This window comes from Chenopodium album, chromosome 15 (genome assembly GCF_948465745.1).
Source record: "Chenopodium album chromosome 15, dcCheAlbu1.1, whole genome shotgun sequence".
Classification (NCBI taxonomy): Eukaryota; Viridiplantae; Streptophyta; class Magnoliopsida; order Caryophyllales; family Amaranthaceae; genus Chenopodium; species Chenopodium album.
This window is the reverse complement of record NC_137848.1, coordinates 10,178,147-10,322,325: the sequence shown is the minus strand read 5'-3', so window position 1 is coordinate 10,322,325 and position 144,179 is coordinate 10,178,147. Positions and strand designations below refer to the sequence as shown.

General features: G+C 34.2%; 9 protein-coding genes, 1 long non-coding RNA gene, 1 other non-coding gene and 2 pseudogenes across 14 annotated transcripts; 8 read left to right on the top strand and 5 right to left on the bottom strand.

The window, feature by feature from the left end:
• The first annotated feature begins 28,052 nt into the window (after positions 1 to 28,052).
• On the top strand, positions 28,053 to 28,139 carry TRNAM-CAU (transfer RNA methionine (anticodon CAU)). Its single transcript is given in 2 exon segments — positions 28,053 to 28,090; positions 28,104 to 28,139. It is a non-coding gene; the product is annotated as a tRNA-Met (tRNA).
• A 1,105-nt stretch (positions 28,140 to 29,244) lies between these two features.
• Positions 29,245 to 31,881, bottom strand: LOC145581868 (putative receptor protein kinase ZmPK1). The gene has a single exon (XM_081638901.1). The coding sequence runs from the start codon at positions 31,879 to 31,881 to the stop codon at positions 29,455 to 29,457; it is 2,427 nt and encodes an 808-aa protein (XP_081495027.1). The 3' UTR covers positions 29,245 to 29,454.
• A 4,338-nt stretch (positions 31,882 to 36,219) lies between these two features.
• On the top strand, positions 36,220 to 38,761 carry LOC145582920 (uncharacterized). Its single transcript, XM_081639974.1, has 2 exons — positions 36,220 to 36,377; positions 36,726 to 38,761. Exon 2 carries the CDS (start codon positions 36,766 to 36,768, stop codon positions 38,458 to 38,460), a length of 1,695 nt encoding a protein of 564 aa, XP_081496100.1. The 5' UTR covers positions 36,220 to 36,377; positions 36,726 to 36,765; the 3' UTR covers positions 38,461 to 38,761.
• Positions 38,762 to 39,453: 692 nt separating this feature from the next.
• On the bottom strand, positions 39,454 to 47,105 carry LOC145580783 (chalcone synthase pseudogene; annotated as a pseudogene).
• A 3,322-nt stretch (positions 47,106 to 50,427) lies between these two features.
• On the bottom strand, positions 50,428 to 64,920 carry LOC145582919 (uncharacterized). Its single transcript, XR_014099996.1, has 4 exons — positions 64,144 to 64,920; positions 63,760 to 63,902; positions 51,302 to 51,376; positions 50,428 to 50,709 (listed from the first exon to the last, which is right to left on the bottom strand). It is a non-coding gene; the product is annotated as an uncharacterized LOC145582919 (long non-coding RNA).
• LOC145582917 (uncharacterized) lies at positions 64,774 to 73,249 on the top strand. Its single transcript, XM_081639973.1, has 11 exons — positions 64,774 to 64,947; positions 65,378 to 66,013; positions 67,382 to 67,573; positions 68,309 to 68,644; positions 68,846 to 68,909; positions 70,141 to 70,358; positions 70,452 to 70,565; positions 71,460 to 71,565; positions 71,646 to 71,857; positions 72,029 to 72,138; positions 72,618 to 73,249. Exons 1-11 carry the CDS (start codon positions 64,891 to 64,893, stop codon positions 72,784 to 72,786), a joined length of 2,214 nt encoding a protein of 737 aa, XP_081496099.1. The 5' UTR covers positions 64,774 to 64,890; the 3' UTR covers positions 72,787 to 73,249.
• A 1,639-nt stretch (positions 73,250 to 74,888) lies between these two features.
• On the top strand, positions 74,889 to 87,128 carry LOC145582915 (uncharacterized). 3 transcript variants are annotated; one of them, XM_081639970.1, is made up of 15 exons: positions 74,889 to 75,091; positions 75,757 to 75,916; positions 76,290 to 76,521; positions 77,433 to 77,512; positions 77,793 to 77,831; positions 80,273 to 80,291; positions 81,523 to 81,576; positions 82,749 to 82,876; positions 82,958 to 83,026; positions 83,952 to 84,037; positions 84,620 to 84,729; positions 84,841 to 84,950; positions 85,998 to 86,042; positions 86,202 to 86,276; positions 86,749 to 87,128. In XM_081639970.1, exons 2-15 carry the CDS (start codon positions 75,776 to 75,778, stop codon positions 86,863 to 86,865), a joined length of 1,305 nt encoding a protein of 434 aa, XP_081496096.1. In that variant the 5' UTR covers positions 74,889 to 75,091; positions 75,757 to 75,775; the 3' UTR covers positions 86,866 to 87,128. The 3 variants fall into 3 exon arrangements, with proteins under 3 accessions (XP_081496096.1, XP_081496095.1, XP_081496097.1); XM_081639969.1 differs by having other exon boundaries at positions 74,890 to 75,091; positions 75,753 to 75,916; XM_081639971.1 differs by lacking the exon at positions 81,523 to 81,576 and having other exon boundaries at positions 74,891 to 75,091; positions 75,753 to 75,916.
• Positions 87,129 to 87,591: 463 nt separating this feature from the next.
• Positions 87,592 to 91,695, bottom strand: LOC145582916 (uncharacterized). The gene is made up of 8 exons (XM_081639972.1): positions 91,545 to 91,695; positions 90,714 to 90,793; positions 90,016 to 90,089; positions 89,820 to 89,914; positions 89,440 to 89,548; positions 88,516 to 88,529; positions 88,176 to 88,277; positions 87,592 to 88,082 (listed from the first exon to the last, which is right to left on the bottom strand). The coding sequence occupies exons 1-8, from the start codon at positions 91,611 to 91,613 to the stop codon at positions 87,894 to 87,896; spliced, it is 732 nt and encodes a 243-aa protein (XP_081496098.1). The 5' UTR covers positions 91,614 to 91,695; the 3' UTR covers positions 87,592 to 87,893.
• Positions 91,696 to 92,862: 1,167 nt separating this feature from the next.
• Positions 92,863 to 97,396, top strand: LOC145581867 (uncharacterized). Of its 2 annotated transcripts, none has more exons than XM_081638899.1 (2): positions 92,863 to 94,065; positions 97,005 to 97,396. In XM_081638899.1, the coding sequence occupies exon 1, from the start codon at positions 92,935 to 92,937 to the stop codon at positions 94,063 to 94,065; it is 1,131 nt and encodes a 376-aa protein (XP_081495025.1). In that variant the 5' UTR covers positions 92,863 to 92,934; the 3' UTR covers positions 97,005 to 97,396. The 2 variants fall into 2 exon arrangements, with proteins under 2 accessions (XP_081495025.1, XP_081495024.1); XM_081638898.1 differs by having other exon boundaries at positions 96,987 to 97,396.
• A 5,730-nt stretch (positions 97,397 to 103,126) lies between these two features.
• Positions 103,127 to 105,371, top strand: LOC145581866 (acidic endochitinase SP2-like). Its single transcript, XM_081638897.1, has 2 exons — positions 103,127 to 103,585; positions 104,921 to 105,371. The coding sequence occupies exons 1-2, from the start codon at positions 103,153 to 103,155 to the stop codon at positions 105,331 to 105,333; spliced, it is 846 nt and encodes a 281-aa protein (XP_081495023.1). The 5' UTR covers positions 103,127 to 103,152; the 3' UTR covers positions 105,334 to 105,371.
• Positions 105,372 to 118,247: 12,876 nt separating this feature from the next.
• Positions 118,248 to 119,228, top strand: LOC145580781 (uncharacterized). Its single transcript, XM_081637886.1, has 2 exons — positions 118,248 to 118,668; positions 118,846 to 119,228. The coding sequence occupies exons 1-2, from the start codon at positions 118,248 to 118,250 to the stop codon at positions 119,226 to 119,228; spliced, it is 804 nt and encodes a 267-aa protein (XP_081494012.1).
• A 2,906-nt stretch (positions 119,229 to 122,134) lies between these two features.
• Positions 122,135 to 126,422, top strand: LOC145581864 (wall-associated receptor kinase 3-like). The gene is made up of 3 exons (XM_081638896.1): positions 122,135 to 123,123; positions 124,103 to 124,273; positions 125,067 to 126,422. The coding sequence occupies exons 1-3, from the start codon at positions 122,166 to 122,168 to the stop codon at positions 126,287 to 126,289; spliced, it is 2,352 nt and encodes a 783-aa protein (XP_081495022.1). The 5' UTR covers positions 122,135 to 122,165; the 3' UTR covers positions 126,290 to 126,422.
• An 8,233-nt stretch (positions 126,423 to 134,655) lies between these two features.
• On the bottom strand, positions 134,656 to 140,379 carry LOC145580780 (wall-associated receptor kinase 2-like; annotated as a pseudogene).
• Positions 140,380 to 144,179: the final 3,800 nt, after the last annotated feature.

The window sequence follows — 144,179 nt, the reverse complement described above, 5'->3', positions numbered from 1 at the left end:
CCCCATGCCTGTAAAGAGTGTCTCCAAGAGGAAGGGAATCATGCAACATCTTCCAAATAAACATTTTCAGTTTAGGAAGAAGAGATAGACCCCAAAATTGTTTCCACCATGAATCAGGGGCCGGGACACTAGCCACCGAAACTATTGATTTCCTTGCTAGCATTGCATACGCCGTCTTGGTGGAAAAACTACCATCCCTTGTGTATTTCCAGTACACGAAATCATCCATAATACCCCGAGGCCTTTCTAAAGAAAGGATTTGCTGTACTGATAAAGGATCAAACAGCTTATGGATCAACGAAACATCCCACGCGTTGGAACGCGGATCAATGATGGAAGAAACATGAGTCGGAATAGACGACTCACCAGCCGAAGCTTTAAACTGAACTGGAGCTACCGGAGTCCAAGTATCTTCTAAAATCCGAACCCGAGAGCCGGAACCTACTTTCCATGCCAGACCATCCGATAGTGCCGTGGCACCAGCCAAAAGACCCCGGCAGCCCCAAGAGGACCTAGCAATTCTCCTCGTCTGAAATGAACTCAAGGTTGGATATTTGGAGAACATAACTCTGGATAAAAGAAGTTGCGGGTGTTGGTGAAGACGCCAGCGCTGTTTAGCTAGAAGGGCCGAGTTCAAAAGAGCCATACTGCAAAGCCCTAAGCCTCCCATACCCTTAGGCAAATGAAACAAAGACGCAGAGCGAAAAGCTAAACCCTTCGAGGAATCTGAAGAGCGCCACCAGAAACGAGACAGCATGCAATCTATTTTATCACAGATCGAGCTTGGAATCCTGAAAACCGATAGGACATGATTGAAAGAAGCAACTATAATCGAATTGATAATTACTAGTTTGGCTGCTGCCGAAAGCCTGAGAGAGGCGAAATCCGAAAGCCGTTTAGCAACCAAATCTAAAAGATGCCCAAAAGTTGCTACTTTACTGCGACCCATATCAACAGGAAGACCCAAATAAGAACCCATAGAATTTATATTTCGGAGACGCATTCCCCTGGCTAAAAAGTCCTTGTAATCTGATGGAGTGTTGGGACTAAATTTCACAAAGGACTTCTGAAGATTAATCAATTGTCCAGAAATAGCACAGAATTCCTTAAGAATAGACATTACTTTATCAGAGGAATCTGGGGAAACTTGAAAAAAAAGCATTGAATCATCAGCAAAGAAGAGATGAGAAATGGAGGGTGCTCCTCGAGAAATCCGAATACCCTTAAAAAGAGAGAGAGTCTCCGCCCGCCGAAGCATAGCTGAAAAGACTTCCATACACAACACAAACAAGTACAAGGAGAGAGGATCACCCTGACGCAAACCACATTGAGGCTGAAACATTGGAGCTGGATTGCCATTAACTAGCACCTGATAAGACACCGTAGTGACACACTGCTGAATCAAATGAATCCAATAGGGAGGGAACCCAAAGGCTTCTAAAGCCCTAACCAAAAAATCCCATCGAACTCGGTCATATGCTTTATTCATGTCTAGCTTCAAAGCTGCATAAAAAGTTTTCCGAGCCTTGGAATTGTTCATAAAGGTAAGAAGCTCATGAGCCAGAAGTCCGTTGTCTGATAGGAGTCTGCCCGGAACAAAGGCATTTTGAAACGAAGAGATCAAATGAGGTAATACTAGACGAAGGCGACCAGTAAGGCATTTAGCGATGCATTTATATAATACATTACACAAGCCAATGGGTCGAAACTGAGTAACGAACTCCGGATTCTCAACTTTTGGAAGCAAGATCAAAAAAGTGCGATTCCATTCCTTCAACATATAGCCATGAGCAAAAAAGAATTGCACTGCAGAGATAACGAAGGGCCCCACCACATCCCAATGGAGCTTGAAGAAAGCCGAAGTAAAACCATCCGGACCAGGAGATTTGTTATCGTCAATATTAAACATTGCCTGTTGAATTTCAGAGGCCGCGAACGGCCGAAGTAAAAGATCCTTCTGATTCTGAGAAAGAGAAGGGAGATCTAGCTGATCCCACCAAGAAGACTCCGGCATCGGCTCGAAGGAACAAGGAGTGTAAAGATCAGAATAAAAGGAAGATATTAACTCTCGGATGCCATTAGAATCAGAAACCCAGTTATCAGCCGAGTCTTTCAAGCAATGTATATAATTGCGACGACTACGAGAACGGACCAAAGAGAACAAGAGCCGGGAGTGACGGTCCCCGAGCGCATCCCAACGTAGCTTAGCTCGCTGTCTCCAGTAAAGATAAGCTACATGGGTTTCAGCAAGCTTCTCATTTCTCATATTTAAAAAAAGACGACGAGCATTCCTGTCCCTCAAATCAGACATACAGTCACTCATAGTCATGGCTAGAGACTTCCAATCTATACCCCAGCTCTTCCGATGAGAGATGCACCATGCAAGCAACCTTCGCCTAACCACGTCCAGCTTTCTAGAAAGAGAAAATGGGGGAGATCCCGCATAAAATTGTGAAATGCTATTAGTTATGATGGAACGTACCTCAGAAGCGGCCAGACACCAATTTTCAATCCTATAAGGCCGCTTAACCGTATTAACAGTCGAGTCAATCGAGAGAATGACTGCTGCATGATCCGAAAATAGAATAGGTTGATGGTAAATTTTAGTATTCGGGTAGGTTTGAATCCACAAAGGAGAAGCATAGGCCCTATCCAAACGTTCAAAAATTGGATCAGAATCAATCCTATTATTAGTCCAAGTAAACGGTGGGCCTATAAAAGGGATCTTGGTTAAATTATTATCCAATCTCCATTGAATAAAGTCCAATCTTCCTGGAATACTATGATTGCCACCCACTTTATCCACTATGAATTCGACTTGGTTAAAATCGCCTAGTAGAATTACATTTGGAATAGAAGTGAGGAAATTAGAAATTGTAGTCCAAACTGCTATTCTATCGGATAGTTGAGGAGCCCCATACACAAACATAAGATGTTTTATTTCATTACCCATCACCAATTTACAAAGGATAATGTTTTGCGATATATACAACGGTTCCAATCGAAAAGGAGCAAACCAGAAAACAAACAACCCGCCACTAAGACCTAAAGCGTCTATCCCACAACTACCCAAAAAAGACATAGACGCTAGCTTTTTTGCTACTATATTTACAGACAACATAGTTTCCATGAGAAATACTACATCCAAGCCGAAAGAGCGGACTAGAGACAAAATATATGGAATTTTAGGGGAGTCCGCCTGTCCGAGGCCCCTACAATTCCAAGCTGCCATTTTCATCCTGCTGAAGGTGGTCTAGTCCGGGAGACCACCGAGCCCTCAGAAGATGAATCAGATTCAGTAAACGAACCGCCCTTACGCTTCTTAAACGGAGTAAGACACGAGAAGCATCCTGGTTCATGAAATTTTTTATCTTGAATTAAAGAAACAGGGGGTGCCGAAGGAAATATGTCAACACCCGACCTCTTTGCTGGGCACCTGTTCGAAACCCATTTCCAGATTTTGCCCTTGTGCTTTCCGCCCTTACTCCCTGAAGAAGAAGAGCCACCCTGAACTGTAGCAACCGGAGAGTGGACCTGATTTTCCGTCAGAGCAATAGGTGGTGGCGGAGCTTCAGGAGGAGAATATGGAGGGGAACAGTCCATTGGAATCGCTTCATCCTCGACTAGTGGAAGGTCCTGATTTGCTGCTGAGTTTCGAGCTTGAGAATCAACAGATATCTGATCGTCATTAGGAACCTGGGCTTCAACCGAAAATTGTAGAGAAGAGTTCTCTAGAGATTGATTCACGGAAGGAGTGTTGTTGATTGATGGAGGAAAAAACGCGAACCCATCTGAAGAAGAGTCGGCCACAAAACCCGACTCTTCTGAAACCTGAGTTGTTTGTGGATTTAACGAGTACTTAGCTTTGGTCGAGTCTGAAAGTTTAGAACTCTTGAGAACAAAGAAGAAATTAAAATTATTTATAAATAAAAAAGTGATGCAGCCGACATGACTGTATAAATGCCTAGATTGAGTAGCGTTACTCTGAAGAAGACAAATCCATAATTCATAGGGGTATCTACTGCCAGCCGACATGCATATTTATTGCCTCCGTTTCAAATTATTTGTAAGAATATGAGTAAAAAAATGTTTAATTGTTACAAATAATTTGAAATAGAGATAGTATTACGGTTTCCGTTCACTTCACCTTATTTTTTACTGAATTGAAATTATTTTTAATGAAATAAAATTATATTTGCTGAATTTAAATTATTTTTACTGAAGTTAAATTAATTTTACTGAACTGAAATTATTTTTACTAATTTCTATTATAATTCTTCTTTAAGATAACTGAATTTTACTGAACTGAAATTATTTTTACTGAAATGAAATTAATTTTACTGAACTGAACTTATTTTTACTAAAGTGAAATTATTTTTACTTAATATTATTTTTTTAAGGTGAAGTGAACAGGAAGAGACTATATGGTATTTACATTCAAAATGTTATTGCAGGATCATAGGAGGATAGATACATACTACGAAGTACTACACTAATTACAGTACAATAATACGAGTAATACTTTCTCTGTCATTTTTCCTTACAACATTTTGAATTTTATAGTACTCATTATTATTTATATACTTCCTCTTTGTTTATTTAAGTGCTTCAATTTGACCAGGTGCGTATGTTAATGAAATTTTTTGACCAATTATGTCTTTAATGATTAATAAGTATAAAATTATAAAATATTAAAAATGAAAAAATATACATTTTCTAACAAGTACAAACAAGACTGTATTATTTCTTTTGTATAAATTACTAACTTTGATCAAAGTGGATTTTGTGAATAGTGTAACTAGTCAAATATGGGCACTTAAATAAGAATGAAGGGAGTACTATTATTTGACTAATTTTGGTGATTTAAGATTAAGGAAAAATATAGTCATGTGGAATTTAAGATATTAATTATTGCAATAATTCATTAATAATTTAAGATATCAATTAGCATAATAATAGTCAATTTTTAAATATGGATAATTAAAGGTATTAATAGAATCAAATTTAAGATATTAATTATAAAATAATTCAAATTTTGCACATTGCTAATTTAAGATATTAATTATTAATGAAATTCTTAAGTTGGTAATATGGGAAGTTCTCATGAATTTTTGTTTACCGAGGGAGCTGGTAATTTACTTCGTATGTTTTGTGGGAAATTGAACGGAAATCTTATGAATTCTTATTTTCTCCATTTTATTTATTTATTTTTAATTTTTTTTTATTTTTTGGTTTGTGTCAACCAAACAACTTTTCACCTTATCAATTCGTATAAATTTTCAATTTCCCTATTTTATATATGTTATTAACCAAACAATAGCTAAATACTGAATAATAAAAAAACATAGCCTTAAAGAATTATGTTACATAAATTTATTTATTTTTTTTTTAAAAAAGAGTGAGTTTAAATGTAAGCCCATAACGATTTATATGAAGACACCTGTTCAGTGTTTTGTGATGAGAGTTTTGTCTACTCATTATGTTTTAAAATAAATGTTTTATTTTATCTGGTATAGTTGACAACACGATACTTTAACCAATGATTTTTCTAAATTATTAATAATTAGATGTTATATAAAAAGTTGATATTTAAAAATTATACATTAAGATGATTTAAATAAGTACCGGCGTGATTATAAATTTACTTATGTATAAAGTACAGACCGAGGTTTAAGTGGTGTACGTAAGTAGTGTAAAAATTAAATTGGGATATTTAATTTAAAAGGGGAGGAGTATTATACGTAGGATTTTAGATATTTTAAATTTTCATTAGGTGGATGAGAAAAGATCAGAGTATTCATTTCTTTTGCTTGTTTTATTGTTGATCATTTTATGTGTCTTAAAATAGATTTGAAAAAGATGCACGCAAACAAAAATTCCCATATGTGGATAAAATCATACTACCTCAGGTTAGATACTGTGGCTGGATGGACATGGACCCTAACAAGTCCAATACTTGACACCTAGCAATATAATTTTGCATGCAACGATTGAGCTTATTCTCATATGTTGCTCAAATCATTTATCTATAAATTCTCCAAGCTATGCACCATAATTTATTATCCCATTAAAATATCATATCATAGAGAAAAAAAAAATCCCTTAAGAAAACAAATTCCTCAATAACTATGGGGGAAACAAATCCAACAACTATGATTTTTATCTCCATATTTTGCATGGTGATCTCATTGCCATCCATATATACATCAAAATTATCTCCTCATCCAAGCTCAAATCCTCAGTCACTTATGGTGTCTTCTATAATCATGCCACCAACCATTAACCCAACTCCCTCAATCATCACACCTCATCCTCCAAGTGCTCTAAAAACTCTTGGCACAGGAAGAGATGGTGATCCAGGAGTTGACGGCACACCTGGAAAAGATGGTGCACCAGGACAACGTGGTACACCGGGAACTCGTGGCACTTTCGGAAAACGTGGTGCGCCAGGAACTTCTGGCGGCACGCCAGGTACTCCTGGGACACCTGGAACTCCAGGAACACCGGGAACTCCAGGCACACCACGGTCTCACGTCACACAACGAAGAACTCATATTACACCACACCCTCCTGTTGTACCAAGATATCGTGGAGCTCATGGAACACCGGGAAAAGATGGTGCTCCAGGAGTAGATGGTACACCGGGAAAAGATGGTGCTCCAGGCCAACGTGGCACACCTGGAACTCGTGGCACTTTTGGAAAACGTGGTACACCTGGAAGGTCTGGTGGCACACCAGGAACTCCCGGGACACCCGGCACTCCTGGCACACCAGGAACTCCTGGTACTCCAAGATCTAATAGCATACCACAAAAATTTGCCCCTCTTAGCAGACCACAAACTATAAGTATTGCAGGAGGACCTGGCACACCAGGAACTCCAGGATTTGAGGGCACACCGGGTGTTCCTGGTGCACCCGGACGCGGTGGTAGACCAGGAACTCCTGGCACACCAGCAACTCCTAGTACTCCTGGCAAACCGGGAACTCCTGGTACTCGAGAATCTCCTGGAACACCAGGAGCTCCTGGTACACCGGGTAGTCCTGGCACACCAGGAACACCGGGAACCCTTGCTAGAGGTATCGTTAAACATGATAATTAATCACATAGGAACAAAGTATACTTCTCCATAATTAATTGGAGAAGGTGATGGGTCTCCTCCCTTACCATATATTGCATGAAGAAGTAACAGAGTTAGTACTCAATCCACTAATTTAAGTGGTTATGGCGGTGGTATGGTGGTACGGTGGTGATGTCTCATGTATATATGCTTCTTGGGCTATCCTTTGATGTGCTAGCTAGGAGGTTAATGGCTCCATGTTGGGTTGGGAGACCCATTGAATAATGTGTTGTGATGTCCATTAGCTTAAGGTTTGCTTGAATTAAAGGTTGCATTGTTTATTTATTTGTCATAGAGATTGCAGATTGATAAGGCTCATATTAAGCTAGCTAGCTTGCACCGTTCCTAGCTCCTTGCAATGTTTGCCTTTTCCAGTAAGATATTGTATGTTTCTTATGTCGAGTTTGTTATTGTCAATGTTACTTAGATTTTTGTTTGCTACTAGCAACTTATATACGTTAGTTGATCCTTTTTAATTGTGTCAATGAGCATGCTAAATTAAATAAGATTATGGCCTTCGTTTTATTTACTCCCCTCATGTGTGAAAAATAAACTGTCTCTAGCTTGTATATTATATAAATGATATTGTATGTTATACCATACTACGAGTACATTTTCAAACTTCTTATTTACCTTTCCGGTCTTATTAAAAGAAAAAAACTACGAGCGCATAACATGTGTGTACTTAATTTCAATATGTCTATTAGGGGTGTAGTGCGAGGCGAATTTATAAGTGGACTTTATTGAGGGGAGTGGGTCTTTATGTATAGCCTATGGAGGAAATAAATATACAAGTATATAGGTTCAAGAGATCTTCAAAACCAAATCCCTCAAATTAAACCACAAAAAAAAAAAAAAAAAAAAAAAGAAGTTTATCAAACATACTCCAAATTAAATTTAGAACATTTTAGCACAAGAAAAAAAAAATTAAATTAAATAACATAACTCCGTAGAAGACAAATCTATAGTACAGCACGCAGCACAGCATATAAGGTGGCAATAAACCAAAATGCACTTATCTGAAAGCTTAAGCCGGCCGACATGCCTCCATTGAATAGCAATTAATAAAATGTGTTTATGAACAAGTTCCTTTTATAAAATATCCTGTCAAAAAAAAAAAAAAAAAAACTAATTGACTTGCTCACAGTTAATCTAAATTAGTTGATTAACAAATAAAATACGTACTAACCTTACATTACGGTTATTAGGATTTGATTATATATTAGGCTTGATTTTAAGATATTCAAATAAAAATCAAAATTGTGAAGCTTAATTGTTTAATTATTGAAAAAAAATCAGTCATGAGAAAGAATCTTTTATAGAAAAAAAAACAGAAAAAAAAAATAAATAAATCACGTACGGCTTGATTTATAAATGAATTGTTCATTAATTGTTCAAAAATACTTTAATTATATAAATGAGCTAAACTTAAACTATTTTTAAGTTCGGCATAAAGCTTGGCTTGACTTGACTCCTTTACAGTCTTATATACTCCCTCCATTTTTTTTCTAAATGCATCACTTTGATTTTTGCACTATTCATATATCATAATTGAGTTAATTTTTTCATCTCTATAAAATAAATAAATTTTATTATATAATATATCATTAGATTCGTCATAATGTCTAATTTCAAAATATAATTTTGTTATAATTTTTACTAATTAACCATTAAAGATATTAATGGTCAAAGTTGCGTCTCGACAAATATGACGGTCAAACTGATGCAAATAATAAAAAAAAAACAGAGAAAGTAATATTTTAAATAAAATTTCCAAACTAAGATGAAGCTCTCACTCATTTTTTTCTACTTTTACTTTTCTTAAAATTTGAGTTCGTGTCATTTGTGACGTTAAAAGTACGTATACCCTAAACCCCAATAGCAACTATTATAGCTAATTTGATGCGCTTTGAAAAAAAACTAAAAATAAAATTGCAACACTTTATTTTATAAAATTTACCATCCTTATTTTGCACAATTCAAAAAATCTTCTCATTGTTCTTGGGCTTTAGTCTTAATTTATAGACTTGTAAGATATTAATCGATTGTTCTTATTATGTTATGTCGAAATATCAACTTTTTACTTTACATGTATTTAGAGATACAAAGTAGTAAATTCAAAGTTTTACAATGGATATAGTTGAGAAGTAACAAAGTGTAACATTAATTGAAAGTGAAAAGAGTTTCACATCTGATTCTTAATAACTACTCCAATGTACTACCTAAGTTTGACATACTATTTAAGATATAATTATGTAATAGCAAAAATTTAGGGTAATGCACTAATGCTATATGTAACCCTTAGAACAACTCCAATGGCAAGCTAATTGTCAAATTAGTTTGTCATATCACATAAACTTTTAAGCTAATTGTCATTTTAGATTTTTAGCTACATACTTTGACCTCCAATGACTAGCTATTAGCTTACTATTTAAATGAACCTCACTGCCTTAATTAACTTTTTTATCATTTTATTTATTTTATTTTTGTTTATTTTAGCAAGTGGTTTTTCCAAGCAAATTAGTTAGCTTTGGCAAAGCTAATTGCATAATCTACCTTCAATGATCAAGCTAGTAGCTAGGGGTTATGTAAAATTGCAAGCAAATCCCTAGCTACAAGCCTACAACCATTGAAAATAAGGATTAAATATCTTACCTTATTTGGCATTAGTTTAGGAACGCATGCTCGCATGACAAAATCACACGCAAATTAACAATGAATATATTTTATTAATACTTTCCTTTATTCGCATTTTAATTTCCAAAATTTAATACATAAAAAAATTATAAAACTTTATGTTAATACGGAGTACTTATTTAATTTAACATTTTTGTATTATAAAAGTAAAAGTCGTTATTAATATAATAATAATGCAAAGGAACAAATTATGTCAATTATTTTATAATGGAGAAATTATATAACTAACATAATGATGATTTGCAATAAGTAATCATTATAAACGATGTAACGTACATGCATTCATTACTAGATATAGGCTTATTTCCGACGCACTTATTCCGACGGATCCTTCTTTCCGTCGTAAAATTCGAATTTTACGACGAAATTAAATTTGTCGGAGAAATCCGTCGGAAAAATCAATTTCGACGAAATGTCCTTCGAAAACTTTCCGACGGAATTAATTTCGGTCGGAAACTAAATATTCCGAAATAATTCTCCGTATATTCCATCGGAAAATTTAGTTTCCGACCGAAACTAATTCCGTCGGAAACTACGTATAAAAAAAAGGGGCTCTTAGAGTTTAGTTCACGTTTCTGAAACAGAAAAAGGGGGAAGAGAGAGAAGAAAGAAAGGGAGAAAGAGAGAGAAAGAGGAAGAGGTCGGGAGGGAATCGTCGATCTATTGCCGCCACCGTTGCCCACCGTCAATCTGCCGCCACCACCTGCGTTCTTCCTCGAGTTTTTCTCGACTGCCGGTGGGTGATTTTTTTTATTTAAAATACTCGGTAAACCCTAACCACCACCTTTGCCAATAGCCACCAGTGGCTCATAGCAGACGTCGCTCACAGCAGCCGCCGCAGTAATTTTTTTTTTAATTATGTTTTTTTTTGTTTAAACCCTAACCACCATACCTTTTTCTATAGGTTTCTCCTTTTCTCCGTCGTTGCTGCAACCAGAACCACCACCACCTTCATCCTCCCGTCGTTCTGCCGCCGGTAAGTGTTCCTCTTTTTTTTTAATTATTTTTTTTAAATAAAAATTGACATCATAACCCTAAATAAGGTTTAATTTTTATTATTTTTAGGATTTGTACATTTATTTGCTTTGAATCTCAATAAAAATTGCAGATATAGAGGTTAGTGACATTATAAACCCTAAAATTCTTAGTTTAGTTTAGACTTGGAATGTTAGTGACTTAGATATATGTTAGTTTATTATTGTTTTTAGTTTAGTTTGGTTTAGTTTGGTTTAGTTTATTATAATAATGTATGATATGTTGTTTAGTTTGGTTTATTATAATAATGTATGGCATGATATGTTAGTTTAGTTTAGTTTATTATAATAATGTATGGCATGATATGTTAGTTTAGTTTGGTTTAGTTTATTATAATAATGTATGTTAGTTTAGTTTAGTTTAATATAATGTATGTTAGTTAATTTAGTTAAATATATTTGTTTTATATAATGTTTAATGTAATGATTAATAATTGTTTATATCAATTTAATTATGAACACTAATTGTTTATATATTTGTTTATATCAATTTAATTATGATTATGATATATTTATTTAATATAATGGATGTGTTATTTACTTTATATATTTTTAAATGAGTCATTTGCATAAACATATGCCTAGATACCCATTCAAGGCATACACATTAGGAGTATGTCTTGAATAGTCCCCGGTTGGGACTATCCTTGTACGTTTATTCTCACTTAGGTGGTGAATGTATGTCTTGTTATTGATTTTAGGGAATATTCTAGCTTGTCATTTCTCTACAATGTTCTCTAGGTACATATGGCGGGTTATCTAATCGCCTACATCATGTACTTGGAGAACTAAAGGGAAATGCTGCCGGATTTTCCGTAGAACTGAAAACCTAACATACATTCACTAGTGAGATTAAACGTCTAAGGATGGGGTAGGTTGGAGTGATAAGGACCTTTGGACATCATTTACAATCTCATTTGCATTTCCATAACACTTTGATGGATAATGAATATTCAATACGCTTTGTGTCTAATGTGATTATACATATGCGTGAGTTCTGTAGAAGTTGTAATCATGAAACGAAGAGAACGTAGCTGGATGTATGAAAGGAAAGTTTTCCATTCTATTAATCCGGACTTTGTGAAAGGGGTAGATGAATTCCTTAAATACGTGGCAGATCATCCCGAGAGCAGCAACCCGAATGAAGTTAGGTGTCCATGTTTTAAATGTAAGAACAAACGGCTTTGGGATGCAGAAACGGTTAAAATTCATTTGTATCGGAAGGGTTTTGTACCTAATTACTATGAGTGGATGTGTCATGGGGAAGGGTTTCCAAGAGTTCCTGAACGACAGTCAAATGAATATCGTGAAATGGTTTTCGATGCTTTTGGTCATAATGAAGATCAAGGGCATTCCGAAGAGGCTGGGGGTTCCTCAGAGGAGGAGCCTAATACACAAGCTAAGCATTTTCTGGATTTTTTGAAGGCTTCCGAACAACCATTATACGAAGGGAGTTCATTGTTTGTTTTAGAGATGGCTGCCAGAATTACTAGTCTTAAGTGCGAGTATAATTTGCCCCACATGACAGATGTGTTGATGGGTTTGCTTCTTTGGTCAATGAGGCGATTCCTAACAACAACTATATAGCCGACACATTCTATGAGGTGAAGAAGATTGAGAAGGGGTTGGATTTGCCTCATGAAAATATCCATGCATGCCCGAAAGGATGTAAGCTGTTTTGGAAGGATGATGCTCAGTTATCTACATGTAGGGTGTGTGGTAGAAACTGATACAAGAAGACTTCTAAAGGTAGCTTAGTGCCTTTGAATATTTTATTTTATTTCCCGATCACACCCAGGTTGCAAAGGCTCTATGCAACCAAGAAAATTTCGGAGGAAATGACATGACATTCGAAAAATCCTCGAGTTCAAGGCACAATGACGCACCCTAGTGATAGTGAAGCTTGGAAACACCTCGATAGTTGCTTTCTAGATTTTTCCAATGAGCCTCGTAATGTTTGACTTGGCTTGTGTACAGATAGTTTTTCTCCTCATGGTAAGTTTGAAGGACAATATTCTTGTTGGCCTATCATTTTGACCCCTTATAACTTGCCTCCCTCAATGTGTATGAAAAGACAATTCATTTTTCTTTCATTGCTCGTTCCTGGTCCTAAGAACCCTAAGGGCAACTTGGATGTGTATATGCGACCGTTGGTAAAAGAGTTGAAACAATTATGGGAAGTTGGCGCAAATACTAATGACTTTTCGAGGAAACAAAATTTTAATCTTCGAGCAGCCATCCTTTGGACCATTAGTGACTTCCCGGCTTACGGTATGTTGTCTGGTTGGACCACAGCTGGTAAGAAGGCTTGTCCTTATTGCATGGAGAAAAGCAAAGCATTTTGGCTTGAAAACGGTGGCAAAGTTTCTTGGTTTGATTGCCATCGCCAATTCCTTCCAACAGATCCCTCTTTTCGAAATAGTAAAACTGCATTTTGTAAAAACAAAGTCAAAAAAGGTTCACCACCACACATCATGTCGGAGAGGAACTGTGGGAATGTGCGAGAGACCTTTCAAGGGCAATAGATGGGCCGGAGGCACTGAAACGCCTCAAAAAAGCCAAAAAAAGGGTGGTTCAAGCAAAGCTCGTTGTGGGAGCTTCCTTATTGGAAGCATCTGCTCATCCGTCACAACTTGGATGTCATGCACATTGAAAAAAAATTCTTTGATTAGTTAATTCACACCATAATGGATGTGAAAAAGCATACATGTAACTTGCCATCAGCTCGAAATGACATTGCCAAATATTCTAAACGGCCACAACTTCATCTTCAGGAGGACGATAGAGGAAAAGAGTTCATTCCAAAAGCCCCATTCACTCTTGACAAGGCTCAGAGAAAAGTGTTGTGTGAGTGGGTTAAACAGTTGCGTTTTCCTGATGAATACGCCTCCAATTTGAGCAGATGCGTAGATTTGCAAGCATGTAAGCTTCACGGAATGAAAAGCCACGACTGTCACGTGTTCATGGAGAGGTTGTTGCCCACTGCTTTGAGAGAATTGCTCCCTGTACATATTTGGAATGCAGTTACAGAGATCAGTCAATTCTTCCGCGAGTTGTGTTGCTACACAATCACAGTTAGTGACATGGAGCGATTGGAGAAAAACATAGCTGAAATCCTTTGCAAGCTTGAGAAGGTTTTCCCTCCTGCATTCTTCAACTCCATGGAGCATTTACCTATTCACTTGCCATATGAGGGCAAGTTATGTGGTCCTGTTCAATATAGATGAATGTATCCCTTCGAAAGGTAAATCAAAGACCCTTGCACATTCTCTTTCTTACAAACCATTCATTGTCATGACAGTTTTACACATTTATTTATATAAATATAATTACAGGTTCCTCAATCACTTAAAACGAAAAATTGGGAACAAGGCTCGAGTTGAAGGTTCCATATGCAATGCTTATCTCACCGAAGAAATAGCAAACTTCTGCTCAAATTACTTTCAGGCGTCAGTTGATACAAAACACGAGATCTCGGTTGAAATGTGAATGTCATGGGTTCTTTTATGTGATCCCTTAAACTTAGAAAATAGCTTTTTTTATGTGATTACAAGTCATAGGCCCCTATAACTATGCAAAAGTAACATGATTTGAGAAAGAATGAATTCATTAGTTAATAAATGAAGAAAATAGGCAAACTAGAAGGCATTTTTGCCTTACTTAGCTCTATTTTGATGAAAATGATCCCCAAAACTTAGAAAATAGCTTCTATTATGTGATTACAAGTTATAGGCACCTATAACTATGTAAAAGTGACATGATTTGAGAAAGAATGAGTTCATTATTTAAGACATGAAGAATATAGGCTAACTAGAAGTCACTTAAGCCATTTTCGAATGTGTTTGGAGTGAAATGGTTCCTAAACTTAAGTAATTGGTCTAGTTAAGTGTTTTCAAGTCATAGACACCTTCAAATACTTAAAATATGAATGATTTGAGAAAGAATGAGTTCATTAGTTAATAAATGAAGAAAATAGGCAAATTATAAGGCATTTTTGCCTTACTTGGCTCTATTTTGATGAAAATGATCCCTTAAACTTAGAAAATAGCTTCTTTATGTGATTGCAAGTCATAGACACCCTAAACTACTTATAACTTATGTTGTTGGTAATTTTTTTAAACAATATATGTCTGTATAATGTATATCTTGTAGGAGACCTACCAGAAGAAGGATGAAGAAGCAACCACTAAAGGGATTAAGAAAAGTCCAAACAAGTTGTATTGAGAGACTGTGGGTGGTCGCAACAAGAAGGGTCGTGTAAGGGGACTTGTCCAAAGTGCAGAGTTGTAATATGGCAACCGGATGGATCGAGTTTCCAGGTCTTCACAGCAGTACACGCCGTCCGTTGTTTCTCAGATGCAGGATCAGATGGAGCATAGGGTGCATGTTCTTCGCACTGAAATCCAGAGTGAAATAGAAGCTGAGATGCAAACCCGAATTCAAATTGAAGTGGCCGAAATAGAGAGGAGAAACCGGGAGAAATGGAATGAGTTCATGAGTCGATTCGCCAGCAACGACACATGTTCCACCATTCAGCCTCATCATCGAGACCCCAGGGACGACACGGGTAGTGGAGGAGCAGGCCAGGGTACCCCGGCGATTGTTTAGCCTAGCTTTTGTTTATGTAGTATGGACATGTACTTAATTTGAATTATGTAGCTTTTGATTATGTCCCGCTTTTGCGGAAATGACTATATATTATGTAGCTTTTGATTAGCTTCAGCTTAGCTTTTGTGGAAATATATATATAAATATTTTTCGTAATTCGATTATGATTTTAATTATAACAGGAATTAGGTTTGAATGATGCTAATTTTTTTAAAAAAATAAATCTAGATTTGTTGAATTGAAATAGAATTTCCGTCGGAAATTCTGCGGCTTAAATCCGTCGAAAATAAGCACTTTACGATGGAATTGCTGGATGAAAAATTCGTCGCAAACAGCAAACACTGCGAGGGAATAAATTCCATTGCAAATTTGCGACGCTTATTTCCGTCGTAAATTTGCGACGGAATTTATTCCCTCGCAATGTTTGCGACAGATACATTCCGTCGGAAAAGCAGATCAACGAAGGAATTTATCCGTCGGAATTTAGCGACGGATTTTGAATAAAAGTCAATATTCTCATCGACAGAATTAAATCCGTCAGAAACCACATTTCCGACAGAATTTTCCTCGAAAAATTCACTATTTCCTACAAACTATTTTCCGACGGACCATAACGACGGAATTCCGTCGAAAAGATATTTTCGGTCGGAAAATGGCCTAATTCTAGTAGTGATGCATGCTTTCGGAACCGATCACTATAATTAGAATCATAAATTATAATTGAAATCATTAATGTAGCGTATAAGAGAATTGCTATCGAGTACAATTATGAGGAGAGGGTGTAATGTGTAATTGATTTCCATTGGAATGTATGGATGGGTCTGATGAGTAATAAACGTATACTTGTATGTCCATCATGTAGTATCAAATATCAATCATTAAATCATAGATAGCTAGACAATATTGTCTAATAAAATAACTAATGTAAATATTTTTTTTTAAAAAAAAAATACTTAATTAGGCTACAATGTTTTTTTTATTATTATTATTATTATTATTATTTTTTAACTAATGTAAATGGTTACAAAGTTTTGGATATGACTCATGAAGATGCCAAAAATATGATTATTTGCATAATGATAATTTCAACGATATAATTAAGAGCATTGAAGAGAACCATAATTTGTTTCCAAAAAAAAAAAGTTTCAAAAAAAGAAAAAAAAAAGAGAGAGAGAGAGAATCCTCATTGATTCCATAACAAGGACATTGTAGCTAAACCCCATCCCCCACTATCAGCTCCATCCCAAATTGTCTAGCCCACTAAAATAAGCCGGGTTGTTCCGTAAAGGGTTTCGGCTTAATAGAACCCATATCTTACCCAAAAACAAAGAATTATTGGAGTGAGTAATTATAATGGGGACTGTATGCACATATTTCTTGTGCCATAGACAAAAAGAGTCATAACTGTTCTAGATATTAGTTAACCGTGCAAAAAAAAAAAAAAAAAAAAAAAAAGGTATAATGCTCCATACTCAATTTGGATGTAGAAATCAAGTTTAGAAAAACAATAAAATTCATTTATTTTTTGAAGAACTCCAAATCTTGACGAAAGACTAGCTAGCACTAGCAATAAAACAAAACAAAGACGTGCAAACTTTGATTGTACAATAATGAAGATTGATACTTCTTTCGTCAACGAATTAAATAAGACATATTATATACAGGTAGATAGTAGTATAGTGTAGACCATTTTAGATTTACTTAAAACCAGTAAATCTTAAAACCTTAGCTTGGTTCTTGCAGCTCCTTTTGGCAGAAGTTATTGCACTTCACAATGGCCTATTACTTGCTCCAAATTTTAATATTTCCAATATATTTGTTGAAGGTGATAATCTTGTTGTTATATTTTAAAGGAAAATTTGCGAGAAATGACCTTTTATAGTGAGTTGTTTGTAAGAAAGGACCTTATATAAAAAAAGTTGCAGATTAGGACCTTATTTCGAAAAAAATTGTGAGATTGGACCTTTTGACAAAATCCAGCCATTGACCCTTGAAAACCACCTTCACCTTGCCGAAATCCCACCCTAACCCTCGAAAACCATCTCTGCCTCGCCTAAATCCCACACCTACCCCCGAAAACCACCTCCACCTCACTCAAATCCCACACCGAACCCCCCGAAAACCATCTCCACTAGGTTGAAATCTCACCCCGACCCTCAAAACTACCTCCACCTCGCTGAAATCCTACACAAACCCCCGAATAAGCGAATACCACCTCCACCTCACTAAAATCCCACACCGAACTCCAAAAACCAACTATGCCACGCCAAAATCCATCAAAAGGTCCCATCTCGCAATGTTTTTTTTTCTTAACAAATTAAGGTCCCATCTCACAACTTTTTTTTGAAGTAAGGTCCCAATATGCCACTTTTTTTTTTTATATAAGGTCCTTTTTCACAAACAAGTCATTTTAAAAGATTCTTTCACGCAAACTTTCCTATTTTAAATGACAAAGCAGCATACCCAGACCATAGAAGTCAGTTATTAATTGACGAGTCTACACTTCTACAACAATTTTACTCGGTACAAACCATACATATTTCTTTATTATTATTATTATTATTATTATTATTATTATTATTATTATTATTATTATTATCAAAAACCTACAAAGTCAATCTTAGTATTATTATTATTATTATTAAAAAAAAAATTATTGTTATTATCAAAAACCTACAAAGTCAATCGTATTATTATTATTATTATTATTATTAAAAAAAATTACTAATAGGGCTGTAAATAATGTAATTCTGCTGAAACACATGATAAATAAGTAAAATAACCATCAAAAGATTGACCTCTATTAGACAGTAAATTGTCATATCTCCTAAAAGTGTATCTTTTTATAAAAATAAAGTATTAACCTAAGTTGTTATAAATGAGTTTACTTAGCTTGATAATCAATAGACAGTATACACTATGAACTCAATATTTTTAATCAAAAGGTGGCTATTTGTGTTGAAACTCTATGTAAATTGATGGAAAATGTTCTCAATTGAAACAATCGATTATTCAAGGAATATGTTTTGCATTTTGGGTTTAACGTTTAAGCAAATCATTGGACATTAGGTTGTAATATATTTAGGGCTATGTTCAAGTAATCTATGCTTCGTTTTATGCTAAAAAAAGATTATTCAAGGAATAAAAAATTAAAAAAATAAAAATCAAGGGAAAACATAACTATGTTATTTTGCATTGTTTGGATGTCAATGAAAATAGATTTTTTTTTTCTTGTTTTTTTTTAAAGTCATCTACTCATGCAAGTGAATAAAACCCCCACATCAATGACAATACAATTACTAAACCCTCCCATGCATCTCCTTCCAAATCATTACTCTCTCCATCATAAACCTCCTCAACATATACCCCATACATTTCCATTACTCCATCATCGATCTAAGGACACTTGTCATATGTTTTGCGATGATAGGTTTTCTCTATTAATTATATCATATCCCTAATATGATGTATGCAGTCTGATCTATTATAAGCACATTAAATATATTTTCTAAAAAATGCATTGTATTAGTTTCTTGCTTGGATAATCAACAATAGCTGTTAGATTTAAGATATTATGTAGAGAATAATTAACTATCACATTAATGAATAAGTACTTTTATTGTTTCAGAATACTTGGTTTTAAAAAAAAACAACTTTCACATTGATAATGAGTACTTCCTTCGTTTCAAGATAATATATTGACATAATTTGATCAGACACACATGTATGTTAGCACATAAATTTGATCAATCATACTACCTCCATTAAATGTTATGTGCAATTTTGAGGTATTATTTGTGAGATATAAAATATTCCAAAGTTGCAGGTAGTATATAAAATAATACAATAATAAAAATTATAAAAAGTCGATATTATGAAATTATATATTCGTATTAATTTAACATGTTACCTAATAATATTGATCCTTTTACATTAGTATAAATAAACAACTAATAAAGTTGTTAGATGAATAGTACAAAAGGTTAAATTGTTTCAATTATTCTGAAATTAGGATGGTAATTGTTAACTAGCTAGCTAGTTATCTTTATGTTTCCTCTTTGTTATGTTCATATTTTCATGGTACACGCCTAAACGTTAGTCAACACACATCTTTGGCCCATTTAAGACACTCATTTTACCTTGGTTAATGTCGGAAAATAAGGTTAATGGTGGAAATCTGGTCAGAGGTAGCCTTTTACAATATTTTACCTTTTATTAGGTAGCTTTTACAACATTTTTTTATTAAGTATTTTTTCATAAATTATGGGTTGTATTAGGTAGTTTATGACAAAAATTATAAAAATATTTTAAAGTAAATTATTTGTAAGGATTTATATTATTATGATATTATCATTTATTTTGAAACATTAAACAATAATGTTAAGTGGTTAGTTTAGTGTTTGATATTTGGCATTAACAACATTTTTTATAACTGAGAGGTTGACATGCATGAAATTAAATCAGAAAAGGGTAACATATGCCACCTAAACTTTCCTAAGAACACCTTTTAAAATATTAGTATAAAAAAGATCAAGATATTTTTTACAGACTAATTTACTAAAGGTGACCGATAATACTTAATATGTGATTGGATGGTTGATGAGGGTCGTAAGATTTTATATAGATCGCCATTGAATGTATTGTGATGAGAGTTTTGTCTTTTTTATGGCTCAATTTTCAAAAGGTGGATAGGAGGGTATTTATTGTTTTCAATTGCATGCAATTTTGAGCTTATTCTCACATGCTGCTCAAACTAACCAACTAACCTATAAATTCCCAAAGCTATTGCCCCATAGTTTATAGTACCATTATAATTTCATAGATCAAGACGCTCAAAAATAGAATCCTCCCCAACTATGGGGAAAACAAAACCAACAACGATTTTTTTTATCTACGTATTTTGCACAGTGATCTCTTTATCAGCTATATATGCTTGTGATAATTGTGACACGTCTTACCCAACTCCTTCACGACCATATCCTTATGGAAGCTTCAATCCTCAATTACCATCTTCGGTGCCTCCTATAATTATGCCTTATCCTCAAAGCATCTTAAAAGTTCTTGGCACACTAGGAACTCCTGGCACACCAGGAACACCAGGAACTCCGGAAACACCAGGTACACCTGGAACTCCTGGCACACCAGGAACTCCTCCTAGGAATTATGCTGCACTAATAACTATTGGTACACCGGGAACCCCAGGCACACCGGGTACTCCTCCTACCAATTCTGGCATCCCGGGAACTCCTGACACACCAGGAACTCATGGTACACCAGGAACTTTTCCCCGTACTTATTTCACGCAAGGAACTCCGGGAACACCTGGAACCCCTGGCACACCGGGTATCCCGGGACTCCTCCTAACTATTATGGTACATTAGATACTCTTGGTACACCAGGAACCCCAGGCACACCGGGTACTCCTCCTACCAATTCTGGCACCCCTGGTACTCCTGGCACACCAGGCACTCCTCCGAGTACTTATTTCACACAGGGAACTCCTGGAACGCCTGGCACACCGGGTACTCCCGGAACTCCTCCTAGCTATTATGGTACGTTAGATACTCTTCCCACCCCAGGTACTCCTGGTACACCAGGAACCCCTGGCACACCGGGTACTCCTCCTACCAATTCTGGAACCCCGGGAACTCCTGGCACACCAGGAACTCCTGGAACACCTGGCACTCCTCCGAGTACTTATTTTACGCAAGGAACTCTTGGGCCACCTAGAACCCTTGGCACACAAGGCACCCTTGGGACACCAAGAGTATTGGGATTTGGAAGTAGATTTTACTTTCATGGTGAAGGTTACGCTCCTTCTAGAATTAGCAAAGAAGGTGACATGTATCTTGGAGGAGAAAATGCTCCTGCAAGAATAAGTAAGGGAGGTGATGGGTCTTCTCCTTAAAAAGGCGGATATGGTGGTGGTCCTACCAAGAAGAGGTGATGGATTATAGAGTCCACCAAGTACGGGTGGTAGTGGCGATGTTCTGAAAGTAACTTCATCACCTATTTAGTACTCCACAAACTAAGGCTATGCTTGGTTTTGCTAAGAGGTTGGGTGCATATTGGTTTTTCTATGAAGAATGTGAGTTGTCAAGAGCTAAATTAAAGGCAGCTTTATGTCTATGCACATTGATAAGGCTCTCATTCTGATAGCTCTCGCCATCCTTGCAACTTATGTATTTTCTAATTTGTGTTATCTCTGAATTAAATTTGAAGAAAAATGTGTTGTGTTAAGATATCGTATTTTTTTCTATGTTAGTCGAGTTTTGTTATTGGTGTTACTTGGATTATAATTTAATTTGCTATTAAATTAAATGGTTGCATAACTTGCATAGTTGCATTCTTTTTCCGTTGTTAATGTGTATGTGCTAGCTTCAATTATATACTAAAGGCTAATAAAATTGAGACTGTTAATTTTTGGTTAAAATTTTCCTGTCAATTTTTTTTTTTTTTTTGCCATATGTATCCCTTCCTAGTTCCTACTGTACCATCATATTTAACTTAAATACCATTTCAAAATTGTTGACTAAGTACAAGTTAGGGTCTGTTCTATTCAGCTTATTTTCAGTTCAGTTCAGCTCCAATAAGTTCAGTTCAATTCAGTACTTAATTTTCTTCTCTCATAAGATATTCAGTTCAGTTCAGTTTAGTTCAGCTCCAATAAGTTTAGTTCAGCTCCAATAAGTTCAGTTCAATTCAGCTCATTTCAGTTAATCAGAACAGACCCTTATTGTAAATCTTTATAAATTTTTGTAAAACCGTGTATTGACGAAACTTAAGCTTGTGATAGATTAATCTTAAAGCTCCAAAGTGTATTCGTTAGAGAATGATTAAAATCTAGAAGTTTTATATTTCTATTGTGAGAAATTTTCTTTAAGGCCATCCCATATAACCAAATTAAAGCCCACATCAATATAATGCATGGCAAATTGGCATTATCTAGATCTCTGTATCTACCGGACCATAACTCTCTCATAAAGTCTACCCATCCATCTTCATTATACTCCATAATCTGACCAACACTTTTGCTACGTACGTACTGTGATATGTCTATTTTATATAGTGTTTTGCCTCCGTCCCTTGGTCATAATTGGTAGTGTTTTTGGCTCTTTAGAGCCACTTTATTACTAATATGTGTTTTCTAGTGTTTTCGTAGTTTTGGTTGAGTTTTATAGTGAATTGCACTCTTGGAGCATTTTCCCGAGATTTTATGAAGCGACTACGAGCATTGGAGGAGCACGACCATCTTTCGTAGCCCAAGATCGGTCAGAGTCATTGAACCGGTGATTAAGGGCTCGACTTATGAGAAGATGAGGCATTGGACCGAATGATTAAAGCCCCAAGGAGGATATTTGGTTTGGGCCGAGTTACAAGCCTAAACAAGGAGTCCAAGTAACCTGAAGTGTCACCGCCCGGTGCAAGGGTCTCCGCCCGAAGGCGCGCCCAATCGAGCGGTGCCGCACCCGATCGGGCGCGAGAAGAGAAGCTCACGAAGAAAAAAAGGCGGGCCCGATCGGTCTGTGCCTCGCCCGATCGGACGTGTGTTTCTGAGGAGAAGTTTAAGCGTCGTTTAAGTTGTTTTAACTTAGGATTTTCGAGCTTAGTTTATATACGCTTTTGTTAAGCGAGTTTAGTATTCTTTTCTCCCTTCCCTTACTCTCTCTCTTTTTCTCTCTCTCTCTCTCCTCTTAAACTCTAGTATTATTTTCTTTCTCTACAACTCTTTGTTTAATTCCATCTTTTGTTTCCTTCAACTTTGGTAACGATTTCTTCTCCTTTAATCTTAGTTATTTATTCTCTCTCTTTCATCATGACTTGTTTAATTGCTTTGTTTAGTTTATATTTAATTATGCGTGAGTAATTTTCTTTCTAGGGTTATGGGGATCCATAAATAATATAAAGGGGTAATTTATTATTGTTAATTGTCAATGCTTGATTAATTTCCTATTGATTGATTTAATGCTATGCGGTTAGATTTGGCTAGATTTAATTCATATGAGTTTAGCAATATTGATTTGAGATTCGAGAGATGAGAATTGATGTTTAGGCTTAGTTTCAATAGGCGGACTAATTTATAAATGGTTAAGTCGAGATTCGAGAGATGAGATTTAATACCGGTAAATTAACTCTGTGATTGTAATACGTAGCGAAAGCCCTTTATGATCTGATTAATTGATGCATTGATGATTGATTGTTATGTTTTACCCTGGAATATTATTTATTGGTGAACCTATGCCCTAGGTCTTTTATTATTTGATTTCTCCGTATTTTTATTTCTCCCTACTCATTTTCTTCGTAGTATAGTTCCTTTAAATAACAACTTTTGGTTACTTAATAATTTAGATTATAATAATTAATTAGGAAGAGAAAGACTCGTTTCCCTGTGGTTCGACCCTTCTTCCCTATCTGCATAGTTAGTGGATTTAGGTATTATTTTTGATTGGGTGACTACGACTTTAGCCTGTCATACTATCAGATCCATTCCCCTTTTCGTAGCACCAATTAACTATGTATTTTTGGTAGAGATTAGTTTTGAACAAAACGTAATTGATAAGGTTTCAACCTTAACCTTCGACCTTTAATTTAGTTATAAATAGATATTTAACTATTTATACTCTATATTAAAAGGCGTTCTTAAGAATGTCGATATGCCACGTAGGCTCTTTTTAGTTACGCCACGTCAGCTTCTCAACATTTCAGGTTAAGGAGATTCGAACACCCAACCTTTTATAACAAGGATGACTACTTAAGCGTCTAAGCCAATTACCAACCTCGTCATCAATATGTAAAAAAAATAAAAAAGAGTATATAACGGAAAAGCACAAGCTTCAATTTTTTTGTAAAAAAAAATAAGATACTCAAAAAATAATTCAATAAGTATTCAATGTAAATATAATACAATCAATATACAGAGTATATAGTATTTATAATACTAAAACAGACACTAGAAATGACACATGGCACTTCCTGGTGTTGTTTTTTCCATCCAAAATTCCCCCCTTTCCTTTTTAATATTTTTTTTTATTTATTATTAAATTTCTTAATCTTCCCAATGTTACTTATTATATTTATACACAAAATATTCACCAAATCATATAATTATGTTATTTTTTATTCACATACTTTTTTTTATTTGTAATAAATATTTTCCAAATCTACTACTTTTATATTGTTGTTGTTATTATTATTATTATTATTATTATTATTATTATTATTATTATTACTATTACTATTACTATTTTGTTCTTGCAATATTTTTCATTGAGAAATTTCAAAATATTATTTTTATTTGAAATTTTCCTACTTAAGTACTAATAACTTATGAAGTACTTCTTGGATAAAGATATAACATTGTTTTATTTATTTCTTGGACAAAATAACATTATTCTATTTTTTTAATTTTCAGCTATTTATTATATATTACTTATTTATGTTTTCCACTATTACAAAGGGTATTAACTGCACAGTAGTTAATTTCCGGTGTAATTTTTATGTTCTTAATATTTTGATCAAAATCTCTTTTTTAATATAAAATGGGATTTTTTTAAAAAAAATATTTTAATTGGTTTCTCACCTAATTATAATATTTACGAAGAACATAATGGGATGAAGAGAGTATACAATATAGCTTAACATTATAAACTCTAATCTATGTATGCACTTTTAAAAAAAAAATTCTTAAATATTTTCATATTATTTTATTTTGTTAAGGAAAAAAAATAACCAAATATCATTAAAACAGGATTATTATTCCAACCCACTGGGTGTAATACATAATTTTAATAAACTCGTGTTCTAATTGTTCTTTGTTATATTCCATGTTTAATTTTATATTTGCAAGATAAGAAGAAACTAAACACAACCTATGTTATAGTTATGTTATGTCGATGATAGTTTTATATTTAAAAAAAAAAAAAAAAAAAAAAAAAAAAAAAAACTTTTTTTTAATTACCGTGCATGGCACGGGTTCTAATAAGCTAGTTTAATACTAAAACAGCACCGGGAGTGACACGTGTCACATCCTAGTGCTATTTTTCCCTCCAAAACTCCCCTTCCCTTTTTAACTTTTTTTTTGTTAATATTTTATTCTATAATCATATCTTTGATATTATTTTTATGACAAATATATATTCTTTTACTTGGTGTTTATTACTTTCTATACACATTTACCTAAATAATTATTCCAACTACTTTTTAATTATTTTTTAAATGGATTATTATTAAATTTTTCCAAAAACATAACAATTTGATTGGATCATATTATAAATGTTAAAGAAATTACTTCAAAACATCACTTAACTTATTTTTTTCAAATACCTCTAGCTAATATTTTATTTCAATTTCAATATATCAATAATTTAATACTAAAACAGACACCGGGAGTGACACGTGTCACATCCTGGTACTATTTTTTCCCTCAAAACACCCCTTCCCTTTTTAACATTTTTTTTGTTTGTTAATATTTTATTCTATAATAATATCTTTTCATATCTTTGATATTATTTTTATGACAAATATATATTCTTTTTACTTGGTGTTTATTATTTTCTATACACATTTACCTAAATAATTATTCCAACTACTTTTTAATTATTTTTTAAATGGAGTATTATTAAATTTTGCCAAAAACATAATAATTTGATTCGATCATATTATAAATGTTAAAGAAATTACTTCAAAACATCACTTAATTTATTTTTTTTCAAATACCTCTAGCTAATATTTTATTTCAATTTTAATATATTTATATATTCAAATTAATTACAACTTTGTTTTTGAAATTTTACTACTACGTATATATTATCACAAATTAAGGATTTATAGAGTATAGTATTATTATAAAATAAATGTTGTGTTTGACAATTATATCATATGTCTAAATCTAGGGAAAGATAAAATATCAATCAATTTTTTTTTTATAAATTACGTAATTAAAAAATCAATATCTTAGTAAAAGCAAAAAAAAATATTATCTTTTGTAGAGACACTTAATTGAGATGATAAATTTATTACATTTGTCATTCATAAATGATCTGTGCATACTGAAAGACACACCGTACCGGACGTAGTGACAATTGACATTTCCTTTTGTATATATGTGTGTGTTTTGTGCACTTTTGCTAATAGTTTTAGTGGAGATTTTAGTCTATTGTTTGATTAATTTTTTATGTTTATCAAATCAAACCCTGCCTAAAAAAATTCTCGGGCTTGGGTAGCCCAAAAAATCCATTTTTGTTTAATTTTTTGCTTTGCCTATTAATATAGATTATGACATTATAATTTCTATATATTTGATGTGTATATATGTTTAATCAAATTTTATTTGTTGGATATAATTAATATTCTTAAAAAACATTAGACTTACCGTGCATGGCACGGCCCTTAAGCTAGTAATATATAACATATGACCCGGGGCATCGCCCGGGCTAAACACTAGTTTTGACATTATAAAAGGAGTATGTATTTAAGGCAATACATTTTTATAATTTAAAACTTAAGAAAATTAGGGGGATGGGACTCCTATGAGCCTCAATATGAAGAGTCTCTTGGAGTCAAGCACGTACATATATATAGTTCTTAGTATTTATTACTTGACCACATGCTACGTGTTACCACACATTTTTAATTATTTACGAAGGTAAGTTTGGTCTAGTGGTAAGATTATCACTTTTCAATTTTAAGGTTGAGGGTTCAATTCCCACTAGAGATACTTTGAGGGTGGGGATCCCTTATCCTTCCCCCTCACTCTCAAAGTGTTTAACCCGCAAATACCGGACCAAAAAAACTGTGAGGGTTGAGGTACGGTCAGGGTCTTTCTCCTTACCTTAAAAAAAAAAAAAAAAAACATGCTACGTGCTACGAAGGTTGTTAATTATTTACGAGTATTTATTTTGGTGTAAAGAGAATCATAAATGACAAATAATGTACACGTGACATATTCTTTTTAAACAAGTGTATTGTGTTGACTGTTGACTGTTGACTAATATTCGTGTAAACTATATCATGTAGACCTACTTGTCCTGTTGTGTCATGTCAATGAACCCCTTAATAGAATTTTATATTTTTGGTAAATTGTTCAAAAATGAAGGTCCGACTCGGTCCTCCTGTTATGCTCCATATTAGAGGTGTCAAAAGCACACCCGATCTGACCCAATCTGAAACCGATCCGAAAAATATCCAATTCAGATTTAGACTTGCGTGGACATAACAATTTAATATGACTTAACTTTAATAATTGATTTAACCTGACCCGACCATATCAGACCCGATCTGATCATCCGAATTGACACCCCTACTTTATACCAAATGTTACCTATGTTTCATAGGAAGCACTTCTTGACGTGCCTAAACGATCTTATTAGTCCAACTATGGCAATTTCAAGAGTGTTTCTTCTATTAAGGTTATGGTTAATTAGATTGAGCGAAAACTTTTAGCTAATTAATACTTGTGTATAGTCTCATATGAATAAAATCTAGCAGGATAGAAAAATGACAGTTCTGTTTTTGTAAACTGAATAGTAAAGCTTGGGTTTTCTAATTGATTATTGTTATAATACTTTTAATTTATATTCTATTTCTTATCATTAATGGGGTGGTGGCGCAGTTGGCTAGCGCGTAGGTCTCATAGCTATGTTGAGTGATCCTGAGGTCGAGAGTTCGAGCCTCTCTCACCCCAATTACATTTTTATTCTGATTTTGGTATTGCATTATTACCCTCCTCGCTACTACATTGTTTCAATTGAGTAACTTGCATCTAGTTGTGTTCAATTCGCGGATTTAGTAAATTTAACACACTCTTGCCCTATTGGTATTTTTTCAATTAATGGTGAGGGATAAATTGGTATTTAACTTTACATCAAGTGATCATTAACCCTTTCTTAGAGCTGGAGTTGGCGCGTATTGCTATGCTGAACATGAATTACAAGCTGCTAGTTTATATGGTCAACTGAAATAGAGCATGAATTGATGGTATTTATCACTCTTACTGCCTTTACTGGCAAGTGGCAATGTTTTTGGTGCATATGACTGCTTTGCCTTACTTTATGCTTAGACTATTGTGTCTACAGACTTTGATTCTACCGGTGCATGTAATGTATGCGTACAAATATCAAGTGGAGAACAAAACAAAACAAAATCAGTAACCGCGGATCAACATGTAAGGATTGATCTGAAGCCTATTTGTGTGGCCTCCAGTTGCTGTAAATTAACTCTGAGTGGCATAGGGTCTAACAATGAAGTCCCTGCTGTCTACTGAGGATTTAAGAATTTTCCTTTTGTTCATGAAGAGGACTACTGAAATAGAGCATGAAGCCTAAGCAGTTGCAGGGTAATATTCTGACATGCAGAAGAATACTCTACCAGATACACGAAAAGCCACAGCTCAGTGTTTATGTATTACATACAGCTGAGGTACATTAAAACTTGGAACAGCTGCAACTCTGAAGGTAAATGTTACATGGGAGCTCATGTAAGAGCTACTGTGAGAATAGATTGGAGTTGCAAAGGGCCAGGACTGTGCTTAAGTATATCGTCTTCATATTCTGCAAGAGCTTGCATGACTGATTCCATGGTTGGCCTTTTGATTTTATCATTCTCCACACAAGAAAGTCCAGCCTCAATCATCATAGCAGCCTCAATCTCATGAATAATCTCAATTCTCCCATCCTGTTTCGATATTTCCTTCAAATCTAGGGTCTACAAAGGCATCTTCCCATGAATTATCTCCATTCTCCATTCTGTTTGTATGGTCTTACTATTAAAAAAAATAATAATAATAATAATAAAATAAATAAAAATAAATAAATTGCTAAAATAAATCAAATTACCAAAAAATTCTTCCAAGTCCATAAAAAAGAAAAAAATGTTACAATTATCATTCATACTCCACATAACATTTACAATAAATACAAAAACGGAAACAAATCAATAATTTTTTTACGAATAATTCAGATAACACCCGTGCATAGATAAGGATGAACATGAATATCGAGTCACAGAGTGCCAGGAAGGTGCATAAGCATTTCGTCTTCACATTCTGCAAGAGCTTGCGCTACTGATTCCATGGTTGGCCTTTTGTTTCTATCATCCTCCACACAAGAAAGTCCAACCTCGATCATTATAGCAGCCTGATTCCTGCTGAAACGCCCTTCCAATCTTGGATCCACCAAGTCTTCTACCCATGAATCTTCTCCATTCTGAATTTTCCTTTTAGCCAACCGAACAAATTTTACCATTTCTGGTATTTCCTCTATGCCATAGTGTTCATCATCTACTACCCAACTCGATAGTCTTATACCCCTTACAAGCTCTAGGATCACGACTCCATAACTGTAGACATCGACTTTTGCAGTAATGGGAAGATTGATTGCCCATTCAGGAGCCATATAACCTTTTGTGCCTCTGATCCTAGTCAGCTCTGATGAACCATGACCCCCTCTTTGACTTAACTTTGCAAGGCCAAAGTCTGAAATTTTTGGCTCGAAATTCTCATCCAGTAGTATATTTTCAGGTTTGACATCACAATGAATAACCCATTCTAGGCACTCATGGTGAAGGTAAGCTAAGCCTTTAGCTGTGCCTAATGCGACTTTGAACCTCTCTTTCCAGCCAAAAACAGTTCTGGCTGAGAAAAGGTGCCTGTCCAATGATCCATTTTCTACAAACTCATATACCAAGAGCCTATGTTTTCTTTCGGAACAAAAACCCCACATTCGTGCAAGGTTCATATGGTTGATTTTACCAATTGTGCTCACTTCAGCCCAAAATTCATCCTCTCCTTGGACCACATTTTCTAGTTTCTTCACAGCAACTACTCTGTCATCTCCTAGAACACCTTTGTAAACGGTACCAAATCCTCCTTTTCCTAGAACTTCCTTAAAGTTAACCGTTGCTTTCTTGAGCTCGCTGTAGCTGAAGCTCCGGAACTGATTTGAAATGGCACGATATCCATCTTCCATAGAAGCTGAAAGACCATGCTTCCTAAAAAGAAACCACCACCCTATTACTAAAAGGACTACTTCAATTGCACCAATGACAGTAGCAAATGAGTACAGATAAACCCACTTGAATCTTTGATTGGTTGTGTCATATGTGTTTGGCAGTGCTACTATTTTACTTCCACAAACAAGACGAGACACATTCAGGATTGCAGGTTCTGATGTCTGTGCACCTCTTGGTAATCGAAGATATAAGCTACCTGGAAAAGTAACCACCCTGACTCCATTGAAAAGGGAACTTTTTGTGAAGCACATTCCTTCACCAGTTAGTCGATAGCTAAATGCTTGACAACGGCAATCTTCCAAGCAAAGTTGCCTACAAAGCTCATAAGAAGCAGGTTTAGTGTAGTTGAGATCAAACCCATAGTAATCGAGGTGGGAGATCTCAACAAACTCAGAGTCAGAGCAACTTCTATGAAATTTCGGCCTGCACCCTTTGCTCCAATCACTTATATCAGTGGGTTCATAGCTAGGCGGACAACTACATTTTGGCTCCGGTGTATATTCACAAATTCCATTTCTACCGCAAAGACCATGAATATCACATGGTTTTGAAACTGCTTGCCAGGTTATATTCCAAAAACCAGACGATTCATTTAAGCTGTAAATCCTCAAATTCACATCGAAATCCATTGTTAATCGTCTCTTGATCCCAGAACCTACATCTAAAGAGCTAAACTGTAGTTGATCACTTGCAGAAAAGGTGCCCTTATCATCAAGCATGCCAATCCTACTACTGTTATAAGTTGTTCTACCATTTTGAAAGGGATCAAAAGCAATATTAGGCCAGTAAATGCTAGAAATTTCAGGTCCATCATAAATCATTCTAAGCACATTATCATTATCAAAAAAGAAACTAAAATACCCGGAACCAAACATCCGAGGACCTATCCTAGACAACAATCTTTTGTTCTTAGTAAACAGTTGATGAGGAAGCAAAGTATCAGTAGGAAAATCAAAGCTTTGCCAAAGAATATTACCACTATTATCCTTAAGAACAAGGTTCCCTGTGTTGAGAAGTTCTGCTGTTTCCGCAGTTGTTGACGTCGTATTTGTTTCCCAAGCAGTTGAACCATCATAATCTGTTAACAACAATACACCATTTTTCTTCAGAGTTAGCCTAGAGCCACGCCGATTAACTGGCTTGTCTCGGTTGGCTACCCAAACAACAGTTCTTTCCTTTGAATTTGTAAACCAGATTGAGAAGTAATAAGCATTGGTTCCGAAACTCGAAAATCCACAGCTGAAGGTTCTGTCAGGGGAAATGAGGAGGCCATCATCAGAATCTTTGACAGCTAAAGAAGAGCCTCTTGACAGATGATTTCTGGCTAAAACTACTGATGCAAAAGAACTGAAAACAAAGAGAAGAAGGAAGAGATTTGTTTGGTTTCTCATAGTTTTGGCAATTGAATTTTGATTCATTCCTTTGGCTGCTTTCTATATATAGTAACTTTGTATACAACCAGCAAAACACCAACCAAATTTGACTTTTTTTCTTCCTTTTTTCTGACAGTAGTGGCCAGATTTGACTTTTTAAGAAAAAACTAAGTACATATAAAGAAGTTGAAATGGCAATTTGCCAATATTATTATGCTCTTTTTAGAAAGTTAAAATAAAGAATTTAATGCCGGCCAAAGGAGTTTAGGCTTTATTTGGTTTATGATAATAACAAAAATAATTGATTAAGAATATATTAACTGAATGCAGACTAAGAAAATTACAACTTGGGATTAAATTTATAGTAAGTCTAAATATGCTCGTACTTAATTTTATTGATAAAGTAGGTGAGCAAAATTGAATTTCTGATTAAAATCTATAAATTACAGATGGTCATATAATACTGCAAGTGGGATTGGAGATTTGGAAGTAGTTGCTAGTGGTTCATAAATACAAGTACTGTATATCAACAAGCCAACAATGTACAAGTAGTATAATTTTTTTTTTTTTTTTTTGGCAGTCACTTTACATTATATTGTCAGAACATAAATCTATAATTGCCTTTGATATGCGCAGCCCTATGGAGTATAGACCAAGTATTGTAAGCATTTAATAAATTTTCTTCAATAGTATTTCATATATTTCAGTAACAAAATCACACATAGATAGGTACTACTTTACTAGTAATATTGTTATCTAATATCATGGCTATCTGTCATAATAATTGAAAAGATACCCCTACTAAGGACAGTGAAATGTTGGACTGTCTTAAGGAAGTATATATATTTTATTGTAGGTTTCTTGTGCATAATTAGTCTTTTAGTATATAAGGAGCCTCAACATAACTTTACCAACTATTCCGTCAAAAAAAAAATGACTTTACCAAGGTAGTTGACATCCACGATCCACATGCTTAATTTGTTTAAAAAGCTTGTATATCAACCCAATCATTTTTTTTTTTTTTTTGGGGATGTTGATATAAAGGGTTAATTAATTGTTCTCATCTAGTCACATGAATATATAATAGCTAAATATGACAGCAACCACAGCAAAAAGTCGGGCAGCAGCCACCAGAAACTTGGGCCACAGTCCAGAAGTAGATTTCATGAAAATAAAACTACCTGAGCTGATAATGAGTTCAGCACAACAGACACCATTAGAAAAGAAAAAAAAAAAATCTTGATTGAGGATCTCTTCTGAATAATTAATCTTTTAAACTTTGAATTTTCTATTTATCTTCGTCGAATTTCTAATAAGGGTTCTTGTAATTTTCAGTATATCTGTTCTAGATTGTTACACACTAGTGTTCAAAAAACAAGGTCCTAGAAAGATCACATGTTTATCTTCTAATAAGCACAGTGAGACACTTCAAATATACATTATAGAGTAAGCTCAATCTATGGTTTTTCTAATCTTTTCCAGACAAAAAAAAAAAAAAAAAAAAAAACCTACCATGATCATCAAAAACATCAGGATAAATATGTTAACTTGTACTCATACTCCAAAATTGTTATGAAAAGCAACTTCTGCCTTGTTACCAATAAACAAGAAATAGAAGTGGTTTGCAACTCTTCTGTCCAATATCATTTCATACTAGCAATCAGACCACAATTTCCTTTTATAGCATTGATAATATGCACATAAAGCAAGCTTTTTCTGAATCAAATACGTACTATATATGATTATATGAGTTAATTATGTTCATTGGCACCTTCAGAATCCACAAAGCCAACTAAGAGATTGCTCAAAACATCATCACTGATCAAAAAGAAGAACAAAAAAATAAGTAATTGCTCAAAATGCTCACCAAGATGGCGACTGGTTGACTTCATCAAAAGTGCTGGACTAGGAAGATTGCTCTAGCTTGTTTTGAGTGTTTGTACTGAAACCACAGCATCAGGAGAGCAAGAGCGAAACCTCAGACACAGAAGAGTGCAACATTGATAAATCATTTTATCTGATCATCTCCTCTTCTGAAAATTCAGATAAAGTGGGATCAACTATCTCCAGAAACCTACCATCTTGACCAAGTTGCCAAGCTCAAACCACCAATTCCTTGCCAACATTCAGACACTCCGCGACACCCCCACTGTCCTTGCCATCTCTCACAAACTGTGGAATCCTTGTACCGATAATGACTTCACGGGGAAGAACCTCAAATGCATAAACATCTCCCTTGAAAGCCAAACGATGAGTAAACATATAATCCGGATAAATTTTCCCAAAATCCAACAACTTTAGGATTGAAACTACTGTCAAGAAGTACATTGCTAGGCCTAAAGTCGCGATGCAACCAAAAAAAAAAAAAAAATACAGTAACACATTCAAGACCACAAGCAATGCCAAGACATATAGAAGCTCTCATAGACCAGTTTAACTCGGAAATTTAATCACCTAATAATGCAGCTAAGCTACCGCCTTCCACAAACTCGTACACCATGACTATCTGATCATCTTTAACACAACTACCTATATATTTAACCACATTCAGATGCCTATTTCAGCCATAATTCTGATCAATACCCTTAACTCTATACATCCGCGTTACGTGGCATTAACACCTTAACTGCCACCACTGTTCCATTCTCTAAAGTGCCCTTATAGCAAGTTGTAAGTTCACCTATGCCTAATTTTGTGGTAAAATGTTTATCTTTTGTAACTCTTTTAAGGAAATTTTTTTGCAGAATTCCCAATTTCTGCCTTTAGTTTAGAAATTTCATTGTTATTTTTATTGATTACAATTTACAAACCAAATATGAACAATCAATTGTAATTTTAATACCCAGATATAATATTTGAATTAGAAATAGTTAATTTATTATGGGTTGTGCAAAATTTGCGTAATATCAGAGAAAATTTGAAGTAAAAAAGGATTACAAGATGAGAGTAGACATCAGACAAATATAGTTTAAATATTGAAAGAAATTAATTCTGCAAAAGAATTACTGTTCAACAAATTAAAGATTGGATAATGCTAAATAATGTACCTGGAAATTTGGAGTGGAGTTAATTGGGAGAAAAAAAATTGATTAAGGAGATAAACTACTGTAATTAATTTTTTACAGTAGATGATTTCAAACTTAGAGAGGTGCGACTTGAAGAACGATGAGTTGACCTGAAATTTCGAACGTGAACCGATATTGTTGTAAAGAAAATTTTTGGTATAAATAATTTCAGTTCGGTTAGTGGTGGGTGGCGGTTCGATTCAAGTGGGGGGGGGGGGTTTAGGATTTTGGTTTAACTGTTCGGTTCAAATGAGTTCATAAGATGAATTTTTTTTTTAAAAAAAATAATTGCCATTAAATGGTAAAGGTACTCAACAAACAAATCTTCAAATAATGTTAATCTATACTATATATATTAAAAAGCATTTCCAAAATCGAATATATGGATGAAAAAGTTCAAACACTTGATCTCGTGGAAGCAACGTTATTGTTTAACCATCTAGGCTAATAGCCAATTATGTTTTAATGTTGCACACTAAATACCATTATACTATAAAAGTATCGAAAATAAATACTACAAACATACTATTTATTATTAAATGCTCTTAAAAATAAATTAGCAGTTGCACAACTATAAAAGTAGTATCTTGGGACAAAGCCTGAGCTACTCACTTAACTTATTATTTAATATAAATTATTTATATTAAATTGAAATCAATAAAAATTAAAAATTAAAAAAAAAAAGACAAAAGTAAGATTTCGCAGCACGGTTCACTTAACTTTTTTTTCTTTTTATTTTCTGAAACAACAATTACCTTAATTTTGTTGAAATGAAATTAATTTTACTGAGTTGAAATTATACTCAATAAAAAGTGAACTGAAATTATTTATACTAAATTGAAATCAATAAAAAAAAAAATAAGTGACAAAAGTAAGAGTTCACAGCAAGTTCACAACAATTTGGAATTTGAAAAAAAAAAAAAAAAAAAAAAAAAAAAAAAAAAAAAAAATTATTTAGGAACAAAGAGAGTATAATTAATTTTTTTAAGAACAGAAGGAGTATAATTTTGGGTATTTTGCCAATAAAAAAATCCTCCATTGCAGCAATGCAAGATCTCTCTCAATCTTCCTCAAAAAAAAAACATCTCTCTCAATCTCTCTATAACAATGATGTCGGACTGTCGGTAGTAACTAGTAAGTGAATGATGTTTGACCCTCCCCATTTTCCTTAAACACCTCCATTAATCATACTTATTTAACACTAATCATTTAATCAACTATAAATCTAACCATCCATTCCAACTAATCTCAACACGTGTAACCCATCCATTCAATTCAACAACTCACTTTCACCTCAATAATAATCCTCCTTACACTCTCACTCCTCACTTCCACTTCTCTCACTTTCTTCACTACTTCTCCAAAGCGTCGGCAATCTCGGCATATTTTCTCACCATTTTTCGACATTTTTGCTTATCCATTTTTTAAGCGACGAAAACAATTTCTTGGCTCAGATCTTCAGCTGCAATGCAAAAGGTATGACATTTCATGGATTATTTCATTTTTCACCTTTAATTCTTTTTATTCTTGTGCAAATTTTGTTGGTTTAGATCTTTTAATTACATTTTTAGATCTCAATTTCATATTCTTTGTAGATCGATTCATTTTCTTTTTGCTATTTTATTGTTGAATTTAGTTTTGTCACAATTACTAAATTTAGTAAAGTAATTGTATATTGAATATAGAGATTTTGTGTGTTTAGTTGTTGGGTTAATTCGTGTTGTTTTCTTGTTTAATTTCTTATTTTGATGATTTGTTCTTGGTGATTTCAATTTTTGAGTATTTTTGCTGATTTTGCTGTCAATTTGATTTGCTGGGTTTCAGTGAAATTTAGGGTTTTGGGTTGAAGCTGTAATAGGTAAAAATGATGGGACGTTCTCCTCTTTTGAGGACTGGGAGTTTGAGGCCCGAAAACTTGGGTCAACATGCTTTAGCTATGATTGGAAATGTGTGTTTTAGTATCTTTGTTGTTGGGGTTTTGATTTTCACCATAATTGCTGCCACTTACGAACCCGAGGATCCCCTTTTCCACCCGTCTGATAAAATGTCCACATTCCTTACATCGAACTCGAATGCAACGTTCGAGTCTGATAATACTGTCTTAAAGACTGGGGAGGATTTCATGGCGGCGAATCAGACTGCTTTTAACGCTTTTATAAACATTACTGATGTAGCTGATAATGCTGAATTCGCGTCTAGTACTGGTACTGATTGTGGGGGTGAGGTTGGTAAAGCGATTGATTGTAAGGACCCGGAAGTTTTCCATACTATGATGAGGGCTGCTATTGAGAAGTTTAAGGATATCCATTTCTATCGATTTGGGAAGCCGGTCCGTGGTTCGGATGATAATAATTGTGATATGGCGTGGCGGTTTAGGCCTAAAGAGGGGAAGACTGCATCACTTTATAAGGATTATCGGAGATTTGTGATCTCTAAGGCTGAGAATTGCTCTTTGAGTGTGACTGATATTGGTGAGTATCACAGTGGAGTTAATGCGAGGAAGAGGAAGCCAAAGAAACAAGCTGTCTTTGAGAAAGAAGGCCAACAAGGTGAAGTTGGTGCTTTGCCGGTTGTTGGGGAGATGGTAAATGATAGTCTTCCTGTTGTTGAATCAGAAGCAGCATTCAAGAATGGCAAATACTTGTACTATGCTGGGGGTGGAGATCGTTGTAAGAGCATGAATCATTACCTTTGGAGTTTCTTGTGCGCACTTGGAGAAGCTCAGTATTTGAACCGTACTTTGATCATGGACCTGAGCATATGCTTATCATCTATGTACACAAAGACGGGTCAAAATGAGAAAGGGAAAGATTTTCGATTCTATTTTGATTTTGAGCATCTTAAAGAGGAAGCCTCAGTATTGGACCAACTCCAGTTTTGGACTGACTGGAATAAGTGGCAGAGGAAAGATAGACTGAGTCTTCATCTTGTTGAAGATTTTAGGATTACTCCAATGAAACTCAAGGATCTGAAGGATACTTTAGTCATCAGAAAGTTTGGTACCGTTGAGCCGGACAATTACTGGTACCGCGTGTGTGAAGGAGAGGCAGAATCTGTTATCCAGAGACCGTGGCACATGTTGTGGAAGTCAAGAAGGTTGATGGACATTGTTTCTGCAATCGCATCAAGGCTAAACTGGGACTATGACTCTGTTCATATTGTGAGAGGAGAGAAAACAATGAACAAAGAGCTCTGGCCTAACCTTGACAGGGATACATCACCCGGCTCTCTTCTTACAACACTGAAGGACAAGATTGATGAAGGAAGAAACCTCTATATTGCAACAAATGAGCCTGACAAGTCGTTCTTTGACCCATTGAAAGACAAGTACACAACCCATTTTCTTGATGAATACAAGGATCTTTGGGCAGAAAACAGTGAGTGGTCTTCTGAGACCACTAAACTCAACAATGGGGCTCCTGTTGAATTCGATGGTTACATGAGGATATCAGTTGACACTGAAGTTTTCTTGAGGGGAAAAAAGCAGCTCGAGACCTTCAATGACCTCACTAGTGATTGCAAAGATGGGGTAAACACTTGCAGCACTTCCTCTAGTTAGTTATAATATAGTGCTCTCCGTTATTGTCAAATTGATTCTGTTATCTTAGAAAAGTCTCATTTGTTTAATTCATACCCTCTTGATTCTATCTGCTTCCACTTGTTATGGTAAAATACTTTATCCCAAAGGCGAGGATTTTGAACATTTCCCAGTTTCTTCTCTCTCTTATTAGTTACAGCGCATAAGTCAGTAGGGCTATAAATTATATGTAGGATTAGTTCCGAGAAAAGACCATAGTTTTGTTGTATTTGTCACTCCTAATTTGTTGTATTTATCATTTCCCTATTTGATTTCTGGTTCACTCTTGCCTTTTCCCAATGTTTAGCAGCTATATGTTATAGCTCTTTGGGTTTTTTGTAGATTGATTGAGTAGGTTTTCAAATCTCAACTTTGTCCTGTAATGAAGCAATCGCCTAAAGAGGTTAATGTTTCTCGATTTTCATTAGCATTGTCTGGTTGTTCTCCAAACCGACCAAAACTTACAAGCACATCGTTTTTTCTTTGTGGATGGAACTATGATGCAAGATGCAACCAAGGGTTGCCCCCAAAGTGAAAATTCAGTCATTGCAATACATGTGATTATGCAACTAAACATTGATTTTTGTGGTCAAATGAGGATTGAAACTTTGGCTAAAACTGATATTACTTGGATACTCAATCAAATTGTAGGGTATGAACACTTTTATTCAGTTAAAAGTTTTTAACTACTTATCAAATTTTGAAATTGGAATTGACAAATAAATTTAATCAAAATCCCTATTTCAAACTTACCTGACCTGAAAGGCTGAAACAAGTTCAACCATCCTGTCTAGCATAAATTTAGCTTAAATTGGCTTTGTATCATGATATTGCTCTTTTCTTGTTTTAAGGTAACTGAAAGTCTGAAACATGGAAATTTCAAAAAGGGTACTTCTTTTATACGAAGTAGATCGTTAAGTACTGTAACGATATGAGATATAGCCTTGGACACTCACTAGATTAATTAATACTGTATTAAGTAGGAAAACTATGGAGGACAATGGTTTCGATAGTGAAGCCAGGGCCAAACCCAAACAAGACGCCCTAATCCAACCCTTCACCCGTAGTAGCATTGTGTTCTTTCACTGATCTCTTCCTCATCTCATCCGTTACGAAAATTATTGTTGCACCAAACATGTTTCCGAACTCACCAAGGATGTGCCAAGCTGTGCTAAGTTTGTTATCCTTGAGCCCAAGTTTTGATTGCACTTGGCCTAGAACTCCAGGTCCTCCAGGATGACTGATCCAAAATATGGAGTTCCAATCATTGATCCCAATAGGGTCAAATGCCGTTATTAAGGCCTTCTCAATGTTGTGAGATATTATTTCTGAAAGATTTGGCCAAATTTGTATCGTTAGTCCAGCTTCTCGCAGGTGCCCCTCGAGTGCCCCTTCTGAGTCCGGCAATATTGTCCTAGCTGTCGATACCAGCTGATAGATAGGTTGATGCTCGTTGGAAAAACACGACGAGTGAACACCTATGATCACAACCCCTGCTCCATCTCCAAAGAAAGCTTGAGCTACCAAAGAGTCCATGTCAGTCTCTGAAGGTCCACGAAACAACATGACAGTGTTCTCGGAGCACACAACAAGCACGCGAGCTCCAGGGTTATTCTCTGCAAGGTCTTTGGCTAGGCGAAGAGACATTCCACCTGCATGGAAACCCTGTTGGGATAGCATGTAACGCTTTACTGAAGGATTAAGGCCAAGAAGCTTTGTGAGATGGTAATCACTCCCGGGTATGCTAACGATAGGTGGTGCAGAAGATAATGTGGGTTATCTTGGACTTGGGTTGCCCCCACTCTTCTATGGCCTTTACTGTTAAACTCACAAGAATTTTAGGAGAAAACGGCTTAATGAGCATTTACCATTAAACACATATATATAGGCTTACAACATTAACCTAACATGCCAAAAACTCCTAACAAGATATATACAAATATATTCACAAAATATATCTTACTTAACATAATTATATCCTAACACTCCCCCTCAAGTTGGAGCATGTAAATCACGAATGCCCAACTTGTTAAGAAGAAAACCAAATTGTCGCTTTCCAAGTGCCTTCGTCAAAATATCTGCTAACTGATGACCTGTAGGAACATACGCAGTAGCTAGATTACCATTCACCAACTCATCACGAACAAAGTGACAATCTGCCTCTATATGCTTAGTACGATCATGAAAAATAGGATTTTTAGCAATATGGAGAACAGATTGACTGTCACAATACAACTTCATAGGCTTGGGATGCAAAATACCAAGAGATGACAACAAAGATTTCAACCACTTTAGTTCACAAGTTGTAACGGCCATAGCACGATACTCAGCTTCAGCAGAAGAACGAGATACTGTCGGTTGTTTCTTACTCTTCCACGACATAGGGGAACGACCAAGAAAAACCATATAACCAGACAAAGAACGACGAGTCAAAGGACATGCTGCCCAATCACTATCACAAAAAGCCGTTAAACACATGTCCTTCATAGGACGCAACAATATACCCTGACTAGGGCTTCCTTTGATATAGCGAAGTACCCTGATTGCCGCATCCCAATGTTGCACCTGTGGGTTACTCAAAAACTGTGCAAGAGTATGAACAGAATAACTTAACTCTGGACGAGTTACATATGAATAAACAAGTCGCCCAACTAAGCGATGATACTGATCATGTGGAGAGAATGGCTCCCCTTCGGCATATGCCAGATGCTGGTTTTGCTCCATAGGTGTATCAATAGGCTTACAGCCTAACATTCCTGCTTCAGATAACACATCCAAAGCATATTTACGCTATGATAAAAATATACCTTCCAGACCACGAGCAACTTCAATGCCCAAAAAATACTTCAACACACCAAGATCTTTCATATGAAAGCAAGAACTCAAATAATTTTTAAAACGAGTAATTGTGTCATGAGAAGAACCCGCAATAATCAGATCATCAACATACACAAGAACATGCAGAGAGATTTTACCCTGAATATAACTGAACAAAGAATAATCTGCATATGATTGTTTAAAACCATAAGACTTCAAGGCATTAGACAACTTAGCAAACCACTGTCGAGGAGCCTGTTTCAAACCATATAGAGACTTACGCAACCTGCAAACTTTTCCTGGAGTAGAACAATTATAACCTGGAGGAAGCTGCATATACACTTCCTCCTCCAAATCTCCATGAAGAAAGGCATTATGAACATCCATTTGATGCAACTCCCAATTTAAAGAAGCAGCAACAGAAAGAAAAAGTCTAACAGTCCCCATTTTTGCTACAGGGGCAAAAGTTTCATTATAATCAACACCTGCCTGACGATTGCCATACACAACAAGACGACCTTTAAGTCGCTCTACTTCACCCTTAGATGTATATTTAATTTTATACACCCAACCACAACCAATAGCTTTCTTACCTGGGGGTAGGTCTTCTAATGTCCACGTACCATTTCTTTCGAGTGAATCAATTTCGTCTTTCATTGCCTTACGCCACCCTTCATGTTTCATAGCTTCACTAAATGAGGAAGGCTCCTTTCCCTTTGTAACTGTTGTCAGAAAGCATTTATGTCTCATAGAAAAATTGTTATAATCAACATAACAAGCTATATCGAATTGTTTACCTGAAGAACGTGATGGAGGAGCGAGAGCAATACTGTTTGTCGAGGAAGTGGGTTATATTTTCTGATGAACCACCGTATTAGTCACAAAACCACGAAGCTTCGAAGAGGGAAATTTAGTACGATGACCACGACCGAACTCAACATCAGTAGCAGAATTATTGTCCACCTGCTCACCACTAGTAGACGAACTCCCCCTCAAAACAGTAGGAGCATTAGCATTAGCACCTGATGATGACACATTACTAGCACCAACCACCTCTGCATCATCATTAATATTCCTTAAAGTAGCTACTCCTAAATTGCCATTACTTAAATTAGGAGCAACTTCATGCAAAGTGTCTGCATTACTAATACGACCAGTGGGGTCAACCCCATGCACATGCATTTCTTCAACATAATCCTCATCATCCCACAACTGAATTTGATTAAAATAATTCTCCCATTGTATTTTTTCTAACTCATTAAATGACTCAATAAAAGGAAATTTGTCCTCAATAAATTGCACATCACGACTTATAAAAATTCGCGAGTCTCTAAATCATAAAACCTCCACCCTTTTTTACCATATGGATAACCAACAAATATACAACGACGAGACTTTGAATCAAATTTATCTTTACTACGAGAATTATTCACAACATAACTCAAACACCCAAAAACACGTACTTCATCATAAGAGGGGGGTTTCCCAAACAAACATTCATGAGGCGTCTTGCCTTTTAAAATAGGAGTCGGGGTCAAATTAATAAGATGAACCGCAGCCAAAACACATTCTCCCCAAAAATATTTTGGTAATTTAGCTTGAAAACGTAAAGCCCGAGCAACATTTAAAATATGCTTATGTTTCCTTTCAACACGACCATTTTGTTGAGCGGTATCTACACACGAAGTTTGATGTACTATGCCTTTTTTTCAAAGAAAGGTTTCAAACTCAAGAACTCTTGTCCATTATCACTCCGTAACACTTTAATCTTTTTATTAAATTGGGTTTTGATTAAAGCATAAAAGTCACAAATTAATTTCCCTACTTCATACTTTCCAACCATCAAATAAACCCAAGTAGCACGAGAAAAATCGTCGACAATAGTAAGGAAATATTTAGCATTACAACTAGATGATACTCTACTTGGACCCCAAATATCACAATGTATCAAATCAAATAAACCAGATACTTTATTCATACTTAAAGGAAAAGAGTTACGAGGTTGTTTACCCATAAAATAAATATGACAATAAAAAAACACCACACTTTTTATTCTTACTACTACTAACTACTCCAGGTAAAGATAAAACAACTTTCATCGAAGGATGACCTAAACGCCTATGCCACAACATACTTGCATCTGGGATTGCTACTGAATTTGCTTGAAAATTATGAGCACGAACCGGCTGAAAGAGATAGACCCCATTATACTGCACCCCCGCTCCAATCAGGTTCTACAAAGTGCGGTCCTGAATAGTACATAGTTTGTTAGTGAAAAGAACAATAAATTGATGTTTTTCTAATAATTGAGACACTGACAGCAAGTTACATTTTAATTCCGGAATAAATAAAACATCTTCTAAAATTAAACCATCACTTAATTTTATTTTTCCTTCTTTAGTGGCCGTAGTACTTTTTCCGTTAGGCAAACCAACGGGAGATAAAATATCACACAAATCAAAAAATAAATTCAAATCACCCGACATATGATTTGATGCTCCGGTATCAATTATCCACTCATTCGAACTATACATACCATGAGAAGTCTGATCAGAAGAAGAATTAGCGGGCTTTGCACTTTTAATTGCACTCATAAATTGCTGCCACTGTTCATCAGTTAAAGTAGGAGCCGAGCCACGATCATTGTCATTAACATCTTGAGCACCTAACTGTCGAGAACCACTCACATTCCCAGCAAAACCACGGCCACCAGAATCTGCCGTACGACCACCACGGCTGCCGCCACGGCCAGACCTGCCACCACGTTGACCACCGCGCCCACCGGAAGTGAAAGAATCAGGCTAGCTATTTAAATCAAAGCACTTTTCCTTTAGATGACCTTTTTTTCCACAATGATCACAAGTACGAGCGTCACCACTACTACTACTCGACCAAGCAACTCTGCCTTGAGCAGAACCCAGGCCGCAAACCCCACAACCTCTATACATGAGTCTTGAGAATCATAAACGGTTTGTTTTCTCTCATCCGACACCACTTTTGCGTAAGCCACGTTCAAGGATGGAATTGGGTCCATCATGAGAAGAGTCGACACAATACTCCCAAATTTTTTTGAGTCTAAGCCAATACAAAATTGATGAAGTAATTCACTTTCAAGAATCTTGGCATATTCAGAGGCAGCTTCACACTTACACTTAGGAAACTTACAATAACTTGCTAATTCATCTTGGAGTTTCCTCAATTCACCAAAATATACGGCCACCGGCCTACCACGTTGCTTACAATCCACAATCTGAGCCTTCAACTCAAGAATACGCGGACCATTGCCAAGGGAATATCTATCACGTAGATCATCCAATAAAGTTTTGACATGGTCGGGAAAACGAACCGTAGAACGTACCGAAACATCCAAGGTATTGACAATCCAAGCAACGAGCATAGAGTTAACAATGCCCCATTGATCAAAATCCGGAGACTCCTTGCCTAGCACTGTAATAGTTCCATCAATAAAACCAAGTTTGTTCTTAGCACGAAGATTATTGCGCAAAGAACGAGACCACTCCTCATAGTTATCTCCTTTCAACATAATAGGGCTAATCACAGCCCCTATACCTTCACTCGGATGAAGATAGTAGGCAGAAAACGGTTCATAATGAGGTGTCTTGGGAGGCAGAACATTATCATCACCACCACCAGTCATCACAACACAATAAAAGAGCAACACAAGCGGAAGCACAACCAGAAAAAAAAAAAAAAAAAAAAAAAAAAAAAAAAAAAGAACAATAGGATTTGTGTTTAAGGAAAAAAAAATTCTTTAAATTAGAGGGCTCTTGATACCATGTTAAACTCACAAGAATTTTAGGAGAAAACGGCTTAATGAGCCTTTACCATTAAACACATATATATAGGCTTACAACATTAACCTAACATGCCAAAAACCCCTAACAAGATATATACAAATATATTCACAAAATATATCTTACTTAACATAATTATATCCTAACATTTACGGCTGCCTCTTTCCCGAGTTTCGTAAGCACCGTAGCTTGGATCGCTTCGCAAGCATCCAACGAAGATGCGTTGTAGTCACACATTTGTGGATTTTCTTTCAAGATCTCCTCACTTATGTGCATGTAACGCTTCTTGATGATTGATTTCTCACCTAAATACATAAAATCGTGTTATTAATAGCATTTGTTTATAGATAATACAAAGTATGAAGTCTAGAGTGACAAGAGTGCAACTAGGCACATAGCTCCTATATGTTTAGGATGCATATAGGAGGTTTAATTGGTAAATTCACTTAGTTTTTGAGATTTTTTTATATCTACAGTTAAAGATGGGCACGGGCCGTGCCGGCACGGGCCCGGCACGATTTCGGCACGGCACGGCATGGCGGCCCACCTGTGGGCCGTGGGCCGTGCCGTGAACAAAAATCTGGGAATCGGCACGGGCACGGCACGAGGCACGGCGGGCGGCACGGTGGCCGGCTCGTGGGTCGGCAAGCCGGCACGGCACGTGGCAAGAGGACACGGCCGGGCACGGTCCGGCACGGCACTCATATTTTTTTTTTATTAAATGTATTGTTGTTTTTTTGCTAAATTAATAGAATTATTTATATAAACTTAAACATAATTAGATAAATAATTTATATAACCTTAATTAAAATAAAGTTGTTCAAAACAAAATACATTAACATTAACATAAACATAAATTAATAATATTATTTATATAAAATTAAGTTGTACTAAATTATATATATATATATATATCATTTTTAATTTACATTTTTTATATAAAAAAATTAAAAAAAAAAAAGTGGCACGGTCTGGCACGTGGGCCGTGGGCTGGGGTGTGCCAAATTTAGGTACGGCCCACCCACCACCGCGGCACGGCATGGCCCGTTGCCCATCTTTATCTACAGTGGTATTTTTAATGTACCATTATACTTACAATGAAATTTTTAATGTACTAATAGAGTATAAGCTATTTTAGTAGTATTATTTATATCTATTTTAGGTAACAGTGGTACAAATATTGTACCACTAGAAAAAAAAAAATTCACCACTATTTTGTCGTATGGCTACTATTTACTTGGCATGTAAATAGCAGCTATGCGTCAACACTTAACCACAATCCCCCATTAATAATAAAAGGTATACATTTCCTCTATTTTTTCCTAACTTGTAAGTTGCTAACACTTCTTATGAACACTTGTTCATGCATTATTTCAATCATCAAAATCTGTTATTGCCAATGTATAAAAATTATCATGAAAACTTCAAATAATGAGAATATAAATGAGGTGAATTTAACAAGACGGTTATATTTTTCCTAATTATATACTTCCTCTATTTTTTTTTTTTTGTTGACACCTTTCTATTATCACGCTTGCTAACGTATGTTTTTAACGATTAATATCTCTAATTATCAACATTGTAATCTAAAAAGTGGATATCAATAAAATATATATTGAAACGATTCAAATAAGATCTCACATGAATATATTTATCGTATCTATAAACCACAAAAGCAAGTCAAAGCGTGTTGTGTGAATAGTGTAAAAGTCAAATGGTGTCAACTAAAAAAACGGAAGAAGTATCATCAATATTAGTTAAAGTATATGAATGTACATAAGTCTTAAAGTCCAAGTATAGCAAATAAAAAAGTCAAGGAAATATAAAAGAAGATGATTAAAAAAGGAAAAGCATACATATGAGCTTGGAATTTTCCTTGAGATCACTCATATGCTCGTTGTTGGTATAATGAAAATAGAAATCAGGAAAATCTGCTTGATAAATCACGTTTGGCGAGTTAGCGGTGCCAATGGCTAGGATAGTGGCTAACCCATTTGTTTGTCAGGCGGCGAGTTGGTCCTCGTCGCTAAGGACTGGTGCCATTAGTTTTGAAAGGAGGGGGGTACGTTAAGGTGGTTGAAGCCTTGTAGGGTTCTTTTAGAGAGGAAAGAGTAACGGCTGTGTGCGTAACTTATATTTGATGGTGCTAGTTAAAACTTAAAAGCTTGCATTGGGCAGTAGCAGTATGGGCACTACTTGGGCTTTATATAGAAATTTGGTGTCCTTTCATTCTATTTTTAATTTTTATCTTTCTATTTGTATTTTGCACAGTTTTTAATGTACAAATTATAGTTTTTAGGTCCGAATGTTGCTCCGATTTACTACATTAATACCATGATTGAAATCCTAATTTACATTTAATTTTGGTAGAGTAATATATAATGGCCTTGTTTGGCAATTGGCTGCTGGTTGTTGGCTGGTTTGATTGGCTTGTTTGACTGGCTGTTTGTATTGGTTTTTATGTTGGCTGTTTGACTTTTTATTAGTCTAAAAACATGTTCGGTAAAATTGGCTATTGAATGTTATTAGTAACTTAGGTAGCCAAAAGCTACTCCAAGTAAGTTTTTCATTTTGGCTTAAAAGCCAGCTTTTCAGCTGGCTAAAAAAGCCATTTATCAAACACAAATTTTGGATGTTTGACCAAATGAAAAAGCCAAAAGCCAATGAAAAGCCATTTACCAAACAAACCCAATATGTTGATAGTTTAGTGGCTAACATTTTAGTTTTTAACCTTAAGGTTGTGGGTTCAAATCTTGTACAATCCATATTTTTAAACACTTGAAATGAATACTCGATTAATTGAGAGGGCACCACGTGACATATAGGCTTGTTTAGTAACCCCTTTTAATATATAGTATAGACTTGACTATTAATATCTTTAATTTTGTATCAGCGAAGTATATGAAGATACAAATTGTAACAAATCGAACAATATCTCATATGATAGCTTTTAATCTTAGTAATTACTACGTACAAAATATAGTCAAAGTTTTATAATTTTGATCATATCTATTATATAAATAGGTAGATAAAAAGCGGATTAAGTAGACATTTTCATAGTAGTCAGCTGAATATGGCATGATAGGCAAGCTATTACATATTTTTGAACTCGTTTGAAAGCTCAATTTTGTTATGTGCTTGGGCTCGCCTAAGCCAACTGAACTTGAACATAAATAAGGTAGTACTTAGCTCCGCTCATTTACTCCCCTAACTTTAGCCGGTATCTAAACACGAACCTTATCAGTTCGATTTATGTTATGTCATATTTACTACTAAGAGAAGTAACTCACAAGAAATATAAAAATTAAGATGAGATTTAATACTCCCCTCCCCTCCCCTCCCCTCAATCCCTCATCACATAATTTATTATGTTAATTTTCAACTAAATCTGAAAACATTTATTGTTAAATGGGTCTCTCACATTAATGATAATTAAGGTAAATAAATTCCTGAAATTTTTTCCATGGAGGCGGATGCACAATGCTCCGTGCATCCGTTTTCTTTTTAAAAAGGCGGAATGAACATTTAGTTATTTAGTAAAAAACATACCGTTATTTTATAAAAAACATCTAGCTATTTTATAAAGAACATCACATATAGTTGTATTGTAATGAACATACAGTTGTTTTGAAAAGAACATATAGCTATTTTGTAAAAAAAACATCAAACTTTATGTTCTTTATATATATCTAAAGAACATATGTAATATTAATAAATAACATGATAATTAGAGGTGGTCAACTTCAGCCCAACTCGATCCGGCCCGAAAATAAGGTGGGTTTGGGCAAGCCTAAAAATGTATTTTTAGTTAAAAATCCAAACCCGATCCAAAAAAAGCCCGAAAAGCCTGCTATATTTTCCGGGTTTGGACACGAGATATTATGTTAAGGCCCGGCCCGACGTGACCCGAATTTTTGATCACCTATAATAATAATTTAATGTAATGAACATGAAAATAAAGAACATTATTTAACATTCTATAACATATTCTTTTCACTTTAACTGAATGTTCTTTACATTTCTATACAATGTTCTTTACAATTCTATAACATGTTCTTTTCACTTAACTAAATGTTCTTTACATTTCTATACAATGTTCTTTCCGCTTTTTTTTTTTTGAAGGGATGCACCATGCGGATCGTGCATCCACGTGCAGGAACCACGCATTGATAAATTCCACCTAATTCATAATACGTAGTAGTGTAGTACATCTATTGTTAAATGACTTGTAAAAAAAATAACAATCTATTGTTAAATGAGTCTTTCACATTAATGATAGATCTAGGCAACTGGCAATCCTGATCCGATCCCGATTACTCGACCCCAAATGATTTGATTCGAGACCTGAAAACAACGACTTGAAATTGACCCGAATCTCAAAATCTACCTGATTTGAAGTGGAATTGTATCAATACCCAAAGTGACCTGACTAGACTATACTCGATCTAAAATTGACCATGTACTCGATATTGACCAAAGAGACATAAACTAAAATTACCTTATATTCCTTGTAAAAGAAAAAAAAAACCTTATATTCAAAAAGATCCAAACCATAAATATCTGAATACTTTTATAACCCACAAAACGAGTACTTTCGCTGGTTGTATTTGACAATTTTTTCCCGGATAAAAAAGATGTATATGAATTACGTAGTGCTCTCTTTGTCCCTATATTTTTACTCCAAAATCAATATTTGGGTCAAACTTTAAAATCTTTTACCATTAATTTTTATTAATCTATAAAAAATCTAGTAAAAGTTTTGTGTAGAACGGACTCACGTGAGTCTGGTCATACAAACAAAAAAAAATTGAGGAAAAAAAATCTTAATGGTCGGAAATTAGATAATAATAGTCAGATATTAGATTATAATGGTCAGATATTAGATTATAAATATCAGATACTATATTATAATTGTCGGAAAATAAGTTATATATGTCAGAAAATAGGTTGAATATATCAGAAAATAGGTTATATATATCAAAAATAGGTTAAATATATCAGAAAATAGGTTATATATATATATATTAGAAAATAGGTTAAATATATCATAAATTAGATTATAATGGTCAAGTATTAAAACCCCTCCTTCCTTCCTCTCTTTCTCTCTCCTCAACAACCCACCATCTCTCTCCTCTTTCTCTACAACTCACATTTTCTCTCTCCTCCATGAAAATGGCGAGACCTCAATCCCACCACAACAACCATCAAACCAAATCGCAACATACAACTAAAGCACAACCAAATCTCAACATACAACTAAAGCACATGTAACGCCCCGACCTCTAAATCAGTTATTAAGAGAATCTTAACAGCGGAATTAACCTAACACGGTCGGGACGTCACTGCCGTAAATCCCTCACGAGATTTACAAGGCAACAAACATACTTAATTAAAAAACTTGATTTATAAAACATAGTGATCTATTTATAACAAACATTATTCTTAATTTTTACAATAGAAAATCCTATCTTATCTCAAACTTTACTAAGTAGCTTAGTCTTACTATTCAAATTAAACAACTTAAAACTATAACTACTATTAAGTGATAACTGAAAGTAAAATCCTCGCTACTACTCGTCTCCATCATCCCTAGCAGAACCTAAAACATAAAAACATAAAAACGGGTGAGCCAAAGACTCAGTAACGAACTACTCTAGTAGTGTAACATCATTTCAATTCATTTTAGTTAACAAAACAGGGAGAATGGAATATCTTAAAACATTTAATAAAATTCATATAATGATATATATAACGTTCATATTAACATGCTAGTCGCTGGCAAGTATGACATGGCGGAACGTCTTCCGCGATGGGCCGGTGCCCATAACATAGAGCAGATGCTCGACATAGTTGGGCTAATGCCCCATGGGTACATGCATGACCGAAAAGTAACCTGTAAACATATACTGCCAGACGGACTAGGTCTTTCACTGTTATTTATCATGTTGTGTAACTTTTACATAAGTCATTCATAGATTCATGACATACTTTCGTAAGATCCAAAGATCAATAAAACAACGTTTATCAATAAAATCATTCATATAAATCATTAAACTGAAGTACATTAATAAACACGTTCATCATCCCGCAAGTCATTTAATCCAAAGATATATAAATAACTTTTGAAAATGATATCACGCTTTTATAAACACATTTCGAAGGGAATTGCGGGTACTAGCAATAGCTGTTACCTCGATTTACAGTCCGATAACCTTCCTGTTAGCTTTTATCTTATCGTTCTTACTGAGCTCCGAGGTCCGATTCCTCTTAAAAATATAAATTATTGCATTAGTAGGTAAAATGACTAAAACTATAAAATCCTTAAATCATTTTAATATGAAAACAATCTAAAACTCATTTTCTTTTAGAAATAGCTAGCTAGTACTACGTAAGTAGTAATACATGACACTTGACTATTTAGAAAACAACTAGATATACTACCCAAATTAAAAACTACATACGAAGACAAAGAATTTATCTTACTTTGGGTACTCTTAAAACCAAGGTTAAGAATTTGGTCCCTAGCGGTCTTGGCAAAAGTAGAACAACGAAAGGAGGGAGAAACAGCACGGCTGGTCGTCCGTGGGGAAAGGTGACAGCAACGGTCTAGGAAGAGAAGATGACGGTGGTAATATTTGGGTTGGAATTTATGGGATATTTGTTCACTTATAACTAGAACTTGCAAGTGATGAAAAAGAAAAACTAGGATTAGCTATATATATATATATATATATATATATATATATATATATATATATATATTGATATTCTGATCATTTGTTGTGTAATATTTGGGAAAAGATGGAGTAGCCAATAGAAGGCAAGTAAGGTTAGACTAAACTTCATCCTTACCTTACTTAACCGTGAAGGTGATAATTGAAGAGGTGGAATTTGTCTTCTTGTTCCTTTCATTCCTTAACCTTGAAGGAGTAGGATAAGCTCAAGGTAAGGTGGCAAAATTCTAATCAATTATCCTTGATTGGTTTGGCAAGACACTAGGCAACAATGAATAGGAGAAGTAAACTAATGTTAATCCTCATAACTTAATCGTGAAGAAAAGAGCTCAGGGAAGTTAGGAGGGGAGTTTTGTATATATATTTTGAATCATTTCGCTATTTCGGATAAAAGAAATACAAATTTTGATACAAAATCTTTAAATATTTTACGGACCGAAAATAAACTGTAAAATAATAATTTACTTTCCTTAAAATTAGCTTCTGAAATAATATAATATTAAAATAAAATTCAAGATTAAAGCATTCGTTCTTGTTAAAACAGAGACAAAACTTTAATTAAGCTAATAAAATAAATATTAGCGTATAATAAATCAGGTTTTAAAATCTCGGGTATTACAGCACAACCAAATCGAACCATCAACTCCTTCAAATCGAACCATCAAATCGCAGCCATCAGAGCACAGCCAAATCGCAGCACGTTGACGGTGGGTTTAGCGTTTAGCGTTCGCGACGATGGTGTTTTTTATTGCTGCAATTTGAGGAAGGTGGATTGTTAATTGCTACGTTTCTAGGTTGAGGAGGGTGAAGGAGGGCCGGTTTGGGTTTGAGCTTTTTTGGGTTGGTGGTGGTGGAGTTGTGCCTATGCTTAAACCGGACTCACGTGAAACAGACTCACACATAACCTTTACAAAAATATAAGGGAAATTCTCAATGGTACTCATCGATGTTTTTTTTTCCTCAATGGTAAACACTAAATTTTCAAAATATCTTTGGTAATCTGTAAGTTATAAAACTAATTCAGTGGTAACATTAGTTAAGCATTTTAAGAAAATAATTAACCATTGTTAATGTTTTTTTAAAAGGGAGGGAAAAGAAAATGTCTAGAATACCCCTATTTAAAAAAACCCCCCACTTCTTCCCCCCCCCCCAACCCAGCCCAGCCAGCCCATACCTACCCACGACTCCGCCAGTCATTTCCTCTCTCTCTTTCGCAACGCCGCCGCCTCTATCACCACCTTGACCACCACCCATAAGACCTTATGAAATCGCAAGATCATCAAAGAGAAGACCGCTAGTACCAGAAAACGAACTCCCGCCTATTCCAGCGATATTTAATGGCGTTTGAGGAAGGGATGTCGGGTTTCAAGGTAGCGGAGAATTTAGGCTTTGAGCGGCACTCGAATGCGGGAAAACCCTAGCGTAACAGCTGCTGGAAACCACCATTGAACAAGATTGAAGGTTTTTTTAAGGGTTTTTCTCTCTCCTCAAGATTTGTGTTAGTGGTGTAGTTTGGTTTGGGTGAGTGGTTGGCAGGGAATTAGGGGAAGGAGAGGGAATCGAGGAAGGTCGTCGGCGTCAGGGAAAGGTCGCTGTCATGGAGAGTGTCACAGTCCCTTTTGGGTTGACCTAGGCAAGGCCGTTGAACTCCCCGCATAGGCGCGTAAGGCTTTCGGGACCCCCCCACACGAGCAAGTGCGCGCTTGATTCGGGAAGAACGAGCCAAGTATGGCTAGAGTAGCTCACTACCATGTCTTAGGCTTGTGAGGATATTAGGGATAACCCCCAAGTGCTTAGGCCATGGTGCTAGCAAAGCTTTGGTTAGCTAGGCCTTGGGCCTATGGCTAGCACGCGCGCGCGCGCAATAAATGAACCTCGAAGTGTTTGGAAGAGCAAAACTCCATAACAATCTTTGATACTTATTGAGGGGACTTATCAAGACCCTAATAGATCATAAATGGCCATAGGGCCAAGGTTGGGTTTAAGGATCGGGCTTGAGAGCCTATTATTGTGTTACTGTCAGTTGGGTGTTCACTAGTATTTCATGGCCAGATCAAAATAAAGCTCTTTAGGGGGCGAGTGCTCACTCAAGGGTCAGGGGTTGACTTGAGGGTGGCCTTAGGGCTAAGGGCCTTGGGCATGCATGGTCTTGGACATAGGATGACCTATGGGGACTATAGCACACTTGGATGGCTATGGTGGACACTCGACAGGACATACCGACTCGATAGTCCTATAATACCCCGTATTTTTGAAACATATTTTCTAATTAGTATTCTCTTAAAAAGGGTATTTTAGTAATTTATTTTACTATTTGAATTTTGGAGCCAAAATGATATTTGAATTTCGGCGTCTAAAGTATTTTAAAACTTAATTATTATTTTTGGATTTTGGATAAGATTTATTATCCATTTATTTTATTTAAAAACTGGATTATTTATATATATTTCGGATATTTTACTTAAACAAAATTATATTATTTAATTAATATGTTCGAAAATTCCTAATGATTGACTAAGAATTTCGGATATTTCTAGTGTGGAAAATCTGATTTTCTAGGTTAATTTATTTAGTGAATAATTGGTATCTTTTTAATTAATTATTTTATACAATAGATATTATTTACACAATCATTTTTAATCCTTAAAATCTAGCAAATATTTCATTAAAACTATAAGTGGAGGTCCGAAAATATGAGCATAGATATGCTCAATATTTTCGGCCACCATATGCTAAATTTGGGTTAATTATTTTGTTAGTTTTGTATTTTAATTATCTTTCTCAAATTCCTTATTTCCTTAATTCCTATTTTCTATCTCACAAAGATTTGATCATCTCATTTTCCTACCTTTTATTTCTCTTGATTATTCCCCAAGTAATCTTCCTTGCCATATTATTTTTCATGACAACATACCTTCCATATTTTTGTTATACACAATCACCTTAATATTTAACTTTCCATATTTTTTTCATTCTCTTCTCCAAGTAATTTCCTTAATACTTTTTACCATAATTCTTCCTACATTCTCCTACCATAATTCCCTCATTCATGAGCCTATAAATACCCCTTCATATCTCTCATATTCTTCACACCAAAACTCAATTCTCTTCTTCTCTCTTATTCTTCTTTTCCCTAAACCTTTTCATACTTTTCTTCTTCTCTTTTCATACAAATATCATCCCGTTTATCTTTGAAGTCAGTTTTCGGGCACTTCTGGTCAGTTTTTGGGGTATTGATGTGTCACGGAAGATTGTTTCTCTCGAAAAAATCTTTGAGGTTAGGCTCAAGAATCACCCAATTCGGAGTTATATTGAAGGAGTTATGACCTCTGCAAGTTCTGCCTATTCTTTCCAACGAAAATTCAATTCTCTTTAATCCTATTCCTTTATCTTCTTCATGGTTAGTTTTCTAAAATACAAATACCTATTTCAAAGCTAGAATTTTATATTAAAGTATTATTTTAAAATTATAGCCCATGCACATTAGATTTGAGTTTATGTTGTGATAACCTTATGGTTATGTTATTTGCAAGGTGTATTCGTGGTTGAACTTTGAAAGTGCGAAGTATTGATTGATATTTGGAATCAAGGTAAGTTTAGGTGGCTAGATACTTTTAAAAGTGATTGATTTAAATAGCATGTTTCATATGATTTTATTAGTGATTGAATTGAATTGATTTGAGTTATGATTTATGAAGTAAAGTATGGTTGGAGGAATTGATTTTAATATTTGTTTTTAATAAAAGGATTTATTTTAAATATCATGTTTTGAATGGTTTGAAATTATTTATTATGTTCAAAGGAATTTGGATTTTTAAGAGTATGTTGGATTAATTTAAAGAGTTTTTAAAAGGATCAAGGTACGTTAGGTGGCTAGATACCTTGAAAGTGATTGGTTTGAATAAGCATGTTTGAATGATTTTATGATGATTGAATTAAATTGAATTGAATTATGATTTATGAAATAAAAGCATGTTTAAATAAATTGGTTTTGATAAATAAATTGGAGTATTGATTTTATATCATGTTTTAAATAATTAAAATTATTATTCATGTTTAAAGGATTTGATTTTGAAAGCATATGGATTTAAATAAAAAGGGAGTTTGAATTATTATTATTAAAGGTTGGAATTATTGGATTTAAAGAGGATTTATTGAATTATTATTATTAATGCTTTACAAGCATGTTGGTAATCCCACTATGCGGATTTGGTTTATTGATAAGGCCTTGGACTTTGTATGACCGGGTCTTTCCTCAAGAATAGCCTTGTAATATAAGGAGACTAGCTTGGGGGTGTGCACACTTGGGTAAGGAATTGGATTTAAAAGGAATTGGATTAAAAGAAATTGATTCTTAATAAAGGAATTGGTTTTATTAACTATTATTTTGAATATTGAATCATTGGAATCGGTTTGGAATAATGAATTTGGAATTTATTGAATTAATTATTGGAATTGATTTTAAAAGCATGTTTGCAAATAGATTGAGTTTACATTATCTTGCACTTATCGTACTTAGCATATTTTGCTAATCCGTATTTCCTATTTGTTTTGGTTCGCCCTGTTTACCGTAATGGTAAGCAGTGTTGACTATTTTCAGGTGGAGTCATAAATAAGCATATGAGAGTCCAGGGATTTGCTTCACCTAGTTTAGGAATGTTGGTCTTGTCTTTATTTTGAGTACTCATAACAATGTTACTATTTTTATAAGTATTAATAAAAGAAAGTTAAGTTTCCGCTGCAAGTTTTGTTATTGAGTTAAGTATTTTGAGTAGCCTTGCGTAATCACGCGACGGTAATATGCCCAAGTCTATCTCGATGGTATAATTATACGTACTATACTGGTATTTCCGTAGAGGGAGATTTGGGGGTGTTACAAGTCCCGATAGTGTAGGTGCGGGGCGACTAACAAGGGATTGAGGCTTAGTACGGGCATGCTAGCTAAGTGGTGCGTGGTTTGGTTAAAGGATGCTTTTGGGATCATGTGAAGGTGTCTCTATGGTCCACTACAATAGTGGAGGTCGTAGTGGCTCCGGCATGGAGGAACAAGTGCGGACCGGGCCAACGATTGACATGGTTCCCTCGGGGGAACCGTGGGCTTGCGTGGCTATGTGCTGGATGCTGAGGAAAAGCCTTGGCTTGAATATTGGTTTAACCAAATCTTCCCTTAGTGGGATATTTATAGTAGGGACTCTTTGACAGTTATGCTTAGTCATCGTAATTGCATGCGGTTGCCTTGAATCTAGGGATTTGCTAAGTAGTGGGGCTAGTTGGCGATTGAGGTAACTACCCACATTGCACCACTCTCCCTAAATTGTCGGGATGGTTATGCTGAGGTGGCACGTGGCTAAGTATGGTCCTTAAAATATAGGGCCATGATGTTAGTGGGTTGACTAACGGTTATCTTGATTGTGCCTTTGACTAAGGTCAAACGGGAACGCGGTTAAGCCACTATGGGGGCGGTTCCTATAAAATAGGAGCACCAGATTAGTGGGGTGTGGCCAAGTACATGGGTAGTTATTCTGAAAGAATAATACCACGTCATGTGAAAGCTATAAGTTACACCACTCACTTAGTGGCCCTAGAAAATAGGAATACTAAGGGAGTGGACGGTTACACTGATCAGGCGGTTGAGCACTACATATTCACACTGATGCATGTCTCCTAAAATATAGGAGCATGGCATAGTGGGGCTTGGCGGTTAGCAAACAGTTGAGAGGATAATATGGGACGTGGGTAACTCCCTTAACACGTGGACAAGGCTAGATACATCCAAATAAGCATGCAAGTAGTGGGAGGTTATTAGTTCATGGGTGTAGTGGGCATAGTGGGTAGTTATCCTATCTGACTAGGTTGTAGTCAGTGCCTATAAATAGGTCAAGGCATTCATTTGCTGGGCATCGAATTTGGGAGCTCTAGAGAGATATTCTAGAGAGAGAAACTCCTTGTAATTTGTAAGCCACGAAAATAATAAAGTGTTTACGTTGTTGGTGCTTTGTCTCTTGCTTGTGTGTAATACCCTAGAAATTCCTTTCTTTTAAAATACCTGTTTTTCCCTGTTTAAAACTTTAAATAGGAATATCTAAGACATTACCGCCACCGTGATAACGGTTAAGGCAACTATCAAAGACACACAGCGGAAGACTAATTTCAAACCCTTTCAAAACAAGTCAACTAAAAAAAACAATCAACGAAAGTAAAGTCAAACCAAAGTCAAACGAAGTGAAATAAAATCAACCTACAACTTGGAACCATTTTAGGCCCTTATTAAAACCAAACCAAATTCAAAACCTCTTTGTTAGTCACGCATAATAACATTATCATAAATAATTAAAGCGATAAACACATCATAAACTTATGGAAACTACCATGATACGCTCTTCACTCATGCCCATTCATGGATATGCTTCAACACCTGAAAAGCTTATCTCTACCTATTTCCACTACTCTCCATTATAAATGGGTCATCATAGGGCCAAGATAAAGACAAGACCAACAAACTCACAAAACACACAATCAGCAAAGCTGAGTACATAAGCGTAATTAACACACTAACATACAATTCCCTATCAGCACACAACTTACCTTGTTGCAACTGTTTTTCAAGCATACAACACTCACTAAAATTCTTACTAGACACTAAATAACTTATTTAGCATTGATTACGCATCGAACGGGTTTCCCCCTAACCTCCCCCAAATAAATTGAGGTTACTGACACGGGAGCTAACCGTGCCAACATCAAAAACCACACATAGGTGGCAGAATTCCTGCGCATAATAATAATAAAAGGAATATACAGCGTCTTGTACTCCATTAGAAGTTATGGTTAAATATAAAACCCCATAACTCCCCCCATATGTTCATACTCAAGGTATATACGTTCCAAGAGTTTTGGTGCGTAATCTTTTTCACTTTACGTTATTTACAGATTATTAAACTTGGTGATGACTCTCAAACCATAATCATTTAAATCAACAATAATTATTCAAACAATTCAAATATATCAATTTAATTCTTGAATAATTAGTGACAACATAATATTAAATTTGAACCCTTTTTTATTCTACCTCGGTGCCAATGACACCTTAAACGCATAAAGCGCCACAAATCCTATCCCTCGGTGTTAAAAACACCTTAAGTGCACTAAGGCACCAACATACAATTTATTCCTCGTGTACATAGACACTTATATAGCTTCTTTCCTCATGCTTATAGCATCAATAAAAATTATATGAACCATAAATAAATTCTTTTTCAATATTCCAACCCAAATTAAACATTTAGTTTAATTAAACATACTCTCTATCATGCCATAAATAAATATGTGGTTCATAAATAATATTCCAACTATTATTTTCCATCACAAATAAATCATGCCTCATAATCCAATCACCGATAACATCCAAATCATAATTTCCAATCCAAACCTAGCATGATATTACTTGTAATCAACCAAACACATTTAGCATGCTATTACATCAACATAATTATGCTAAGTACGCGAACGTACCTTGAATACGATCTTAATATCGCCACAATCAATAGAAATCACTCACTTCAAAGTCTCCTACAATTTAAAATCATAAAAGAATATTAAAACCCACTCTACACAAATTTTCAGCAACATATACTATTATAAAACCCCTCATAATTTATTTAAAATAAGCTGAAATTATATTTAAAACATCATAATTCAATCTCCATTAATGGGTAATTAAAATTCCTTAAAGAAACTTGATTTCTATGCTTTACCAAAAATTCCAGCACTTTATTTTTATTAAATCTTGCTGTAATTTAGTCTTAAAACACTTTAATCAAAGGTTTACACCATTATATATCATAATTCTTCAATAATTTATAAATCAAGAACCTAGGGTTTCAAAAATTGGGGCTTTTTAATTAAGAACATAATCTGAAAATTAATTAACATAATACTTTTAATCAAACATCAAAATCAAATCACAAAACCCATAATTAATATTTAGATCTAGGATTAAATTGATTTTTAAAACAAAAATTAATAATTTTTTTTTTAATTCGAAAAAGAGGGAGGAAGAAGGTGGCGGCAGCCTCCACGCCGGCTGCCAGTGCCGGTGGCCGCCTGCTGCCGGCGGCTGGTGCTGCTGGCGGCGGCAGCCACCTGCTGCCGGTGGCTGGCAGTGGTGGTGGGGGTGGCCGGAAAAAGAAGGGGAAGGGGAGAAAGGAGAAAGAAAAAAAAGAAAGAAAATAAGGAAAAGGAGAGAGAAATTTACCTTGGGTTTTCTCCACTCTGGGCAAAGTTTGGTTTGCCTCATATGTAGGATATTTATACCCTTTCTCTAAGACCCTTCTCCCTAAACTTTCCCTTTTTAATTTTCCTAATCCCATCCCTAATAAAACTTTACTAAAATAAACTTTTCTAAATTAAACCCCAACTTAATTAAAATAATTAATTAAATAAACTTTCCTTTTATAAAATATTTCCAACTTATTAAAATAAATAAATAAATAAAATACTTTAAATAAAACATTTAATATTCAATTAAATACTTCTCAAAATACTTATTTTAAATAAAATACGTATAAAAATACGAGGTATTACATTGTGTGCGTATATCCTTTGTTGTTTGAGTGTTAGGCTAGTCTAGACTTGGTCTAGGTGCCATCACGGGAACCTCCTAAGTTCCTAACTTAGAAAAAAAACTAGTCCACAAAATATCCCATGATAGAGAGAGTCGCCGGCGCCAAGGGAAGTGGAGGAGAGGGTCGCTGGCCGCCATTGGCAGTGGGTTGGGTGGCTAGGGTTTTTTTTAATTTTTTTATTTAATTAATAGGGTTATATTAGTCATTATGCTTTTAGGGTTAACTTATAATTGCATGTTTATATGATTAATGTCACTATTGAATTAGAAATGTTAATTAGTGACTATCAAAGATAATTTCATAAAACTTTGTTCACCACTGAGAATTTTATAAAATTGGAGAGTACCATTGAGAATTTCCCAAAATCTAATCACGTAAGTATAAACACAAATTTTAAATCTGCAAAATATGGATTCAAAACAAATGCAAAAAAAGTGTTAATTTTATTAATTTGATAATTTTGGGTACAATCTCTAATTTGCTCCTCTGATTCGATCTCCACTTTGACTTTGACGTAATTCACGAATTGACTTGATTCTCGAACGAGGGCCGCCGAGGCTTGATCTCGATCTAAGATTTGATACAGAACTTTGACTTATGTTTATGTAGACCTTGACTTGTTGTTGATGTAGACCTTTGACTTGAATTCTTGATTGAGGGCCGACGAGGCTTGATCTCGATCAATGACTACTTGATGTAGAGGTTGAACTGGTGTTCTTGATGATTTGAATTCCTTCTTTCCTTAGTGTTGAGGGTCGTCGAGGCTTGATCTCTTCCACGGGTGATCTTCTAGAGTAGAACGGCACGTCGTCAAATGCTTGTTGTTCTTCTTCTAGGTTTTGAAAGGATTTCTTTGGAGAAGTTTAGAATTTTGAGAGACTTGCTCTGTATTTTGATGTAGTCTTTTTTTTCCTCTAGGTTTTCCTCTCCTCCCCAATTGAACTAGAGAGAGCTCTATTTATAGAGTGAGACACCCCTAGGGTTAGGGTTTGATGTATATTGGATGTTGGGCTTAATAATTATATTAACCAAATTAAAATGGGCTAATTAATTAGTTTGTTCACCCAAATTAATTTACCTTAATTAAATGTCAATAAAATGAGTCAATAATTTGACCTTTGACTCACATAATATCCAACATGGCACTTAATTAAAATTTTCGTGCCTACAGTAAGATCTTGTTAAATTTGTGTCATTGTATATTAGGCCTGTACAAAACTATCCGAGAATCCGAAAATCCGAAAATCCGATCCGCAACCGATCCGAAATTTAGGATATCCGATCCGAATTTTCATTTCGGATCGGATATCCGATCCGAAAAATCGGATATCGGATACGGATTCGGATACTGGTTTTCAAATTTTCGGATATCCGATATCCGAAAATTGTCGGATATCGGATATCGGATATCCGAACTGATATCCGAAATTAATTGGGTAAAACTAAATCGTGATATTAGAAAATAAAAAAATAAACAAAAAAACTGAAATTTCTAAAATAAATTCACAAGAATTAGTGAATCACATTATCAGTTTATCACAACATCTACTTACTTTCAATCTCTCAATAAAAAAAGAAAAACCCTAAATTCTTCCCCCTTTCTCTATGTTCACTGTTCAGGCCGCCACCCACCCTTCGTCGCAGTCCACGACCACCCCATCCTAACCCGCCTCCTCTCAACCCTCCCCAAACTCGCCGATCCGACCCGAGTTAACTCCGAGTCCGACTCACTCCACCAAGAAAAACTCTCCGATCAGATCTCCTCGACCGCCGCGACGATATCCCTTTCTATGACACCGTCCGCTTAAACGACGCCGTCCCCGCTCAACTCCTCGCCTCCGTCGGCGCTGATATGTCACTGCAAAACTCCTCCGGGTGGAACCCGCTTCTTGATGTCGTGTGTCGCCGGAAACTAGAAATTGCGAGGATTATTGTTCAGCATCATCATCTTGCTGCTTGGGCTAAGTGGCGATGTCGGCTTCCGAGGTTACTTGCGAGAATGAGGGATTTTTATTTGGAGATTCAATTTCATATTGGTTCCTTTTTTTGTTCTTTTATTGGCAAAATTGCCCCCTCTGATATATTGTACAGGAAGGCTTAAGGTTAGAAAATTGATAAAATTAATGACATTTATTAGATAAGCATAATCAATTTTTTAAAATAATATCGGATAATGGATATCCGAAATATCCGATCCGAATGATTTCGGATACCGGATATCGGATATCCGAAATTTTCGGATCGGATTCGGATATCAATTTTAGATATCCGAAGCTTCGGATATCCGATCCGAAATCCCATTTCGGATCGGATATCCGATCCGTGAACAGGCCTATTGTATATAATCTATATGCTAGTATCACTTGTTTTAATATAAAATGTTACGGAGCATGACTTTTAAGCGTATAAAAATGGAGATATACTCCGTATACGAAGCATTTACGTTATAAAATGCGTTTTTGAAAAAGTACTAGTCTTAAACCCATGCGATGCACGACTGTTTATTGTATCATAAATTTTTATTACAAAAAAAATAGTACTAAAATAATATGGAATTTCAACATCATATATAATGAGTTCATATATAATAAGAAGAATAGAATAAAGCCATACAACCCGCCGCGACTAAGTGTTGGGATTATTATTTCTAATTTTTCCTTCTTATTATAGCAAATGACACATTGTTTTATCCTAGAAGACCAATTGTTCTTGTAAATTGTAATACACACCTGTAATACATAATATAAATAGTTTATATTTATAAATAATTAAATTTGCAGATTTTGCAATTAAGAAGATCTAGGAAAAAAAAAAGCAATACCTCTAAAGTTCATGGCATGATATAGGACTGATATATACTCATGTAAGTCCTAAACTAAATTACGAGTAACTAAAATTCATAATACATAAACATTATAACATTCAGGCCAAACACAGGGCCTTAAAACAAATGAAAACTCAGCATGCTGAAATAGCCTAATGAAACCCAAAAATGAAAAAGATGTAGGCATATATAAGAATTAAGAAGTGTTTACTTGTTTATTCACTGGCATTAACCCCTGAAAAATCCACTCAATAAGTCGACATTTAAGAGTTTTTTTTTTTCAACCATAGAATCTGTCATTCCAAGTCATCATGGATATGCACCGGATATCTCGGTTCATTAATTTTAAACATTCTTTTTTTAACAAATAAATTAAAACGCAGACATGAAAACTTTAAAACTGAAAAAAGCGACTGAAAATAAAACCGATGTTAAATTTTGTACTCGTATGTAAATTAAGGAATTACCAGGATAAATAATGAGAGGGTGCCGATAAGAGAGGAGAGAGAAAGATCACCTCCGACAACAAACACAATACCAATTTGCGACGATAATGACAACACACAATGTCAATCAGCCATCAAGCCAAATTTTCCTTTTTTCATATTTCCTGAAAATCGAAAAATCAAAACCGGAAAAATTAAGAAGCCACAATCAAAATTAAATTTAAGGTAAAATAAGAAAACCTTACAGGATACATTTATATTTGAAGACAAAAGAATTGAGAATAGTTTTTCCAACGAAAACCTTACCAAAAATAAATAAACTACTAAAAAACAAAATAAGAAATTAAATTTAAATCTAAATTTATAATTGCAGTAGGAAGAACATAAGAAAGGTGAAACTCAAACCTTAAATTGAAATGAAAGAAAAACTGATATTGTTGAAGGGAGGAGATGTATATATAAACTGATGAATCGTCATCTACATGAATCTGAAAAAGATTGTTTTAGGAGAAAAAAAAAAAATAACTGGTTCCTTATACATAAAAAAAAGGATGCTGTAAATTGACGAAGCGTCGTATGAATGAAAATGAAAAAGATTGTTTTTTTTTTTTAAAAAAACTGAAGATTAAGGAGGATAATTGCTTCCTCATTAAAAAAAAAATGAAAAAACAAAAAGGATGACGTGGCACTCCAAATTTCTTTTAAACTTTCCTATTTTAAAATAATAGTATTGATTACTCCTTCTATTTCATAATGTTAGTCCCATTTACATGTATCGATGTAAATTTTTGATCGCAAATATCTTTAATTTTACACTAGCAAAAATTATTAAAATTAAATACTCCATATTTATAAAGTACTCATCAATACTAATAAAACTAGATTTCAAATGACTATATTTATTATTATTATATATAGAGAGAAATTTAGGAGATTTCCTCTAAAAAGGGAATATACGATAACTTCGTACGGAGTTCAGGGGTAATTTTCATTTGTAATCCGCGCTTTAAAAAAATCGAACTTTTGATTCTTCCCTCTAAAAAAACACCTCAAAAATTTGAACCAAAACAACAACCCTACTAATCTTCTGCTACCCCTTTCTCTCTCAATCTCTCTCCTCTTTCTCAGTCATCTCTGCTCAAAATCAATTTGATGATTGGTAAAAAGCGTCCAAGTGTTTCTTTGAGTTCTACTCCCGATAATAATCATGTAAGTCTTCTAATCTTACTCACAACTTAGTATTTTTATCATAATTCTTTCAATTTTACATACTTTTAGGGATTAATTTGATGTAAATTGTTTAATAGTATAGGAGCTAGAAACCCTTGTTTGATTAGGGTTTTTATTTTTGTTGGGTTGTTTAATGTCAATTTAATCATCATTTTAATTTATTATTTATGATTTGGGGCTATAATTCTGTAAATATTGTTTCAATATTCCCTTTTTGCTGCTAGTATATCTTGTATTGAGATTATATTGCTGTTTTATTGAAAATTTAGTAGCTTTTGATTTTTTAGGGTTTTGTTAGGTTGATGTAACTGAGTCAAGGTTATAGGAGGTAGGAAGATTGTTATTGTATAGAATTCTTTTTGGTTAAATATAACAGTTGATGTTTATTGGATTTTTGGGTATATTGAAGGAGAAATTATCGGTTTCGAAGACGGTGAAGAGCCAAAAACCATTTTCGTTTCCGGGAAAGGAAAACATTTCCCCATCCTTAACGACTTGTAAGGGGATAGGTGAATTCAGTGAGGCATTTTATCGAACACAAGGCGGGTGTTGTCCTTCATTGGATATTCAGAGTGAACCTATTTCGAATTCTGGAGAAACTGATTCAAGTACTCAATGGTTGGATTCCTGCTTCGGTAGCAGTCTTGATGAGTTGGATTCAGTGATACTTGAAAATTCCGATTACCCTTGCAAATCTATTCCTTGTCAACTTAGTAGTCCTGATCATGGTAGTGGTGAGCACGTTTCTGTCAAATCTCATTCCATTGAATCCAGGTTGCTGTCGTCTTCATCATTGTCTGTTAGAAATGGAGATGTGCATGGACAAAATATTTGTGGCTATGATGATGAGGACAGTGAGGACTTTGAATCTAACACCCAATTTGGTGTGTTAATGAGGTTGTGCTCCGAAGAAGATGATTTTAAGCCTCATGATCCTGACCCTGCATTGGTGTGTCCCTTGTGTGGGGTTGACATTTCGCAATGGGATGAAGAATCTAGGCAATGTCATGCTAATGGTTGTCTTGACAATTTTGTCACACCAAAGGTTAGTAATTTAAGCCCTTACTTTTGTTCAGATGTTAATTTGTGTTTTAAGCCTGACTTATTAAGTTATTAGTTGCTATATTTAAAATACTTTGAATCGATAATGTATAAAGCTTGGCCAGGCTTTGACAACTCATTGTTTAAGAGCCTTTTATCTTGTGATTTTATGTAGATCTTCCTTTTGTATTAATAAACATTTTTGAAGATCTTCTGTTTGTATCGATTAAATTTGGCCTTAAGGATGTGCTTAACAAGCATATATAATGAGTTTAGTAATAGATACTTCTTCCCTTTTTTTAGTTGCATCACTTTTGTAATCGTGGACTCCTAGACAATTATTGGAGTAGAGAGAGATAGAGAGAAAAATAAAAAGGTTCCTTGTTATAGGAAAGAGATAGATAGAATTTATTAACCAAAAAGGAAAGTGATGCATTAGAATTGAAACTTCCATTTTTTAGAAAGTGATGCATCTTATAAAAAACGGAGGAAGTACAAATTATAAGCTAGAGAAAAGCACAAAGGAGTATATGGACTTGTTTGTCATTTACAAGTAGATGTCAAGAGATGTATAATTTCACATCTTAAACCATATTTTCCTCTGAGTTTACCTCATAACTACTCATTTAAACCAATATATTCTCGTTTTGCCCCTATTTGAATTCGTCTTTATGATTTGGCTCTTGTGAAATGATCTGTTGGAAATCTCTTTTTACTTTAAAGAAGATATCTCTGTACTTTGTTTAGATCCCAAAACTTTGCATTTTGCTAACCGTCTTGTACTTGAGGAGATTCCTCTTCTAATACTTGGGGAAAATGTTTGGATTCTTTAATCTAGGAATATATCTTAATCTGAAGGGTGAAGCTGATATATAGGCAATATAGCTTTGAGTAGTAACTAGCAATTGCCTCCATTTATTTTGCATGTGCCTATGCTTAATCAAACTACTGCTATGAGATTAAGAAAATTATAATTTTCATGCTATGCAACTTGTCTAGTTTCCTACAACATGTTCTTTTATCAAAACCCTTGATTAGATTGGAAATCTTGTTGATGATGAACTTAGTCTCAAGCAATATATTTAGTAGAACAATTGTTGATTCCTTCTAATCCTAGTAGGTACAGTAGTTTGATACCACTACTGTCTCATGTATTGTTTTTTATTTTTATATTAAAGTCCTACCTACTAATATAGTTCAAATGGAGGGAGTGAGAATGGTCATATTGTGCATGTGTTGATGACTTGCATCACCACACCTTTTTTAACTAGCAACTCTTCCATGCATAATTTTTTCTAAGCCTTCATAATTCTGCTTAAATGCGGTGACACTCTCATCAAACTATGTTTTAAAAATTGTAGATTTGTTTCAGGAAAATTCTCCAGGTGGTGCAAAGAAACAATCTTCACAATGTTCTGACAAGCCTTCTGTTCAATCTCCCGAACAAGCCACTGCTGTGGCTTCAGTCATAAAATGGCTACACAGTCTGGATCTTTCCAAATATGAAGCAGCTTTCATTCAACATGAAATCGACTGGGAATCCCTGCAATGGCTAACTGAGGAGGTATGCTTTGTTAGGTCACTTCTGATCTATAGTAAACCATAGGCGTTAAGATTTTTTTTTGTGGATGGTAAGGATATAAATAGCATTGTGCTGGGCTAGCGCAAAGCACTGTTCAACAGAACGCTATTATGACATGGTCCAACCTGTGTGTGGGCTAAGGTTTAGGGAATTGGTACGGTATAGCATGAGGCTTGGTTGGCGGCACAAAAGTGGCTTAATACTTAAAAATACTTGTAAAATATAATATCACCTTATGACAAATATATGTTATGTATCTAACTTTCCAATACAATAGAAATTATTACCCTGTGACTTCGTTTCAAAAAGTTAAAGTTATTGTTATAATTATTTAAACACTATAAACCATCTATACTACTAAGTCCAAGCAATTTTCTCACTTCTCAAAGGCATGTCCAGCAAATGGCCAGGTTGGGCCTAGGTTGAGGTGTTGTTTGGGACAGTACAGCACTGGCATCTGTTTGACTGTCTTAGTTTCGTCCTAATAAGGACCAGGGTCATCAGATACTAGTCAGATCTGTAGGTGTGATATGGAAACCTATAGCTTAGCTTTATGCCACTTTTTTTTTTTTTTTTGTAACTGTCGGGTTAGAATTTGATTTTGTGACATAGGGAATTATAACTTGGTTGTGAATAGAAAGAATAGTTCTCTATATTATTGTATTATTTATACAGTCCTGTTTTAAAGTAACCAAATTTGATGTATATTCATTGCAGGATCTTATTGCTATAGGTATAAATGCACTTGGCCCCAGAAAGAAGATTCTACAGAGTCTCAAACATCTCAGGAAAGACAATGGTCCTGAAGAACAGGGAAATGGTGATTCTGAATGTTTGGTTGATGTGACTAAGAAGCCAACCATGAACAAGCTGATTACAGAATATTTTTCAAGCCCTTCCTGGGTGAAGAAAAAATTGCCAAATTCAAGACAGCAGATGGAGACAGCTAAATCAGTCCCTCGACAGAACAAGATTCCAGCTAAGAGTGGCCCCAAGGGAAAAAATAAGGTTGTTCCTCCATGGTGTTGTATTCCAGGAACACCATTTCGAGTGGTAATTCTTATAAACTCAGTTTTCTGTACTAAGTTTTCAATAATTCATGATTATTTGCCCGTGTCAATGAAATTTTTTAGCCTTTTAGCCTGTTACATATTTGTTGACGATCATACTCAATCCCTCTGAAAATACTGGATTATTCAACTATACTTTCAAATTTTCTGCAGGTATTTTTTAACAGGCTCTTATTTTCTGCAGGACGCATTTCGGAACCTTCGGAGTGAATGTTCTCATTGGTTTCTAACACATTTTCACTTAGACCGTAAGTTACCTAGCTAGCGTTCTTCAAGGATAATATGTTTTGAGCTTAATTGTTTATCACCTTACTTTGTTTTGTCTAGTGCCTGTCCTGCATGTTGGTGTCTTAAGGTTCTGAGCAATTCCACTAAAGTAGAGATCCTCCATCCCATTGTTTGTCTCATCTTGTATTCAATTATTTATGATTATGCTATATCATATATATGCACGGTCACGGATGCACCAATGTCATTTAAGATCTTATATGTGATTAAAACAAGCTTTTCCATGATCTACCTCCGTTTCTAATTATTTGCAACTTTAGAGGGTTGTACGGACTCCTAGGCAAAACTTTTTTGAGTGTTAAATGGAGAGAGAAAGAGATGCATGTGATGAGGAGAAAGATACAGAGAAATGACAACTTAAAATGGAAAGATAGCATTTGTTGCAAATAATATAAAGCATCCATTTTTGGCAAATGTTACAAATAATATGAAATGGAAGTAGGACTAGGGGTGTAAATGAGCCGAGCCGAGCCGAATACTACCTTGTTCTTGTTCAAGTTCAATTAATTTAGGCAAGTCTGAGCACGATCCCGAGCTTTCAAGTGAGCTCAAAAATCTGTTCAAGCTTGGCTCATATAGTACACTATATGTTCGTGAATGGTTCGTGAACAGCTCGTTTATTAAATGAGTTTATAAACGAGCGTTTCATGCATGATTTTAGTAATAAATGAGCTTCTCTAATAAACGAGCTTTGTACTTTGACATTTGAAACTCTAAAAAAATAGCATAATAATTAAATCCTAATTATAAACCTAAGAATTTAATTTTAATTATTAAAAAACTTAAGAATTAAAATAACAATTGTGAAAAAATCAATAATTCATGAATATAAATAAACGAGTAGTTCGCAAACATAAATAAACGAGTTGTTCATGAACTTATCTGAACAAGCATATCTATGTTCGTGTTCAAGCTCCTTTATTATACGAGCTACAAAATTTGTTCAAGCTCGGCTCATTTATCAAATAAACGAACATGAACGAGCTTGAACCCGAGTAGTTTATCGATCGGCTTGGTTCATTTACACCCCTAAATAGGACATTATTTTTACGTCGAATTATTTCATTATGTGGTATTTGATCTATTTTATAATGATAGACAACACTATAGGGCAATGATATTATTATGGGACAGGGATATTCAGTGCTTGGGGCCAACTTATGTTTCAGAAAATCATAATTTGGTGTGCAGATTACCAAGGGCTGACAAAATCCTTTTCTTATGGAAAAATTTATTGCTCCATGATAACGGCAAAGCTCGTAAATGCAAAAATTGGGATTCCATGGGACAAATTGCAGGTCATGCCCCTAAACCAGAAAATAAGTGTTGCCGGAATCAATGTCACTTGTTATGATGCAAATCACTGCCCAGGTTCCATAATTATACTCTTTGAGCCACCTAATGGTAAGGTATAGTCCAATTAAATCATGAATTGTCGCTAGCTTTTAATTCTCATAGTCTCTGTTAGTTATCAATTGAGAATCTTCTTCATATGTGTCCAGGCAGTTTTGCACACTGGTGATTTTCGGTTCAATGAGGAAATGGCAAAGGGTGTTTCTCAGTTAGGATGTCATATTGATACCCTTATTCTTGATACAACATACTGCGATCCCCAGGTATTTTATCTGTTTACAAGCAATATGTTCTAAAGATAGATGATGCATTTTTGTATTCTAGTTAGACTGTTTAACACCTTCCTTTATTTGGGTTGATGACATAAATGCTCATTGGCTGAATCCATGGTCTTTGGTTGATGACATAGAGGCTAGATAGATTACCTTATCTCTCTCCATTTCATTTTTGGTCTGCTTTCTCTTCTAGTGAACCACCTAAGTTTGCCTTTTACATCATACAATCTTACTTCTAATAGGGGTCAATCTCATCTTAACTTCTAATTGCTATATTTTCTTACTTCCTACTGATTGAAGCCTCAATAAGCCTTTTTAGCTATAAATGAGTCTATAAATTAGATTTAGCTCAATACCCTGTTGATTTCCTCAACTATAACTTCTAATTGCTATATTTTCTTACTTCCTACTGAATGAAGCCTCAATAAGCCTTTTTAGCTATAAATGAGTCCTGTAAATTAGATTTAGCTCAATACCCTGTTGATTTCCTCAACTATAACTTTCTTACTTTCTCGTTTGACCCATTTTGAAATTGGTTGTCCTAGATCTACACAGTGCCATTCTGTTAACTGTATATACAATATATATTGGTGTACTTCTAGTACTTGTTTATTTATCATCTTGTTAATATTTTTCTATGTGAAAGAAATTCATGATACTAATTCTTTTTTCTGTGATACTGTGATGATATTTTACTAGGCTAGAATCCCGTATTCTTATACCAACATGGTGCTATTCATTCATTTCAAAGCACTGAAATACACATACATTGTGGAAAAATAGTGTTTGCCTAACTGAACCCAGCGCCAGGAATCCCACTTATGTTAATTGATGTAAATAACATAGCTTTAACAAACAATTCTTTCCATGGCTCTCTGGCAGTACAATTTTCCAAAGCAGGAGGTGGTTGTGCAGTTCATCATTGAAGCAATTCAAGCTGAGTCTTTCAACTCCAAAACCCTGTTTCTAATTGGCAGTTATACAATTGGTATGATATCTTTCTTGGTAACTTCATCTCTCTTGTTCCATTTCTTCCTCTCATTAATCCCTGTTTATTTGCATGAATAGGGAAGGAGAGAGTCTTTTTAGAAGCAGCTCGTGTCCTGCGCAAGAAGATCTATGTTCCTGCTGCAAAACTTCGTCTCTTGGAGTGTTTGGAGCTGCCAGCAGAAGATATGCAGTGGTTTACACTAAATGATCGTGAGAGCAACATACATGTTGTACCTATGTGGACAATTGCAAGCTTCAAACGGTTGAAACAACTGTCATGTCAATATGCAGTAAGTGACCAAATATTTGTGATTTACTTACACGTTACACCTGCTCTCTTTGAATTATATGCTGTTATCTTACCGGATAATTAATGCCCTTTCCCATTGAGTTGAACTTTAGAAAGGTTGCTTGACTCACTGTTTTTCGGGTGATTTTTTTGGTTGTGTATTTTTTTACAGGAAAGGTTCAGTCTAATAGTTGCTTTTTCTCCCACTGGTTGGACTTTTGGTAAAGGGAAGAAAACTGCAGGACGTGCAGGGAGAAGGTGGCAGCAGGGTACTATTATAAGGTAATACTTTGTATTTCTATAATATTGTCCAGATGATCATGGCCAATCTAGCTATGGCCTTTGTGAGGATGCAGAAGCTATGAAGGGGGCTGGTGCCAAAGCCTCCCTTGCATACCCCTCTGTCAACCTATCCCTAACAATTTAGCCATCAAGCCAGAACATGACATACTGTTATCTTACTAGATAAGAAAAAAGTAATTTTTCTATCAATAAGATGAACCATGCATCAAATGAGTCAGAGGTCTCACTAGCTCAAAGTTTTTAAATTTGAAATCTAGGAGGCTGGTACAGTGGTAGTGGTGTAGCACTAGTATCTATGAACTGATCTGTGACACGGTTTGTGGATTTGAGGACATGTTTATTTCTTATATCTGAAAATATATCACCATTGGTTTTCCTTGTTTTTTTTTTTTTTTTTAAACTTAAATATATCTTACAAGCTATATTCAAACCTGTTTTTGCTATGATGTGACGTGTAGGTATGAAGTACCTTATAGTGAGCATTGCAGCTTTGAAGAATTAAGGGAGTTTGTGAAGCTAATTTCTCCAGTCAAAATAATACCTAGTGTCAACAATGAGAGTGAAGCATCTAGTAATGCGATGATTGAGCTCTTACTGTCGTCATCAGACGATGATCCAGAAAATTAACAAGCAGATCCAATTGTATGTAAAGTGAACCAGTAGCATGAATGATTGCCTTACAGGCTGAGTAAGTTGATAGCTTGGGCATATCAGGCTTATGTGGTGGCAAGAGAACTCTGTAGTCTCTGGGATATGTTATCGGTTGGCAGAATCAGTTGCTCGTCAATATTTGCCTGTTCTGAAGATCATGAATGGGGGCAGGTGCAAACAGTTGCATACAAGGTGTGGCCATTTTGCAAAATTAGATTAGTTGCTCTCATCCTTTGTTGCATGTTATCAGTGGATTTTTCAGAGCGTTGTAATTTAACAAAAGATTGGCCGAGTTGTTTTATAAGAGTGAAAATTGAAATAAATTTTCAATGTAATGGATGTAGAGGATATGTCATGTAATTTCCTTGGAAATGAACGTGAAAAACTAAGTGTATGTAATTATGTATTTGTGGACTGTTATCCAGTCAAGTAATGGAAATGATTTGACAGTGCTGGTATTATAGTTATGATCTTTTTTGAAATCATTTTAATCGATTCAAATTAATTTGATGTTGCAAAGCGCATCCACTTATATCAGTTTAATCCAATATGAGTGTTTGGAGAATCGTAGTAGTCATAATAAGTTAATGACAGTTATAAACAATTTAACTTCATACGAAGTACATTATGCTCAAATAACAAGATGAGAAACAACCGGTGATAATAGTAGTTTCGCAAAATACAAATTACTTTGTAAGATATTACTTGGTTACACAATGTTTTACTTGTTTAAGTGATTAACCGGTGTAAATTATGGAAGAGTTCCTCGAAGAATTCTTTTTCTTTGTTTGTAAGATTAGCATAATGATCCTAGAAAGCTGGTCGGATACAATAATTTGAGAGGCCTAGTTTTTTGTATTACAAAGTCACACACTAGAATTATTGTCCAAGAGATATGAGCTATGTTCAAATTTAATCAATTTTCTTGTTTTTTTAATCAAATTTGTCCAAGAGAAATGATCTATTTATATTAGATAATATCAAATTCAAAACCATTGCATTTTTTAAGAGAGGGATCAAAATATGCAAATATTAATTAACTAGGTTAGATACCGTGCTATGTACGGTTTTACAGTACAATAGTAATTTCATTATTCGTTTATTAAAAAACATATAAAACGAACTCATTGATAGTAAAAAAAAAAAACATAAAAAATGTATCTCAATTAAGTAGTACTACGTATTATATAGTGTTACGTAATATTTTGTATTCTTTACTAATACACTTTTTAATTTTATTTAAATTATTATAGTGATGTATTATTCCCTTCCCTAAATATAAGGCTAAAACTTAACAAAATTCTTTCAAAAAAAAAAAAAAAAAATTAGCAGGAAATTTTTTTATGAGGTAATGACACATGTACTTTGGGGAATTACTTTAGTATATAATAATATAGATATAGATATAGATTTAGATTGATCAAATGGTTGAAATGAAAAAGAATTAAAAAAAAAATAACAAATTCCTATTAAAAAAAACACCAAAAATATATATGACATCATAAATGCATTTGGTGGGAAAATTTTTTATGAGAGCGCGACACATATACAGTTTGGGGAGAGGATGATGTCACCAATTTTCTGTTTTAGTAATAGTTAATAGATGTGAATTAAGAGGGAACCCAGCCACTCAACCAGTAACCATTTAACTTAGTTATTGTGAGAAAAAATATACGAGTAGAAAAACAATAAAAAATAAAGAGAGAAAATTTTTTGGAAAAAAAAAAGCAATAACCGAGTTATACTAATGCCGGTTATCATCTCGTCAAAAAAAAAAAAAAAACCGGTTATCATTGTTTGGTCATTGAATAAAAAAATAGTCTTTTCTTGATGATGTGGCAAATGGAGAGTATGACATATATTTTTTGATCAATGGCCAAGATTTATTCAAAATTTAGCTGGTTGGGTACTCAACTTGAAAAAATTCCTCCAATAACTGTGGAGTATTTTACGAATAGTCGCATAATTAGGTTGAGTCAAGTGGGTCGGGTTTTTTGAACACCCCTAGTCCCTAGAGGCCTAAAGTTTTTTTTTGGGATTTGAAATCCCTGGAGGCCTAGAGTTAACAATAGACTATAGAGTATAGACCTTTTGCCCATTTGGTGTCCTTTGTTGACCACAACCCAACCTATAGAGTCCAGACTTGCAACCATATGGTTTACCGCCCAAAGCCTTCAAAGCAAGCAGCCTCATCTTCTCTGCTCACAAGTCACAACCTAACAACACTACTCCATTAAAGGGTTCAAGCTCCAAGCTTCATACTCCACTGAATTGCAACAAGGTCAGACCTTTGGTTATTTTTATCTACTAATTTCAATGTTTAATAGTACTCTATTTTTGCCGCTAAGTTTATTATGTACTATCGTCATTCTCTTAATTTTCGAATTATCCAGCAATTTCATTCATTTTTTCTGTCTTTCTGAGAATCAATTTTTATACCCTTGATAAAATTCGAAGTAATTATTGTTGCCCATTTTCTTGTTTGGAAGGTTAGTGTTTGTTGATTGTAAATTTGTAAATATTATTGTTTTTTTTTATAGAATTATGTTTTATGCCCTTGAATTGTTCATACTCTATGTTTTATACTTAATATTAATTGATAGGGTTTCAATTGAAATGAACAAAAAAATAGTGAATGTAGTGGGGTATTTCATACTTGATATTAATAGTGATTTTTTTTTTTCTTTTTCTGAATGTGTAATTACCTATTTACCTTAGTGTGTTGAGGGATAATATTACAACAACGACAACAACAAAGCCTTAGTCCCAAAATGATTTGGGGTTGGCTTACATGAATCGTCATGAGGAATCGTACAAATATTAGAATTTAGTTTCTATTCCCTACAAAGTATTTCTGATTGAACTCGTTCTCTGATGATTTTTTTGCTGCTATTAATTCAAAAGAAAAGTTGACAAGTTACTAATTTGTTAGCTTTCAACAGGCAGATAGTGTTGGCATGAGTTTATGGCTTGCTATTGGTTTTCGCATCTTCATGTCTACTCAAGGCCAACTGGTTGCTTAGGAAAGAACTTTCTTATGCACAGCGTTGGCAGTAAGCTTTGCAAATCACATGTATTCAATTTCTCTGCAATTTTCAATGCAAAGGTAATTCACCTGGTTTCTTTCCATTGGTTGTGAATTCTGCTCTTTCCTTTACCATGTGGAGTTTCTGTGTGTTCTTATCTATGTTGCACAGACTTGGATTTAGGTGTCATGTTCGACACGGTGTTGGATCCTTCGACACTCCAGATTCTATAAAATTTCTGTAAAGCCACTATATATTTGGGTTTCATGTTGTATTGAAGTGTTGGAGGATCTGACACACTTGACGTAAAATAGGGTGTCGGAGTAACAGATTTTATGCATTCTTTTCCTCAGATTTATTCTGATATTTTTGAATAAGAGTGTATCCTAGGATTTGGTGAGCATCCAACTGATTGATTCTTGTTGATTTAACAATTACCAACTTTCTTTGTAGGGGTTTTCCAAGTTACTTTACCATTCTGGAAGAGATATTTCTAGATTACCCTTTGTGTCTTCTGGTAGCAATGTGGAAACTTCCTTGCAAAATGAGCAAGGGATTGGGCAACGCAAATTTATGCAATTTGTCAATCCCAATGTTGCTGCACTAAGTGAGGCTCCTTCAAATGGTAGGGTGATGCTCATTGATGGGACCGCTGTTATATACCGAGCCTACTACAAGCTTTTAGGTATATTTTTCATGCACTTTTGTTTATGTGGGCAAAATAACTGCTTCTTTTTTAAGTATATATATGCTTTCAGTTATTTGTAAAACATTGATTTGAATTCTAGAAAGAAATAACTGTTGGCTAACTGTGCTTTAGTATTGTAATTTGGTTGATGTGCTGAACAGCATCTGCTACTACTTATATCTTATGTATGCTATAGATTAGTGAATACTATTCTTAAGTTTAATTTCTTCTCAACTGTTCTTTTTTCTCTTGCTCGGTTACTGTACTCCCACTCCTTAAAAAAAAGGTCTAGGGAAAATGAGTTCGGGACTTGCAAGATTTTGTATTTTATAGCTTTTTTTCCCCTCCTTTTTTCCTGTGTTCCTTGTCTACCTGTCTGAATAACCATTTCATGCCATGATTGATTACATGATGGTAACAGGAAAACCATTAGGACTCTGTATTTATTGGCGATTCAGTAATATTCCTCTAATCTTTTTAGCTCATAAGTCATAACATACTTTACTATTAGTTATAGTTCTTTGTTAAATCAGCTACATTGCAAGCATCAAAGCATTTTTGAGGGCCATTTTGCCCATTGCTCAACTTTCTGTACAGGGGCTTATAATTCCATAACATAGTGAAGTATATGTGCTCTATGAGCAACATCAATTAGCCATGCTTTTCGCTAAAATTATCAAAAATTTTATGAATCTCAGTCAATTTCAATCTGTGAACATGTGAATAACCCAAAAACGCATTCCTATGTACAATTTTGATTGTTGCATGACTACATGATATATTTTTTTATAATTTACTTTTCTATCCCACATTTTTGTTGAGCTTTCCTTGATTTGGACATGTTTTGTATCTGTAGAACAACTAGGATTGGTTGTTTTACATTGAATAATCTTTTCATGTTCTTCTAGCAAAATTGCACCATGGCTATCTTTCAAATGCTGATGGCAATGGAGACTGGGTTCTTACAATATTTGCCGCTTTATCTCTTGTAAGTTTTGGCACTCTCCTCCCTTTTTGCTGCTCACGTATTATCTGGATAGTAGTTCATCTTTATTTATTTATTTTTAATTCTTGGCACTATCTTGCTCAAGTCTTTCCTGTCATTGTTCCTTTACGTCTCTCTTTCTTCGTATCAACTTTATATTGGCGACCTCTATCTAATTACTATGTGATTATTATATAGTTTTTGAGTGTCTCAGCATGTAGGTTGAAATGCATGCTTCTATTTAATGCTTATTTCTAATGGCTAGTATTTGTCTGTCTTGCAGATAATTGATGTGCTTACATTCAACCCTTCGCATGTGGCGGTAAGGCTTTAATTTAATTTTCATTTTTTTTTTTTTCATTTCATTTAGTATTATTCTGTTTGATTTTATGTAATAATGCTTTCTTAGTAGTTGGAAGTTAGATTAAAAGCGCTTTATGTGAACAAAATTTTAATGTCAAAAGCATGCAACTCCTTAATACCTATGACCTGTCGATCTTGACAGTCACATAAATTTGGCATGATAATTATTCTACATCATTTGTGCAGTAGCCTCCACAGCTCGAATATTCATTCTTACACTCAGATTATAGTTTCAAATTCTAATCTGGATGTATAATTCATGGGTTTATGGAGCATAGTATATGGTTTTAGGAAAAAAGCACTGCGAAATTTTGGGCAATGCAAGAAAGGAAGATGGCTTTAATAATAAGGAGCTAGACCTAAATTTCTATACCTTAAAGCATTAACATTTCACATCAAAGTTTACCTTATTCTGTATGTTGAGATCAAGTTAATACATTATTCCACACTTGGAAGTTGACTAGTGCAAATTATAGCCAATACATCTCAATTTATACACTGAGATAAAAAGCTGCAATACTTAATGCACGTACTGACTGCCTCTCTTTCCTTCTGCAGTTTCTTTATTGTCTTCTTGGGGAGGGGGGGGGGGGTGTTGAACTTATTATCATCTCTGAGCTCATCCACTTAATGTAGATTGATTCATAATGAGATTTTGAGAACTAGGAAAATGATACTGTACATGTTTTTAAAAGAATTTTGTTGTTGCTCAGCAGAAATTAAACACTTTCTATAGCAGTTTTGTGTAGTGATGGCCATTCTTAGAAAGTGAGAAAAGCATTAAAATATACTGTGGTTGTATCTGATGGTGCCAAGGTTTAAAAATATAGAAATGTGTTAACTTTGTTGCAAGTCTTTGAGTCAACTAAGGGATGTGAATTTTGAAGTACTGTATTGGTTTGGATATATCTACTCTGACTGGAGTTGATTGGGATGATTATACTATGGATAGGTTATCAATTGGCAGGCTGTAGTATTTGGACTGTTACTTTTATTTATTCGGGACTTCGGTAGTGACTTTAGAGGAAAATCCTAGACGAAGTGCTGATCGTTATACTCTGTTTGAAATCAATCTTTGGGAGGATGATGTGTGGGAGGGCGCTTATATCTTGTTTGGGGATATAATGCTTACTAAATCGCGTGTTCATGCTTCTTGCCTCTGTTGCACGGAAACACTATTTGGACTCAGGTTGTCGCTTCCGAAAAGTTCAAGTTTCAAAATGTGTTCAAAACGTGGCAAAATTTTTCAAATGTGGGGGAAACATTGCATGGCAAGTAGAGGAGAGGAAACGCCAGATAAACTTCTTTTGGAAGGAGGAATTGTGTTTTTTGTCTGGGTTTACAGTATCTAAATGAAAAGGCAGTAGAGGAAGGGAAATAAAGAAAAGTTCATAATGGGTGATTTGATCTGAAAGAAACAAAGCTTGGGAGGGAAAAGAATCTGCGATAAAAGAAATTGTGTTTTCTTATGCAAATTCTTTTCTTGTCTCAAGCTACATGTGGAATTCAAGATCTCTATAGATGGTGATGGCTTTTGTTTGCAATGGCTGTTTCTACTAGCAGACTCAAAAGTCAATACTAATTACAGCTAAACAAAGCCATGCCTCTGGATGCTTGTCATATGACTTATGTTTCTTGGGCGTTGGGACTTGGGAGAATACCTCCATCTACATTAGGTTTGGTCTTAATTGAACAAGCATTCTTGAGTTTTTTTTTAGTTGGATGGGATTTGTGCAGCTATGATCATAGGGCATCTGTAAGTTTGAATTGTTGATTTCAGTAAAGATAAAGGAAGGAAATTTGCAATTATCTGCTTGCGTGGCCATCTTGTGGGTGTTGTGGTCAGAGAGGAAATAGGATTTCAACAATAGTTTTATTAATGAATTGGAATTGTGACAAAGTTATTTAAGTGAAGAAAGGATGAATCTGAATAACAAGTGTATTCAGAAATAGTAAAAAATATTCAAGGTTTTGAAAGGCTTGATTCTCTTGCAATTCGTATATACAAACTGAAATTAAAAGGAACACGCAATAAATTTCTCCTACTTTCTCTTACCTTAAGCACTGTTTATTGTCTTTGATTCTCTCATCTTGTTTTTCATGCTACTTCTAATTGAATTATGATGACAATTTTTAATATGCCCTCTCATATTCCCGAATTTTTCAGAAGTTTTCTCTTTTATCTAGAGGACTATTTATTTTTTTGCGTAACTCTCGTATCACAGAAGATAAAGCTCCCCCTATTTTTTTTCTAAATAAAGCGATTTTTGTTGAAAGTAATTAATTAAGAAGCTCCTACAAAGTGAGTACATTTCAGAAATTTGATTTTGAAGTTGAAACTTATATGTAATTTGTATGTTCTGTCGCCATTCTCTAATATGTTGAACTTAATTTGTGCAGGTAGTGTTTGACCATATTGGTGAGGTTTCCAGTCTGGCATTTTCTTGTCTTCAGTTGTAGGATGTTGGCATATCTGGGGCTAAGCTTGTGTCATCATATCTTGTATTTGTGTTTCTTGAATCAAAATCGAGATTTACATGAGTCTTGATGTCTTGATTGTGCACAATCTGTAGCTACATGACAGCCAGCTGATTGTAGCTTGCTTCTATGTGTTGTTGAGGGGGTATGTGTAATTGTGATTGGTAGTGGTTTATTATGTTTTCTAATGATGCTATGGAAGCAAGTTAAGAGACCGTAGTTTAGCTCCTTGATGACTGTAGATGGTTTGCTATCTAGAATATTTTGGGAAATTTCTGCTGTTGTTAATGGGGTGTGTACATGAATGGAAGTCATGTACATTATACAACAGCATCATAACCTTGCTATGAAGTTGCACTAAATTGGTCAAGCTTTTTTACATGTCTCTAAGTCAGCTGAACCACTCTGTGCTCTTATGCTGATGTTTCCAATCTTTGACTAAAAAGGGAGGATGCTCTTGAATTTACTCTCCGTATGGAAGTTGTTATGCTCTTGTTAGATGTACTTGAGCAGAGAGCTGTTTTTTCTTTGAACTTTTGTGTTTCTTGGAGTTGGACGAAATTCATGATAATGTATGTTAACCAAAAGAAAATGAAGCAATTCTCTGAAGTGCTACCCTCAACTTCTTTATTCATTGTAGTATAATACAATCGGTGGGGACTCTGGGTGTGTTGAGTTTATCTTCAGGCCATGGTGGGTAAATATTGATTGGAATTTGGCTGTGAGCTGGAAGCCAAATAGAGACACAATGGGAAGTTGATCTGATAGGTCAAGCTGGCAAAGTTGTCTAACCGATTAATCATTTATGAATTACAAATTTTTGGTGTATATAATTTTTAACTCTGATTTGGAAATCGTTTAGTTGCCACCAACTTGCTGAGGAATAATAGAGAAATGAGATAAAATGTGTCTTCTGTTATTTTTTATCTTATTAATATGATCGCTTCAATGATCAACTTCTGCTGTATATAATTTAAACATGGCTTACAGTGTGCTACCGTGCTTTAAAAATCTGTAATATGTGTGACTGCCAGACTTAGGTGACTTGAAGTTATATAATAATTGAATCAATACATTATTTTCATAACCTGTATCTTTTTGAAACAGAAATATCCTAATCATATAATTGAAAGAACAATTTTCATTTTTTTGATAGAGCTTTCTAATTTCAGGAAATTCATTTGGTGAAACTACTAATTCCTCAAAACAAAGCTTAACATTCAAAGGTATGCTTTCAATATATATATATTTTTTAAATCTTCATGTCTCTGGTCTCCCTGACGGAGAAGCAGTGGAAGGGGTGCAACTGTGTAATTGTGCCCGGAGGGAAAAACTAATTTGTAATTATCTTAATTGAAATTCTGCAACATCTTGTAGAAGTTTGGATTGTAAATGACTTTGAATCTACCAAACATTTCCTGTCATTATTTTTCAAATCCTTTTTTCTTTTATTTCATTTCTGAAAAGATTATTCTTTATTCCTATCATTTGAAGTTTTGAACCAGAAAGAAAGTAGTGAGTGATATTTGGCAATCGTATAGGCACCACTACATCTCACAGTCCTTTTTATCTATCCCCGAGTATATAAGACTGGTCCATTCCATAGTATATTAGTGTTTGCGCAAGTGTCCCAAAATATTGTAACCATATTTGCATCTGATTTTTGAAAGAGCAGTGCAAACTGAATGATTACATCTGCAGTAATATGTTTTGATTAATGTATTCGAGGGTGTGTTGTAATATCCAATTGGCACCCTTTATGAATATGCTTGGTGGTTGCTTCATTTAAGAGGATTGGGGGAGGACTAGAGGAGGTTAGGTCGATGTTAACTCAAGCTAGGTTTGTTTCCTCTGTGCAAATGAATGTTGGGAGAGAATCCCTAATTTTGTGATGCTTGACCTGTACCATTGTTTTTTAATCAGTTTGGGTTAGTTAAGGCTTTACTTTGTTCTACTTTGAGAGTATTTTGATTTTGTACTATGTGATGTAGTTGAATGATCGAGAATTCCAGTAGTATTAGTTTTTAAGAAAAAGTTGAAGATTGTCAAGGAGAAATGGAGAATTGATCAAGAAGAAACTGAAGGATTGAGTATTCTTCCAATAAAAAAAACGAGATACATTTGTGGATGTCATTGATCAGTGGGAAGTTCTAATTTGTTGATTGCATAATTGTTTAAAATGACCAAACGCAGATTATTATGCTGTTTGTGGTGTACCAATATGTGGGCCCATGAGGAAGACTTATCTATCTTACCCATTAAATAGTAATTTTCAGTGAAGTAATTCTGTGTTATTCTGTACAGGATGTAAAAAATATGTTTAAATTTTTCTTATTAAGGGTTATCTTCCATTTTGGTAATTGTGTGGACTGATGGTTTTAGCATTCTTTTGGTGAAGGCACAAATTTTCGCCACACCATGTATCCACAGTATAAGAGCAACCGTGGTCCTACACCTGATACTGTGGTTCAAGGACTTCAGTATCTAAAAGCGTCCATCAAGGCTATGTCAATTAAAGTAATTGAGGTAACCAAATTAGTGTTGCAGCTGTAAATTTTAGATGAGTACTCTCTCCATATTGCCTTATTGTTGCCCTTTTGAAACCAGGTACCAGGTGTTGAAGCTGATGATGTTATAGGAACTCTTGCTTTAAGGAGTGTTGAGTCTGGTTACAAGGTCAGTTCCTGAGAAATAGATTGGAAATCTGAATTTTATCTAGCTGAAGTACATGGCTAATACTGTTTACTTAGTATGTTAATAATTGATTGAAGTTTTATTTAAAAACCAGTCTGTCTGTCTGTATGTCTGTCACTAATCTGTCTAGATTGATTATGGATGAGGTTTTTTGCTTCTAGTCTTGATTTAATCCTGCAGGGTAATTGGTTTGTGTAGTAAAGAGTTATTTCAACTGAAATTCAAGTAATCGTCTCCTGTGGAGCATTGCAGGCTTTGCAGCAATATTAATGAAGCCCTCTGTGTAAGTTTACGGTTTTAACTACGATAAAAAAGTTAACAAGTCACTCAGAATGCGACATTTGGCTCCAATTATACCAGAATCACGAAAAGTGATTAAAATTATTTAAATGCAGATTTTTTCCCTCAAAAGTTTGCTGCCTTATTTGCTTCCACATATAACACTATTCATTGGGTTTCAAAAGGAACTAAATACCACCATAGGGAATAGGGATCCCAATTTTCACTTTCCTCTTTTCTAAACCAGCACATTTCTGGGCTCACCAGGTTGCATTAAAGATCTGAATAAGAACCAAAGAAAAAGAACCAGGGGGTTAGAAAAATAAGATAATACTATCATCTTACCTCATCTTAACACTAGCTGCACGCCTGCACCAACCTCCATGGCTAAGTTATGTGATTATTCTTAGCAAAGAACTTATATGCGTCTCATGTATTGCTGTGTATAATATGAAAGAGTCAAAGCTGATCTAGTGACTGCCTATACATATTGCATCATGACAGCCTCTTCATTCATTTGCAACTTTGCAAGTCTCTAATTTTTGTTTGTTTGTTTTTGTTAGCATATATTTTTGTAAGATTGAACTTTACTCCATTTCTGATTTAGTACTAATTACTTTTGTGATAGGTCCGAGTTGTCTCACCAGATAAAGATTTCTTCCAGCTTCTGTCACCTTCCCTGCGTCTTTTACGAATTGCTTCACGTGGAGATGAGTTAATATTACTTTTGTCTTGACTTCAAAAACACTTGATTTCTTTCCTCTAATATCCTCGCTATCAGAGCTGATCATGCATGTCATGTCATGTGATTCTTGATTGAAATTGTATTCCAATGGCTGATAGTTTCCTCATGTTGTAAAAATTGGTCAAGATTTGTTATTGTGAATACCTTTATTGGCTTCATCGTTATGTTTTGGTCAACATTGTCCCTGCTTCAAGATTTTTCTGTGTTGAGTGACCAAAGCACATGCAAATAGTTTATGTTACCTTTGGAGGGGTTGAAAGATTTAGTGATCTGTGATAGACTCAGGCTTGCTGGATTATCACACACCATTAACACAGAATACAGAGGGAAAGATCAAATCTTTGATTGAAAATATTGAAATACAGGGATTTGTACAATCTTGCAACTTCTGTTACTTTTCTTATACGGAGATTTTTGAACAAACCAGGGGGGTCATATGACATTTCCATTTTAAATATACTGTAAATTATATCTATTCAACTGTCTTTTCTTTGGCCCTTTCAGTTTTTTTATGCTGTTATTCACATAATTTGGTGCTCTGGTTTGTGTAGAATGGTCTCATATGGCCTGGAGGATTTTGCCAAAAGATACGGAACTCTAAGTCCTTCTCAGTTTGTTGATGTTGTTGCACTTGTTGGCGACAAAAGTGATAACATACCAGGTTGGTTTGGAATGTTCTAGACTCACCAAATCTTTTTGAAAGACTAAATTTCAATTTGTTTAGGTGGTTGATATAACGTGATTCTGAATTTTTGAGTCACTCCTGACACAGGGGTAACAGGAATAGGGGAAGTAAATGCTGTTCAGTTGATAACAGAATTTGGATCTTTGGAAGAATTATTGTCTAATATTGATAAAGTGCGAGAAGGCCATATAAAAGAGGTATGAATTTGTTTGACTGAAAATCTAAGGGCAAGTTACTGATATATGTTTGACTCTGTGTTCATAGACTAGGTTAAAGCATTTTATTTGCATGAGATAATTGAACTGTCTTTGGCAACCCACATGTGGACATTGTTTTGCTGACTGCTCTTCCTGGAAAAGATACAGAAGACAATTCTTATTTAAATCTTGGATATGAGCAAACTTCATCATGCAGCTACTGGTTTAATGGTTTCTTAAGGGAGGGAGGGGGCTTGTGGGACTATGAAAAGAAGGTATTTAGATAATTTTAGGTGGGGTAGAATAATACACTATTGGAAACATTAACTCTAGATATAGAAAATCAAAACGGCAGCTGGCAACTTAATTGTTGTTAAGAGTATCATTCAAATGTACCACCTTCGTTTCATTATGTTCTTAACATTTACTATTTGCACAATAATTAAGGCAAAAGAGAGAGTATAAAATGGTGGGTCGCGCTAAGTAAAAGGGTGAGAGGAATTTAAAAGTGAGAAAGTGGATGATCGAGGAACTATTGGGGACTTTCTAACCAAGTATAGGATTTAAGAAGATGTCAGGATATAAACCTGCAAAACTTCTGCCAATGGTGTGAAATACACATAATTTTGCATATCTTTCATCTTTGCTTCATGTGATGAGGATATTTTAGGTGGATAAACTTTCTCAGCTGCTTCTGTCAGTTGCTTATTTGATTTCTAAGTAGCTGCCCTCTATAGTTATTAGACTCTAATGCAGTCTTGTTAGTTCTATTCCCAAATTAGTTATTTGACTTTTTAGGGTGGATAAACCTTTTTTTTTTTTTTTTTTTGCACAGAAGAGGCTTAATTATGCTTTTGTTTCCTTGGTACTTGGGATACAAGGAGAACCTTCCTAGTGCTAGTGTCCAATAATTATTATCTATAAGGACATTAAATTGTGTGCTGGAGTGTGCTCTATAGCTTTTTTTCCTTAATATTGATACATTTTTTTTGTTTTTGTTTTATTGCATGTTTAAGTATTCACTTCATCCCTGTTTTGACCGTGCAGGCACTGATATCAAGTACTGATCTAGCTCTCATGAGCAAAGAATTGGTAATTTATTCATCAAAGTTTTTTTGTATTGAATCGCTTTATGTGTTGGGATAACCTTTTTTACTTCACTGATGACAATTCTTTTCTATTTAGTTGAGAGAATTAGTGAGAAAGAATATTGTGGTGGCTTCCTTCTATTGACATATGATTGTCTTGCAGGCAATATTGCGTTCTGATCTTCCTCATTACCTTGTTCCATTTGCTACATCTGATCTGATATTTCATAAGCCAGAGGTTTGTATAAATATCATCATTGAAGTTTATGTTTTGCTCACTATAACTGTCTTTGGCTAAGTAAGCTCAGTCAAGTGAAATGGTGGTTACCACTTACCATGCCTTAAATAATCACTCGAAAGTGTTAGATTATGCAGGAGGAAATTACCTTTGTAAATACGTCTAATCCAGAGTAATACACAAATGTGTGTTTTGGAGGATGTGATTCTTGTGAATGAGCAAAGTATTGAAGTTTTGAAGTTATTGACAGACGAAGGGAGTAATTTAAGTCTAAAACGTAGCTGGGTGTTAAATTATCGGACTATCTCCACTCTTTTGGTCTTTTAATAGAATTCTTTACTCTACCCATCATGGTTCTCAATGAGACAGTTCCAGTTGCTACTAGTAATTGATATGTAAAGAGGCTCACCTGTGTACATGTAGGAAAACAATCTAGCTTTTGAATGTTCTAATATATATTGTATAATTACAGGATGATGGCGAAAAATTCACAACGCTGTTGAATGCAATCAGTGCTTATGCTGAAGGCTTTTCAGCAGATCCTATCATCAGAAGGGCATTCTACTTGTGGCAGAAACTGGAGAAGTAACAGAAAAACCAAATAGGCGAAGGCGGTTTATTTCAACCTGCTGCAAAGGTCAGAAGTTGCAGATACATATCTTCCAGAGTGTTCAGGATTTATTGATTTATTTTTAGGCAAATTTTAGGTGGAAATTACCTTTGTAAATACATTATACATCTAATCCAGAGTGTACAATGTACATACATCATTATATGACCTGATATTTAAAACAACAATATTAGTCTTCATGATTTGACAATTTTTCATAAAATGTGTGCACAGTTTCTAGATCTAACTTCTTTTTTTTTTTTTTTAACTGTACGAAAAACCTACATTATAAATTAACTTCTTTCTTTGAAGCATGTTTACACTGTTATCAAGTTCTAAGACAGTTCTGAGTCAGTTTTGGTGGCTCAGTTTGTGAGCATTTCAATTTGCTCAATAGGCTGTTTCTATCAATTTGTGAATTTACTGTCCTATCTCTTTCTTCGTCTTTCAAGTTTCACAGGTTTACAAGGGCTGTCCTTAGCCTTCAGTGGCCAAGTTTCAGCCCAAGTGGGAATGAGAATGTGGTGTGCAAGGCAGCTCCAACAAACAAAGTGTCTAGCTAGTAGAGCTCACTTTGTTGTACTTTGTAAACTCTTGGTGATTAATGACTTAATGTATGGTTAAGCTAATGTCAAAAAAAAAAAAAAAAAAAAAAATTAAAAAAAAGTTCTCAGAGGCTTGCTGCAAAGAAATATCGTTATCCTGTGTCAAAAAAATTTAAAAATAATAATAGAAATATTGTCCTTCCGTTTTCAAATTAACAAAGATGGTAACCTTTCACTTTAACCTGCACATAATTTTAGCACCACCAGCAGACACAAAGACTGCAGAAAATTGTTCTGATCTTGTTATAACAAAACATTTTTTACATCATAGAACCTTCTTGCTATGAAGCTGGACCAAAGGCATCCTATGGTCACAAATTTAGTTAAACACGCCCATATTTAGATGTTGAAGCCCAACTGCACGAAATGCTAAAATACTACTGCTTCTGAGTACAAAATCTGTTATGCTTCAATTTCAGCACTAGCAGTGTCACTCTCAGTTTCAGCACTAGCAGTCTCACTCTCAGTGTCTTCATTAATAAGTTCCAGTTCAACATTGAAGCCAAATGCATTTCCAGGCACGAAAGATTGTTTAAGCTCATCTTCAGTCTGAGTTGTGTTGATCTTGTCATCCTTCACAGTTAGCTTCTCCTGTGTGAAATAAAAGCGCATATATAAGGAATAGCTATCAAATTAAAAAACTTTAAATACTGTAAGTTGCAAAAATCAGTTTCAGCTACTTGCCTCCTCCACATAACCTGCCACTGCTGAGGTGACAATTTCCCGAATAACAAAATTTGTAACACGGTTTCTACCAATTATATCCAGAAGTAAGTTCTTGGGAACCTGCACCATTCTGGAGATCAGTAACTAATAGATTAACCATTGAGGGATTTTAACAGAATTGTGAAAGGAAATCACATTTTGTGATGTATGATAACCTTAGAATCTTAGAAACAAGTTTAGAAAATTGTGTAGAAAAAGGTTTCACACACAATGACGCCATGTAGAATATCCCAAATCAAAACTAGGATGCCTATATGGTATATCATTTTTGGCAAGGAAACAACAATCAAATTTTTACCTTAGCTGTTTTTCCTGGATTTTCCCCATGCAGAAGCAAAAGGAAACAATGTCAGAATTCCTCTGTTCACAAGTTATTAAATCTGCTGACTAACCTGAGAAATTTAATCACAATAGGTAATTGATGATAAAAAATGTAAAATAAATATAATAAAAAATCAAGAGATCACTATAACAGTGAAAAATGCAAATCTACAAGTCATGGTAAAATATTATACGCAATTTAAAAGCAAGAATGGTTAAGCATCAAATTAATGAAACATCTCTCAGAATGAAACAGTTGCAGTCATACTAGTACAAAATTATGCTTGCAATTCATTATCACCAAAATTTTACTTGAGTATATGCAGTTGTACTCTTCCAAAATTAAGGAAGATGTACCCCTTTAAAATCGCCTAGGAGGTTAAAATTCTAAAAATAAAAGCTATCAATTTAGGAAAAAACATAAAAAGTCCAGCTTCTTGATGACGATATACCAGCACACTTTCAAAGATCTGACGAGTATAACAAATCTCACATCCTATGGTGGCTTAGAAACATCAGCCCCATCCTTGATATACACAAATTTATCAAATCACTACTCATTTTCAGCTAAAGAGCTTATAGGCATAGATTTTTCCTTATTATGGAATGAAAAACATGGGATTGCTTGAGTGAATACTTATTTCTCCTTACAACCAAAAACTTATCGCATCCTTCAGATTTATCTGTACAAAAGACCAAACCAAGTATGACTGAATTTATCAACATTGTGAATATTTAATCACTTGTAGGTGATGAATCCACAAAAATAAATTTGGTGCATGCCTTAATTCACAGAAATGGACATACCAGCAATCCTTGATCTTGCAATAAAGGTCAAACAAAACAGTTAGACGCATAAAATTACTAATTTTGACAATGCTGTATCGGTTACTATCTTTACCTCCTTTCTGGCGGCGAAACCCAGGGATTGGCGGGGCTGAACGAGTTAAGTTTAACAAAACCAAATCAAAGGCTTTCTGTGTATCTTCTCCAGTCAAGTCCACCCTCAACTATAAATACAAAAGAACTTCAGAATTCAAATCTCTGTAATTATATAAATGCTGTGAAGCAAGCACATGATTTAGACAACAGTTGAAATGATAGTGACTTGCAGATAGACAAAACAAACAAAAGTTCCAAAGTATGTGCCATATTAGATCAATACTACTCTATAAAATAAGATTCACAAGAAGAGTAAGGCACACAAGCATCAATTACAATTCATCATTATAAATAAGCTTCAACACAGAACTAACACATAATCTAATGTACGCGGCTCACTTTGATCTTTTCTGCATCTTCTGATTCAACAGTTATCTCAACACCTTTAAATGTAAGGATACCGCCCTTTGAATCTGTCATTGATGTCTCTAAGCCTAAAGCACATTGCAATCTCTTTGTGAGCACAGCATAAGTATAATAATTAGCATTGAATTACACTAAAAAATATGGTAGTTTGATCCAATTAGAATACCACCTGAACCAACTGCAGCGATAGGCTTCAAAACATCACTGTGATCTCTTCCTCTTAGTTGGCGAACATATGACAGTCTATAACAGAAACGCATGATGGACAACTTTCAGATTCAATAACATGGGATGGTGGCAAATTTATAGCATTATTTAGTTGTTCAGCTTCCACCACCCTTAACTTGGCTTATGCTCCGCAAACAGCTTAACCAGCCTACTATGAATATAAAACATTCTGCTAGTTAAAAAATTTAAACATATTTAGTAAGGGTATTCTTTTGCGTATTTTGCATAGTTTTTAGTTTTTGCGGTGTAAAATTGTTCTGTTCAGATTGTCTAATACAAGATATTGTCAAACAAACACGGCATACAGCCCTCTCACAGTGAGAGAAGCATATTCACCACCAAAGAAATAATACTCCCTCCGGCCCTTAATTATTGCCCCATTGCAAAAATATGGGTCAAACTTTTAAAACTTTGACCATGAATTGTTGTTAATCTATAAGTGATAATATATTCATGTGAGGTTTTATTAAAATCGTCTCATTATATAGTTTATAATATCAAATTTTTATAATTTTTAAGCGTATAGAAATCGAGATATATACCTTTAAAGACGCATCTTGGAGACCGTGAAAAGTCAATGGGGCAAAAAATAAGGGACAGAGGGGGTACTACGTAAGCAAAATGAGAAGTAAAACCTACCTTTCAGTAGATTCTTGTCGGATAGAACAAAATGCAACACATTGCCTTCCTGGAATAGTATTGCAGAAAGCAACATTGAACTATAAAACAAGAGTCACAAGAGAAATACCATTAACTAAATCATACATACATTACTTTAAACACATTACAACTTTCATAAAGTATAATTTGGTGCAGACATTACTTGTACACAATTCCACATTATTTGGGTGTTAGATAATTTAACATAATACACTATACACATATGCACTCCATATCATTTAAGCATACTATCTGTTTGGTTTAATGCTCCGCTTTGAATAAAACCCGGTATCGAGTCACCCAGTATTTCCCACACAGCATGAAAGCACAGAAGCTTAGTTGGGTCTATTTATTGACCAAATAACACAGCAGTTCCAAATCAACTATCCAAATTTCAGTTGATTGAAATTGAAATCCTACTTAACATGGATGTATGAGAGTAATTAGGTGATAATTTGTTATTTGTTCACACCAATTATAATGCAATTTGGATTGTCAAATAACATAATTTTATACAAAATTACAAAATCATTCCAACAAAAGTTGTGAACTTTATTCAACACTTGAAATTTTGCAAGTAGCATAAGTTCATAAAATGCAAAAAATTTAATAACCCTTTTTGAATTTCGCTCAATTCAGGTCATTACAAATTCATTCATTATTATGATGGTGAAAATAAGAACACCCACTTAAACAATTTGGTGCATAATAATGATTAATAAAAATTGACCATAAAGATAAGGTTGCCTTAATACATTTACAAAAAATGAAGAATTGAAAAAAAAAAGGGGTACAAATAAAAATTCTTACAATGGAGTTGCGAAGAAGATTGGGAATTGGCGAAGAAGAGATGGAAATCGACATACTTGCAATTAGCATTCGTCAAGGTTGTGTTTTGTTGAGTATACTCTGAACTGAAGTGAACTTGCCTCAGCTAGTTGTGTTCTCTTATGAATGATAATCTTTAGTTGCGCCTTTCCTTCTCAAGATACTCCCACTTTTTTATTTCTTAATTTTTTTTTGGGCCCGGTTGATGCCCCACATTATTACATGGAATTGAACATTAATATACGTTGTAATGTATGATTTAATTTTCTTATAATTAAATTTGAATTCTAAATTCTAGAATTAGAGGTTGTGGGTTCAATTCTTATGAAGAATTTTTTTTAATTATGATGAATGCATGACATGGAATGAAAAACGAATGGAAGGAGAGTCACGTGGCGTAATGCATAGTTGAGTAGGTGATGTGGCGTAGTAAGGAGAGGAGAGTTTACCTGACACGTGGACATTCTTAAGAAGGTATTTGTTTTTTTTTTTTTAAAAAAAAATAAAATAAAAGATATTACCGGTATTTGTTGACATGGACGGTAGATAAATAAATACAAGTAAGTAAAAATAAAAGGGCATAATTACGTAATTTTGATATCTTTAAGCTGATAATATTTTTTTATTAAGTAATTATAGTATTACACTAGGTAGTTTACTAGTTTATGAGTTATTTTTAGATTTTTTTAGCTTGCTTATGAGTTGCCTTCTCTACTCCTCTTTTCTCTCTTTTTGCTCCTCTTTTAGCGTTTTTAGATTTTGTGGTCGCTTACGTCGAAAATAGTCTAATTTAACAATGTAAAACTCTTCAACTCAAAAGTTGTCTCATTTAAAGTAGGAACTTTTTGATTTTCGTGTGTGGATTGAAGAAGTCCCACATGAGGCTCATGCTTGTGTAATTTCTGATGCTATGAGTATTTAATAAAGCCTCACTACTTCTCGTCAAAAAAAAAAATAAAGGCTGTCTCATCTTCAAAATGTATTTCTCCGTATTATTTTAAACACAATTAAAAAATAATCGTACGTGAAACATCGAACATTCACAATAGTAAATACATACTGTAGTAAAATTCATAAGGATACGGTTCAATTAAAGTCTCGCTTAACACATTGGATAAAAAATTTCTACTTGCACTTAAGTCGGTTTATTTTGAGTCGGGTCAATAATACCTCCTCAACAAGTCCAACCCGATGGTGAAGGATTATTGGGTCGGGTCTCACAATAATGTCTTAGGTCAGAACACAAACGGGTCGGATCCAATCCTACAAATCTACATTCACTACACTAAAACCCCAACTTTAAACCCTCAAACTCAAACCTTTCTCTTTCTCTTTCTTCAGCCGTTTTCCCTAAAATCTGAGAAGCTCAACAATGGAGTCAATTGCGCCGCCATTAAAGGTCTCAATTCAAGCAATCCAAAAAGCTGTTGATGCTCTCCTCAAATGGAAATCCTCTGTTTCCGATTCTGAAAAACCTCAACTCCTTCCTTCTGATGAATTTCTTTACTTAGTTCTAACCCTCAACAAAATCCCACCTAAAAACCGCACTAACGCCCACAAAATCGCTCTTCCAAACGCCCTTTACACCCCAGAAAGCTCCGAGTTTTGCCTCTTTGTTCATGACAGCGTTTCCAAAACCGCTAAATTGAAGGTTGAAGAAGGTGGGGTTCCAGTTTCCAAGGTGATTAAGCTCTCAAAGTTGAAGAAGGATTACAAAGCGTTTGAGCAGAAGAGGAAGCTTTGTGATTCATTTGACCTGTTTTTTGCTGATAAGAGGATTATCCCACTTTTACCCAATGCAATTGGGAAGCAATTTTACAAGAAGAAGAAGATTCCGGTACCAATTGAGTTGGGTAGAGGTAATTGGAAGGAGCAGATTGAAAGGGTTTGTAGTTCTGCAATGTTGTATTTGAGTACAGGAACTTGCAGCGTGATTAAGGTGGCGAAAGGCTCGATGTCGAGGGATGAGATCGTTGCGAATGTGGTTGCGGCGGTTAATGGGGTTGCCGAGACAGTGCCGAAGAAATGGGGGAATGTGAGGGGTTTTCATTTGAAGTTTTCGGAATCATTGGCATTGCCGGTTTATCAGAAGGTGCCGGATTTGGGGCTTAAGATTAGTGGTTTGATTGCGGCAAAGGATGCAAATGGGGAAGAAAAGGCGGTCGTTTCGAAGAAAAGGAAGGAGAAGTTGAAGGAGAAGGTGAGTAAGAAGAAGGGGAGGATTCATGAGGTGAGGTATATGGATAGTGTTGAGTCTGGTGGGATGGTAGGGGGAGATGAATCGGGGAGCGAAGTCGATGATGATGTAGAGGAGGAGGTAATGCCAGTTGAGGATGTTGTAGTGAGTGGTGAGGAAATGGCTGGAAAGAAGAGGAAGAAGGGAGATAAAAAGGAGGTGAAGGAAGTTGCAAAGGTGAAGAAAGGAGTCAAGGGTTTGAAGGAGAAGAAGGTTAAGCTTTCGTCGAAATCATCAGAGAAGAAATCGAAGAAAATCAAGGTTTAGGTATAATAATTTACCATATTCAGCAAATTGATCATTCTGTTCTTGTTTGAGCTAAGTTTGATTATCAAATACTGATTATATCAAAGAGTTTTTTGCCTCAATTTTGATGTTCTAAGTGCGTTAGATAGGTTTTCTCTATATTTAATGTCATTTATTCATCTGGTTTATCAGATTGGCATATGTTTTGGTTAATTTACAATGTTGTAACAGCTAAAAGAACAACTATATGAGGATTCAAATTTTGTCAATCTAATCTTCAAGATTCAACTATTTACAGCTAAAAGAACAACTTAGCAGCTGATTGTAGCTTGCTTCTATGTGAGTAGATGGTTGGCTATCTAGAATATTTTGGGAAATTTCTGCTGTGTGTACATGAAAACATTATACAATACTCCGTAGAATCATAACCTTGCTATGAAGTTGCACTAAATTAGTCAAGCTTTTTTACACATCTCTACGGGCATGTTCTCTACGGCTTGTTTTCAGTTCAGCTCCAATAAGTTTAGTTCAGTTTTTAATTTTCTTCTCTCGTAAAATATTCAGTTCAGCTCAGCTCAGCTCTAATAAGCTAAGCTTAGTTCAGTTAATCAAAACAGGCCCTAAGTCAGCTGAACCACTCTGGGCTTGTGCTGTGCTTTTATGCTGATGTTTTTTGGGATTTTGCTACTTTGGTAGTGTGAAATGAATTGCTTTGAGCAGGAAATATTGGTGAAAAGCTTAGCTACAACCACTCTGTGCTCGTATACTTATGTGTTTTTTTATTTTATTTGTTTGGCAAGGAATTTACAGTCGAAAGTATAAAAAAAATTCATACTACATAATTACAATTTACTGAAATATTGAAACTAAGAGGAATGCTATAGCTCTTTTAGGAAAATGACTTTAAAGATGCATCTATCAATGTTGACTAGCAAACCTCTGGTACAGTTTATGCACTCAATGTGGCTGCACTTAACAACTCTTGGCTTCTTGATGCACCGAGGTTGTTGTTTGATAATTTGTTACATAACTGCACAAACAGAAAAAGTTGGCAGAATATATTGATAATACATAGGGAGATAGACATTGACCTGTCGATAAATTACAGAATCTCCACAAGTTTATATCAATTCAATGACAAATAGCGATGGACTAATCTCAAGAACCTGCAACATCATGGAAAGAAAGTGAGCAGGGATTGTTGGAAAATTTGTTTACTTGTTTCATATGCTTGACAGAAGCTATTTGTCCAGTAAGCAAGAATTATACTTCTGCTGTAACTAAAAGACTTCCTGGACCTCTGTGATCACTTATCCTTGCACCACTTCTAGCTGAAACAAATAAATTCGAAACTCAGGAAAAGTACTTGTAAAATAAATTCAACCTGTAGACCAAATATGTGGCCATTCTTTTAGCAAAAGGATTTTGAGGGGTCAAATTAAAAGGTTGTTAGAAACTTAGAACTTACCCTCCTATTTTATTTATTTATCATTAAATTTTTTTTCTGAATTGAGTATCCTATTCCTGTTACGATATCCTCAATTCTCTCAAGCAACTCTATGTGCGGAAGATTGGAAGTGAATCTGATCTTCCTTTTGGTAGACATCCTGCAAACAGTTAACAAGCAACCATTATTTACTAAGTTTCTTTTGTATATACTGTCTTCACATTAGAGTTAGAATTAGGCTAGAGATTCATCAGTGTTCTCACCTCTTTCTCAAAAAATCCTGAAAGATCAAGGAATGATGACATTCCGATTAGCTGAAACGCATTGATTTGTTTAGGAAGGCCAGGACTTTTCTCTCCATCAGACTGATTTATAACAAGTTTAAATAACAAGCAGCAAGCTATTAGCATCTTTAATGGAAATGTAATATTTTATGGGAATGCAAATGAAAGAAAGGGATATCAGTCATTACTTCAACATTTATCAGATTGGCATATGTTATGTTCAATTTTTGTTAAAAAAGAATTATTTAGGGCCTGTTCTCTTCAGCTTATTTTTAGTTCAGTTCAATTCTTAATTTCCTTCTCTTATAAAATATTCAGTTCAACTCAGAAATTGAGAACAGACCCTTATAGTGGCTAAAAATTTGATTGAGGTAATATCAAGGTTGAAGTTATGATGTGAATATTAGCTTATGGGTAGTGTTACATTAATATTCAAAGGTATGCTTTCAGTGTATGTTTTTTACAAAAATCGCCCTGTCTCTGGTCTTCCCGACGCAGCAGCAGTGGAAGGGGTGCGACTGTGCAAGTGTGCTAGGAGGGAAAAACTAATTACTCTGTAGTAACTATGTTAATTGAAATTTTGCGACATCTTGCTGGAATTGGATTGTAGATGACTTTGAATGTACCAAACATTTCTGTCAAAAATTTTCAAATTCTTTTTTCTTTCATTTCATTCTGAAAAATACTATTCTTTACTCCTATCATTTGAAGTTCTGATCCAGAAAGAAAGTTAGTATTGAGTATAATATTTTAGCAACTGATGTATAGCACCCCCACACCTCACAGTCTGGTCCTTTCTATAGTATATTACTGCTTGCACAAGTGTCCCAATATATTGTAACCGAATTTGCATCTGATTATTGAAATAGAGCAGTGCAAACTGAACGATTGCATCTGTATTTGTACTCTGATATATCTCTGACTTTATTGTGAATCTTGTTATGTCTTGCTAAGTTACATTGCATTATTGGTCATATTAGCTGCTCTTATTAATCAAAATCTTGTAGTCGTTGTAGTATTTACATTTTGCTATTATAATTTATTTATGCAACAGACTAATGAAAGAAAGACTAACAAGTAACAACCTTTGATTGGTTTTATTTTATTAGGAGGTTTGATTTTTCTAAGTAAAGTGAGTATATACTTTTTAGTTTTCTAAGTTTTTATATGAGTTCTTGCCTAATTCTTGAATTATGCTGATGAATTTTCAGCATTGATTTTTCTATCAGGTGGGTTCCAAGGAACAAAAAGCGATTTCAAGCTTCATTCATATGCAGCCATCCTGAAAGCTCATATGGCTTCTCTAAAGAAACGGGAAAGGAAGGACAAACGAAAGGCAGCTGATTCAGATTAGAAAGCAGGAGGTTCAAAGAAGGTTGCTTCTTCTAAGTGATTTTTTTCGATCTTTTAAACATGACTGTGTTTTGCTTCCCCTAATATACAGCTCGAAATTTTTGAAAACAGAGGAATTTGCTAACTATCTCATAAATTTGCTCCACCCCTTTGAATTATGTATACCTTATATTGGTGAGCCTAACTGAGCTTGTTATAAATGACATGGGGGGTAAAAATCCAAATTCTTTGTACGTCGTGTTACAGGCTTGCAATCTCCTGGTTTAAATTATCATTCGTTATTTTAGTAATTTCTTTTCGAGGATTTATCTATTGATCAACTTAATAGTCTTTTCACACAACTAATCTAATTGAAATTTCTACCCGTACAAATACGTCACAAATGTTGCACTTGTATGTATACATTGTCTGCAGTTCAATTTGACTGCTTTTGGATCATCTATACTGTAACTGATGAAGAACCATGAATTGAAGCATCTAGGCCATTCTGGCTTGGCATATTCTGTAGAAGATTATACTCGAAGGCATATGGGTGTGTTTATACGGTCAATCTTATTCTATTGAGTCGGGTGATTTTCGTGCTTGAATTCTTCAGGATGAGAAGAAAGTCAAGCAACTAGCTTGCAATCTTGACAATAAGGGTCCATATATTTGAAAATTAGAGGATGCTTAAGCAAGGCAGCAGCCTAAGTAACGTGTTTGCATTCTTACTATTTAAAAGTATATATTGATATGAATCTAATATTCTAATATGATTTCACTTGACCAAAAGTTATTAGTCAAATTACTACATGGAATGAATTAGATTAAATAAATTTTTGATTCGTTTAAACCGTATACAATCTTTAGAAAATCACATCAGATACTTTATCATGATGAGAAGTCGAGAACTAATTCATTCTAAATTGCCTATCAACGGTGTTGGACCTGCTGACTAGTGGTATCTTTAAGATGGGGTTTAATTTTCAAAGGGACACTTTTAAAATAGAGATATACTTACATTTTCTTCTAATTTTTAAAGTGATTAGTCCACTAACTTGGACCAGATTTGAGTTGGACTATGAGAGGTTCGGATTACAACAATCTCATATACTGTTTGTATAAGTTATGTACTTCGTATTTTCTATATTTGTAATCTCATATGCTTTTGTTGTGATCTCATAGGTTATGAGTTGGAATGTGAGAGGTTCAAAATACAACAATCTCATATATTTGTGATTAACTTTATTTATTAATGTAAATTTTCAATAGCATGATGTGCATTGATTATATATTATTGTGAATCACGTACAACATGCTTTCTTTCTTTCTTCTTCTAATTTTTTTTTTTTTTTTTTTTTTTTTAATTTTTAGCATGAGCAAATTTGTTCTTAGAGATGCGTCTGCACCTAAAGTGTAAAATTGAAGTTAAATAGAACTAATTTTCAACTTTGATGTTATATGACAAGAGTCTTTAACTCTCAATAAACACCAGATTTTTAATTAAACTTCATATGTGATTTGTGACATATTCAAATGGGACGGGTACCCGTACCGTTAGTACTAATGGGACGGGTACCCGTACCGTTAGTACTAACGGTTCGGGTACCCGATAACCAAAATCCCTAAAAGTAATATCCATAATCCGAACCGATAAGTTCGGGTATCCGTATTTTTAGATCGGTTATCGGGTACCCAATAAGATATCCAATAATGATGATTAAACTTAATTATGTAGTTATTATGGTATAATTTACCACTAATTAACAACAATATCATATGATTTTGACCAAATTATTAATAATATTACTAATCATTGATATTATAAAGTAATTATGAAGTAAAGTAAGAGTTTAGATTTAAAAAAAAAATAGATTCAAGTAGGGAAAAAAAGCAAAAAAATGCTTATCGAATCGGATCGGGTAATCGTTAATTTTATGATACCCAATAACCATACTCGATAACAAATTATTGGAACGGATAGGTACCCGAACCGTTATAGTTATCGGATCGGGTACCCTAATTTTCGGAACGGTTACGAATCGTTTTTTCGGATAATTTTGCTCAGCCCTAGCCCACATGACTTCCCTTAAGAAAGGGGAAACCAGGAAATGAAGGACAAAAGAAAGGCTGCTCGTTCAAACAAGAAGTAGATCAGAGAGGTTCAAAGAAGATGACTTTTTTTTTAAGTGATTTTTCTTATTTTCGAATAGGCAATGTGAAACCTAAGTTATGTAAAAATTATAAAAAAGAACATTTGGGATGAAACCACTTAAGCTTCTTCTATCACATTTTTCAAGACACAATTTCATTGACTAATATATCTAATTAACATGTAAAAATTATAAAAGTTAAAGTATAATGAATTTATACTTTGGGATGAAACTAATAAGATCTCACATGATTGTCTTTATCATAACTTTATTACAAAAACTAGTCAAATTAAAGTTTGTAAATAGTGTTAAAATTTAAAGCGTGTTAACTAAAAAAGAACATAGAAATATTAGAGAAATTCGTTCCACTAATTCCTTTTTCAAGTATATATGTAAATACCTTTTAGGTCGGGTAAAAGTTGAATCTTTTCGAGTAGGCTTGCACCACATAAAATTTCAATTATACCATGCTTTGATTATTCTTTGGTGGACTTAACACAAGCCAGCATAGGAGGAGAGTTATCTTAGCCTAAATTATACAACGTACATTGTAACTAAATTATTATGTTGGTATTTTAATCCAAAAATAAGAATAAATTAACAATCGATTTTATATTTTGCGTATTTTCAGCTCATCTTAAGAGATGTGAATAGACAAAAATCACCAAAATATCTTGATATGTACTTTCTATAGATGATAAACTTGTTCTAAGCATCAAAGGTCCATGAATTTGACTTCAATTTCATTTTTATATAATTATACGTACATCTTAGCATTTTGCGGTGAAGTGGAAAAATACAAGTAGCTTAAGTAACATATAGCAGCCTAAGTAACGTGTTATAGGCTTATAGCTGTGTGAGGGATAGCTCAAGTGGTTAGAGCTAGATCGTGGGATCGATTCTCACCTAACCCTTGTGGCTCTCTATAAAAAAAAAAAAAAAAAAAAAATCTCCGACAATTTAAATTCACGGTGATCAATCAACGAAGTTTTTATTTTTATTTTATTATTTAATGCAAATATTTTTAATTAACAGGGTTATAGGCCTTGTTAGAAATTGGTTATGTGCCTTGCTTAAACAAAATGTCATCTTTCCTCTATGCCTGTTCACTTCAACTTAATTTCAGTTCAGCTCAGCTCCAATCAGTTCAGTTCAGTTCAGTTTAGCTCCAATCAGTTCAGTTCAGTTCAGCTCCTAATTTCCTTCTCTCATAAAATATTCATTTAATCTATATTCAGTTCAGCTCCAATCAGTTCAATTCAGTTTAGTTCAGCTCCAATCAGTTCAGTTCAGTAAATGTGAACAGGCCCTTACGCTATTTTCACTCTCTCATCTTAACCATATATATTAGTATATTACGTATTTATAGGAAAGAAAAAAAAAATTATCTTGATAAATTTATTTTTAAAATATTTTTTTAGTTAAAAAATTAATGATATAAGTTGTACATTGACAAACATAAAACTTTAAATGTTGCTAATCTTGCTATTATATAAATGAATAAACGCCGTATTTGACAAAAATTGAGGAACAAACATACCAATATATTTATTTTCTTGAAATTATTAGCTTATGGAGTGCATCATGCAACACTACATTAGAATCAAAAGAAAAGATTAATCATCGTCACTGAAGATTTTTGGCTCAAGCATTAAATTTTCTATATGATTAATTAAGCTCTAGGCGAGTCCGTTGCATAATATAATTAGGATATGATAGGCAATTAAAACTAAAAGAAAAAGCTCATTTTAGATGTGAATAGAATAATACGGAGTATAGTTTTTGAAGGATTCTAATTTCTAAGATTAAACTTACTTATGATTTAGCATATCAATCAATCAATTACATACTACTAAAAGCGAATCTAAGAGAACACTTTTCAATGTGTTATTAAAAAAATTCCACCAAAATTACTTTCTAAAAAAAATATTATTACATCAAAAAAAGAATTGCATTTAGATTATGACTTTTATTTTGTGTAAAATCTAAAGTAAACTTCCTAAAATATCGATTTGCACATTATAACTATCACATATTTAAATATTTTCTCTCTCTTATTTTTATTGTTTTAATACGAACTGTATTTCATTTTTAATACGAACTGTATTTCATACGGTTTAATACTGATCAATCGATTTAGTTTTTTAATATCTAATTATATTTTCATTATAATTAGTCAATATCCGTGCATTGCACGGGTTTTCACCTCGTAAAGCAATAAAAGCACACATGAAATTTCGGTATAAAATAATTTTGGTCAAATTACTTCCTATTCCTTTTTATTTTTATGGTCAAATATAATAACTTTAACCAATTATTAAAATTTACAATTTCTTTCAAGAAAAAAAAATTTACAGTTAAAAACATTATCATGTGAAATATTAGTAGATTCGGTTCAATTTTGAAATTTATAATTATCAATTTTTCATAATTTTGTTTAATATTGAGGCCCTGTTCTATTCACCTTATTTCCACTTATTTCAGGGTTAATAAGTTTAGATAAGTTCAGATAAGGTTTAATAAGTTCAGATAAGATAAGTTCAAGAAAAATAAGTTCAGATAAGTTATGATCAGGGATAATCAGGGCTACCAAGTTTAATTTATAACTAAAATAAGTTCTAAAGGGCTAATAAGTTCAAATAAGTTCAGATAAGTAAAAATTAGGTAAATAGAACACACCCTTAACAAAAAATTGATGGTTATGGCTAGGGAAGGCCTAGGATCGGTTTTAGGGATTGAAAGAGAGAAAAGAGAGAAAATCCTAATTGGAATCTGATACCATGTAAAATAGCGCAATTCTCCTTAGTTGGAGTATCCTCATTAATCAATATATATAGGTATGTATAACCCTAATTATGAGAACCCTAATTACACAAGATATATCTTTACATTATATTAACAAGATAACATTAACTTATCATCTATCAGAGAATGTTCAATAGCATTATCATGGTGAGACTTGAACCCGAGAGCTTCTTTAAGCGATATCAAGTTGCTTACCACTTGTGTCAACTATTACTTATGTACTACAGTACTGTCTATAATACTAAAATCCTCTACTATTGCAGAATGATTGAATGCATCGTAACATAGAACATCATAAAGACGATATTAGTGTCGCGTCAAATCCTTAATTAGTTCATCATCAGCTTGTATGGATCAATATTTACTTCCTTTGTACAGAAGGAATTCATAAGAAATCGTCAATTTAAACAGCTGTGCAACCTTTAATTAGTTTTAGACAAACATAGACTATCATGTTTTATTATATTACATAAATATGGACTATCATGTATTAATTAGTCAAAGATAAAAATACGGTGGAGACAAACCAAACATAAGATAATATCATATCAAAGAAATATGAAACATTATTGCCGTGTTCAATTCACCAGCATTATTCGAGAACGTATATGTCAAACAATAACTTAAGACTTTTCTAAGGGTTGTTCTCATTAGATTATTTTCAGTTCAGTTCACTTCAGCTCTAATAAGTTTATGTCTTATGATATTACTAATAATTTAAAACCAAATCTCATACTTTTAAGCTTATATTACAACAACGATAATAATAATAATAATAATAATAATAATAATAATAATAATAATAATAATAATAATAATAATAATATAGTATCTGTTTTTAAAATGTTTTGGAGTTCCATGTTTTTAATATATTTTTCATAAATATTTTAATATGTATATTTGTATATACACATATATATAATAATAAATAATCAAAGATCATTAATCCGTAGTTAAAAATCACTAATTAATAAGTTCAGTACAATTCAGTTAAGCTCATTTCAATCAATGAGAACAGACCTTTATAAGTATAATTTAACTATAAATACACTTTAACATTCGCTTAGTTTTTCTCATCAAAACAAAAATGGCATTTCTTTTGAAAAACACCTTATCTTTGGCTTTAATCATCACATTATTTTCGTCGTTACCAAGTTTAATATTTGGTCAAAATTGTGGGTGTGCACCAAACTTATGTTGCAGCAAGTTTGGGTTCTGTGGCACTGGGGAGCCTTATTGTGGTAAGGGTAACTGTCAATCTGGCCCTTGTGAAGGCCAGGCCACTCCGACGACTCCAGGTTCTGGTTCGTTATCATCCGTGTCTGGTATTGTGACTCAGTCATTCTTTGATGGCATTATTGGCCAAGCTGCAGCGTCCTGTCCTGGGAAAAACTTCTACACTCGCGCTGCTTTTCTCAATGCTGTTAGCGCTTTCCCACAGTTCGGTACCTCAGGTTCTAGTGTTGAAAACAACAAGGAAATCGCCGCCTTCTTTGCTCATGTTTCACATGAGACTACTAGTAAGTCGTTCATCATATGATTACCACCTACTATAATTCAGATCACGTTTTAGTAATTTTCATCAACAATTATTATTATTATTATTATTATTATTATTATTACTATTACTATTACTCCGTATTATTTTTAAATTTTACCACCAACAGTTTTCAAAAACATTAAAATTTATCATCTATTTACGTGATGTTACTTTGGGCCCTATACCTTACTTTTCCCTGTTCTTTTTCCTTCTTCTAATGATTTTCCCTTCTTTATTCATTACCCTATCTTAAATTTGGGTAACAATCTAACATTAATAAGAGAGAACAAATTAGGGTTTCAAAAATCATTCTCCTAGCTTCAATACTTGTATGCAATTGAGGATAAAAGTATTTATTGTTATTTATACTTTCAAAAACTTAACTGGGGGTCTTGAAATGAAATTAGCGTTTTGAATGAAATTGGGGATTTGATTATAGTAAGACATTTGGAAAAATTAACTCAAATTCCGTGAATTTATGTTATGATTGACAAAATTATGGTTGTCATTAGAGGGGAATCCAGAGAAAATGAAAAGAAAAAAAAAATGAGGGAACTGAAGTGAATGATGTCATGTCATGTAAGTGAAGGCATCATAAGTATTGTAACATAGAACATTATAGGAGAGCTTGTTATATACGCCCGTGTGTATCGTACACCCATGTGTATTTTATTCTCATTTTGATGATTGTTTTTTATTTAATCATCAAATAAAGAGCAAACACTGAGCTTGAGTTAGTTGGGTGTACGATACACCCGGGTGTATATAACAAATTCTATATTATAGAGATGATATTAGTGTCGCGTCAAATCCTTAAATAGTTCATCAGCTCATTATATGGATCTACATTACTTCCTTCGAACAGAAGGAATTCATAAGAAATCGTCAATATAAACAGCTGTGCAACCTTTAGCTTTAGCTTTAGACAAACATAGACTATCATGTTTTATTTTAATTAATACATAAACATGGACTATCATGTATTAATGAGTCAAAGATATAAAAATACGGTGGAGACAAACCAAACATAAGATAATATCACATCAAAGAAATATAAACATAAGATAATTTAAGAGTTTGAATAATTGTTAGTGGTAAAATTAAAAAAATTGTTGATTATTATTAAAACTTGAACTATATAGAGTAGGCCGTAAGTATCAAATTATTTATTTATTTATTTTTTTATGTATATTTTTGAGTATGTGAATTATGTCATGTGCATATATATATATATAGTTAGTTACAATTATCATATGCATCATTGGCCTGTTGTTTCAATTCTATCTAAACAAAAAACGGCCTGTTATTTGTTTAGATTTCTGCCACATCGAGGAGCAAGACGGAAAAGTTAACGATAGCTACTGCGATCAGACTAAGGCAGCACAATACCCTTGTGCGCAAGGGAAGAAGTACTTCGGCAGAGGACCCCTTCAACTGTCGTGGAACTACAACTACGGTGCTGCAGGAAAGGCGCTTAATTTTAATGGACTCGAAAACCCTGAGAAGGTGGCTACTGATGTAGATACAGCCTTTAAGGCTGCAATGTGGTACTGGATGACCAATGTTCATTCAGTTATGAACCAAGGTTTCGGAGCTACCATTAAAGCAATCAATGGCGCTCTTGAATGCAATGGCAAAAATCAAGCTCAAGCCAATGATCGTATTCAGTTTTTTAACAAGTATTGTGCTGATTTTGGGGTTGATCCTGGTGATAATCTTTCATGTTAATTGGACTAGTATTTTAATATAATATTGTGTGATATACATGTGTGTGGTTGTTGCAATAATGTATTTTTTTTTCGAATAAATTTATGATACGTATCATAATAGTAAATTGTAATAAGAGATGTTGTTCTAATGGCTGGTTACGCTGCTAAAATGATCAATCCTTTTATTTTCATGACTCTTTATTTTCTATAACCTTCACTTTTTACTCAACTAATTGAATTTTCTTGATCTTGTCCTCTTTGTTCTTCTCTCTCTGTCTTTCAATTTCGGTTTAAATGAATTTGTCATTTTTCTGTTGAACCTTTATCATCTCATCAACTTGGATCATATATAATATAAATTTCAATAAAGTTTCTTTCATATCACCGGCCTAAAATAAATAAATAAATATATATAAAAACTTCTCTTAAAATAAGAACTCAATTTAAAGTAGAAACTTTTAATACTATCCATTGGATTAAAATGTACGACCCAAATTAAAGGGTTTACCCCGTATAAAAACTTAAAAGAAATCAACCCCTTCCCCTTCTTCTTTTTCTCTCCTCTTGAGTTCTTCTTCCTGTTCTTTTCTTTTCCTTCTTATTCTTTCTCTCTCCTCTTGAGCTCTTCTTCCTGTTATTTTCCTTTCCCTCTTAAATTGATGTTATGCGTAATTGTTCTTTTATATCATGTTCAAAAACTTTGTTATTGGATCAATTTTTCTTTAATATACATGTTTATAGATCTTCTACTCCATTTTCTCATAATATTTTTCTGACCAAACGGCTCGACAACCTTAATTTCGCCCAAAATGTATATCTAATTATAGTGAAATCGAGTTATTTGAGCAGCAAACTTTCAGGTATTTTTAAAGTTTTGATTCTCTCAATTAGAATATTATAGTTTTGGATCTTTCAATTTCAATCTTATAATTTGGGGGTATGAATGTATGATATCATCATATCAATTTGTACAACATTGTTTTTACGACAACAATTTAGATGATTTAGTGCACTTTTTGTCATAATTAAAGGAGATTAGTAGAATGAGTTTTGAGCTTTTTAGCATTTATTTCACAAACATCAGTTTACCACAAATGAAAATAGCTTACAAATTTAATTTGATTGTATAATCTGTATTTCAATCTCTTTAATTTATAGGCTATTAGCTCAAATGGTAGAGTAATGTATTATTGTACACAAGGTGTGGGTTCAACTCCCACATAGCCTAATATTTGTGGTTATTATTATTGTATCTTGGTTAGTTGTTGATGGGTAAAGATAAAATCAGTTTAAAAAGGTTCAAGTATTACTCAAATGATGTGTAAAAGCATTTAGACCATTAGACTTGTCATGATAAGTTGATAACATATGACATTAATAGTTTTACAAAAAATTATAATCATGTATCTGAATAACAAGAACAAGTCTAATACAAAGTGGACAAATGCATCAACATTTGCATAAGACAAATACAGCAGCAACATCTTCATCTTCACTGTAACGACGTCGCCATTGCCCAAAAACAGCAGCATAAGACAAATACTAGCACGAGAAAAATCACTATAAACACAACACAAGCAAAAACAACATCATGAGCATATAAAATATAATAAGTACAACATAACCACATGAAAACAAGAGAAGCAAATTTTAATACCTTACCTAAGATAATTGTTTGGTAGGGCAATTCCGACTATCATGGTAAGCTTGTTCTCCACATGTTTTGCAATGTCTTTTCTTTTTTGCTTGTTGTTCCATTGACACTTCCTTTCCTCCTCTAAGTCTCTTACCACCTCCACATCCACTTTCCTTGGTATTGGATTGTTTAGATGGAAGTATCTCTACTTCCTCCGGAGCAGTCAATCCAATAAAAGACTCTAATTCATTTGTCTTGCTATCGGTTACATTACCCTTTAATTCTATTAATTGTGTCGAGATATTTTCAATTCCCTTCAACACAATAGTGAGTTGTTCTGGGTTCCTTCCTGTTATATCCATGCAATTTAAGAATTTGCACCAATCATCTTAAATTAATTTTTCTTCACATTTTATTTGTGAATTCCCTTCTTGAACATCATCATCCAAATTAAAAATAGGCTTGCTTGCTGCCATTTTAGTCCATCTGCTCAAAAATAGTAGCTTGGCACTTCAGGTAGACATTTTCCCTTTAAAACACACAAGATATGACGACATGGGATCCCTTCACATTCGAACATCTCACATGAACACTGAGCAATATGATTTAAAGGGTTATAAATTATCTTTCTTGTCTTGGAATTCTTGTAGCTTACATCTGCAATTATTATCAATTGCCCTTCATCTACATCTTTTTTTTCCTCAATTTCACAATCCATACAAGCTCCCCAAAACTCCTTTTGAAACTTGTAAAAATTTGAGAAGGTGTACATTTCACTTGCATGCCTTTCTAAATCTCTAGAAGCTTTCTCTCTCTCTTATTTTTCTAAACCTTCGCTTCATACAAAATTCCACATTCAAAAGTTCTAGACACACTTAGCCAAGTTCGAAGTTGTCTTCGCCCTAGACGTGAAAGGTTGATAATTTATGAGGGTTTGGTCCCTAATCTTTATTTCAATTATTTGATTTAATTTGTTTATTTATTATTTTCCTTGAAGTTACTAACGCGTATATTTTGTTATTAGAAAGAAATACGAGACATCGAAGTAAGTAATTGCTTTAATTGTTATTTTGATATAGAAATCATGCTTTGATTATTTTGTTTTCTAGTATCATATATGATGCTTCCTATTCTTTCTTAATATCATGTTAGTATCATGCTAGGGATAAAGATTTGATTTTTATTGTTTAGTGACATGCTAGGGTTTGTTATTAATCTTGTTAGTATCATGCCTAGGATTTTGCTAATGTTATTTTGCTTTATTGAGAATATTATGATTAATGATGATTGTTATTTTCATTGTTGCTTGATATATTATTATTGTTATTGCTTGATCACGCCTTTTATGCAGGATTAAAGGGAATTTGTACTTGTAATCACGCTTAATAAGATAATTAATAATCTTGTTTAGGTTAATATGATTATAATTCAAGTGATCGCCAATAATAGATTTGTTTGTATATTAAATTCAACCAACATAGGTTAAACAGGTTTAGGGTTAATTTATTGGTTGTATGTTAGTCAAAAAGCGCACATGAATACGAGAAGAATAAAGTAGAGGCCTATTTAGGGCGGGTTCAATCTCTTTTAGGTTGGATTTGTACCTTCATTCCCGAACTTCTAGTCATGGTTCCAAACCTATTGGAGTTAACGATCTCCTGGATCGTTAAGGGGTGTAACCTTCCCTTGTGAACGGTTTACAAGTTCCTAAAACTTGTTGGCGACTCTTTTACTCTAACTTCTTTCCCTTTGGACGCCACCATACTTAAGTGTATGATCACAGTGGGGCTCAAGTGTGGGATGCTTGAAATATTCCCTACAGGTTCTCACTTGAACCTCCCCCTATATATATATATATATATATATATATATAACCAAGCTCTGATAGATAGATAAATTTCTCTAAATTTGCTGCAATGATGAATGTCATGATGATTGAAAAGGAAATAAATTGAAGTGACAAATAAATAAGAAAGACATAAATAAAACAGTGAAGAATAACAGTAATTTCATATACTTCCCCCACTTTTTTTATTGCACCATTTGGACTTTTAATTTACTATTCTCACAATCAACTTTAATCTTTTTGAGTGATTTATCATAAGAAAACATAATCATGTGGCTTAAAAATTAGTTGAGCTTATTAACAAGTGCTTATGAATATACTTGCTAAAAAAAACTAATTGATTACATTGAACATATATTTATAGCACAATGTAATTTGATAAACTAATGTAATTAAGCCGTGACGGAAGCAAGCAACTGATCAGAGATCTTATAACCAGCTTCAACATTAAAAACTCCAGAAAACATAAGAGGAGGCCAATTAAATGAAGTAATCATAGGAGAATCAGGACGGTTCAAGATTACACACAAATTAGTGTAATTAATGAATATATTTTTATTAATACTTTCTTCTTTTAACTTTTTATATATAACACTTAGTACTACATATAGCATTTTTCATTGTTAAAATATGTACAAATAGACAAAGAAAAATACAATTCCCTTGGAAAAACACAAAAGTTATATTTCCAAATTTAAAAATAAAAACATAAAAATGGGATATTGGATATTAATTACTCCGTAGAATGAAACTAAAATCCATGTGTAAAAAATCATTCAAGCTTTACTAAAAATACATAATCAACTTGATTTTTGGTGAAATATAATCAACTTGATAACTCAAAGCAAAACTGATTGACGAGCTGAACCGACATACCATGATACCAACTAAATCAAAAATTAAGACCACAATTTAATGGAACCAATCTACCATACCTCAACCAAAAGCCTACAAACCAGAATTTAAATCCTACCCCACATTTACTTGAAATTGAACAACCTTATTAGCCACTTCTAACATTATGTTTGTACAGTACAATCAAATCGGTTTGACAGTTCGGTTTCGATTCGGTTTGAAATCTGATCGGTTTGAAATTGGGTCGATTTGAAATCGGTTCAAGTGTCTTACGGGTCGGTTTCAGTTTGGTTTAATTAATTATCAGTTCGATTTGATTTCGGTTTATTCTTGAGCGGTTTTAATTCGATTCGGGTTCGGTTAGTAAACGGTTCGGTGCAGCCGGGTTGCGGTTTGTTAATGGTTCGGTGTAAACGGTTTTTATATCGGTTCAAACAGTTTCAGGTTGGAAACGGTTTTGAGTTAGAAACGGTTCAGTTCTTTTTCGGTTCAGTTTTATTTTAATTCGGTTTATAACTGGTTCGGTTTGCTAACGGGTTCAGCTCTTATACGGTTTAACGTTATTCGGATCAGTTCCATTTCTTGTTTACTAAATTATGGTTCGGAACGGTTTTTTATTTCAAAAAGTCGATTTTTTATCTGGTCGTTTGGATTCGGGCAGTTAAACGATTTTGGTTTGAATTTTGATAGTACTTGCTAACCTTTTGCTGGTTAACAAGTTTTATATTAAGCCGAGACTTCATCACTTCATATTTAGGCATCATATTATATAAAATTCTCATCGATTTTATACCTACATATCATGTTATTTTCAATTTTAGTCATACTGATCTTACTAGCTTATTACGAAGTAGATTATAAAAGTTTAGTGTATTAATGTATTATTATTGTTTTACTATCAGGTTATTAGCTGCTTCTTGTTTAATCATCTAATTGATATGTCATAATCATGATTTGATTAGTTGTTGTGACATCGAAATTACAGTTTGATTTATAGACGGTTCGGTTTAATTTGTAAGTGGTTTGGTTTATAAATGGTTTGGTGCAAACGGGTTGCATTTTTGTTAACGGTTCGGTGTAAACGGTTTTTATTTCGGTTCAAACGGTTTCGGGTTAGAAACGGTTCGGTTCTTTTTCGGTTCGGTTTGATTTCAGTTTGGTTTAGAATTGGTTCGGTTTGTTAACGGGTTCGGTTCTTATACGGTTGGACATTATTCGGATCGGTTTGGTTTCGGGTTTACTTAAATACGGTTTGGGTCGGTTTTCGATTTTAAAAAATCGGTTTTTAATTGGTTCGGTTCTCATTTGGGTCGGTTGGTTTCGGGCATTTAAACAGTTTCGATTTCAAATTTGACAGCACTTTAATTATACTAAAACAGAGGACACTCGAGCTACATCTTGACACGTGTCACTCTGTTGTTAAAAATTTTCCCGCTTAATTTTTCACCTCTAAATATATCAACTAAATCAAATAATATATATTATATGAAATAAGATAATATAAATATTATATACTCCTAATAAAGAATTATGAAAAGAGTATGATATTGCATTATGTAGAACAATCTTATAATCTATAAAATCGAAGATTATTAGTTAACTAAAAATTTACCTCTTTTTTTTTTTTCAAGAACTAAAAATGTAGTTAAGAATATTAGTCTAATAACTATTAGTCAACTTTTTCATTTTTAGTCAACTAAAATATAATTAAGAATCTACATATATGTAGATCTTATGTAATATTTTTGCCAAATAATATATAGTTCGTAACTAATGTTAATTTTATGTGATAAATTATTGTCTAAAACAAATAATTTAGTGTGGATCAATAGTTGGTGTAGGAGGTCATTGTTATGGATCTGTGTAAGAGTTATATGAGATGGATAAACGAGATAAGGAAATAATGTCATATGATAGAGAAATGATCAAACTCAATCAATAAACTAGATATTAATTTTCAAATAAGTGTAGAAAAATAATTGAATTCAATCAATAAACTCAATGAACCATTAAAACGGGTCGACGGGTCGGGTTTGACCCGCATGATTAAGACAAATAAACACATGAATATAAATTGATACATTATTGTGATAGTGATAGTTACAAAATAATGAATAATATAAGGTTTCACTATTGTAGATTAAATTAACTACTATAGTTTAAATTTATAAGATTTACTCACGTAGTATTTAAACTTTTAAAACCGTGCAATTGCACGGGTTCTATACTAGTAGTTATTCTAATCCATAGTTCTCCACGAGAGAGTGAGAGATACTCAAGTTGGACTGATCATCGGTCCAAGATCGTACCGAATAAGGCCGAAGATCGAAATTTTTAATTTCAAAAACCGAAAATCGGACTGATTAAGCTAGGACCGAACCCAGATCGGACCGAAAAAGCGGTCTAAAATCTGGACCGACCGCTTTGAGCCGATTTTATAAATTTATTTAAAAAATGCTAAGTTTTTAATAATATTATGGAAAACTCGAAAAAAGTATAGGAAAAACTCTACTTTAACGTCTTTTCTTTATTTTTTTTATTTTTTTATGTTAAGTACAAAAAAGCCCATATAATTAAAGATTTCAAAGGTTATTAAGAATAATCTTAACCATTAGCTAAGATTTTATGCATAAATTTAAGGAAAAATCGGTCCGGTCCAAGACCGATTTTTATGGGGTTTTAGACCACACCGGACCAAAGACCGAAAAAATAAATTTCTAGACCCAGAGACCGGGCCGGTTAATTCGGTTTGGTTTAATTTGGTCCGAGGTCGATCCAGGTCATATTTTCGGTCCAGACCAATTTTTGAACACCCATAAGCTCAAGTGATTTGAGCTTCTCTCTTGATTCTAGGAGATCTTGGGATCGATTCTCACCCCCGCCCTTGTGGCTCTTTAAACACCAAAAAAAAAAATAGTTCTTCACAAAGCGCAAGCTTTAGAAAAAAAATAAAAACAGCGGAAAAATCATATTATAGAAATGTAATGAACATATAATTACAGTGGAATAAAAAAAAAACAATGTTAAAATGTAATGACTACATACCTAGAATAAAAGAACATACTGTTAAATAATCAACAATCATCAATAACTATATACTAAAAGCAAAATCAAGAATGACACGTGTCATCCGCTACTTAAAAATTTTCCCACCTATTTTACTTTCTTTTAAGATGGATAAAATGGAAATTAAAAATCTAACCTTTGCACTTTCTTTTTTAAAAAATCCAACCTTTTGTTTATCCCACAAAAATCCAACCTTTATACCCCTCTTCACAAACAGATCCATTACCTATTAAATTAGGTAAACTTCCTACTAATGGCTGTAAGGAGGGTGTTCCCATCGTAGGGGATCTAAATGCCCATGGCTCTTTAAAAACATGGACTTTACACTTGTTAAGGTGTATTAGGATTTGAATTCCTGACTGTTTGGGGGACCTTGAATTAGAATTGATCCTATCATCACACTTTTTTGTAAGAAACAAGTAGGTGTCGCCAATGAGTTTTAGGAAAACTCATAAACCTCGTTCATGCCTTTCTCCCAAGTAGAGTTCAAGGGATATTTAGCATGAATCATAAGTTTACTGATGAGTCTATATTATATATATTTTTATTCCCTGTCCCATGGTCATATTTATGCTTATTTGAGCTCTGCGGAGCTATTTTTATTACTAATATACGTTTTCTAGTGTTTTTGTAGAGTTGATATTAATTTGTGGGAATTTGCAAATTTATAATAATTTCCGAGCTTATTAAACCACTACGAAGATATTAGAGTTTGATCGTATTTTGTGACCGTATATTTAAAGCTCAAGGCCGAGTTAAAGGAATTTAATTCGGTGATTAAGGGTTCGATTAGTAAAGACGTCCAAGTTTTACAGGCTACTACTACGGACCAAGAAATGAAGCCACAAACTATAAGACAAACAAGAAGTTTAAGTTATAGGCCCAAAAGAAAGCAAAGCCCATAATCGAATCTGCTGGGCGTGAATTAGCGGGCCCAATAAGGCAGCCAAAGGGCCGACCGGGCGAGTGTGTTGCAGTCTTCTTGCTTAAGTCGGTTTGCTGGGCCCATTGATAATATCCATCTTTCACGGTTAAAGGAGCATGCTTTTGGGCTGTATATCTTCTAATCTGAAGACTTTGTTTTGGGCTAGGAAATAAAAGTCGGTGAACTTTGTTTTATTAGGTTGGGTTTTGTTATAAAAGGGGAAGGGCAGTACGTAGTTAAGGGGGGAGATTTTCTTTAGTTAGCTTTTAATTAGATTCCATTAGTTTTAGTTTCTTTTCTTTTAGTTTTAGTTTTTTTCTTTACTCTTTCTCTCTCTAACTTTTCTCTCTCTCTCCTCTTAATTAAACTCTTAGAATTATCTCTCTCTCTTATTTTCTCTCTCTAAACTCTTGGTTTATGCAATTTCATATTTCTTTCTTTTGGTACTATCTCTTCTCTCCTTTATTACTTATTTTCTTTGCTTTGATCCTTATCATGTCTTATTTAATTGCTTTGTTTAGTTTAGGTTTAATTTTGTGTGAGTAGTTTTCTTTCTAGGGTTTATGGGGATCCATAAATAATATGAAGGGGTAATTTATTGTGTTTTGATTGTCAATGCTTAATTAATTTCCTATTGATTGATTTAATGCTATGCAACTAGACTTGCACAGGTCTTTTATATATGAGTTTAGCAATATTGATTCGAGATTCGAGAGATGAGAATTGATGTTTAGGCTTATTTTCAATAGGCAGACTAATTTATAAATGGTTAAGTCGAGATTCGAGAGATGAGATTTAATACCAGTAGGTTAATTATGTGATTGTAATACGTAGCGAAAACCCTTTATGATCTGATTAATTGATGCATTGATGATTGATTATTATGTTTTACCCTGGAATATTTCTTATTGGTGAACCTATATCCTAGGCTTTTATTAATTGATTTCTCCTTACTTATATCTCCTTTAGTTTAATTTCATCATATCTATAATTTAGTTATTCTATAATCTAGATTATATTAATTAATTAGGAATAGAAAGACTCGTTTCCCTGTGGATTCGACCCTACTTCCCTATCTATTTTAGTTAGTGGTTTTAGGAATTACTTTTGATTAGGTGATACGACTTTAGCCTGTCATTTACCCATCCCCAAATTGGTCTACATGAACCAGAAATGAGTTCAGGAGCGAGAGTACCAAGATAGCGTTCCCTTTAGAGGGGAATCGCTATCTTAGCCCTAGTACGACCTCTACTAGCTCTTCTTTTTCACAATTTCATCACCAAACAATACATGTAACGTGATACCTAAAAACTAAGTTAGTTGATTTTATTTACACACGTCAATCATGTAGGAATTACATTGTAAAGTCGTTATTCTTATTTAATCAATATTCGTGAAAGGAACAAAATAAACAAGATTTGCCTTGGCTTAAGTGGTCAATCAACAATTAATTATTCAATTCTATTCTTTATTTAACACAATACTAGTGGAATTGATTAATTAAAAGTTCGTTTAATGTGATCAAACAACATTAATTAATTAATTAAAAGTTATTTTAAACAAGAAAATATTGGTGATTGATTTAAGTGCTCGGGAATTTACCACTTCTCCTTGTTAGATCTTCATTTAGAACACTTATGGATTCCTTCTTATTCGGGAACCTCCACCGTAGTAACAAGTATTGAGGGGGGGGGGGTGTTTAGGACAAGAGGGTTTGATAGTTCACAAGTTCACATAATTTCTGCCAGAGTTTTAGGTTAATTTCTGTTTGTTTGAGCCTCGTATTAAGCCTCTATTTATAGGGAATGGGTGCGTATAGGGTTTTGAGCATTCTTCCGCAGCAAGTGTCGCGCGCATCTGAATGGGTTGCACGCAACAACCCAACGCAAGTTATTAAGATGCGCTGCTATGGGCAGCACAACAGACGATCGTGCGCACGGTATTATGGTAAGATTCGGTTTTATATTTTTATGAACGTCTGAATCTTCCACAAGCTCATCACTAGTAGTTGCGTTGGGTGTCGCGCGATTCAGTTGCGCGCGCCAAACCAGCGCGACTTATTGAGATGTGCGCGGATTTCTCTGCGGCAACATTGATTTTTAACCTAGGCGCCTCTAAATCTATCATAATTAGGTTTTAACCTCGAGATTAAGCCTAATTATGATCAGACTTATTTAATTGGACCTTATTTCATTTGTTTTTGGGTTCAGCTAGTCATTTTTGTGTTCTTGCGATTTAATCAGTTATCCATAAGTATTCTTCACGTTGATCCAACACGAAGATGGTTTTATTTATCGTCATAGCATTTCCTGTCGGGACAGGAGGCCAAAAGTAGATGTCTACAATGGCATCGCTTCTGAATTGCTCATGGATAATTTCAGATGTCTTTGCATCGTTTTTGATGGAGCCCTATTAATGTATAATCGCAAAAGTGATAAAACTTGATTGGTCATCAAGATCTGCAAATTTGCGAGACAAATCTTCTAAATCTGCACCCTTATACCAACAAACACAATATCACAAATTTGCAAGACGAATCTTCCAAATTTGTATCCCTGCACACACAAAAAACAAATTAAACAATATTAAACATCCCAACATTAGGGAACTGACTAAACCCTACATGGATGCCAGAGACTGACTATAACCACCATACTATTAGTGATCGTTTGTTATTGGTTAAAAACATCAAATTAAAGAAAAATTTGGGGCTTACCATCGATAAAAATCGATGACAGTCTCTAAGTTTTACTATGGTGGCCAGGGGCGGAGCTACAAGGGGGGCTCACAGGGGCCCAACCCCCGTAGCCTAGCCCCGCGGCTCATAATTTTTTAACTTAGCCCTTGTAGATAGATTTATCATACATATATTATTAAGTGAAAACTAGTATAAATAGTTTTGTTTTAGTGGTAGAAAGGTAATACTTGATACCTCAAGGTTATAAGTTCAATTATTATAACTCTCTTACTCAGGTGTTTTTTTTCCCCTTTTATAATCCCACTTTATTTTTTCTCTTTTATTTTTGTTTTATAATCCCACTTCCCTTCTTTTTTTTTTTTTTTTTTTTTTTTTTGGTATAAGTAGTAGATGAATATTCAATGCTTCAAATTCAATCATACTTTGTCTAAATTTGATTAATTGATGATCATAATGATTTTGCCTTTATATAATGTTGCAAAATACATTCAAAAAACACATAACTTTCCAAAATCTAAATGTTGCATTTTGCTTGTTGATGTTTCTCTTGGTTTTTGTTAATTGTCAACAAAGTCTTGTTATGATGTTGTGACATACATTCAAAACAACACGTAATTTTCTAAATTATAAATGTTTTATATTGTTAGTTTATGTTTCTCCTTATTCTTATCAATTGTTACTGATTTAGAGTAGTTTTTAACTTTTTCTGTGAAGTACTTTATATTTGTTGTATTTGTTATAATGTTAAGGAAATTTTGACTTTTACCACAAAAAAAATCAAAAAATAGTTTTTTACCACCAAAACATCTAAAACTTTTATTTTACCACCAAAAAAATTTCTAATAATTGTTTTTTACCACCTAACATCAAGAAAACCGTTAATCTAACGGTTTTAAAAAAATCTCTTCGAATTTCATGCGCAAAACATGTTCTTCATAGGTTTAGGGGGGCATTTTGATCCTTCGAGACCAATTTGAGGTCAGAATTGAAAAAAAATGATCGAAAATGCCTCGTTTTGCGTGTTCACGCAAATCGAGGTATTTTTAAACACGCAAAACGAGGCATTTTCGATCATTTTTTGTCAATTCTGACCTCAAATTGGAACCAAAAGGCCTAAATGCCCCCCAAAACCCCTAAACAGCATGTGTTTGACACGAAAATCGAAGTTTTTAAAAAATTCCGTTAGGTTTTTGACGACAGGTGGTAAAAAATAATTTTTAATTTTTAATTTGGTGATTAAATAAAAGTTTTAGAAGTTTTGGTGGTAAAAAACATTTTTTTGATTTTTTTTGGTGGTAAAAGTCAAAATTTCCTAATGTTAATGATGAACTTTGAAAAAAAAATAGAGGTAATAAAATGATGAACTTTGAAATTTGTATAGAATTTTTTTTTTAATTATCAATGGTAACACGAAAGATATTTTAGCCTCGAAAATATAATAGTCTTGGCCCCGTTAACTTTTAATTCCTGGCTACACCCATGATGGTGGCTAGGTTTAAAGGGAGAGAATAGAGAAAATTTTAGGGTTTTTTTTTTTTTTTTTTTTTTTTTTTTTTTTTGTTCGATTCAACTTAGTTTATTTTGATATGTAAACATACACTAAGATTTTGTATATTGTAGGGAAATTCAATATTTATTTATTTATTCAATTAATTTTAGATAAATAGAGTCAATGCATCAAGCATATATGTTAGGATAATTATGGGAATATATACTTGATATATTTGCTATTAGCTTAGTTAGGCATTTTCTATCCTTTCCATGTACTGGTTGTAGTTCTAGGGAATTGCTTAATGGCCTACATCTTGTATAAATATATGATTGTATAGAATGAATGGAACAAGCTTGGATAGCCTAACTTTACATATCTTTACATGGTATCAGAGCGGTTTTTTTGGCCTAAAACTATGACTGGCAGCGAATCACCTCCACCACCACCACCACCACCACCACCACCAAAAATTGAACCTAATTCCCCTTGTTATCTAGGCGCACAAGACAAACCCGATGAGTTCATCACCCCTGTGCGTCTCAAGCTAGACAATTTTGACAATTGGGCTCACGCACTTTATGTGGCTCTTTCGTCTCGCCGGAAATTTGGTTTTCTTGATGGAACAATCAATGATGTTGTTCCCCCTGCTACTAAAGATGATTGGGTCACGATCTATTGTATGCTTGTCTCGTGGCTCATGAATACAATTAATTCGGAGGTAAAATCATTGCTTTCGAATTATGACAATGCCAAGCGGCTATGGGACGATTTAAATGAACGTTTTTGCGTGGTCAATGGACCTCGTATTCAGCAATTGAAGGCTAAAATTAGCAGATGTGAGCAAACAAGGAATATGTCCATTGTGATTTAATTTGAAAAATTGAAGGTTTTGTGGGACGATCTTGCCAAGTACGAACCCCTCATCAGTTGTAAGTGTAGGAAGTGTTCTTGTGGTGTGGGCAGACAACATGAGACCTGTCGTGAGAACAACCGATTGTAGCAGTTTTTGTTAGGCCTTCATTCCGACTATTACTCTGCTTTGCGCTCTAATATATTCTCGCAAGATCCTTTTCCTTCCCTAAATAAGGCATATCAACAAGTATCGCAGGATAAACGGGTTAGGGGCACCTCACAAGTGTGTGATGAGAAGCCAGAAATTGCGGGGTTTGCTGTTCGTATGGAGTTTAAGCCAAAACCTTGTCTTAGTCGCGCGGAGAAGGCAATGCTGACTTGTTCGTACTGCCACAAAACAGGACATGATATCACCTCTTGCTTTGAGCTACACGATGTTCCACCTTGGTATGTGGAGAAATATAGGTCTTTTACTGCAGACTCGAAAGGTGCAGCAAAAGGGAGGGCGTCTCTTCTACTGTTGGTCGGGGTAGGGGTGGTGTGATGGCCAATTCAACAACCACAACTCCCCAAACAACCCCACCTCTTAGCACAACAACACAACAACCTACGGGTTTCTCTGCTGAGCAGTGGCAATCCTTAGTTGCTGCTTTTGGTACTCTCCCACCTCCTTCGAATCGGTTGAATGGTGAGTGGATTATTGACACGGGCTGCTCACACCATGTCACGGGAAATATTTCTTTTTTGACCAACATAAGGGAAGTGTCACCACTCCCTGTTGGACTCCCTGATGGACAACAAGTTATGGCTGTAAAGGAGGGTGTTGTTAGGCTCACAAACACAATTACCCTTCATAATGTTCTTTTTGTTCCAAAATTGAATTGTAATTTGATTTCGGTTCACAATTAAGTGATGAATTAAAATGTTATCTTATAACTAACTCTTCAATGTGTGCTATTCAGGACCTACAAACAAGGGAGGTGATTGGAAAGGGTGAAAGACGGGATAGACTTTACTATTTGCGTGAGGAAGCAAAGGCTCTTGAGGTTTCAACAAAGGCAACGGTTCAAGGGGTTTCTACAGTCTCAGTGGATAGCTCGTCTTCTTTGGAGCTCTGGCATAACCGATTGGGTCACCTTCCGAGAAAGTAGTAAAGTGACTTCCTTTTTTAAATGATTCAAAATTTAGTTTAAATAAATATTGTAAAGTATATCACCGAGCTAAGCATCCTAGGAGTAGTTTTCCTTTAAGTGAAAATAAAATAACTCGCATTTTCGAGTTAGTGCATTGTGATTTGTGGGGTCCTTATGACCACGTGTCTTCTTGCGGAGCTCGATATTTTTTGACTTTAGTGGATGATTTTTCTTGAGCTGTTTGGGTTTATTCATTAATTGATAAAAAGGAAGTTTTTCGTATGTTTATGTCCTTTATTGCTATGATTGATGGCCAATTTTCTCAAAAATTAAAAATTGTTCGTAGTGATAATGACACTGAGTTTAATTGCATGAAAGATTATCTTTTGGCAAATGTTATATTGTTTCAAAAATCATGTGTTAATACTCCTCAGCAAAACGGGAGAGTTGAACAAAGACACAAACATATCCTTAGTGTTGCTCGTGCTCTTATATTTCAGGGTGGTTTGCCAATTGATTTTTGGGGTGAGTGTTTGTTATCAACTGTTCATGTAATTAATCGAACTCTGTCTAGCATTTTAAATAAAAGCACTCCTTATGAGGTTTTATTTAATCAATTTATGTAATCAAAATGCAGAATCTACTTCCAGACATGTTAAAATTTCAAAAAAAAAAAAAAAAAAGAAAAAAACTCGATTTTCCTTGAATTTTTTGAAATGTTACCTGTGAATTTTTTTATATTTTTTTCAAGTTTTTTTTTTAATTGCTGCTTCTTTTTTTTTTTTTTTTTTTTCGATTAATTGTAGGCTCTTTATGTTGAAAATGGCAATGGAGAAGAATATGAATGGAAGCCATATTTTTTGAGAGCTCTAACGGCTAGTTTTTAACCATCAAATTCGTTGAACTCACAAAACATTAGTACCCTCTGCTATTTTGTCAGAATTTTATTTTTCCTTTTTTTTTAAACAAGTTTACCTGCTGTAGCAAGTTGAGTACTCTCTATGAAACCTTTGAAACATCAGTACCTTAAGTGAAACTTTTGATAAATATTAGTACCTTTAAGTGGTATTAGCTCATGTAGTCATGTTACAATGGTCAAGACAATGCTCCTTTGGTCTCTCGTTGGATCACAAATCACAATAAACCATTACTTTCCTTGAATCTTCTTGGGTCCTATGGCCTCCTTCAGTTCGTGAAATTTACGCTAATATCCTTCATTGACAGGTAATCCTTTTACCGTTGATTTTTCAGCCATTCTATATTGAATTTTCTCATTTTCATATATTGTGGGGTCAAAAAATATTTTAAATTCATATTTCATTTAATTTATTAGCCTTTTGACATTTATCAAAGTTCATGTCTGTTATGGAGCTTGTTAATGAACACCCCTGAAGTATTACCTCTTTTATATATTTTCTAATATGCTATTAATTTGAGAATCCACGTCAAAGTTACACGTCAATCGATTAATATTTCTACTTTCGCTTATGTTATAAACAATTCTTTAGACATCCCAAAATCGTATTAAAAGTAATGCAACTAATGCTTTATCTAATAAATTAATGACCCGGTGGTATTAGATAAGATAATTAAAAGTACAAATCTTAGATTGAAATAAACCTTAATTATATTGATTAATGCGTATTTTGACATGCAAAATTCTCAAATTCCATTTTTGAAAATAAGTTAAAAATGTATCTAACGCTCTAGGGTAGCTTGTGCTTGTTAGCTCTTCCTATTAAAAATCTAACTATTTTACATACTTTATAAATGCTACGAAGTATTTTATACGTTTTGTTAATGGTATATTAGTGAGTCTTGATATTTAAAATATGATTAGTTTTTATTGTTGTGAGTATTGGCCAGTGAGAGTGAGTCGAAGTGGTTAGAGGTTCCCTCCTGATTTTAGAAGATCCTAGGATCGATTCTAACCCCCACGCTCTCTAAACACCCCAAAAAAAAAAAAAAAAAAAAAAATAGTATTCACTATTCTTTCAGTAGTGAGAGAATATGAGACAAATAAAGTTAAGTTTATTTATCAATAATTGCAAGGAAGTAAGCAAGAAAGCCGCAACTAACACGACAACACGTTAAAAATAAACGGAGTAAAATAGATTGAATTGCTAGCTGCACAAGGATGTAGACATGCATTGAAGGACCATACGTACATGAAGAGTGACCCAAGCAAGACTCACCAAATTGCATTGACTTAGTTGACGGGGTCTTCCAATTACTTTGGACCATTCATTCTATACTAGATGATTGTTACCGTATAAATATAATGCATGTTATATGTCACAGTAGCTAAGCTATCATATGCCTAAGTCCTTAATTAATTTAACACAAAAATGGTGAAAGGGGTATTGAGAAGTTTGGGTTATTATAGGGGACTAATCCTTTTCGTCGATATGATGGTGGCAATGTTGCCGTTTAGCCTCCAAATAGTGTCGGAAACAACAGTTTCCGACACTTCCTCACAAATAGCTATAGCCCTGCCTAATTGCCCTGAAAAGTGTGGCGATACCCAAATACCATACCCGTTTGGTATTGGGGAAAATTGTCACTACAAGCATCCTATAGATGGTCATTTCTATAATGTCACTTGTAACACAACTACAAGTCCTCCAACTTTAATTTATGGCCATGGGATAGAAGTAACCAATATTACGCTAGAGGGTAATATCTGGGTACGTACATCTGTTGCATATGATTGTTTTAATAATACGGAAGATGTGTATTATAATCAGAGTACCTCTATCAGAATGAGTAGATTTGTTATCTCAACCACTCAAAATTTACTTGTAGCCATTGGTTGCGACACCTATGTATGGTTCAATAGTGTAGGTATTACAAATTCATCGACACAATACCATTCGGGGTGCATGACTACGTGCAATGAGGAACAAAGAGATAGTATAGGTAATAAGTGCTTTGGAATTGGTTGTTGCACGGCCTTAATTCCAAATGGGGTGTACAACGTCAGTGTAAAAGCCAAGAGTTTTTACAATCACAAATATGTGGCAGATTTCAACCCATGTAGCATTGCTTTTGCGGTGGCAAATGATGCAATGCCTTCTCCAAAAGAGTATCTACCCAAAAATTATGCATATGTTAACAATTTAAAGCTTCCAATGGTCTATAATTGGTCAATTGGAACAAGAGATTGTCACACTGCGCAAGCAGCCGGAGTGCCAGATTACATATGCAAGGAAAATAGTACGTGTGTTGACTTGCCGGACGAATTGGGCTACCGCTGCCAATGTAAACCTGGGTTCCAAGGGAACCCCTACCTTCATGGTTGCCAAGGTATAATTTCAATCTATCCTATAATCTATTTGTTATTTTTTGAAAATAGTTATTCATTCCGTCCTCAAATAAATGGACACTTTCTTACTTCATCTGTGTCACACTTAACAAATACGACTGTTTTTTTTTTTTTATTTTATTTTATTTTTATTTTTTTATTTTATTCTGTTTTTTTTTATTTAAAGTGTTATACTCTTTTTCATAATTAACGTGATAACTCTGATCTAGTTCATGGTTAGATATTCATCCAAACTCTCTAGTCACTACTACTTTTGTTATTACTTATTTTCATTTCACATCCTTTATTTTTCAACAAATTATTACATCTATTGGCTTATTTCATGATTTTTTTTTTCAATATTTCAACTACCTCACCTACACATATTATTTTAAATTCAATTAATTTACCTAAAATATTATATTGGTTAAATTGTAATACTTAAAAATAAAAATAAAAATGGAGGCCGGGAGTATATACATGTATTTTTTTTAAGACCCGTCTTGTATACTATTTTGGTCAGTCTCCAAATAATTGTACTATCTGTTTCCTTAATTAATTAGAATTTTTTTCCTAATCTATCTTACTCATAACTATATAACCCATGTAAATGGATCCTACCACTAAATATCTCACTTCCAGTCTTTCACTTTCATTTTTCTTATATACTTCATTTTTCCACTTTCATTTAGAATCCTGCCTCCACAAAATATGTAACAATTTTCTAACAATTTTTGCTTAAACATCATCAATCAACTGACACCACCCTACCTTTTATTCTTTAAAATATGCGCCACCAAGCCAATAATTTTTTTTTTGTTCTGTTTTTTTTTTTACACCACCAAGCCAATTAATATTATGAAATACAATGTACTCCCTCTGTCCATAATTATTTGTCTAATATTAAAATGATAGTTGTCATTCGAGATTTATTTCCTAGTATGATAATATAGTTGATTCTTTGGTTGATTTCTTATCCAGATATTAATGAATGTAAAGGAAAGCATTTGTGTAAATCACCAGCATTTTGCGTCAACACCGACGGGGGTTACGATTGCTTGTGTCCTAAAGGCTACAATCGCCACAATAGTACAAATAAAGAAGATCCTTGTATTCGTAATACAGGAAGCATATCAATTATAATTATCCTAGGTAAGTTCATTCATCTTAGTAACATACATCGTAACAATATTTTCATTCATAATATAACGTACTCTGTAGTTAAATTTATGATACTTCAAAATATCTAGGGTGAATTTCACGATATATTACTTCCTCCATCTCTAATTGTTGTAGATACAAAGACTAAAAAAATTATTAAACTAACTCTTTTAACACATTTGTATTGTACGTCGGTTATAATATCCATGCACAATAACGCTAGTTTTGAAATTTTAATGTACTAAATGACTATCATTATAATAATTTTTGATTGGTTGATTTTGATTTATTTTTTAATGTCAAAATTAATTATAAATCATACATCTAAATTTTAATTTTGAAATATTTTTTGATTTTTTAATTTTAATAATTAATTAACAAAATATAATTTTTAGCATTACTGAAATTACAAATAATTTCATGAATTAACTATGAAAATATAAAAAATTAATAAGAATATATTTAAAAAAAAAATTAAATTAATGGCATTCATTTAAGGATGACCACCATAGGACTTTTGTATCTAAGGATTTAAAATATTCACTAGTGTGTGATCCGGGCTTTGCTCTGGGTGATACTTTGAAAAAATTCATTTTTACATTAAGCGCTTTAAAATACTGATTATATTAAGCGCTTTAAAATTTCATGATTTAATTTTTGCCAAGATGGTAATACATGTGGGTTCCAATCAATAAGGTTTGGGGTTCAAATCTCACTCCTTTTAATATATATAGTATATATAGATTTATTAACCTCATTATGCCTTTATCAATGGATGGTTTAGGTGTTGGAGGTGGCATAATTGCTTTCTTCATAGGTGCGTTATGGCTCTATTGGCAACATGGGCAACGGCAAATCAAAAAAATGAAGGAGAGTTTCTTTTATCAAAATGGCGGCCACATTTTAGAGACTAGACTTAATAGACGAGACATATCCATGGGAAACATTGTTAAGATGTTCACCGTGGAAGAGATTAAGAAGGCTACCGATAACTATAGTGTAAGCAGCATCATAGGCCGAGGGGGTTTTGGCATGGTTTACAAAGGTACATTGTCGAACAACCAGGTAGTCGCCATCAAAAAGTCCCTCAAAGTAGATTCGAGTCAAGTTGAGCAATTTATCAATGAAGTCATTGCATTGTCTCATGTCAACCATAAGAATGTGGTAAAATTATTAGGGTGTTGCTTGGAGACGGAAGTACCATTACTCGTATATGAATACATAAGAAATGGTACATTGTATGAGCATTTACACGATGAACATAAAACTCGTTTACTAACGTGGGATGTTCGATTGAGGATAGGTACAGAAGTTGCCGGGGTGTCGGCATATTTACACACTATGACTACTATACCAATTATTCACAGGGATATAAAGTCTATGAATATACTTTTGGATGAGAAATATGTTTCGAAAGTTTCGGATTTTGGTGCTTCAAAGCTTGCACCAACAAATCAAGATCAGTTAGCATCAATGATTCAAGGAACATGCGGTTATCTTGATCCTGAATACCTTCAAACTGGTGATCTAACTGAGAAAAGCGATGTTTATAGCTTTGGTGTTGTTCTTGCCGAGCTACTAACTAGGGAGAAGGCGCTTTCTTATGAGAAAACCGAGGATGATAAGAAGTGTCTCACGTCTTATTTTCTTCGCAATCTTAAGGATGATCGCTTGTTGGAGATCCTCGATGACAACATAGTGAGTGATGGAGCACTAGTGCAAATTAAGGAAGTTGCAAATCTTGTAAAAAGGTGTTTGAAAGTGAAAGGAGAGGATCGTCCGACAATGAAGCAGGTTGCAAGAGAGCTAGAAGATATCAAAGAGATAGGTTCACATCCGTGGTCGGACAAACGTGGACTACTACTTCAAGAAGAGAGTGAATATTTGCTTGGTGAGATACAAGTTAACAACAATAATAATGATTACAACGACATCAATGCTATCAATGATTCTTCCAATAGTCGGAGTAGAGTTGTGCAATTGGTGCCTTTGAATGATGGGAGATGATCATTGTGCTCATAATAAGAATTTGAGGTTTTTTATTTTTATTTTTTTAATGATCTGAATTGAATTTTAGATTGGAAAATATGAAGAATAAAGAACCAATATTATTGGAATATTTGATTAGTATAAAATTATCCATACTTGTGTAATGAATCATTTATACTTACTAATTTACATAGTCAAGTGATGACTCAAAACAAAAATATATGGCTAACCACACCGAATCGAAGTATCATCCCAATTTCCAGTTAAAAATAGGAAAAATTGTCAGGAACTACACACTTAATAGGGATATTTGTGAACAACTACTCGCTAAAAAATTTATCAAAAAAACTACCCCCTAATTTAAATACTCAGATTAGCACTACATATTTCAACTTTCCGGCAACAAACTCTGACGTGTGGGCCCCACTTGTTTCCACGGCCCCTTGAGTAAACCCTAACCGAGTAACCCCTGACCAAACCCCTCAAGCAACCCTTGTCACACGGTGTGGCCACCCACATATAAAAATTGGCCTTTTAAATGAATATCTCCGTCCTCTAACTCAATATATTGTTTTTGGAATAGTTTACCATTGTAATAACATGATCATTATATATTGTATTTTGTATATCACATATATTTTTGTATCTTTTTTCTCCTTTATGGCTTCTGAAAACAATTAAACCTTAATTTTATTACACGATAAATTCACATGATCATCACCACACACTTATCACACCTTCTACAACAAAAAATTTACCCATCTAAAAAAATCTGCAAAGCCACTAAATTAAAGCTTAGTACAAGTATAATTTTATTTTATTTTTCTAAAAGTTTAACCTTGGAATGATGTTTAGGCTTATCAATTGTTTGATTATCTGTTTTTTTTTTAATTATATGTAATCATTTAATATTTTTATTGCATATATATATAATAGTAAATAAAAAATTATATATGCAAGCATATTAATTAGAGAAGAAAAATAAAATGCATATCATTCTTACATAACACCCGTGACGACATATACAAATTTACAACATATTTTCTGTATGAATGGTCACACCGTATGACCGCTTGTAAAAAAAATGGAGTAACCCCTATGACATTAACAAACTAACCCCTATTATATTGACAGAGTAACTTCTAAGCCCTGTTCATTTTAGCTTATATCTGCTGGAATGAAATTATTTTTATTGAACTAAAATTATTTTTGCTGAACCTAAATTATTTTTACTGAACTGAAATTAATTTTATTGAATTGAAATTCTATTTGCTCACATTTTTATTTTATTTTATTATTTCTCTATTATATTTCTTCTTTAAAGCAATTGCTTTTTACTGAACTGAAATTAAATATACCAAATTAAAGTTATTTATACTAAACTGAAATTATTTTTACCAAATATTATATCTTTAAGATAAAGTGAACAAAGTCTTATTATACTTATTTATTAACCCTTGATTAACAAAGTATAACACTGACAAAGCAATAACTATTTATAACACTAAATGGGTAATCCCTATAACACTAACCGAGTAACCCTTTGATGATTGGCTACACACATATAAAATTAGTACCAAAATCTATATTAAAAATGAGAATTATAGTTTATCTTATAGGGTGGTACACTTACGTGCCTCATATTATTATTTTATATGCATTTATTTTAGAAAATTTTGACATTTGCTGCTAGGAAAAACACCTTGATTCACATTTCCTACCGTTTTAAATTTTTTTTTTGTTTTACTTTGCTACCACCTATATAAGAGTTTGTTAAAAATCACTACCACTCAACGGAATCCGTTAGGATTTCCGTTAAGTTTATTAAAAAAAAAAAAGAAAAAAAACCCAGCCACCCCACTACCACCCCTTCCCCTCAACTGCTAGCTCTCCCCCTCCCCCCTGCGGGCGGCTGGCGCCAAAATATTCGGCCGGCGCCGGCAACCTCACCCCCCTCCCTTTTCCCCACCCACGAAGCCAACCCCCCTCCCTTTCCCCCGCCCACGAAGCCAACCCCCACCGAAATCAGCCCCCCTCCCCGTTACCTCCATCGGAAGCGACCCCCTCTCCTTCCCCCACCCAAAAACCGACACCCCTAACCCTAAACCACCAACCCGAAACCACCCTTAACGGGTTTTAGGGTTTTGCTCATGGTGATTTTGGGGTGGTGGTTTAGGGTTAGGGGTGGCCAAAAAGGGTAGGAGAAGGGGATGGGGGTCGATTCCGATGGAGGGAACGGGGAGGGGGCTGAATTCGGTGGGGGTTGGCTTCGGTAGGTGGGGGAAAGTGAGATGGGGGTTGGCTTCGTGGTGGGGGAAAAGGAGGGGGGTTAGCTTCGTGGGTGGGGGAGGGGAGGGGGGTGGGGTTGCCGGCGCCGGCCGTAGTTTTGGGCGCCGGCAAGGGTAAGGGGTGTAATACCCCTAATTTTTAAACCAATATAATTATTATTAATTATAATTATTAAGCTTAAATATGTCTTATTTCGGATCTTATAATCCCGTTTATAAAAATGGACGAATAATTTTCCCACACGCTTATAAAATATTTTCTTAAGATATTCAGATTATTAAACTATTATTTTTCCTATAAATATATTACAACTTCCAGATGGATTTTTAATAAGAAAATTGTATATAATTTCCTAAACTCTAGTTATAAAGTTATTATTTTATTTCGTGAACATAGTTTTAGGTGAGTAAGCCATTTATTCTAACCCATATGAGTACTTACAAGCCCAATTGATATTTACAACCCAACTCATACTTTTAGCCAAAAAAAGGGAAAAAGAAAATAAAATTTCATCCCCAATCACCACAAACTACGTTCATCTTCTCCATTCCTTCGTGAAAGGTTCATCAAGTTAGCTTTTCCAACTAACACCTCTCCCAACTATAATTTCTGACTACATTCACCCTCTCCCTCCACATGTAACTCATCTACTCCATCACCATTATAAACTTGCTCCCAACCATTAGATTTCACTTCCAAACTAACCAGTTGCAATTCAAAGTTTCACCTCCAAAACAACCAATTGCAATTTAAAGTTTCAATCTTTAATCTTATTTTAATCCCTAATTTACCCTATAAATAGAGCAAGGATTTTGAACAATTTCCTTACAAATTCATTTGCAAATTATACCCACAAAATTTCAGCAAATTAAAATACCCCAAAACCCATTTTTTCCCCCTTTCTCTCTCCTCCGCGCCACCATCGACCGCACCACCACCCCCTGGTCGCGTGCCACCAGCCGCACCACCTCCACCTCGCCGGCAGGCCGCCACCACCTGCTGCCCAGCCAACCTCCTCACCCCCCCCCCCCCGGTACTTCCTTTACAAACAAAACCAAAAACAAAAAAAAAAAAAGATTAAGATTGGTCTTTTAATTTGTTCATTAACTTGATATAAAACCCACCAAAAAACACTTAAAAGTAAGTGGGCTTTTTCATAAACACTTATATTTTGGACTAATTGTTTGAAAATAATTATTATTTTCTTTACTTATTATTATTAGTTTAATTACAACTACTAATTATATTCTACTACCTATGCAGTTCTACTAGTCTACTACTACTTCTTACTTATATAATATTATTATTATTATTATATTATTATTATTATATTATTATTATTATTATTATTATTATTATTATTATTATTATTATTATTATTATTATTATTATTATTATTAATGGATTACTAAAGATTAGTTTATAAAAGTAAGTATTAATTTTATAAAAAGGATGTAATATTTAAGTTGTTCATGCACAACTAGTTTAGAGTTTGTATTCTATGTCTTTGGGTTTATTGTTGAAGAGTTATTGAATAAGAGTTATTGGTTATTGTAGGGAGAGTTTCAAGTTCGTAATTAGGAATTCCGTACTTGTGTTCAAAGATCAAGGTACGTATTCGTGGCTAGATCATTAACTATGTGACTTTATATGCAAATGTGTTTTATGTTTTTAAATGATGAACTATGTTTGAATGTCAAACAATGATTTATAAATGTTTATAATCTAAATTCTATAAGCATGTTTCAATAAAAACTATTGTTCGATCTTAAATATTTAAATGCTTTATGAGCTTGTTTGTTAACTTACTTTGTTACCAAATTGTTTAAAAGGGGAAATGTTATCATTTTAATCATCCCATACATGGGAATTGGAAGATTGATTTAACAAAGATGTTTATTGGATTTTTCTTAACTCCCACTATGCAGAGGTAAATGATAAGACTATGAGCTTTGTATGATCCAGTCTTTCCTCGAGTATAGACTATGCAAATGAGTTACCAGATTGAGGGGTATGCACACTTAGGTTGGGAAAATTATTTATGAAATGGTTGATTATTTTACCTTTATTGAAAAAAAATACTTTAGATAATTATAAATTTTGGGATGTTTTCCCAAATATGAAATCTTGCCTATGGAAAATTCAAATAATCATGTTTTATGAGAATTATATATTTCGAAAGAGTGTTTAATCATCTAAAATTATTTACTTGTTTAGCACTTATATGTACTTAGCGATTTGCTAACGCGTATTTCTCTTTTGTTTTGGCTTGGCCATACTTATCATTTATGATAAGTAGATAGGTGATGACAATAACTCAACGTGAGCTAAATGTTGCATCGAGGACGAAGGGCAAGATCACTTAATTAGTCTAGGTTCACTATTATGAATTAGTATGAGTACCATTTAGATCTGTGTTTCAAAAAATATTTCTATTTTCAATGAAAGCTAAGCTGTATTTCTTCCGTTGCAAGTCTCTGTTTTTAAAAGCCTTACGTTATCACGTAGCAGTAATGCTCCTAAGCTACTCTCTTAATCATGTGTTGTATTATTATTATTGGAGAGTAATTTGGGGGTGTTACAAGGGGGAGGGGTGGTTGGACGGTGGTTCGCCCCACTGACGGAAATTGGTACGGTGTAAGGCATGGGGTAGTAATTTCTAACAAACTCTGATTTAGGTGGTAGCCAAAAAAAAAAAAAAAATAATTAAAACGATAGCAAATGTGAATCGAGCCGTTTTTCCTGGTAGCAAATGTCAAAATTTCCTTTATTTTATGTCTATTATGCAAATTTATATACGATAGATAAATAAAATCATTCTTATGTACACTCATTACTCATAATAGATACGTATACGTCGTATCAAGTATAATATTATCCCTATATTCATTCCCTGAACTAACTGTACGTCTAACTAACAATACCCACATCTTAAATATGTAGATTGTAGATATTAATCATTCCATGAATTTTTTTGATAATGTTTGCAGATCTTTGAGTAGAGGGGGGGATAGATGAGAGAGAAGACGGCTAGGGCTGAGAAGTTACGGGAAAGTGGGTTATGTTTACTTCGAAAAAAGGAAAAAAAAAAAAAAAAACTCCCCGCCTAGAAATGACACGTGACTAGCATGTGATTAAGTCAAAGACATTTCGACGCTTTTTGTTGACGAGATATGCCAATGACGTAGAAAAGCGTCGCCAAAGCACTTCCTAAATTCATTCGACGGTCTTCGATAGCGTCGAGCTATTAGCGGCTAAAAACACAACATTTTGTAGTATCAATTGAATGAAAAAAAAATATGATGTATTAAAAATTTGTCATACAGAGTAATATTCATGGAAAACAGAAAAATAAATAAAAGGAATATTTACTATAAAAGATAAGTATAAAATATTTGAAATAATTTTATGATGATTATATTATACATTCTAAACTTCACAAAGAAGATTTTAGCAAAAAAAGGGAAGGTTTTTTTGGAGGGAAAAAACTACACCAGGAATGGACACTTGTCATTCCTGGTGTCTGTTTTAGTATTATGTTATTCATATAGATAGATTAGGAGTGGGTTCTGAGGTGTATATCCCACATTAAAGATGAGAAAAGGTGTATTGACTTCATAAGGCTAAGGTGTAGTTTTGGACTTATTGGACACTTGTGGCGGCTATGACTAGATGAGTCAAAAACCTACCCGACCAACCCGAAAAGAAATTAATTTTTCAAATATCTACTTGTTTTGACACAGTTATTTAATATGACCCAAATTTAAAAATAGATTTGACCTAACTTCATCTAACCTGATTTAGACACCCGCATTAACACCTCCAGTTATGACCTAAACCCCATTAACACAAGTTCTACTCTTCCCCAGTCAAATTTGTACTAGTTATTTTTTTTTATTTAATTTAATTTATTTGTATATTTTTATTTTATTTTTTTTAAAATGGATGTAAATATTTTTGTGGCATCATAGATTGAGGAGTATTAAGGGATAATTTGTTTATTAGTAATTTTTATCATTCTTGGTATAATAAGTTGTATTATATGGGAAATTTTGTCAAAAACTACCTCAAAGATAGGCAGTTTTGTGAAAAACTACTTGTTTTTTTAATTTGTGATCTGAACAAGTACCCCGGCCCTAAGATGCCTAAAGTTTATCTGATCTAGCACTACCGATCAATGGATTCCGTCCAATTAAGTCATTTGTAGGGCCCTCATTTACGTTTTTCCACCCAATTAACTCTCCTCCCAACTACCTCTATCATCTTTCATTAATTTTTCCTTCTCTTTTAACCTTTCACCATTTTTATTTGACTTAAATGAATCTTAGAGAAAAAAAAATTGTTTCCCCTTTTTCAGCAAAAGCCCTTTTCTTTCCTCTCATGTATGTGCTATCTCTCTTTTTCCTACTTATTAATTAAGGGCCTAATCAGATTTACTAAACTGAGCTGCAGTAAACTGAATTGAACTGAACTAAATTATTTATGAGAGAAGAAAATTAGGAAATGAACTGAATTGAATTGATTTAATATACTAAATTGAACTGAACTGAGCTTAACTGAAATTACGCTAAAGAGACAGACCCTAAAATACAATTAAATTCAAACCCTAAAACCCCAAAAAAGCAAAACCCCTATTTCAATTCAAAGCCTAAACACTAGAAATTAAAATCCCTAAACTAAATTGAAGTCTTAAACCCTAAATTAAAACCCTTATCATGATAATTGATGGTAATTAAAACCCCTAAACCAATTAATTAAGCCACTATTACAAAAAAAGCTTAAAACATTACTTGATTTGGTTTGAGAAATTGGGTTCAATAGCTCGATTTTTTTGATGTTGGATGAGTTTAGGGGGGAATGAACAACATTAAGACTTTAAATAAGTGGGAAGACGTAGGTGTAGGTCCTACAAACGGCTCAATTGGACGGAATTCGTTAGTGGATAGTGTTAGACAAACTTTAGGCATCTTAGTTGTAATTATTGTTCACAAATTTTTTATAAAACGGGTAGTTATTCACAAAACTGCTTATCTTTGGGGTAGTTCTTGTTGACAAATTTTCTTATTATGTATGAGAATGGTACAATAATTTATGCTAATTTTTTAACTGAAAATAAACTTGAAAATTGAAGGATTGATGTCAACTGATAATTACTATCTTTTCTTACTAAATTAAAAGTTAGTAACAAATAATATTTCATATTTTAAAATACAAAGGGAAATTCTCAACGGTGACCCCCAACTTTTACTACGCACACATGGTGACTCTCTTAAAAATAAATTATACGAAATGACCTTATTTAAGAATTTCATCCCATTTATAACCTTATTTCATAAAAAAAAAATTAAGAATTTCATCACATTTATAACCTTATTTCATTAAAAAAAAAATTAATAATAACTAACTACGATTATAATAATTTTTTAAAAAAAAAAAACCCAAAAAAATTAAACCCATCACCAAACCAGCCACCCCACCTACCCAGCCACTATCTCCCCTACCGGCGAGCTATTTCAAGCCCCCCCTCCCCCCGCCGACGCTGCTCCACCTCGACAACCGCCTAGCTAGAACCCCCAACCCACCAAAGACCCTCCTTAGTTTTATTATAAAGTTTCTAATTTTTAGTTCATCTTTGTTGATATTGCTAAGAGTTTTTAAATATCATTAGATTCTATTAATAAAATTAATACTAGTTAGTATATACTTTTAATTAAATAATTTAAAAAAAAGAAATTTGTATATAAAAAATTACAAGAGTAAGACAGCTTGCTTTGCAATGTAAGATGAATAAATTATCGATGATAACTATCGGGAGTTCGGGACAAATGCATTAAGTAGGAATTGAGGGCACAAATCAAACCACCACAAGCATAAAAAACTAACACAATTCAATTAGTTTATCACTTAAGAGAATTTTAATATCCCATTATTAAAAATGTGTGCATGAGCTTGAACTTTGAACACAATCGGAAAACTAGAACTTTAAACACATTAAATTATATATGGTGCACACATTAAACATCATAACTATATAGATGCAACTAGCTAGCTAGCTAGAACTTTGTCGAACATGAAGTAGTGAACAAGCATAAAAATCATCTCCCATAGTCCAAAAGCACCACCAACTACACAATTCAACCTTGGCTACTTGAAGAGTAGTTCATGTCGTTGTTGTCATAACCATTGTTGAAATCATGCGCCTCACCAAGCATATTTTCACTCTCTTCTTGGAGTGGCATGTTGTTGTTTGACGAATATGGATGAGAAGAAGTAATACCTCTAATCCTTTCTAGCTCTCTTGCGACCTCCTTCATTGTTGGGCGATCCTCTCCTTTAAGCTGTAGGCACCTTCTTGCAAGATTAGCTACTTCCTTAAGCTGCTCGATTGCACCATCACTTACTAATTTGTCATCAAGGATCTCAAACAATCTATCTTCCTTAAGCTTCCTAAGAAAATGTATAGCAAGGCATCTCTCACTCTCCGGCTTAGAATATGCAATCGCCTTCTCTCTAGTTAGTAACTCAGCAAGAACAACACCAAAGCTATAAACATCGCTCTTATCAGTAAGCTCACCAGTTTGCATGTATTGTGGATCAAGATACCCACATGTTCCTTGAACCATAGTTCCTAACTGCTCTTGATCTACCGGCACTAGCTTAGAAGCTCCAAAATCAGCAACTTTTGCTGTGTACTTATCATCCAAGAGAATGTTTGCAGACTTAATATCTCTGTGAATTATCGGTATAGAAATTGTAGTATGCAAATAGGCCAAGACTTGAGCAACTTGTGCTGCAATTCTTAAGCGAATATCCCAAATAAAAAATTCTACTTTTCTTTCATCATGCAAATGATCATGCAATGTACCATTACTTATGAACTCATAAACAAGTAATGGTACTTCTGTCTCCAAACAACAACCTAAGAGCTTTACCACATTCCTATTGTTGATTTGGGACAAGGCAATGACCTCATTTATAAATTGCTCAACTTGGGTGGAATCTACCTTGAGTGACCTTTTGATGGCAACTATTTGGTTGTTTGGTAATTTTCCTTTGAAAACCATGCCAAAACCTCCGCGACCAATGATGTTATTCTCATTATAGTTATCTGTTGCCTCTTTTAATTGTTCAATTGTAAACATTTTAACCATATTGCCAACTGATACATCTCGTCTTGAAAGTTTTTGTTGTAAAATGTGACCACCATTTTGTTGAAAGCATTGTTCCTTCAATTTTTGGATCTTTTTTTTTCATGTTGCCAACGTAACCAAAATCCAGCCAACAAAGATACAACGATGCCAGCACCAACACCTAAACCACACGAATAATAATCAAAGTGTCTATAAGTTGCATGTCTTAAACTACTTTTCTTGGTCTCATAAAAAGATTGTAAATGAGAAAAACTACTTAATATATACTTTAAAATGGTGTAAATTAAAGTGATACATATAAAAAATTACGTCAGTTCTTTTTTTTATTCATTTGATTTTCAATCACTTTTATTTATCTAACTTATGGTATTTTATTTGAACTTAATTAATTACTCCCTCCGTTTCATAATAATCGCTACACCTTTTTTCTTTTATCCGTTTTATAATAATTGTAATACTTCCTTGTTTGGTAAAGACAGACTCACAAATATTTTTTTTTTCTTTAATTATTGTGTTTCTTTTTTACTGACAATTAAATATATACCACTAATTATATTTTACATTAAAAAATTCTCCTTTTCATTTGGTCCTACTCCTACCCTATATTTTTTTCTAAAACTTTGTGTCAATCCTCATCTTGCACTTATTACGCAACAGAGGGAGTGGAACTTATCAAAAGTAATTAGAGCGTATTTTAGTGATAAACTAAACATGTATAACTATTGTTTTTGAAACAAAACATATGTATAACTAATAATTAACTATGAGATTTAAGGATAACTCAATTGGTTAGAGCTTCTCTCCTGATTTCAGAAGATCCTGAGATCGATTCTCACCCCCGCCCTTGTGGCTCTCTAAAAAAAAATAACTATTAATTAATATCTTATTTGTTTGAATCTATTTAATTATTATTTTTCATTAAATAAATGAAAATAAGATAAAAAGAACTGACGTATAACTTTGAACGTTTGATTGGTTATATGGAGTGAAAGTACAGTGGTTATATTTAATGGTGATTAAAATATGGATTTATATTAAAAAGACTACCTAAAAGGAAAAAGTAGACACATGAGACACTTTCAATTGATGGTACGACCGTACGAACAAATATCAATACTCCCAACTCTGGTTGAACATGTCACCGAAGTTTTAATAGAATTGTCTGTTAGTGCTTCTAAGTATGTACTCGCAATTAGTACAATCATAGCATGAACTATGTTCCCTAAAATCATTAGTTAATAGCAGTTTATTTTGTCAACTCCAATCATCATTGCTATTGGCAGATTTTGACTTACAATTGTATATGGCTTATATATGTTTTATTCACATCTACTCCGATCCCTCCGTGTAGGAAAAAATTGCCTAAAATAATCCCATTTTTGGACTATCCGCTAAAAATAATTCCACATTTGCGTTATTTTAAATAATTCCACCTTTACCCCCTATCATTTTTAATGGTCTCATTTTACCTAAAACCGGTTGAGTAGTTCATAATTTTTTTTAAAAGTTTAATTTACACGTGTCGTTACTTATTTGGTCAAAAATTAAAAAACCACCACCGCCACACCAATTGTCCAATTCTGCCACCACCATCCTCTTCACCACCAAAACCCTAACCAAGAGCCACCAACCCACCTAGACCCGAAACCACCGCCACCTTGTAGCTGACCGCGCTGACGGCCGATTCCACCCAACCATCCAAAACCCAAAACCCCATTAACCCAAACACAGCCAACCTCAAGACCATTCGAAAACCCACCTAACCAAACACGACATTGGGTTCGACGCGAAATTAAGGCAGGGAGTTCGACGCGGCTTTAATCGGGGGATGGGGGAGGTTAGCGACGCCTGGATTCTAGGACAAGGGAGTTCGCACTGGCCGGATTCCTAGGACAAGGGAGTTCAGCGACCGGATTCCTGGGATAATGGAGTTTAACGACCGGATTCTAGGAGGTCAATAGCTGGGAGTGGTGGGAGTGGCGGCAGGGTTGGTGGTTTGGCTGGTGGGTGATTTTAAAATTAATTAATTGTTTTTTTAACCTTCTTTTTTAATTTTATTATTTGGACCAATCAGGTATCAACACGTGTCAGGTAACTTGTTATAACAAGTTAATTGACCGGTTAGGATCATTTGAAGAAAATTGGCATAAAAGGTGGGATTATTTAAAAATAACTCAAAGGTGAGATTATTTTTCGCAGACAACCCAAAGGTCGGATTATTTCGGGCAATTTTTCCTTTATTTAGAGCCTATTTGAATTTTTTCACGGAAATTAAAAAAAGATGTAGATTTCTTAAAACTAATAATTGGAAGTACAAATATACATATAGGGTTACAGAGAGATATAAGGATGAAAAAGTAATTTATTGATGAAAGGGAAGAGAAAGTATTGAGAATTGATATCAAAAGTTAGTATAAAAAATAAAGATGACAAAGCATCAAAAAGGGAATAATATTATCAAAAAAATACTACCTTTAAATAGAAATAAACTCTTACTTTTAATTATCCACCCCAAAATGAAATACATCTTCTTAATAATAGAACGGAGGGAATACAAAATAATTAAGTACTTCCTTTGACGTTATATAAATATATAATTGTCTTTTACTCCTCCATATACTATTGTGTCCATTTCTCGAATATTTGTTTTATTATCTTAAATGGTTTTATTTCTACCCCTCATTCTCGTCATTTTTTTTAGTATTAATTTTATGTGAGATGTGAGATTCTCCGCTAGCTAAATTTATGTTTTTTCTTCATAGTCACATACTTGGAGTAACTCTTAATAACATAGTCACGTAATCAGATAAATTTATTTTTTTCTTCATAGTCACATACTTGGAGTAACTCTTAATATCATAGTCACATAATCAGATAAATTTATTTTTTCTCCATAATCACATAATCCTATGCCACCCTAACCGTTACTCTTATACGTGCCGTGCCCAAAGCCGCAAACCTATAAGAAATTAAGCTAGAACAATTGTTTAGGATGGATATAGTAACTTTTTTCTATAATATAAATACTAAAGTTTATCCTTTAACCACTAAAATATCATTAATATCTTTAAATTTAAAATATTACATAGGAATCAATAAGTTGATATTAAAATTCTAGAGAGCCTAAAAAGTAAGAGGGAGGAAACTAGTGGTACTCACCAAGGATGATTTTTATTGCTAATAACATTCTCTTTCGGATTGCACCACTTTGATCGGCGGTAATAAAATGACAACCAACCTTTATTGTGCCACTGCCGACGAAGCCTTTAGGGCAGGTGCATTTGTAACTTCCCATCGTGTTAGTACAATAATCTCGTTTTTCACATATATTCAATTTACTGTCTGCACATTCGTCAATATATGTATATATAAATAGACAACTCAATTAGATACACTTTTGAGAAATGAGAAATTGTTTATGTAATTTAACAGTTGTTTTTTCAACATTTAACCACAACTCTCCAAAACACCAATGCTTCAATTTGGTGCAATTTTTTTTTTTAAAACGTGATCATTTTAAGCTCTTACAAACATTAAGAGGAGAGAGAAAGAATCATCCTATTTCTCGGCGTTGACCCGACCATGTGCGAAACACGGGCAATTACACCACCCTCTAGAGAGCGGTTCTGGTGGTGGTGGGGTGGGTAAGGCGGTTTTGGTGGCGTTCTGGTGGTTGACGTGGTTGGAGAGTGGTTTTAAGAAGTATATTCGTTGGGATCTAAATTGAAAGCTACTCCAAAAAAAAATAGAATTACCTTGACAAGCGTAAAGATAGGGATTACCCTCGAAACCAGAGTTACACTGGCAACGATATCCCCGTTCCCCAGCAGACGGGTTGTAACAGGAACTATTTCCCTTACATAGGTAATATTTATGAATTTGTGTACAATTATATGTTCCAATCGACCAATTATAGACCATTGGTACTTTATAATTACGTAAAGACGTGCCGTTTTGTTGTAGAAAGTTATGAATATGGAAGGGGAATTTATCCTCTTCCGCAACATCATTTTTTGCCACAACAAATGCGGCACTGCACGGGTTAAACTTGTTCACCTTGCTATGGTTATGCATACTTGAAGCCATGAATCTGATGTCGGTTACTCCATCTGGAATGAGGACCTCGCAGCAGCCTATTCCGGCGCATTTATCACCCACGTCCGTAATATTAGTGCAATTACTTACACACCTTGTTTGAAACTCACGGGAAGAGTACCCCTGGTTAGAGAATAAACCAATGGTGTCGCAACCAATGGCTCCAGCAATGTTATGGGACCTCGACAGAACGAACCTCTCAATACGAGTCCAGGCTTCAACTCCTTCAGTTAGCACACCATCACTACCATAACATGTATATGCGATGTTGTTACTTACCCGAAATTCGCCTTCAAGACTGATTTTTTCGACTTGAATACCACCATAAGTTGGAATTGGAGGATTACGATTCATGTCGCAAGTGATATTGTAGTACTTGCCGTCTTCGGGGTGATGGTAGTGGCACTTATCTCCTATTCCGAAAGGATAAGGGATCGTCACGTTGCCACATTTGTCCGGACAACCCGGAAGAGCTATTTTTTTTGTAGCACCAACATCGTGGTGTGATGATGCTATTGATAATACTATTACTACACTTAGTAAAGTATGAGCCAAATCCAATTTTACTCTCATTATTTTAATTTGTTTGTTCACAAACTTACGTGATCAACTATTAAATACCTTGATTTTTTAAACAAACTATATAACAAGAACAACACTCGACAACATAGTAAATAACTAGGTCTTTAATTAATTAATTTGTCTAGTTAATACAGGTACTTTACATTTATTATAATGGCCATTTTTTCTTCGAATAGACCTAATTTTTCAATTTCTTACAAATAAAATCAAGTAAAATCTAATGTATAAACATCAACTTTTGTGTGTGGCTAGCTAATACACGAGTAACCCCCAATCAACCGAGCAACCCATAACCGAATAACTCCTGACCGATCAAGTAACGTGACGATAAGTTTATCTTTGGGCTAACGTGATTTATGCATGCTCACCCATTTTCTTCCGTGTAATAAGTTTTTAATAATTAAAAGAACCTAAATCTGATCTATAAATTACATGAATTCAACCATCTATTTTAAATTTTATTATTTTTCCAATTGAAGAACATAATAATACAATACAATGGGTTTTTACTGCAAACAAGTAATTTCTCTCCTTTGCCTAATAGACGTCTTGACACATGCCGCAGACAACGTTACTCTAGTTAACAAAATGTGCGGTGCAACATTTGCTCCAGAATTGAAGTATGCATTAGCTGCATAAAGAGCAATAGCAAGGACGCTCTTACGGACGTAGATGTCAACCATCAAATGCTTGGATGCTTGCATAACGATGCTTCAAATCTCATGCATGATATGGACAACATTATCAATAATAACTCCGTTTTGGCCGATTTGACGACGATTAATATCTTAAAAAGAACTCAAGCTAACTCTTTCCCGCCGCTAATGGCAACTGGAGCTCTTGTAGCGCAAGATGAAGTTTCTATGAGGAAATTTAACGATGCTAAGGCAACAATTAGACAAAATGTTTACAATTGTCTAAAGACAATGAATTATATCTTGAACCGTCCTGATCCTCCTACGACTCCTACATTTAATTGGCCTCCTTTTATGTTTTCTGGAGTTTTTAATGTTGATGCTGATTATAAGATCTGTGATCAGTTGCTTGCTTCCGTCAAGGCTTAATAACATTAGTTTATCAACTTACATTGTACTATATGTTCAATGTCATCAATAAGTTTTTTTTTTTAACAAGTATATTCATGAGCACTTGTTAAGCTCGACTAATTTTGTTTTTTTGTTTTTTTAATACCAAAAACATTCATATTTAATTCTCTAATTGCAAGAGAGTTAAATATATAATACGGAGTACTTTGTATCAAATAATTGAAGAACAATCCGTTGTCATAATTTTATATTTGTACATCCATACTCCCTCCTTTTATTTTCGTTGATCATTTCTCATTTTATGTAAAAAATATATATATTAGAATTTGATTTTTGATAAGTAGACGTTTAGAAGAATCTAACTAGTAATTCCCCTATTTTTTAGAAAAAAAATTAAGTTTATCATCAGTATCTATTATATAATAATATGTATTTTTAAAATTTAGAACCAACTACAAAATCAAACTAAAAATTAAGAATTTTGTTATATTTCCTTCATTTTACTTGCAAAAATTTAACTTTTACATTATTTATATATGTCACTATTCGTCTGAAAGAGAAGGCGAAGAAAAAAGTTAGACAAGAAGAACCAAGGATAAGATGGTGGACCCTAAGGGATGCAAAAGCTAAGGTTTTTACAGAAAAGGTAATTGAAGAAGCGGATTGGGATGGAGAGGTGGATCCGGACATGACCTGGTTACGAATGAAGAACTGTTTCCTAAGAGTGGCCAAAGAGGTCTTAGGGGAAGTAAGGGGAAGAACTTCGGTACAGAGAGATACTTCGTGGTGGAATGAAGAGGTGAAAGCAGTAATTAAGCAAAAAAGGGAATGCTATCAAGCCTTAGGAAAATGTAGGAGTGATGAAACCTTTGCAGCGTATAAGGAGGCTAAGAGTAAGGCAAAGGCAGCTGTTCGCCAAGCAAAAGAAAAGGCATATCAGGAGGTTTATGAAAAGCTTGATTCCAAGGAGGGAGAAAGGATCATTTATAAGATGGCAAAGAGAAGACAAGAGGCAAGGAAGGATATTGGCATGGTGAAGTGTGTCAAAGATAAGAACCAAATGGTCCTAGTGCAAGAGGAGGGCATCAAGGACAGGTGGAAGGGGTACTTCGATGAATTATTTAATGGAAGTAATGGAGTTGTGATAGGAGATACCTCTATGAGTGATGAAGAAATCAACATGGAGTATGTGCGAAGGATTAGGAGAGTAGAGGTGGAGATTGCACTGAGGAAGATGAAACCTAAGAAGGCGGTTGGCCCTGATGGGGTACCGATAGAGGTGTGGAGGTGTTTGGGTAAGATTGGTATTGATTGGTTAACAAACCTTTTCAACAAGATATGGACGGCTACAAGGATCCCACAAGATTGGAGGAAGAGCACCTTGGTCCCGGTTTATAAAAACAAAGGAGACGCTCAAGATTGTTCTAACTATCGAGGAATTAAGCTTATGAGCCATACTATGAAGTTGTGGGAAAGGGTGATTGAACAAAGGTTGAGGGCATGCACAAGCATTTCAGATAACCAATTTGGTTTTATGCCTGGGAGATCTACTATGGAGGCAATCCATTTGATAAGACAAATGATGGAGTTTTATAGGGTAAAGAAGAAAGATCTTCATATGGTCTTTATTGATTTAGAGAAGGCATATGACAAGGTGCCAAGAGAGATACTTTGGTGGGCAATGTTGAAGAAAGGTATCCCACGAAGGTATGTAGACCTAGTTAAGGATATGTATCGGGATGTGTCAACAAATGTGAGGACATGCGGAGGGTTGACAAAAGATTTCCCTATTACAATCGGATTGCATCAAGGGTCTGCATTAAGCCCTTTTCTTTTTGCAACGGTTCTAGACGAATTAACTAGACCAATTCAAGATGAGGTTCCATGGTGTATGCTGTTCGCAGATGATATCGTTTTGGTGGATGAGACTAAGGATGGGGTTAATGTCAAGTTGGAGCAATGGAGGCAAAGGTTGGAATCTAGAGGGTTTAAGCTAAGTCGGAGTAAGACTGAATATTTGGTATGTCGTTTTGGCACTCAGAGGGGGACAAGCAATGAAGTGGTGAGTTTGGATGGAAAGGATTTGACCATGAGTGAATGTTTTAAGTACCTAGGGTCGATCATCCAGAAGAATGGTGACATTGATCAAGACGTGACCCACAGGATTAAGTCAGGGTGGCTTAAATGGAGAGCGGCCACGGGAGTGCTATGCGACCGCAGCATTCCCTTAAAGTTGAAGGGAAAATTCTACAGGACTGCCATAAGACCAGTGTTGCTCTATGGTACAGAATGTTGGGCTTCTAAGAAAGAGCATATTAAAAAGATGGAGGTTACGGAAATGCGCATGTTAAGGTGGATGTGTGGAAACACTTTAAGAGATAGAATCAGAAATGAGGTTATTCGCAAGAAAGTAGGTGTGGCGGGCATTGTAGATAAATTAAGGGAAAATCGTCTGCGTTGGTTTGGACATGTAAGACGGAGACCCGAGGGTGCACCGGTGCGAAGAGTGGAAGAGTGGGACCATGGAGGGATTAAACGAGGAAGAGGGAGACCAAAGATGACTTGGTTGGAAGGAGTGAGGAAGGATATGAAGTGCATGGATTTACGTGAGGATGAAGTTTTGGATCGTAAGGGATGGAGGAGAAAGATTTATGTTGATGACTACACGGAATAATCAAATTTGGTTCATGTTAGCCGACCCCACTTTTGGGATTAAGGCTTTGATTGATTGATTGATTGATTGAT

What these genes read in the sequence shown, in the direction of transcription:
- LOC145581868 (XM_081638901.1), bottom strand. Translation starts at nt 31,881, where the DNA reads ATGAATCAAAATTCAATTGCCAAAACTATGAGAAACCAAACAAATCTC.
- LOC145582920 (XM_081639974.1), top strand. Translation starts at nt 36,766, where the DNA reads ATGATGGGACGTTCTCCTCTTTTGAGGACTGGGAGTTTGAGGCCCGAA.
- LOC145582917 (XM_081639973.1), top strand. Translation starts at nt 64,891, where the DNA reads ATGATTGGTAAAAAGCGTCCAAGTGTTTCTTTGAGTTCTACTCCCGAT. An exon ending in ACAATTTTGTCACACCAAAG is followed by an intron (nt 66,014 to 67,381) that starts GTTAGTAATTTA and finishes GATTTGTTTCAG; the next exon opens with GAAAATTCTCCAGGTGGTGC. An exon ending in AACTGTCATGTCAATATGCA is followed by an intron (nt 71,858 to 72,028) that starts GTAAGTGACCAA and finishes ATTTTTTTACAG; the next exon opens with GAAAGGTTCAGTCTAATAGT.
- LOC145582915 (XM_081639970.1), top strand. Translation starts at nt 75,776, where the DNA reads ATGGCTTGCTATTGGTTTTCGCATCTTCATGTCTACTCAAGGCCAACT. An exon ending in ACAAAGCTTAACATTCAAAG is followed by an intron (nt 81,577 to 82,748) that starts GTATGCTTTCAA and finishes CTTTTGGTGAAG; the next exon opens with GCACAAATTTTCGCCACACC. An exon ending in ATTGCTTCACGTGGAGATGA is followed by an intron (nt 84,038 to 84,619) that starts GTTAATATTACT and finishes TGGTTTGTGTAG; the next exon opens with AATGGTCTCATATGGCCTGG.
- LOC145582916 (XM_081639972.1), bottom strand. Translation starts at nt 91,613, where the DNA reads ATGCTAATTGCAAGTATGTCGATTTCCATCTCTTCTTCGCCAATTCCC. An exon ending in CGACAAGAATCTACTGAAAG is followed by an intron (nt 90,090 to 90,713) that starts GTAGGTTTTACT and finishes TTTCTGTTATAG; the next exon opens with ACTGTCATATGTTCGCCAAC. An exon ending in AAGATGCAGAAAAGATCAAA is followed by an intron (nt 89,549 to 89,819) that starts GTGAGCCGCGTA and finishes TTGTATTTATAG; the next exon opens with TTGAGGGTGGACTTGACTGG.
- LOC145581867 (XM_081638899.1), top strand. Translation starts at nt 92,935, where the DNA reads ATGGAGTCAATTGCGCCGCCATTAAAGGTCTCAATTCAAGCAATCCAA.
- LOC145581866 (XM_081638897.1), top strand. Translation starts at nt 103,153, where the DNA reads ATGGCATTTCTTTTGAAAAACACCTTATCTTTGGCTTTAATCATCACA. An exon ending in TGTTTCACATGAGACTACTA is followed by an intron (nt 103,586 to 104,920) that starts GTAAGTCGTTCA and finishes TTATTTGTTTAG; the next exon opens with ATTTCTGCCACATCGAGGAG.
- LOC145580781 (XM_081637886.1), top strand. Translation starts at nt 118,248, where the DNA reads ATGACTGGCAGCGAATCACCTCCACCACCACCACCACCACCACCACCA. An exon ending in GAAGGCTAAAATTAGCAGAT is followed by an intron (nt 118,669 to 118,845) that starts GTGAGCAAACAA and finishes AGTTTTTGTTAG; the next exon opens with GCCTTCATTCCGACTATTAC.
- LOC145581864 (XM_081638896.1), top strand. Translation starts at nt 122,166, where the DNA reads ATGGTGAAAGGGGTATTGAGAAGTTTGGGTTATTATAGGGGACTAATC. An exon ending in CTACCTTCATGGTTGCCAAG is followed by an intron (nt 123,124 to 124,102) that starts GTATAATTTCAA and finishes TTTCTTATCCAG; the next exon opens with ATATTAATGAATGTAAAGGA. An exon ending in ATCAATTATAATTATCCTAG is followed by an intron (nt 124,274 to 125,066) that starts GTAAGTTCATTC and finishes TGGATGGTTTAG; the next exon opens with GTGTTGGAGGTGGCATAATT.